Here is a 115,603-nt window from a genome sequence, read left to right on the forward strand (position 1 = left end):
AGGCTCTACTTTGTGGTGATAAGAAGCATTCTTGGGCTTGAGCTGACTTGACCTGCGTGTGTGCTCAATTGTATCCGACTCTGCGACCCCCATGGACTGTGGCCTGCCAGGCTCTCTCCGTGGAATTTTCCAGGCAAGAATCCTGGAGTAGGTTGCCATTTCCTTCTCCAGCGGATCTTCCCAACCCAGGGATCGAACCCACGTCTCCTACATTGCAGGCGGATTCCTTGCTGCTGCACCACCTGGGAAGCCTCTGGCTTGACCTGCCAGGTCCCTAAATAACCCAGATCTCATCCTTTGAATGCCGCCGCTCTCGCTCTTGGCAGCCGGAAGACCCCACCTCATGACAGGCCTGAGAAGGAAGACGGCTTCCTACACGGGAACCTGAACTGGTGGCTTTTCTAGTTTGAATCGAGCCTCCAAGTGAGGGGACCCTCTGTGGGGTGCTGGGTCCACAAGCCCCACTTGCTTCCTGTGCAGAGGCAGGGCTGTGTTGGCAGTTGCTTCCTGCACCCAGCGCCCGCCCGCCCTGGGGAGGGGCCCTGGGGAGGGGCGAGCCCGCCCTGCTCGCGATAAGCGAGGGCTGCCCTCTGAAGGAAACTCCAAAGAGAAAGCGGAGGGGGAGGAAGCACGCAGCGGTCTGCAGGTGCGCGGGCTGCGGCCAGGAGCGGCTGACGCGCCGACCCGCCCCTGCAGCCCCAGCCCCTTGCAGGCTAGGTAAGCCGGCCGGCAGCTGGAGGCCCAAGGACCCTCCTCGTCCTCGCCCTCTGGCAGCCCCCTCTGCCCAGCAAGCCTCTTTCAGTGCGGCAACCTGGACTTTCCACGGCCTTTGAGAGGCGTCAGTGGCTTTGGGGTGGTGGCGCTGAGCTTTGGGCCTGATGGGGACTGTTTTCTGACCTGGGTTCACCATTTCTAGGGTGGGCAGCTGCCAGGGCGGGCTTGGGCTGGGCCGTCGGCTGGGCAAGCAGGTGGAGGGTGGGCCCAGCTCTGGCACTGAGCTGGCTGATGTTGGGGAGCCCCTTCCTACTCTTACGGGGCCTCGTGTTCCCGTCTGCACAAAGGGAGAGGGCTGGGCAATGTGGTCTCTTGAGGGGCCCTTGCGAAGCTCCACCATTGTGATGGAGAGAGAGGGGTCTGAGTTTCTCACCTGGAACAACCCAGCTCCCCAGGTCTTGCTGGTGTCGCGGCACTCTGGCCTGCAGGCTTGCCCTCTGGCCCCTTGCCTGCCCTGGGCACCACAGGCCACCTCCCAGCTGCCCACTCGCCTCCTTCCCACCCTCTCCTCAGCGCCGCTGCAGCCATGGCGGGCATGAAGACAGCCACCGGGGACTACATCGACTCGTCCTGGGAGCTGCGGGTGTTTATAGGAGAGGAGGACCCGGAGGCCGAGTCTCTCACCCTCCGCGTCACAGGGGAGTCACACATCGGTGGGGTGCTCCTGAAGATTGTGGAGGAGATCAGTGAGTGCCCACTGCCCCCGCTGCCCACCGGGTCCCCCAGCGCTTCCGGGCTGGCCCTGCTGCGCGGCTCTCGATAATGGAGTCACGGTGACTCAGGCACCAGCTTAATCATTTGGTTCCAAAAAAGACATTTCCCCAACTCAACTTCCCCTCCTTCCCACTGTCGTCCTGCCCTTCCTCCATGCCAGCTGGTTCTGCTAAGACCCCAAGGACCAGACCCGGCCACGGTCCTCTGGGCCAGGAGGGGCCTTGCCTGGGCTGAGGCTGAGGTCCCATTCTGGGGGTCAAGGGGAGGCCAGAGGGGGCTCCTGGTGACTCAGGGACCTGCTCCCACGCCCTGTCCCTGGGCGGAAGCCCTCAGCATGCTGGTGACAGGCCCCAGCCTGGGTGGGACGGCCCTGCCCCCACAGGAAGTTACAGCAGAGCCTCCTGTGGTATCAACCCTGGAGGGGAGCAGGGCCAGCGACAGGGGGCTTCTCATCATCGCCTCTCCCTGCTGGGGTGGGGGCTGCCCCTTCCTGGGAGGGCGGCGGGCTGGCTCTGATAGCCAGAGCCGGAAGGCAGGCCCACGATAGGCCCAGCCAGCCTGTGACCTGGGCCCCTGCGGGTGCAGGGTGGGGGCGGGCTGCCTCAGACCCATCCAGCCCTGGCCCCGCCACGTGCGGCCCAGGAGGGAGGTCAGTGGCTTGTGGAGAGTGTGGGCCCCCCCGGACCTCCTGGCCACAAGGCTGAGGTAGTGAGGGGAGCCTCCAGAAGGCAGGGCCCCAGGAGGTTGTGAAAGCAGAAGTGGGGAGCAGAGGGTCCCCCAGGAGACTGGGTGACGAGACTCAGGCAGGCCTGGCCGAGCAAGGCAGAGAGGGTGAAGACCAGGTGCCCCCAAGAGAAGGCCCAGCTTGCCCCGGGGGACGGTCCATGGCAAAGCAAGAGGACTCAACAAGGAGCACGCAGGTTGCATGCTCCTTGTTGGGTCCAGAGTCAGGCCTGAGTACATGCTAAGTCGTGTCCAACTCTTTGCAACCCCATGGACTGTAGCCTGCCAGGTTCCTCTGTCCAGGGGATTCTCTGGGCAAGAATACTGGAGTGGTTGCCATTTCCTCTTCTAGGGGATCTTCCAGACCCAGGGATCGAACCTGTGTCTCTTTTTGTCTCCTGAACTGGCAGGTGGATTCTTTACCACTAGCGCCACCTGGGAAGCGCCCCCCAGAGTCAGGCAGAGCAAGGTTAAGAGGAGCCCCTGGGGGGCTGGGACTCAGGATTGTTGCATTCATAGTCCCAGAGCTGGGCACGTAGGCAGGCGAACAAAGTTTTCTGGAATGATCGAAGCCAATGGATGTGCTCCTTCGCCAGTGGCTTGTGGGTTTCTGGTCTGGGGCTCACGGCAGAAAGACGAAGCCATAGATTAGATGAGACCGGCCCCCCTTCACCCTGGGAAAAGGCATGCAAGGAGGGAGAAGAAGGTCCTCTTCCTGAACCTGTGGGGACGGACAGGGGCCGGCCTGGAGAGAGAACAAGGGCAGAGGGTCAGGAGGAGACAGGGAGTGGGTGCCACAAAACCAAGAGCAGAGTGAAGGCGCCGCGGGGTGACTCCTGGGCAGGAGCGGGGTGACTCCTGGGCAGGAGCAGGCTGGAAGGAAGTGGAGCTGGGGAAGGGGACGGGACCACTCCCCAGGAAGGGCTCTGACACTAGGGGACTCTCATTCGCGCTCACCTGGCACCAGTTCAGACTCCTGGGGGGAGGATCAAGAGGGGAGTGTGTGTCTTCTGTCACTGGCCGCGTGAGACCTAGAGGCGCTCACATCTCTAACCGAAAGCCCGTGCTCTGTACTGATGCGGCCACATGCCCGTGTCACAGACACCTTGCACTCGCCACGTGGCGGCAGGCCCTGCTCACTGTCCATGGCTGCTCACATCTCAGGAACTAGAAAACTGAGGCTCAGAGAGGTTCAGGTCTTGGCCAAGGTCACAGAGCCAGAAACCACTCGCTCTTCACGGGGCGCCTGCTGCTGTGTGCTCGGCATAACTCCCAGGCCTCCCGAGCTCCCAGAAATGCCAGAGAGAAGCCTTGAAGGCGGGGCTTGCGAGAGGACACAGGAGGTGCTGCATGGGGAAGCCCAGTGCCCTGGAATATGAGAGGCGGGGTGCTGGGTTCTGGGCTGGGGGCTCCCCCGGGGAAGTGACTCCCCTCCGTAGCAGCTGAGCCCAGGGGACAAGCAGGTTAGCCAGCAAACGGCCGTCCTGCCACGACCTCAGTCCTAGGCCCCCAGCCTGGCCCTGCTCCTGGCCTGGGCCGGGGAGGCGGTGCTCACCACCTCTGGATCCCAGGCTTGTGCTCAGCGCTGGGGGCAGGGCCCACCCAGGCTGACACGGTTGCCCTTGCCTGTGGCCCCACAGAACGCAAGCAGGACTGGTCAGACCACGCCATCTGGTGGGAGCAGAAAAGGCAGTGGCTGCTGCAGACCCACTGGACGCTGGACAAATACGGGATCCTAGCCGACGCCCGCCTCTTCTTCGGGCCCCAGCACCGGCCTGTCATCTTGCGGCTCCCCAACCGCCGCGCCCTGCGCCTCCGCGCCAGCTTCTCCCAGCCCCTCTTCCAGGCCATGGTGGCCATCTGCCGGCTCCTCAGTGAGTCGCCGGGTGGCCCCCATGCTGCCCCCTGCCAGGGTCCAGCCAGGGGGAAGGTCCCCTCCCTTACCAGGCCCAGCCGCTATCACATCATCCTAGCCGAGCTGTCGTTCCCCATCCATCTTGGGGGTCTCGGACCCGCCCCAAACTGCCCATGGTGGGGCGGGAGGTCACAGGGCAGGACCCTGGCCCCCCTTGAGGCCCCGGCTCCCCTCAGGTATCCGCCACCCTGAGGAGATGTCTCTGCTCCGCGCTCCTGAGAAGGAGAAAAAGAAGAAGAAAGAAAAGGAGCAGGAGGAGGAGGTGTATGACCTGACCAAGGTTGTCCTGGTCGGGGGTGAGTGCAGGCTGGGGCAGCCCAGGGATGCTGCAGGCGGGGGGCCCGGGAGAGGCCTGGGTGGGTGGGGGCTACCGGGCCTGACTGAACCCCACCTGCACTCCAGGCGTGGCCCCTGCGTCATTCCGGGGGATGCCAGCCCACTTCTCAGACAGCGCCCAGACGGAGGCCTGCTACCACATGCTGAGCCGGCCGCAGCCCCCACCGGACCCCCTCCTGCTGCAGCGCCTGCCCCGGCCCAGCTCCCTCTTGGACAAAACCCAGCTCCACAGCAGGTGCGTGGCCCACTGGGTCTGCATGTGCCCTGGCGTCCCATGCCACGTGTCCTGCTCCCAGAGCCCCCTCCCCCTCCCCGCGGCCTGCTGGCCCTGTCCCCAGCTCTCATTTTCTATGTGTGCGCTTGCCGCTGAGCCAGCCCAGCCCCCTCCACCACCCCGCTGCCCCCGGCTTAGCCCTGCCCCTTGCCCCCCCCAACCCCCCACCCCATCCTGCTGCCCCCAGCTCAGCCCTGCCCCTGCCCGTCCCCGCGGACCCCCGATCCTGTCCTGCTGCCCCCGGCTCCGTCCTGACCCCCAACCTGTGCTCTGGTCCAGGTGGCTGGATTCGTCGCGGTGCCTCATGCAGCAGGGCATCAAGGCCGGGGACACGCTCTGGCTGCGCTTCAAGTACTACAGCTTCTTCGACCTGGATCCCAAGGTGGGCCAGGTCAGGGAGAAGGGAGCCTGGGTCAGTGGGACACGGGGGACCTCGCATCGGAGGTCTGGGCTTCGTGAAGGTTAGACACTTGTGGGAGTCTGTCCAGCTGTCCGTTTGTCGGTCCACACCCCCATTGGTTAGCTCCACCAACGTGGTGCTGGGCCCCCATGGATGCCAAGGCCTATTCCTCAAGGGTTATCAGGTAGAGACAGCTCAGGGTAGACCGTGGTAGGTGCTGGGAAGCCTGCTCCGGTGAAAGACGCCTGCACCTGGGCTCAGGGAAGGCTTTCTGGAGGCAGCAGCACTGGGACCTGCAGGAACTAGGCCAGGTGAGGGGTGAAGCTTTGCAGGCAGACACCTGTGTGTATCGCTCCCTGCCTGCCTGCCGAAGGCATGGAAACAAACAGGCTCCATGCATCTGGACTCCGAAGCCCCACTTCTCTGTCCCCCCTTCCCTGCAAAGCTTGCAAGCATCGTTGTCTACAGAACCCTGGGGTGCAGTGTCCTTGCTCCCCGGAAGCCTTTCCTGTGGGTACTCCTTGATGCCCTCTGTCTCCTCAGCCAACTCCCTCTTCCTTCCCCGTCCTGTGGAGGTGACCAAGCCCTCCATGCTGTTTTGTTTCTGGCTGTACTGCTCTTAGGGCATGTGAAATCTTAGTTCCCCGACCACGGATGGACCTCGTGGCCCCTGCAGTGGAAGCGTGGAGTCTTAACCACTGGACCGCCAGGGAAGTGCCCCAGTCCACTTCTTACTTGATCCCCACACGCTCGGGGGTCTGCAGCTGCCCTGCCCCTCTGCCCTTCCTCCTGTCTCCACAGCCTCTGGGAGTTGCGGGCTCCAGGGCTCCATCTCCAGCCTCCACTCTCCACCCTCTCTCCCAGGAAGCTCCAGCCTCCTCTCTCCACCCTTTCTCCCAGGAAGCTCCAGCCTCCTGGATTTAAGGATCATCTCTGTGCTCTTGAAGCTCTCAATTTTACCGCCTCCAGCCCAGACCTTTCTCCTTGAGCTCTAGACTCTCATGTCCAAGCCCTAGACTCTTGTGTCCAACTGGCCATCTCTGCCTGGCACCTAACAGGCATCTCAGCTTCTGTTTGAAACAAAACTCTTGATTCCCTGTCTGCCCAGCGCTTCCTCCTACCACAGACTCATGGCAAAAACCCTGCACTTACAATTCTCTTGTGGCTCCCAGGCTCTAGATGCAGGCTCGGTAGTTGTGGTACTCAAACTTAGTTGCACCATGTAGAATCTTTCTGGACCAGGGATCGAACTCATGTCTCCAGCATCAACAAGCAGATTCTTATTCACTGCGCCACCAGGGAAGTCCCATTGTAATTATTTAAGCGTTAATAACCAGTCCATTATTTTTTATTAAACTTTTGGTTTTGAGGTAACTGAAGATTCACTCACAGACAGTTGTAAGAACCAATACATGAGATCCCAGACACCTGGGACTCATTACCCAGTTACCCTCAACCAGTATCATGACCAGGACCTTGACCTGATACAGTCAAGACACAAGACAGTTCCCTCAATCAATTGTCCCGCAAATCCATTTTTTAAATATGAAAAGCAGTCTTTTCTCTCTGCCTACACTCACACCATTTCCTACACTCTTTATCCCAGTGTATAGATTCGGATTTCCAGCTGGTATCATTTTCTGTCCGCCTGAAGGACTTCCTTTAACATTTCTTTTCAAGCTGATCTATTGGTGATGAATTCTTTCAGTTTTTGTTCGTCTCTATAAGTCATTATTTTGCCTGTGATTTTGAAAAATACTGTTCTTTGGTTTAGCGTCCTCGGTCGATGTTTTTTTTTTTCCTTAAAAGTACTGCCTCACAGTCTTGTGGCTTGTTCCTTTGTAGGTAATGTGTCTTTTTCTGACTGCTGTTATGGTTTTCTCTTTACCACTGGCTTTAAACAATTTGATGATCATGTGCCTTGGTTTGCTTCAGGTTTCTCATGCTTGGGGTCCATTGAGCCTCTGGAATCTGAGTTTGTAGTTTTTGTCAAATTTGGAAAATCTTTGACCTTTATTTTTTCATGTATCTTTTCTGCTCCTCTGCTAATCTGATTACATGACTATTAGACACTGGAAATGGTCCCATAGTTCACAGATGTTCTGTTTAGTTTTTTTCTTTCCCCCAGTCTTATTTTCCTGTGTCTCATTTTGGATAGTTCTATTGCTCTGTCTTCAAGTTTACAAATCTTTTCTTCTCCCTTGTCTAATCTGCCATTAATACCCTGCCTAGAAGTTCAATTTGGACCTTTTTAACATTTTCCATCTCTCCTTAACATGCTTTCCTCTATCTTCTTGAACATACAAGATATATTTAAAATAACATTTTAGGAACTTCCCTAGCAGTCCAGTGGTTAAGAGTAAACCATCCCTGGGTAGGGAACTAAGATTGTGTATGCCGCATGGCCAAAAAAATAAAAACGTTTTAGTGTTTTTGTCTACTAATTCTATTATCTGTGTCTTTTCTGGATCTACTTCTATTGATTATCTCCTAATTATGAGTTGTATTTTTCTGCTTCTTTTCATGCCTGATAATTTTTAATTTGATACCAGACACTACAAATCTTACGCTCTTATGTGCTGCATTTTTTAAATACTTAAAAATCTTATTTGAGGATAAAGTTAAGACACTTGGAAACAGTTTGATCCTTCTAAGGTTTGCTTTGAACATTAACAATTATAATTTATAATAATTAACTGGGACTTCCCAGGTGGCCAATTGGTAAAGAATCTGCCTACCAATGTAGGAGACGTGAGAGATGTACGTTCAATCCCTGGGTCAGGAAGATCCCCTGGAGTAGGAAATGGCAACCCACTCTAGTATTCTTGCCTGGAAAATTCCATGGACAGGGGAACCTGGTGGACTGTAGTCCATGGGGTCACAAAGAGTTGGACACAACTGAGCATGCACAAAGGCAAAGGCAATTATTAATTAGACTGGACAAAAATTTACCCTATTTCTGGGGCAAGAGCCTTCTGAGTATTCTGATGTTATATATATATGATGTTTTTCTAATCTCTGTTTGGAATATGAACTATTCCTACCCTGAAATGAGCTCTGGCAAATGTCCACGTGTGACTTTCAGTGTTTTCTTCCATCAGCCTTGGGTTGTTCCCTTATACACACACATATACTTATTAATCAGCTAAAGACTCGAAAGGAGCCCTCTGCTGATTCTATGCAGAACTTTCTGTGCAGTTCTCTCCTCTGTAGCACTCTGCCCTGTGAATTCTAGCTGCCTTGGACTCTCCAAATTCTCAACTGCACCTGCTCACCTCTCACCTCGGGGAATATGCTGGGCTCCATTTGGGGTCCTCCTCTGGCCTACAGCATTCACACTTGCTCCAGGTGGCAAGCTGGGGATATCTCACCATTCATTCACTTGTTTCATAGCGATTCATCATTGCTGTACAGGGTGATCTGTTGTCCAGTATCTAAAATCCATTTGGTCTTTGTTGTTTTCTTTGTTTTGTAAATTAAATGTTTGTTTGTTTTTTTTTTTTGGCTGCACCTGTGGTGTGTGGGATCTTAGTTCCCTGAGCAGGGATCAAATCTGTGACCCCTACAGTGGAAGCACAGAGTCTTAACCACTGCACCACCAGGGAAATCCCTTAAATTTTATTTTTAATCAAAGTAACAGCTTAAAAAAAAACAAAATAAAACCAAAGTAACAGCTTAAGGAGTTGAATAGTCCCAGTAGTAATAACAACAACAGAAAAACAGTTCCTTACTCTACCTCTCCTTATCCCAGATTTCTGATCCCTAGAGACTGTAGGTTTTAAATCTTTAGCTTTTTATTCTAGTGTTTACCTCTATATGACAAGCTTAGATATGTCTATTCCCTTGATTTTTTTTTTCATTCCATGAATTATCTATTCACTTTGTGTGAAGGATGAAAATTTAGCTGTCTTATATCCTCCCTCCTTCCCCTACAACATACACCTCTTTTACATCTTTCCAACTGAGCTGTGTTGTAGTTTTTAGTTAAAACAAATGAGTGTGGTTGTAAATGGTGACACATATAAATAGCGTTCTGAGCTAAGCCACAGAGTGACTATACTTCCTTCCTTGGTTTATTTATTTTCTGTTAATTGTCTGTGTTTAGTTGCTCAGTAGTGTCCGACTTTTTGCAGCCCATAGACTGTCGCCAGGATCCTCTGTCCATGGAGATTCTCTGGACAAGAATACTGGAGTGGGTTTCCACGCCCTTCTCCCGGGGATCTTCCCAACCCAGGGATCAAACCCAGGTCTCCCGCATAGCAGGCAGATTCTTTACCATCTGTTAATTGTCTGTGCACAATTAGAAGTAAGACACCAAAAGGCTCTCTGGACACTCTCTGTGAATCTGTGGCCTGCCATGGGAGTTCTTCAGAGTGATGAGGTGGGATGGTCCATAACCGAGTCCCTCCAACGCTGCAGCTGGAGCACAATGCCCCTTTCAAAATGACTGGTTACTTTAGGATATCAGTCAGTGTTATATCTTGGTGAGAACTGTGGAATGGTAGCAATCTAGACCCGTTGATCGACTGTTGTCCTTGAACTTCCCTTCACTATTTCCTGGTAATTCCTATAGTTGACTTCTTGATTCCTGGATCTCATTTTCCTTTTTCTTGACTGACTCCCTCATGTCAATGGAGCATATATTTAATGACTTCCCCTAAAATGGCAAAATGGTAATAGCTTTCCCTAAGTAGTTTGAAATCCTGTGTGTTTGAAAAGGTTGCTGGTCTACCCTCACTCACATGAAAGTTTGTATAAGTCTAGGTTTGAAACATTTTCCTGCCAAATTTTGAAGCAACCTTCCCATTGTCCTTGAGTTTCTAATGTTTCTGTTGAATCCAAATCCATTTAATTTTCAGTCTTTCCATATGTGACCCTTTCGATTTTTCTTGGAGGGGTAGGAGAGGCCCCAGAAACTTAAGAATCTTTTTGGGAGTCGCCTAGTGGTCTAGTGGTTAGGATTCAGCAATTTCACTGCCATAACCTGGGTTCAATCCCATGTCAGGAAACTGAGATCTTGCAAGCCACGCAGCACAGCCAAAACAAACAAACAAAAAAAACACAAAAGAATCTTTTCCGTATCTCTTGATGTTTAAAAAATCTGTCAACAGTATGTCCTCGTATGAATCTTTCTTCTTTGATTGTCCCACACACTTGCTGAGCCCTTTCAGATCAGAAGCCTGGGTCCTTGAGTTCTGGAAACATGATCTATACAATCTCTTTAATAATTCACTCCCTTCCATTTTTCTGTTTTTTTTTTTCCTCTTGGAACTTAGTAAATATTATACCTCCTGGATTTATTTTACAAGAAAAAATTGGACATTTATCTTTTCTATCCTTTTTTATGTTTTTTGTCTTTTTGTTCTACTTTCTGGAAAGTTCCTTGACTGATCTTCCAAATTATCTATTGACTTTATAATTTCTGCAACTGTCTTTTTAAATTTTAAGAGCTCTTATTTTCTGACTGTCCCTTTTTAGTGTTTTTTATTTTATTTTGCTTTTTTACTGTAACATACATTTAGAAATATTCACAAATGTTACCAACATATCAAGCAACAGAACTTTACCAGTGTTCAGAATCCAAGCAGTATCTCCCACAGGGGGAGCCATTAATGTTACTGCTAACGCCATAGATTAGTTTTGCCCATATTTGAAATTTACATAAAGGAAATCACACATTCTATATACTCTTTTGTGTCTGTTTTTTTCACTCAGCATTATGCTTGTATGATTCATCCATGTTGCATATAGGGTAGCATATTTCTCATTGGTGTGTAATATTTCAGGCTGTCAATATACCACAGTTGATTTTAATTTTCCATTCTATTATTTTATTATTATTATTATTAATTTTGGGTTGCACTGGTTTTTCACTGCCGTGTGTAGACTTGTGGGCTCTAGAACGTGGCCTCAGTAGTTGTGGTGCATGAGCTTAGTTGCTCCATGGCATATGAAATCTTCCCAGACCAGGGATTGAATTCGTGTCCCCTGCATTGGCAGGAGGTCTCATATCCAGTACACCAGGCAAGTCCTCCATTCTATTGTTGATGGGCATTGCACAATTTTTAGATTGGGCTATTATGAATAGAAGCACTATAAATATTCCAGCATATGTCTTTGGTGAACATATACCATATTATCTGTAAGGTATACTACACCAAGAGGTGGAATTTCTGGGTTGTAGGGCAGGCACTAGTTTGAAAAGTGAAAGTGTGTCCTATTCTTTGTGACGCCATGAACTGTAGCCCACCAGGCTCTTCTGTCCATGGAATTCTCCAGGCAAGAATACTGGAGTGGGTAGCCATTTCCTCCAGGGGATCTTCCCAACCCAGGGAATGAACCTGGGTCCCCTGCATTGCAGGTAGATTCTTTACCATCTGAGCCACCAGGGGTTATGGGGCAGGCACTGGTTTAGCTGTAGTAGATAACTACACCCCCATACACCCCTACTGGCAGTGTATGAGAGTTTCAACTGTTGCACAAATTCACCAGTACATGATATTTCCTACCTTTTCCATCTTAGCTATTCAGGTAGGTATGTAATAGTATCTCATATGGTATTTTGTTTGTTTATTCAAGCAGTTTTACTGAGATATAACTTATATACCATAAAAACCACCCACTGTAAGAGGTTTATTTTTAGCAAGTTATATAGCTATGCAACCATCACCACAATCCAATTTTAGAACATTTCCATCACCCCAGAAAGTTCTCTAGTGCCAATTTGCAGTCATTCCTTCTTCCACACCCAAACCCAGGAAACCACTGATTTGATTTTTATGTGGGTTTAATTTACATTTCCCTAATGACTAATCAAGTTGAGAACTTTTTCATATGACTGTTAGCCTTTTGGATATCCTCTTTTTTTTTTGGATATCCTCTTTTGTGAAGTTTCTGTCCAATGTTTTACCAATTTCTACACTGAGGTACTTATCTTTTTCATATAGCTTTGTAGGAGTTCTTCATATATTCTGTACAGAGTACTTTGACAGATAAATATATTGTGAATGTATTTTCACAAAGCACAGAATATTTTGCCTTTTCATTCACTTAGTAGTTTATTTTGAGGAACACGAGCTCCTAATTTTAATATATTCTGAGTCATATTTTTGTTTTATGATTAATATATTTTGCATCCTGTTTAAGAAATCTTTTATTCTAAAATTGCACAGATGTAGTCCTATTTTTCTCTAAAGATTTTACTGTTTTCACTTTGATATTCAGATCTGCAACTCAACTGGAACTGATATTTTTATGTGGTGAGAGGCAGAGATACAAATACTTTACATTTTTTTAATTAAAAAATTTTTTTTTACCTTGTGGGTATCCAATTGACCCAGGTCCATTTATTGAAAAGAACATCCTTTCCCCAGTGATGGCAAGATCTCCCTTGTCCTAAGATGAATATATATGAGTCTCTCTCTGACTCTCTTTTTAAATATTAAAAAAAAATTATTTGGAAGTGCCGGGTCTTAGTTTGCAACATGCAGGACCTTTGATCTTCATTGCAGTATGCGAGATCTTTATTTGCAGCATGTTAACTCTTAGTTGTAGCATGTGGGATCTAGTTCCCCGACCAGGGATGGAACCTGGGCCCCCGGCACTGGGAGCACAGAGTTTCAGCCACTGGACCACCAGCAAAGTCCCTCTCTCTAACTCTCTTTGATTCCATTGATCAATTTGTCTCTGTCAATACCATGTTGTCTTAATTACTGTAACTTTATGATTACATTCCTTTTCAAAATAGCCTCCTGTTCTTGTTTTATGAGTGCAGAATTTTGTCTCTGTAAGGATTTCAACTAGTGTTTGAAGTTTTTTCTGCTCTCTACATTGTCTTTATTTCCTCCAAGTTCTTTTTTCTCCTTACTGTAGTTCATGCCAGCAGCTTTTGTTAAATGTGGATAATCCCTGCCTGCCCTTTCATATTTAGTAAGGCTCTAAGAAGCCAATTAGAAACTCTGAGTGGATGAATAGGGCTTGGCATTTGGGAGGGTCTCCTGGGGAAGATGGGGCAGGAATGCCCCTTGTTATGGGGGGTTTCTCTTTGGCTTCTCAGCAGTGAAAGCTCTGATCTCCTGACTGGGGAATAGAAGGCTCATTGCCAATGTCTTTGATGGCAAATGAAGGGCTGAGGGTGTCTCATCTTTCAAAATGCCAACTTTCTCTTCATTCAGCTGTTTTCAGTACAACGTACTCCCACCCAGCTGTGCCGGGAGTGCCAGATGCACTGGCTCAGCATCTTGAGAGAGTAAATCTCTGGTTTCTACCAGGTGCCAGCTGGGAGCAGGGAGTCACTCGGCTGCAGGGAGTAGGGAGGGACCGTTCCATTTACAGACTTTCTGTGGTCCTCATTTGAGCCCACCCTCACCTCCCAGAAAGGCTTTCCCGGTGGCTCAGACAGGAAAGAACCCACCTGCAATGTAGGAGATGAGGGTTCAATCCTTGGTGGTTTGGGAAGATCCCCTGCAGAAGGGTGTGGCAACCCGCTCCAGTATTCTTGCCTGGAGAATTCCATGGACAGAGGCGTCTGGTGGCTACAGCCCATGGGGTCATAAAGAGTAGGACACGACTGAGTGACTGACACCTTCCCCTCCCAGACCTGAGCCTGTCTGCCACATGAACTGGGATGCCTGTGTTCAGATCTTAGTTCTTTTTGCTGTTTGCTTTCTGATTTTTTCCAAACTCACCAGTGCCTTTGCCATAGAACAAGAGAGGGAAAAGAGTGTGAGAACCCAGCTCTCCCTCCCGGCAGCTCAGTCCCTGTCCATGTGTTTGCTTTTCATCTTCCAAAATTTTGTTGATATCTCTCAACCTGCTGTAGTCCCCTCTCTCTTCTTCATCCTTTTGCCTTTATCCTTGTTATGCCTTTGCTATTGATGTTGGTGGGTTTCAAAGGGAGTGCGGGCTTAGTCTTACTTCTGTGGGTAAATGGGGTTGCCCCTTTGAGCTCCCTGCTCCTTCTCTCTGGAATGTTCCTCCTACCACGCTCCTCGTCAGCGGCTCCTTGTCATTCCCAGATGTCAGTGCAGCAAGCCACCTCCCCAGGGAAGCCTTCCCGGAATGCTTCCTTCTGTGGAGTAGCAGCCCTCCCCAGTCCCGCACCCTAGTTCCATTCTCTCTCATCACCATCAAGCTCCTGGGCTTCTTGCCTGGGCACATGAGTGAGCCCCTGGTTTGGAAGTTACTTCCTTTATCACTTTGAATCACTTATTTATTGAGTGGTTTACTCTGTCCCCCACCCCCCGGCCCTTCACGCAGGGCACACAGTGGATGAATACTCAATAACTGCACAGAAAGGTTTAGAGGGAAGAAGCCTGCCTGGGCAGATGGGGTTGGCAGGCTGGGGTTGGGGTCTGCTGCCCATGTGGAACCACTCCAGGAGCTTGCACAGCACAGGCTGGGCTGAGGCCGGAGGCTTGCGGGGAGCTGGGTGCATGGGGTGCTCAGGACAGGTGTGACCCAACCAACCCAGCCTCCCCCTCCCTCCAGACAGACCCAGTGAGGCTGACCCAGCTATACGAGCAGGCTCGGTGGGACCTGCTGCTGGAAGAGATTGACTGCACTGAGGAGGAGATGATGGTGTTTGCAGCCCTACAGGTGCCGGGCAGGCCGGGGGACCCCGGGGGCTGGGTGCGGGCCAGGCCCAGGGCAGGGTCTTCCAAAGGGAACCCTGCATCCAGGGCAGCCCAGCTGAGGGCACTGTTGGGCGAATGGGCTGCCGGCTCAGCTGTCCCCGGCCACGTGTCCCCTCCAGTATCACATCAACAAGCTGTCTCAGAGCGGGGAGGTGGACGAACCGGCGGGCACCGATGCAGGGCTGGACGACCTGGATGCAGCGCTGAGCAACCTGGAAGTGAAGCTGGAGGGGTCGGCACCCACGGACGTGCTGGTGAGCAGGGGCTCTGGGCAGGGGCTGGGGTCAGGGCCGAGCGCAGGGGCTGGGCGCCCCCGCTAACTCCTCTCCTCCCCAGGACAGCCTCACCACCATCCCAGAACTCAAGGACCATCTCCGGATCTTCCGGTGAGTCTGGGCCCAGCCTTGGCAGCCCTGCTGGAGCAGGGCCCAGTGCGGAGAGAGGATGGGAGGGAGGGAGGGGGCCTGTCCTGAACCTCGTGCCACACCCTCAGGCCCCGGAAACTGACTCTGAAGGGGTACCGCCAGCACTGGGTGGTGTTCAAGGAGACCACCCTGTCCTACTACAAGAGCCAGGACGAGGCCCCCGCGGAGCCCATCCAGCAGCTCAACCTCAAGGGTGAGTGATAGCGGTCTGCAGGACCAGGGCAGGGGCGGGCCAAGGGCGGGCAGGGGCCTCACCTGGCCCACCTGGGACTGGCCAGGTGAATGCTCCCACATCTCCAACTAGGGGCTGGAAGATGCCCTCTGACCTGAGGCCACTGTGCAGGGCTGCCATTCACTCAGGGCCCTCGCACCAGGGCTCCCCTCCCCAGCCCCCTAGCCCATCCCTTCTTCCTCCAGGTTGTGAAGTGGTCCCAGATGTCAACGTCTCAGGCCAGAAGTTCTGCATCAAACTCCTGGTGCCCTCCCCTGAGGGCATGAGTGAGATCTACCTGCGGTGCCAGGATGTGCGTGAAGGGCAGAGACCAGGGCCCCTGGAGGCTAGAGCTAAACGGGCACTGGGCAGGACCAGACCAGGGGGGCATGGGGCGGGGCCAGGCCAGGGGCAAGGGGCGGGGCCCGGCCTGGGGCAGGGCCCTCACCTCCCTCCCCCGCCCTTCCCACCCCAGGAGCAGCAGTATGCCCGCTGGATGGCCGGCTGTCGACTGGCCTCCAAGGGACGCACCATGGCGGACAGCAGCTACTCCAGCGAGGTGCAGGCCATCCTGGCCTTCCTCAGCCTGCAGCGGACAGGCGGCGGCAGCGGCGGCGGGGGCTCTGGCAACCATCCCCAGGGCCCCGATGCCTCTGCCGAGGGCCTCAACCCTTACGGCCTTGTGGCCCCACGCTTCCAGAGAAAGTTCAAGGCCAAGCAGGTGCCAGGGAGAGTGGGTGGTGGGACTGACCAGAGGGTTTACCTGGCCAACCTCGGCCCCTGGATCTCCACAGAGCCTTCCCTTGGAAATGCACGCACTCACTCACTCCTTCTCCCTCCCGGGTCCTGAGACTGAGTGTAACCCTCTGGGAGGGGTCACAGTCCAGCTGCCCTGTCCTCCTCAGGGCCTGGCTCAGCTCATATGGCTGAATGCAGACAGGGTGCACTCCGGTGGCCCCACGCTGGGCACTGTCCCCACCCCAGGCTCCACATCCTGTCTCCTTGATGGGGACAGGCAGGGGGTCTCAGGGACCTTGGCAGCCCCTCACCAGCATGGTCCTGCAGCTCACTCCACGGATCCTGGAGGCCCACCAGAACGTGGCCCAGCTCTCGCTGTCTGAGGCCCAGCTGCGCTTCATCCAGGCCTGGCAGTCCCTCCCCGACTTCGGCATCTCCTATGTTGTGGTCAGGTAGGAGCCCCACCCCAGCCTGCTCTACCAGGCAGGGCCCTCCCCTGCTGCCTGGGGGCAGCGCCTGAAGCCTTCCTTCCTGTCCTCTGGGGGGAGGCCTTACTGAGGGCAGCCCATGTGCACCCCCTCCATCCTGCACCTGTGCAGCAAACACTAGAGAGCGATTAGGCCGAGAGAGCGGGTGGCCCCCTGCACCCATCCCAGCCCTGCCACACACCGTTCTCTCTCTGGACCTTGGGCAGCTGGTCTATAGGGCAAGGCTGGGTGGCTGTTATGAAGGGAGCACCCCCTTTGACTGCCCACTTTCCAAGCCTGTATAGACAGGAACAAGCTGAGGATGATGCTAAGAGAAAAAGTTCCGATTGAAAGGCATGGACTATTTGCCTGATGCTGCTAAATGCTATCATTGTGATTACATCAGTGAACCCCCATTTTCCACATGAGGAACTAGAGACCCAGAGAAATTAAGGGACTAACTTGCCAGCTTGCTCCTGAGTGCCACACCAGGCTCTCTGGGTGGGCTCCGGGGCCATGCAGAGTGCGGGGGGAGTACCCCCCTCACACTCTCCTCTTGGGCACCAGGTTCAAGGGCAGCAGGAAAGACGAGATCCTGGGCATCGCCAACAACCGACTGATCCGCATCGATCTGTCCGTGGGTGACGTGGTCAAGACCTGGCGCTTCAGCAACATGCGCCAGTGGAATGTCAACTGGGACATCCGGCAGGTGGGCCCAGAGTGAGGGTGGGGGAAGGGACCTGGGACCACCAGGCCAGACCCTGCCAGGGCAAGGTACCAGCCCTCTGACCGCCCGCTCTGCAGGTGGCCATCGAGTTCGACGAGCACATCAACGTGGCTTTCAGCTGCGTGTCCGCCGGCTGCCGCATTGTGCATGAGTACATCGGGGGCTACATCTTCCTGTCCACGCGGGAGAGAGCCCGGGGGGAGGAGCTGGACGAGGACCTCTTCCTGCAGCTCACGGGAGGCCACGAGGCCTTCTGAAGCCTGTCTCACTGTCCCCGCCCGCTCACCACCTGCCATGACCACTCCTAAGTCCACACCCACTGGGACTCACTATCCACACCCTCTCCAGACATGCAACGACCGAGCTGGGCCCATTCACTCACTGTCACTGGCTTTGTGTAGACCAGGGTCCTGGCTGGGTCAGACTCTGCCATCCCCCAGGAGGGTGGGCCGTCATTTGCACAGCACCCACCCTTTGCTTGTCTGAGTGGCCAGGACCAACACCTCTGACCCAGATGAAGTCCCTGAGCACACGAGGAAGACTGGCTGCAGCCACGGGATGATGACTCATAGTTTCAAACCGGAGTTTCTTTTTTGTTATCTTTTTACATTTTTAAAAAAATAAATATTTTATTGTTGGGTCATCCCTCTTCCTCTGGAGCCGTGCTTGGGGTCTCTCTGATGCTCTGTCTCTTCATTACCAGCCAAGGAGAGGGGCTTTCCTGAGATAGAGAGGAGAGTTGGTTAGAGAAGGGAGAACTAAGTCAGTCTGGGGTTGCAAGCTGGGAAACAGGTAAGGGCAGAGGGCACAGGCTTCAGGCCCAAAGAACAGGGCTGGCTGGGGTGGTGGTTCTTACGGGTAGGGCGCAGCTGCAGGGCCTCCTTGAAATACTTGGGAGGCAGGACGCCGTCAGCATTCCCTGGAGTCAGGATCACCCCATTGGCAGAGCGAAAGAAGGGGATTCCATCTGCAGACAGAGCCAGACATGTGACTCAAGCCCTCTCAGAAGGCCTGGAGTGGTCCCTGCTGTGTCCAGACTCACCTGCCAGAGCCAGGGGCCCGTTGATGAACACAGCCACTTCACAATTGGGCCGCATGCCTGAGTGGACAATTGGAGCTGGGGCCTGGGGCGTCTGGATTGTAGTTATAGAACCTGGGTGGGCTGGGTCCTGGGCTCATTTCAAGGGGTGGGGAGGGGGTTTATTCCTGCATGCAGGCTATGGGCTGGCCCTGGACAAGAGGCTATGATCCTTGGAGTGGGACCTGGAAGGACAGATTGCGTCAGAGTAGCTTGGGGGAGGGGCACTGACCACTGATGACACCAGGGTCTCCAGGCAGTCCTGGGGCCAGGTGGATGTGTGTCCTTCCCCGGCAGGATAGGCCCTTGAGCAGGATGGATGGCCAGTGCTGCCGGAATGTGCCATGGACGAGCAGCAGGGGCAGGGCCTGCGGGGTCTCCAGCAGCTCCAGCTCCAACTCAGGCACCTGGGATGAATGCGGGGGGGAAGGGCGGCAGTGACCCTCCCCTCACAGGCAGGGGTCTCACATGGCTCTGCCACTTGTCCCCTTAGTACCCACCTGCAGGGAATGACCCTGATTGGCCCGGATGAGGGGGCCGGTGCTGGGGTCCCCTGGCTGCAGGGCAAAGCGCTGCTTCCCATTGGTGTCCACCACGCGTTGAACATCTTCAGCTGAGAAGCTGCGGAACTGGGGCAGCTGCAGGAGGGCGTCCAGGGGCACGAAACCATCTGTGGGAAGGCAGGGTGGTAAGGAAATGACCTTGCTCCGGCCTGGGCCAGAGTTCACAAGGGGAGCCTCAGACCGCAAGACCAGAGCCTGTATGACCTTTAGAAAGTCTCCCCTTTCTGGGCCTCAGTCTCTCACCTTACATGAAATAGGCTCTGTCCCACATGAGACAGGACCCACCCTGTATCACGGAGGGTCACAAAGATCAAGGGACGCTTTTGAGGACAGAACCCGGCCCAGAGTGGACACTCAATAAACATCAGTTGCCCCATCACCCACTGTGCCCAATCTTGGCGTAAGTGTTTATTGGGCCACTGGGCTGGAGGTATCACCAGGCCTGGCCAGACACAGGCTCCTCTCCTAGTCCACCCTGGACATGATCCTGGACTCCGGGCCTCAGCTTTCCCTGTACATGGCAGGGATGTACCTTCTGTGCTGTCCCCACAGGACTGTGGTGGGAGCCACGGGGGAAGGTGATGACTGACCTGCTCACACTACTCCCTGGGCTCCAAGCACTTCTCGGCCCAGCCCCTAAGACTTTCACTTACCGGCCCCCATGGGAAGGCCCAGCTTCAGGGCCCCATGACGCAGGGCGTAGGACAGAGCCTTGGACAGCTGTACATCTCGGTCCTGAAAGAGCCCAGCGGTGACCCTTAGTCCCAGTGGTGACCCCGCCTGCCCAGCTGCTCACCCTGAAATCTGAGTGACCTGCTGCAGAAGGAGACCAGAGGGGCAGCAGTCCCTGTGCTCCTGGGAACAGTAGGACCCAGCAGCTCCCGCTCCCACGCCATCAGCATTTCCCAGGGAGTAGGGCTCAGAGCTGCCCTCCCCTGCCCTCCCACATTGGGAGCGGGGGGAGGGTGGAGAGGGGAGCACCTGTTCCCTGGGGGGTCTGTGAGCCCTTCTACCCTTGGGCCCAGCTGCTTCCCGCCTCCTTCCTCCAGAGGAGTTCATGGCCAAGACCTGTGGGGAGCAGTGACATGGGAGACAGTTAAGGCCCCTCCCACGTCCCCATGCTGCCCGGTGCCACAGAGCTTCAGCACGTGAGAACTGGGAGGGGGATATTCAGACCACTAAACTCACTTCCCACCCCAAACTCCCTGGAGCCGATAGGGAAACTGAGGCCCAGCAGGCAAGACTTGCCCAAGGTCACATTACGTCAGCCTGGGAATCCGAGACCCCGTGACCAAGGCTCGCTGGTCTGCTCCGCAAGGGGCGCCTCGCCGGCATCCAGGCTAAGGGGCGGAATTGTTTGGGCCGGCCAGACAGATGGAGCAGGGACAGACAGGAAGGCTCACCGACTCCGGGTGCGGGACAGCTGATTCTGGAGCCCTGAGCGCCGGAACCGGCCAATGAGAAGCCGAGAAAGAAGGGGGCAGGCACTTCCGCTCCGAGGAAAGGGGCGGAGCCTGCGGGAGAGTGGGCCGGTGAGTGCGGGCTAGAGGCTGGAGCTTCCGGACCGTGGGAGGGGTCCTGGCGTGTCTAGGGTTGGAGCCAGGACCGTCGGTTGCGGAGACAGGGGCATTGGGGGGAGGCAGGACCTTTGGTTTGGGGAGACAGGGGCACTAGGGGGAGACAGGACCCAGGACCTCTGGGTTGTAGGGATGCCGGGGAGTCTAAGAGATGTCTGGTCGCAGGAGCCTTGGAGCTCTTGCTGGGATGATAAGACATTTTACTGCCCAGGGAGTGGTCAGGGGGGTGCAGAAGGGCTGGGGATACCCTCAGGAAGTCTGTGATAGAGGGAGCTAGCTGCCGGGCCCAAGGGAGGCTGTGGGTCCCCCGAGGTGACAGGCTTGGCTGTGTCCTCCCCAGAACTGCCCTCTCCAGGCCATGGACCCTGAGGTGACCCTGCTGCTGCAGTGCCCACAGGGGGGGCTGCCTGAGAAGAAGGTACAAGCTGAGCTGAGCCCAGTCTATGACCGTCGCCCACTGCCAGGAGGGGACAAGGCCATCGCCGCGATCTGGGAGAGCCGGCTTCAGGCCCAGCCCTGGCTCTTTGATGCTCCCAAGTTCCGCCTGCACTCCGCCACACTGGCGTCCACTGGCTCGCCAGGGCCACAGCTGCTCCTGCGCCTGGGCCTTACTTCCTATCAAGCCTTCCTGGGGACCAACTGGGCCAGCTCAGCTGCCTGGCTGCGACAGCAGGGGGCCATCGACTGGGGTGACAAGCAAGCCTATCTGGCGGACCCTCTGGGCGTGGGCGCTGCACTGGCCACTGCTGACGACTTCCTTGTTTTCCTGCGCCGCTCTGGCCAGGTAGCTGAGGCACCTGGGCTTGTGGACGTGCCCGGTGGGCATCCTGAGCCTCAGGTGAGATGCCAGGCTGGGCACAGAGGCACAAAGACCCACAAAGCTCAGCTTTGTCTTCCTCATCTCTTAAAAGGGGAGTTGGCCTGGTGCTTCTCTGAAGTCTCTTCTTAGGGGTAGCCTCTCAGCCTCTCTGCTGAATCCTGCCCCAGACCCATGGGAAGCTAGGGAACTGGGGATGGGGGTGGGGATGGACAATCTAGCTGAACCTGTGGTTGCCCATCTGGAAAAAGAGGGCTAGGGTCAGAGAAAGTGGCCCTCAGGGCCAGTGAGTGTTGGGGGAAAGCAGGGCAGAAAGAGGGTAGCAGAGACTGAGCTTGACCTCTCACAGGCCCTGTGCCCAGGTGACAGCCCCCTGCACAAGGACCTCCCTGGGGAGCTGGTGGTACACGAGCTCTTCTCCAGTGTCCTCCAGGAGATCTGTGATGAGGTGAGTGAGGGGCAGGCAGAACAGAGTAGTGGGCAAGGAGGGAGGAGGTAGGACAAGCCAGAATTCCACAGGTCCAGACTGGCACATGGCATGTGGGATCTTAGTTTCCTGACCAGGGATTGAACCCAGGCCTTCGGCAGTGAGAGTACGGAACTCCTAACTACTGGACTGTCAGGGAAGTTCTAGGCATCTGGCATTGAACAAAGAGCTTGGCTTTGCAGCTAGGCACACTTGAAGTGGAATTCTAACCCTTTTCTCTATGTGCCTCAAGGTTTTCCTCCCTACAATGGGGATAATGATAAATGTCTTGCCTACTCTGCTGCCAGGTTTGTTGAAAAGAGGGGTAAATAGGAGTCCCAGTTACTAAATCAACTTCCCCTGGGTGACTCTGGGCAAACTGTTCCATCTCTCCAGTTCTGTTTTTCCCACATGAAATGAATGTGTCCAAGATCTGACTTTCTGTGACTCTTGGCACTTGAACTACAAACTGTAAAATGCTGTATTAGGGTAACATGCTGTTCTTCACTGAGGGGGCAGGGATGTGGGCATTGGGCACTGAGAGGTGGTACCCCTGGCCCCAGGTGAATGTGCCGCCACTCACCCTGAGCCAGCCGCTGCTGTTGGGCATCGCCTGCAATGAGACCAGTGCCGGCCGTGCCAGTGCTGAGTTCTACGTCCAGTGAGTGATCTCTGGGGGACAGAGTCCTGGGTCCTGGAGTAGGTGGGTGGTTGAGGGGCATGGCTGAGGGAGCTGGGGCTCCACAGGGACCCTCTGGGGCTAAGCACTCACCAGGCCACTCTCACATCCTGTCCAGGTGCAGCCTGACTTCTGAGCAGGTGAGGAGACACTACATGAGTGGGGGACCTGAGGCCCACGAATCCACAGGAATCATCTTTGTGGAGAAACAGGTTCGAGGTGGCAAGCAGCTGGATAAGCAGCTGGGTTGGGGCCTGCAGAGGCCTGGTGATGCACGTGTCTCCCAGGCCTGGGTCAGACAGGTCTCCCAGATCTCAGAGCTCTCCAGAGCCACAAGTCCTCGCGGGGTTGCCTTCAGCCCAAGGGAGAGTGCTGGAGACCTGCTCAGCCCCCTTAACATGAGGCTCTGAGGCTCAGGAACTGTGGGCACAGCTCCCACAAGAAACCTGAGGCTGAGATGTCTGGGTCTCACTGTCTCTCCCCACAGAGTATGCAGAGGTTGCAGGAGACTGAAATGTGGGCTGAGCTCTGCCCCTCAGCCAAAGGCGCCATCTTCCTCTACAACCGGGTCCAGGGAAGTTCCACCTGAGTCTCCTGGAGTTCCCAAGCCCTATCACCACAGCTCGGAAGACAATAAAGGACTTTATTCTTGGATTCCTTTGGCATCTGCTGTTTCCATGAGACAGAGGGGGCCACTGGGAGAGCCCAGGGTGGGTGAGAGAGACAGGACAAGTGACTTGGGTTAAAAAAAGGCCCAGCCTCAGTTTTCCCCCCTGCAAGCTGAGGGCCGTGCCCCTTTGCAAGGTTCCAGTGAGGTTCCAGGCTGACTGTGGGGTGGAAGAGTTTCCCGAATCTGCCTGCAATGCAGGAGACCCGGGTTTGATCCCTGGGTCTGGAAGATCCCCTGGAGAAGGAAATAGCTACTCACTCCATTATTCTTGCCTGGAAAATCCTATGGACAGAGGAGCCTAGCGGGCTACAGTCCACGGGGTCGCAGAGTCGGACACGACTGAGCGACTAATTTTCACACTTCACTTTACGGGTGGAAACTGCTTTGTGAAATGCGTCTCGGTGCAGAGTGGAGTAACAGCCATGTCCGAAGGAGTGAGCAACAGAGGCTGAACTGAAAGCCTCACTCAAGAGCAGGACCAGTCCTGCCGGCTTCCCGGGCGGGTCCCGGCGCCTCTCTGCAAGCCCTCCGGCCTGGGTGAGGCGTGAAAGGCCAAAGGGCGTGCGGAGGCGGGGCTTCGCCGAACGGACGCCCCTTCGGGCTTGTGGGCGTGTCTGGGTGTCTAAGCCAATAAGAGTGCGGAGGCGGGGCCTGGCTAAGAGCAGGAAATGGCGGCCGCCGCGGAGTCCGTGAGTGCAGTGAGGGCGGGGCTTGGTGTGGCTCCTCCTGCACCCGCCCCCCACAATACTCCCAGGGTGGGGAGGGGGTCTCCGAGTCCCGGGCTAGTGGTCCAGACTCCGAGACGAACGTGGAGGGCGGCCTTGGACGCACGGGACAGAGGCGGGAACGGGGCCAGAACACAGATCTGGTTTTCAGCAAGAAGGCGCCAAACGCCCCTGAGCCCCCCGGGCCTGCTTCAGTTTTCCTTCGCATTTAAACAGGGCCAGCACGCCCCCGCTCCTCATTCCCTCCGATTCAAGGGGTCCCATCCCACTCCTCTTTGTGGTCTCTTTTCACCAGCTCCCCGCCTGCCGCCATGCTGCCCCTGCGCCTATGCCGGCTGTGGCCCCTCAACCCTCCCATTTGGTTCTTCGCAGCGGCCGCCCGGCAGCGGTGAGTCGGGCCCCCGGGATCAGGCCCGGTCATTCAGTAGGTTTTTGTTGCTGGCCTGCCCAATTCTAGGCGCTGGGCTAGGTGCTGGGATAGCTCTGTGTCAGGCGCCTTACAGATTTGTCGGGTTACTCTCCCCTTCACTGCTGAAGACACAGTATCAGAGATTAAGGGATAACCCCTAAGGTCATACAGATCTGAAATTTGAACCCAAGTCAAACCTAGTGCCCTTCCTACAACTCAGGTGGTTGTTAAGCATCATTGTGCATAACACGGGGGGCCGGGGGCGGGGGGTGCGCTTACAAAATTGCAGATTCCTGGGTCCCACTTGGAGATTCTGATTTGCAGGAATGAGGTGGGGCTCAATAATTTTTTCTTTTTTTTTCTTTTGGGCGCACTGCAGGGCATGTTCCCCTGACCAGGGATGGAACCTAGGCTCCTTGTGGTGGAAGCCCTGAGTCTTAGCCACTGGATGGCCAGGGAAGTCCCAAGAATTTATTTTAAAAAACATGATCAAAACAAAAACCAAAATATAATTTTCAGGTGTTTCTGATGCAAGGAATTTGAAAACTACACTTGGAGACATTTTGATCTGCCCCACACCTGGAACACTCAAATAGGGAGGGATGATTTACAGAGATTATCCTTGGTATCTGGCTCAACCCTGAGCACCAGGATGCTGAGTCAAAGGGTGGCCCAAGTGGGTGGGGAAGGGGTATCCTGTGTCTTCCTTAGCCCTGGCAGGATTGGGCCTTTCTCCACAGGTCTGGCCCCAGTAACTACTACGAACTCTTGGGGGTGCAGCCTGGTGCCAGCGCTGAAGAAGTGAAACGAGCTTTCTTCTCCAAGTCCAAAGAGGTACCCGTGGTTTTAAGTGGAGAGGGGGAAGGGAAATCTGAGCCAGATGGGGTATGCTTCAAATTCTCAGAAATGGAGCTGAGAAGCTCACTCTGGCTGGTGCATATTCCCTCAGCATTCACAGGGAGGGGGAGGTGCCCCACGGGGAGAGATCTGCCCAGTGGGAGGAAAGGCTGGGGGGCAGGAGCCAGGAGGCCTGTCTGATGGGCTAGGCTTGGTTCCTTTGGCCTGCCTGCTCTTGAGAAAGCTGGATCCAGGACTTACAGTGAGAGCCAGGCAGCAGGTGGGAAGGACTTACACAAGGGGAGGAGGCAGAAGCCTGTGCTTCCTGACTCTGTGGTGTTTTACAGGGATGGGCAGGCCTGAGAGTGAGGCTCACTCCCCAGGCAGGGCCTCTGGGAATGGCATGAGCCCTTGGGGGTGGACATTATCAGGATGGGTCCCGGGAAGGGGCATGGAAAGGGAGATGAGGGGAGTCTTGCTCCACCCCAGCTGCACCCTGACCGGGACCCTGGGAACCCAGCCCTGCACAGTCGCTTTGTGGAGCTGAGTGAAGCATACCAAGTGTTGAGCCGTGAGCAGAGCCGCCGCAGCTATGACCACCAGCTCCGCTCAGCAGCTTCCCCAAAGTCTCCAGGAACCACAGCCCACCCCAGGTCTGCTCACCAGGCATACAGGTACAGTGGTCCAGCCCCCAGCTCACCACCTCCAAGTGTTGAGCCCTTTGGCATGGACATTATCAGGATGGGTCCCAGGAAGAGGCGTCAACAGGGAGATAAGGGGATTGGAGGGGTGAGGCGAGGCTGGGGAGCAGAAGCCAGGAGGCCTGTCTGGATGGACTCATCCTTACACTGTCCCTTCTTCTTCCTCCATGCAGTTCTGGGGCACCCCCCAATGAACAATACTGGGCCCAGTTTCATAAAGTGAGGCCTCAGGGACCAGAGTCCAGGCAGCAGCAGCACAAACACAACCGGCGAGTGCTGGGGTACTGCCTCCTGATCATGCTGGCCGGCATGGGCCTGCACTACGTGGCCTTCAGGTGTGTGCCTCCCTAGGGCGATGGGCAGGGGGCAGAAGGGTTTGCAAAGCCCAGTGTCAGCCACCTAACCACACCACCCCTGTGACCTGCACCCTTGTGTGTCCCAAGCTAAGAACGGCATGAAATAGGTCTCCTCCAGAGCCCCTTCTGACTTGGCAAAGGCAGCTGTGCACTAAGAGCTCATGTCATTTCAGTTTTTTTTTTAATTGGAATTTAAATCTTTGGTGCTGATCGCCAGAGTGCTAGAGCCAACCAGAGAGCCTGCACAAGAAGGAAATGGGTTGAGCTGGGCCTTACCAGCAACTGCCCTCATTCGTTCCTGCCACCCTCTCACACATTGCATGCCACTGAGCTTCAACAGTAGAGACACCTAAAGGCTGGTGCCCACTGCTAGCAGCGTGCCTAGTTCAGTGATCAAGTTAGAACAAACCTTTCTGGTCTCCTTCAAGGACCTCTCTGATGCTCAGAGCTGCTGTCATGACCGTCAGGGACCTGGGTCGCCATGAGACCCTGGACAAGTCCCGGCCACTCTGTGCCCGTCTCCTCACCTAGCACGGGCAGTTTGGCTGAGGTCCCCACAGGTGTAAAGCTGTGAGAGCCTGGAGTGGAGGGGAGGGGACTGAGACTTGAGGGACAGCAGAGATTGGGGGTCCCAGTGTTCTTTGTAACCCCTTTGCAGGAAGCTGGAGCAGCTGCATCGTAGCTTCATGGATGAGAAGGATCGGATCATCACAGCCATCTATAACGACACTCGGGCCCGGGCCAGGTCTGTCCCAGCTCTTTCCTGCCCTCCCTTCCCTGTGCCAGCACCACCCCCCAGGATCCTAGTCCCGACCACTCAGATGCTCTCCCTGCAGGGCCAACAGAGCCAGGCTCCTGCAGGAGCAGCGGCAGAGGCAGCAGCTGCAGCCACCACCCGGGCCGCCCCAAGGCCCCGGGGTCGTGCCCCCGGGCCCCTGAGCAGCTCACCTTGGAGAGCTCACCTTGGATGGGGCCTGCGGGGTGCCCCCTTCAGGGACGCCCCACGACGCAAAACGCGTGCAATAAAGTGATTCTCAGAGCTCTCGTCTGGCTCCCTCCTACAGGCCCAGCGCCCCCCGCCCCGGCCCCGCCCTCCGGGTTTTAGTGCCGGCAACCCGGGAGCCCGGCCCCCTGGGCGGTGCGTCCCCTTTCCCCTGCAGCGGCGGGAGGGTGTGTGTGTGTGTGTGTGTGTGTGTGTGTCCCCCTTTCCCCTGCAGCGGCGGGAGGGGGTGTGTGAGTGAGTGCGTGCGTGTGTGTGTGTGTGTGTAGGGGGCGGGCCCCGCCGGCGGCCTCGTCCCCCCTCCCCCGCCCCGCCCCCGCCCCGCGGCCCGGTGGGGAGCGCGTGTCTGGGTCACATGAGCCGCCCGCCCGCCAGCCCGGGCCCGGCCCCCCGCCGCCCCCGCCGTCCCCGCCGCCCGCCGCCACCACCGGCCGCCCGCCCGCTCGGCTCCTCCGGCCGCCGCCGCCGCCGCTGCGTTGCGTTGCGCTGCCTGCGCCCAGGGCTCGGGAGGGGGCCGCGGAGGAGCCGCCCCCCGCGCCCGGCCCCCGCCCGCCGCGCCCGGGCCCGCGCCATGGGGCTCTGGCTGCCGCTGCCCCCCGCGCCGCCCGGCTAGGGCGATGCGGGCGCCCCCGGCGTGCGGCCCCCGCGGGCACCATGAGCCCCCTGCTCCGCCGCCTGCTGCTCGCCCTGCTCCTGCAGCTGGCCCCCGCCCAGGTACGTGCGTCCGCGACATCCCGCCCGCGCGCCGTGCCCTCTCTCAAGGTTGGCGGAAGTGGGAAGGCGCGGGGTTCTTGGGGGTCCACGGGGGCGTCTCGGGAGCCCAGCCCAGGTATCCCCCGGGAGTCCCTCCTCGCCTGCCCGCCCGACTCCGGGGCCACTCCCCCGCCCCACCCCGTCCCCTGGGCGCAGCCGGGGGCGGGGCCGCCTCGGTGCCTGGCGGAGGCAGTTGGGCGCCCACTGTGCCCCTTCCTGATCTGGGGCCTGGAGAATTAGCCCGGACCCCAGGCTTGGAGATTGGAGGCTGCTGCCAGAGCGGGCCTGGCGGGTAGTAGCCAGGGCAGGTCCCAGGTGGCCTGGAGAGGACAGGTAAAGCTAGAGTGACCCAGGGGGGAGTTTAAGCCTCCTGACTGCAAGGGCAGAGCCCTGGGGAGAAAGACATTGCCAGCTCTTCCTGGAGTGCAACTTGGGTCCAGCTTTCTTCTCTCCTACAGGCCCCCATCTCCCAGCCTGATGCCCCTGGTCACCAGAAGAAAGGTAATAGTAACAGAACTTTGCACCAGCCGGCGCTCAGAACATTTGCTTCCAGCCCTGATTGCAGACTCCATGTATTTCTCATCTTGTGTAATCACAGCCTCTCTGTAAGATGCAAACTCTTAATTCTGCCCATTTCACAGAAGAGCAGATTGAGGCAGTGGGATGCCTGGTATCTGGATGAACAGGGCAAGGAAGACAGATTGGGTTGGCAGAAATGGGGGCTAGTGGAGGATGGCTATGATGGGGGAACTAAGGAGAACAGCTTCTGGACGCAGGGGTAGAGGAACCAGGAGGCAGCTGCAGGAAACCATGGGGGGACTTAACCCTTCCGCATCTACCCCCAGTAGTGTCATGGATAGACGTGTATGCTCGTGCCACCTGCCAGCCGCGGGAGGTGGTGGTGCCCCTGAACATGGAGCTCGTGGGCACTGTGGCCAAGCAACTGGTGCCCAGCTGCGTGACGGTGCAGCGCTGCGGCGGCTGCTGCCATGACGATGGGCTGGAGTGCGTGCCCACTGGGCAGCACCAAGTCCGAATGCAGGTAGGGGGCAGCGGGAGTGTGCCTGGCTGGATGCTGGGGACTGAGGGGGTGGTGGCCAGAGCCCTGGGCGGTGGGCAAGGTGTTCTCACCCCTCCAGCCCTGGAGCGCCCCCTTCTCATCTCTCTCTCTGTGTCTCTCCCTGTTCTCCTGAGCCCAGATCCTCATGATCCGGTACCCAAGCAGTCAGCTGGGGGAGATGTCCCTGGAAGAACACAGCCAGTGTGAATGCAGGTGCCAGCGAGGGGGTGCTGGGTGTGGCGGTACACCGCAGCGGGGACAAAGTTTCCAAGGGTAGAGCCGGGCAGGCCTGGGATCGAGGGCAAGAGAGCGGAGAATGCTTGACTTCCTGATCCTCTCTGTCCTTGTCTCTGTTCGTCTCTCTTACTTTTCAGACCAAAAAAACGAGAGAGTGCTGTGAAGCCAGACAGGTGAGTCTTGGGCTCTTGCTGGGGTGGGGTTGGAGCCCAGGCCCAGTGCCCAGAAAGTCACGTGTGGCTGGGGCAGGGGGTGTTAGGGTGTGTCAGGAAGCTGTGGTCACCTCCCTTCCTTCTCCTCTCCTGCCTGTCCCCCCTCCTCTTTTTCTCTGCTCCCCAAGACTCTGTGCTCTCCCCTGACCCCAGCCCTTGGGAGGACTCTTCCTTCCCACCCGAGACATGTTGCTTCTCCTCCTAGGGCTTCCACTCCCCACCACCGTCCCCAGCCCCGCTCTGTTCCGGGCTGGGACCCTGCCCCTGGAGCACCCTCCCCAGCTGACATCACCCATCCCACTCCAGCCCCAGGCCCCTCTGCCCACGCTGCCCCCAGCGCCGCCAGCGCCCTGACCCCCGGACCTGCCGCTGCCGCTGCCGACGCCGCAGCTTCCTCCGTTGTCAAGGGCGGGGCTTAGAGCTTAACCCAGACACCTGCAGGTGAGGAGTCAGGGGTGGCGGCCAGGCCCATCCTGGAGCAGGTGGGAGAAGAGCCAGGGAAAGGGAAGCTTTGACTGGGTTGAATAAATATTGACCCAGCACCTAGTTGGCACTGGGGTCAGCAAACACAAGGCTCCTGTTCTAATGCGGGAGTCAGACACATGATGCCAGCAGAGGATGTCAGGGGCTGTGGTGAGCGGTACCTGACATTGTCTTATCGTCTTTGAGAGGCGAGAGATGTCCTGGAAGAGGTGACATGGCCAGGAGTGGCAATGCAAAGACAGGCTTCCAATTTGCAAAGCTCTGAACCGTCTCAGAAATGTCAATGGTAGACGTTGATGTTCTACCTTACGGGCTCTGGGAGGCCAGGAGATGTAGTGGAACCCTGGTCCACCCTCATCTTCTTCTCACCACCCCTCCCTTCCACAGCAGGGTCATGGGGTGGCCTTGTGTGGGTCGGGCCAGCTGGGGCTTCCCAGGAGTGTTAGAGGAGAATGGGGTTCACAGAAGTTAACAAGTGGGTGCATCTAGAGAAACGGGGGCTCAGCTTTGGTGCCAGTGTGGACAGACCCCTTCTTCCCTTCCCAGGTGCCGGAAGCTGCGAAGGTGACAAACTGCTTTTCAGACTCAGTGGGGCCCCTAGCCTCACAGCCCTTCCCCCCGGGGGGCAGGAGGGCAGCCTGGTGAGAACCGTCCAGTCCCCAAGACCTCAGCCTGGGCAGAAGCTCCTCTGGGACCTGGGCCTCTCGGAGGGCCTTCCAGCTGCCCCTTGTCTCTCCAAGGCTGCCGTCCAACAAGGTGGACAGAGTTGGACGAGGAGACCTGGAGGCAGCAAGAGGGGTCACGTACCAACCTGGAAGAGAATGGGGTCCCGACTCAGTTTTCAACCACCTCGTACAAGTGAGCATCTAACAGCTGGCTCCTCTGTCCCCTCACTAAGAAGACCCCGATCCTCTACAAAAATGTGGGAGTTGGGCTTCAGCGCAGGAACTGTGACCCCCAGTCCTGATAAAAGAGATGGAAGGAACTGTCCCTGCCTCTGTCACTGTCTGTCAGTGTCCAGGCTGGCTGGTTTGGACATTAACGTCTGCGTTTTACTGCCTCCTAGACATGGAGCTTGGAGGAGATGGGGTCCAAAGACCCCCCCCCAACACACATAACAGGTCACAGTGCCAGAATCGTGCATCCTTCACTTTCATGTTGCGCTAATGGGTCCTGCCCCTGTGTCCATCACAAGGGTTCCTTTCTGGAAGGAGATGGCCAGTGAGCTTGAGGTGGGACTCAGCTCTGCCAAATGCCCTCGGCTGTCACTGCCCCTCTTTCTGAGCCTCATGTGTACACACAGAGGGAGCAGATGATCATTGTGGTCTGGGACCTTGGGTGCCAAGAAAGTTAAAGAGTCATGTAACAGAAAAGAACACTCATCTTCCCTGCCAGGTTACACTCTGTGGTTGCAACTTTTTGCTTCATGGAGCTTAACTCTATTTTTTCAATCGCTGTCTTCACTGTCACCTCCCTTGCACCTTGAGTTCCCCTCACCATGCTCTACTTGGTACTCTCCTGACCTTTATCTGACTCAGCCCAAACTCAGTGGTCAGCTTTCTGCCTGCACTCTCTAGTGCCCCTGGGGCTCAGTTGTGAGGGGAGCGGGTGAACTGAAAGGCAACCTTGGGCACGAGTACTTTGCCCCATCAAGGCAGAGCATTCAGGGCAGAGTTTAACCCAAAGCAGCTACCTAATGGAGGCCTTCTCTGAAGTCATTGAGGAAGGGGTAGTGATCTTGTTAGGCCCAAACCAAGAGTGGTGTTAAACCAGAAGAGACGGTTTCTGACAAGTGACTGCTACTTTCAAATCATTTTCTCAGCTATGCTGTTACCAAAAATGCGAGAGTTCAATTAGAGTGAGACACATGAGGGTTAGGGCCCTTAGCTACTACCTCCCAAACCCATTTAGCTTGTCCAATGAGCATGTGCTTCGTATGCACCTTCTCACCTAACCCTCAATTCTGAGGTCAGTGTTGTGATTATCTTCCTTCTTCAGTTGAGGAGATAAGCTTGGAAAGGCTGAGGATTTGGCCTCAGATCATCCATCTCCCTAACATTCAACTTAGGTTTAGCTGCCTTCAATTGCAGGTTCAGTCTGCCTGCAATGTGGGAGACCTGGGTTCAATCCCTGGGTTGGGAAGATTCCCCTGGAGGAGGGCATGGCAACCCACTCCAATGTTCTTGCCTGGAGAATCCCCATGGACAGAGGAGTCTGGTGGGCTGCAGTCCATGAGGTCACAAGAGTCAGAGAGGATTGAGCAACTAAGCACAACTGCAGGTTCATTACTTAAGTGGAACTTCCCAGGTGTATCAGTGATAAAGAATCCACCTGCCAATGCAGGAGATGCAGGTTTGATCCCCTGAAGTAGGAAATGGCAACCCACTCCGGTATTCTTGCTGGGAAATCCCATGGACAGAGGAGCCTGGTGGGCTACAGTCCATGGGGTCACAAAGAGTTGGACGCGACTGAGCACACACATGTTTACTCCTGGGTGCTGAAGCGACTGGAAATAAGTCTGCATGGGGAATGGACCCAGTCAGACCGTTAACAGTCATGACTCAGGGTCATTATGCCGCAGGTAGAGGCAGGCCTGGATGCTGGAAGAGAAAAAAGCTAAGAGCATTTGCTGTGGGCCTAGCTGTGCACAATACTGGGGGACTCCAACAGGGACCCTGTGGGGTGGATGTTATCAAGCCCAAGAGTCACCAGGCCAAGAAACTTGTTCAAGGTCACCCAGTCAATGAGTGGCAGACCCAGGATTCAAACCCAAGGCTCACTCTGAAGCTAGGCTCTTTCCACAGCAACTGAGGACTGTGGATCAGAAGAGGCCCAAGGGCAATCAGGAGCGTCAAGCTGGGGGCGACATAAAATGGCGTCTCAAGACCCACTCCGGGAACCCGCGCCCGCCTGACCTTAACTTCACCTCAAACGGAAGTGCCTTCGGCCCTTTCGGAAGTCACTTTCACCTCACCTTAAGGACTACAAAGCCACCGGACGTGACGTATGGATCACATGGTGGCGCGGGGGCGGGGCTAGGGAAGAAACTTCCCCAGCGGGCGTGTGGCCGCGGGTTTTGCATGGTCCAATGAGGGCGGGCGGCGTGGCCAGGGCTGGTGGCGACGATGATGCGCCTGCGCAGAGACGGCAGCACGACTGGGGTTGACTCCGGGGGCGCGGCGAGGAGGTGAGCGGGGGCCACAGCCCGGGCTGGGGGGAGCTGGGGTACAAGAGGGAAGGCTGGATCAGGCAGGGCAGGAGCGGGCTGGGGCTCCGAGTGTCAACGAGGGATAGGTCACGAGGAAATTGACTGTTGGGGGGTCCGAGCTGTCCGGGGATGCCGCAGGGGGAGGGTTCTCACGCCTCACGGGGCGGGGCTCCGGGAGTTGGGGCGGGAAGTCGAACGGCAACGGGTGGAACCTCTCCTCTGGTGCCGGTGGGAGGCGGAGCTCGCGACCTGGGGGCGGGGCTAGGACCTTTTGGGGGTGGAGACTGGCCCTTGGAGGAGGAGCTGGAAGAGGCGGAAGGAGGAGCCTCGGGTTTGGAGGCCGAGGAGGAAGGAACCCAGGCACTGGGGGCGGGGCTTCAGCCGGTGAGTGGCGCGGCTACGGTCCAGGAAGAGGGATCTAGTTCTGTCGGGGGCGGGGCTACAGGGTTGGGGGCGGAACCACGCCCTCTAAAAGGTGGGGCCAAGGAGCCTAGCGAAGGGGTAGGCCCAGGTAATGGCCCGGGGCGTCCACGCGGGGGCGGTCTCCGCGGTGGCCGTGCCTGGGGACGCGGTAGGCCTAGAACTCCCCCGGGAGAGGTGGTATGGGTGGAGCGGGCTCGGCGGCCACCCGACACGGGACCAGTCTGGGTGCCCCGCAGGCCCCCGAGGGCTCAGAGTTGGGGCGGCGCCTCGGGCGGAGGCACAGGGCCAGCCTGGGGGGTACCCCCGGAGGACAAGGGCTCCCCGGAGCCACCCAGTGGCGACGTGTGGGTGCCTCGGGGCCGACCCCCTGCGGCAGCCGCAGATGTGTGGGTGTGTTGGGCGGGAGGCAACTGGGTGTGGCGTGAATGGGGTCGCCCGGTCGGGGCAACCGCTCTGCAGCCAGATAGGGTCTGGACTTTGCGGAAGGGGACGGGTGGGAATTGAAGAGAAGAGCTGGGGACTGGGAGGGACGGAAGGGCAGGGGGTGAGCAAAGGGGCGGGACCCTGGCTGCTGTGGCCTCCCCTGACCCCCTCTCCCCGCTGCTGGGGTCCTCGGGCAAGCCCCCTTCTCACTGGACTGGTAAGTGTGGTCGTGGAGCCTGGGGGAGGGGGCGGTGATCCCGAACAAGGGGATCCCCAGGGGCAGGCAGGGTACACGGTGGGGTGGAATCCTCCCGGTACCTGCCGGTATTCCATGCCCTCCCGTTCCTCTCCCCCGGTTGGTTGGTCGGGGTCTGTTCCCACAGAGAGATGAGGCTGAGCTGGGTCTTGACAGTACTGTCCATCTGCCTGAGCGCCCTGGTCACGGCCACAGGGGCCGAGGGCAAACGGAAGCTGCAGATTGGAGTCAAGAAACGGGTAGACCACTGTCCCATCAAATCGCGGAAAGGGGACGTCCTGCACATGCACTATACGGTGGGTGAAGGGGTGGAGCCTTGGGGGGCGGGGCCTTTGGGGACGAGAAAGGAACTGGGAGCCGGGTTTCTCTGCCGAAAGGGGGATCTCTTGGGCAAGTCTTCTCATCTACTGTGCATGGTTCTGTCTTGCTTTTCACTGTCTACTCCCAGGTTGGCATCAGCAAGCAGTGACAGTGTACTGTGAGCTGCCCAACGTTCTGTCTCCTGCTAGGACTATGGCCACCAATGCTGTGGGGGGTGCCACCTTGATGGGAAGAGCACTGGGGGTGGGGGTGTCAGAGCAGACCCTCCTCCTCACTGGCCTTCCCATGGTCTCACAGGGGAAGCTAGAAGATGGAACAGAGTTTGACAGCAGCCTGCCCCAGAACCAGCCCTTTGTCTTCTCCTTGGGCACAGGCCAGGTCATCAAGGGCTGGGACCAGGGGCTGCTAGGGTGAGTCGTGGGACCATGGCTGTGGTCCAGGAGGTAAACTGTGGGAGGCAAGCCCCAGGGATGGGGGGAGGGACCAAGGAGCCTGGTTGTTGGCACATGCTGAACATGTGTTGTCCTGCAGGATGTGTGAGGGGGAGAAGCGGAAGCTGGTGATTCCATCAGAGCTGGGTAAGAGGCTCTTTCGGAGCGGGGATAGGGAGTTCAGGGTGTATTATCCCTGTAAGGGTGAAGGCTGATTTAGTCTCTGCATCGATCTCCACTCAGTTCATTCAATCCATGCCACTTCCAAGTCTAGCCTTGTCCAGCAATGAGGACAGGGCAAGACCATTGGGACACTTGGCTCTGGTGCCAACTCTCTGACCTTTTGCAAGCTCCCTCCCATCTCCCTGGTGGCTCAAATGGTAAAGAAGATACCTGCAATGCAGGAGACTCAGGTTCAGTCCCTGGGTTGGGAAGATCCCCTGGAGAAGGAATTGGCAACCATCTCCAGTATTCTTGCCTGGAGAATTCCATGGACAGAGGAGCCTGGCAGGGTGTAGTTCATGGGATCGCAAAGAGTTGGACATGACTGAGTGACTAACTTTACCTTGTTTTTTCCCCCTGTTTCCCATTTCTGGCCTAGTGCTAGGATGGGTAGAGGCTTGGCTTCAGCCTGGTTGTCTGTGAACACCTCACTCTGCCTGGCCACAGCTCATTCTGTTTGTGTTATCTTTGCAGGGTATGGAGAGCGGGGAGCTCCCCCAAAGATTCCAGGTAGTAGACCTTTGTGTCCCCCTCCCCATCTGCTGCATCCATTCCATCTCCTGGTGGCCCTAGTTCTCATTCTACTCCCACCTCTCCCCTGCAGGTGGTGCAACCTTGGTGTTCGAGGTGGAGCTGCTCAAAATCGAGCGACGTTCAGAACTGTAGCCAAACTGGAGAGGGGCAGTGGAGAGGCCCCCATCAGGGACCAGACTGTTTAAAGAAAAAAAAAAAAAAACCTTAAAACCCATGAAGTGAGCCTGTGTTTCCTTGTGGGCCCTGAGAGACTTAGAAACCACAGGTTCAGCCTCCTCTCTCCCTCAACCTCCTCCCATCCCTCCTTCTCCCTTCTGGGCTGCAGAACCTTGGGATCTAGAAGGCTCAGTGGCATGGAGGTCACAATGGCCAAGCCCTGAGTGGCATGGTGGCCCTTGTCCAGGGGAAAAGAGTATTCCTGCCTGCCGGCAGCAGCATGGCACCTCCCCAGCTCCCCAGCCACTTCCAGCTCCTAGTCTGGGAGCCAGCACTGGGCTATCGCCATGGCTACGTGGCCCTCAGGAAGGCCTGCGGTCACCTGGGGAGAAGCTGAGCTGGCAGCAGTCAGAGAGCAGTGTGTCCCCCCTAAAAGAGACCAGGCGAGCCTGTGAACTGCACCAAAGGCGTATCCTAGCTTTATTAAAGGGCCCGCGCTGCAGTCAATATAAAAACACAAAAAGTCCCATCAGTTTAATAATAATAAAAAACCCCAAAAATGGAAAACTGAGGGGGCAGGGAAGAGACCCCTGGGCCAGGGGCACGGGGAGCCCTGCTTGTGGCACCAGGCCTGGCCGCAGGGCCCCCTGGTATTGCTGTTGCTACGAGGTCAGGGGGCAGCGATTGTCCTGTGGAGCCACCATTCAGCTGGGTCAAGGACCCTTACTTCTTCTGGGGTGTGCTCAGCTTCTGCATGCCCCGGATCTTGTCCAGCAGGCCAGAGATGAAGGCCTGGAGGGAGGGAAGACATTAAGGAGACCAGGCCCCAAGAGGACAGGACCCCAGGCTCCTCACCCCACCCCTGGGGAAACCGCTTCCTTACCTCAGTGGGTTTGTAACAGTCAACCAGCAGCTCCTGGTGGGGCAAGCAGGGGAAGGGTAACTGAGTCTCCAGAACACGGACCTAGAGTTCACCCGTACCCTCTTCCAAGGCACTGGACATGCTACTGAACAGCTCGGCAAGTAACTACTGGCCCCCTTTGGTGGAGGCCGAAGCTGAGCCCAAGATCACAGAGCTGACCCGCAGATCAAGGCAGGCCTGGCTTCAGAGGCTTGCAGACCCAATGACGGGCAGACCGCCCCCAGCCGCCCTCTAGCCCCTGCTTCCCTGACCTGGCCCCACTGCCCTCCAGCCCCTCTTACCTTGACCCTGGCAGCCCGGCTATCATCGCTCTCCATGTCCAGGAGTTCATCCACGTCGATTTCCAGCTCTGGGATCTCCTCTTCCTGGGGTAGGGGTGGGGGAGGAGGGAGAGACAAGGGCCTGAGTTGGGAGAGAGGGTGTGAGAGGGGCTCTGGCTGAGGCCCCTGCCCTACTGAAGACGGGAGCCAGCCCTCTTTGCCCAGCAGACAGCGGCAGCTGCTCCGAGGAAGAAAACAGATCAGGCCTGTGCCAAGGCAAACTGCCCAATGTGGGGGGGAGCTTCCTGTCCCTGCCAGTTGGGCACCCTGGGTGCCAGACGGCCAGGGCCGGGGATCCTAGGCTGGGAACCCTGCAGATGTGTCTCCCCAACTTCCGAGCCCCCCATCTCAACCAGAGCACAGATGGGGCCAGCTGCCCCAACTCATCACGGCCCCCTTTCCCTCCCCCAAACACCTGTCACAGCTTCCCAGGAGTGGGGAGGAAGTGAAGGGTGAGGGGTCAGTGGGAAGGACCCAGGCCTGGTAAAGGGGAAACAAAGAGCCCATGCTTTGCCGAGGGAGGGGGTGCCTGTCACCCCTCCTCCCCCAGGAAGCATCTCTCCTGTCTGGAGCCAACTGCATTCCAGGGCTGGGCTAGGGTAGGCAGCACAGGGCAAGCCCACTCCTCCACCCTGGCCCCCGGGGCCTGAGTCACCATTTGAGCAAGGAAGGAGTCACAGGGTGGAGAACCAGAACCCAGAGAGTGGGCTAGCTTGCCCCCCATGCTAAGATGGACTCCAGATTAGCCCATTAGAAACAGGCAAGACACATAAACCCCAACAACGGGGTTGGCTAGTGCCTTAAACTGGTCTAGGCTAGCAAGCGATAGGTAGCTCTCCTTCCCCAGCCAGCCTAGGCTAGCCCCAGGTCTCCTGTCCAAGGCAGCGAATAAGAAAGAAGTGACTTAGGTCAGACAAGAAAGAGCAATCATTGGGGGCGGGGAGTACAGAAAGCAGGGGAGCGCGCTTAAGCGGGGTGCCCACTGATTCCGGGTGACAGGCGGGCTCAAGGTGGGGTTTCCAGGAGGCCCGAATCGGAACCGGTTTTAGGGTGTCGGCGCAGGGTGGGAGACACACCTGGCAGTCGTAGAGGCGAGTGAGCTGCTCCAGGATCCACTCCTCCAGGTTGAGGCGCTTCCGTAGCTCCTTGCGGTCGTACTTGACCGTGACCTTCCCTTGGCGCCTCACTGGGCCCTCGTCGTCCGCGCCGCCCGGGCCCTCGCCTGCAGCCCCAGGGGGGCTCTGAAAGTAGACGCGAGGCCCTGGGCCGCCACTCCCCGGTCCGGGGGCCGGGGCCGCCAACGCCGCGCCCCCCGCGGGGCCGCTGTCCGCCATGGCGGCCGCCGGGGCCACGTGCGCGCGTCGGGCCCCTCCCTGCGCCGCCGCCTCCCGGACGCCCGCCGGCTGGCTCCCGGCCGCTGGCTCGGGTTAGCTCGTGAGCTCGGCTCCGCGCGGCTCCGCGGCGAGGGCGGCGGCGGGGGTGCCCGGGGGCAGCTGCAGCATGCGGAGCCCCCGGGCCTGGCCTGGCCGCGCCCCGCCCCCTCCCCACCGATCCGCCCGCCCTTTGTCCCCCGCGGCCGCCGCCCGAGCCGCCGCAGCCGAAGCCGCTTTCTCTGTCTGGATCGCTTCCCCCGCCCCCCGACCACACCCCCTTAAAGGGCCAGTCCTGCAGCTTGCCCCTCACCCCTACCCCGCCCCCGGACAGGGGCTAGGGGAGGATCTAGTCCTCAGAGGTTTGGGCCTAGCTGTCCCTTCTCTCTTTTAAGCTTCCTGCCCTACACCCAGGCGTTCTAAGCGCCCGGTGCGAGGATTTGCGCTTCCAATAGGGAACCTAGTGTTCTGTCCTCACTGGAGCGAAAACAGGGGCCGCCTGAGAATGGAGGGGAGTGGGCACTGTATACAGGACCGAAGTCCGAGGAGGAGACCTGGGAGCGCCACCCCTCTCCCTTCTGGGTCCTCCGGTCCTCGGTCAGCGGGGGACAAGAAGCTTCTTCGCGCTGACAGACACGTGGACCGGGTTCCCGGGGGTGGAGGGGTGGAGAAGACGGGCAGGCGCTGCCCAGGTCACTGGACGCCGCACTCCTTGGGGTTCCGCGCACCCCATAATGGAGGCCTAGGTTGGGGGTGAGCTGAGCCGGCCGAGCGGCCTGAAGGGCTAGACCCCGGGCAGCCACCGCCCACCGGCCAAGATGGCGGTTGATGGGATTGTGGGAAATGTAGTTCACAGAGTCCTGCCCCGCATGGCTGCCCCTCCCCCGCAGAGGAGCCCGGGCGGGGAAAACTTGTTTGGAGCGCCCTCGTAGGGCTGGTCTCCACAGGGCGCGGTCCTCCGCACCCCGCAATCTCTTGTGTGTGCAAACTGAGGCTTAAAGAACTGGGAAGTGGAGGAGCCAGTACTCAGGATAATAAAGATAATAATAACTGCTGACCCTAATACGAGTTCCACATAGTCGGTTCCAGCGCGAGGGCACTTCACTGCTCTCCGGTAGATACCAGCCCTAGGGCTTCCTCTGTCCTTCAGAGCTCACAAGCGTCTTACTTGGCCCACCTCTCTTAAGCAGACCCTGTGTCTTGTTCCCGCAGCAAGTTTGATTATATATATATATATATATTTTTTTTTTTTTTTTTAAATAGTGTCTCTCATTCACTGGTTTATTGTCCGTCTCGCATTTCTTAACTACGAGCTCTGTGAGGCTGAGACCTGTCTGGCCCTTGTTTACTGCTGATACCCATGATTGAGTGGACCCGCTCAGCTTCAAACCACATGGATATGGCAAATTAACTGACTTGCTGAACTCTCAGCACCTAGGTCAGACTCATGAAGTGAAGTGAAGTCGTTCAGTCATGTCCAACTCTTTGCGACCCCGTGGACTGTAGCCTACTAGGCTCCTCCATCCATGGGATTTTCCAGGCAAGAGTACTGGAGTGGGTTGCCATTTCCTTCTCCAGGGGATCTTCCTGACCCAGGGATTGAACCCAGGTCTCCCGCATTGCGGGTAGACGCTTTACCATCTGAGCCATCAGGGGAGTTCAGGTCAGATTCATAGTCGGTGTTTAATTGGTTGAACGAATGACTGAATGAAAGGCTTCCTGTGTGCCTCCATTTCCTCCGAAGGTTGTGGCAAAGATTAAATAGGAAAGGACGTGGAAGTTTCAGTGATTGCACCACAGAGGTTAAGTCACACACTCAGATAGCAATGGAGCTCAGCTTGTCTACGCAGGCCCCCTGACACAAAGTCACTGCTCCTACTGCCACAGAAGGTTGTGCAACTGTTTCAGATGCTTCCACAGACCACAGAGGACAGGCTCACCCTCCGGAGCCCCAAGCAGAGGCTCCAGGTCCTAGAGACACTAAGTCCCAGCCCCTCTGGAAGCCAGAGACACCCTCTGCAGCAGATGGGGCTCAGACAGACCTTGACACTGGCCCAGGTTCACACAGCTGGTGTGATGCTGCAGACACGCCAAAACCTAGGACTTCGGACTTACCTTGAGGTTGGAGAGTACAGACAAGGAGAAGGCGCTGGCTGAGAACAGTGTGTGCGGTGATGGTGGTGGGGGGATTCACGCCAGCTGGGCTTCTCCCTGAAAGGCCTGAGCAGGGGGCACATGACTCATGTGGCTCGGCGATGGGCTGATACCTTCTCCCTCCCCAGCCCCCCTCGGGCCTTAGATTCTCTTCGGCCAGCCTCAGGGGCCAGGGAAGGGCTGACCCTTCTGTGGTTTAGGCAGGACCCATCCTTTCTAAGAGAGTCCCATCCCCAGCCTGGCTTCTGACTCTGAGCTTGGCCTGATGGGAGAAGCAATTTACCAAATCCAAATTCCCCACCACACCCCACCTCACCCCACCGGGGTGGGTTTGCTCTTTTTAAACTGGAGCGCTGATTCAGGCCTGGGGGTGGTGGGGGTTGGGGAGGCTTGCAGTTAAGAGGGAGGCTATATCATAGTTCGCTGTGGGAATGAAACCTGTTGGTGGTGAAGACTTGAGGACAAGTCCCAGCTGTGTCCCTCCAGATGCTATGACCCTGAGCAGTGATCTTTGTTTTCCTCCTCCCCTCAAGGCTGGTGTGAAGGCCTCCTGTCATTTCCAAATTTCATGGTGTTCCCTGAGGGGTTTCTAGGCTGAACAGGGAAGACAGAGCCAGGGACGCTCTTCCTGAATCCCTCTCTCCACCTTCTGTGCTACCCCTAAGACACTCCCAGATTCCTCAGACTGACTCCCCTATCTTGTCCATCCCTCCCCATGGCCACCTACTCCTGTGTTAGCGTAGATGGCCATGATGACCTACAGCCGCCTTGGAGGCTTGACTGCCTAGCACAAAACCTTGGAGTGGAAGAACTAGGTCCAAATCCTGCCTCTGCCCTAGGCTGAGAGGCCCTGGGCCAGTCACTAACCTATCCTGAGCCTCTTCAAAGGGGCTGATTCCACTGACTTCTGGTGATTTGCAGCTGAGGTCGGTGCTCTAAGACCATATCCCAGCCCTTGGCCTCCCGTCTGAGAGCTGCGTGCTGCTCCTCATCCTTTCAGCCCCAGGCTGTAGCTTCCCCAGCCCCACCTCTCCTGGGGTCCTGGCCCCCCTCCCCTAGAGAGCCGCTGAGGCTGCTTTCAGCACCTCCTAAAGCAGAGGCCCTAGGGAGGGTCCTGTGGCTGAGACTGCTCCCTTAATCAAAGGTAGAGGCCGGAAAGACTGCGTTCCTTCCACCATTATGGCTTGCCGAGAAACCCTATTACCATTACCAAGGCAGGAAGAAAGTGTGCAAGGAGTAAGGAGCCCTCTAATGGGGGTTGCCCTGGCCTCGGGAGACACGGTGGGCAGGAAACGGGCTCCCATCTTGGTTTTCAAGAAGCTGCCACCTAGAGCTTCTACCCCTAAGCTCAGGCCACGGCTTCAGGCCCTGCTGGCCCTGGCACTGGCTGGCAGGTCCCCTGGCCCAGAGCTGACCCATGTCCTTCCCTCCCTCCTCCCTGGCATCTCCACAGCCTGCTGTCCTTTCCTTAGATATGCAGCTGTCTTAGATATCCAGTACCCAGGAGTCCTTTCATACCCATTTGCCTATTTCATCCTCTGACAACATCCAACTTCTGAACAAGGTGACAGAGGAACAAAGACTAGGTTCGGCCAGTAGACCTGCACCCAAGCTAGGGGGAGCAGAGGCCCATCTCTACCCTGCATGGCTACCCAATGAGACCTTGTGGTCCCTGAGTCTCTGAGGGGTATGGCTCTGTTGCTCTGGTGAGAGAGGACAAGGATCACAAATCGGGTCCGCTTTCTTTGCCTCTTCAAGGGCAAGGAGTAAAGACAGGACAGAGCTGGCCTTCAAGACAGAGGGCTGCAATCCTCCTATCAAGCTGTGTGACCTTGGGTGAGTCCTTTCCCCTCTCTGGGCCTCAAGTAGAGCTAATAATCACACCCACAGGGCCTCAGCCAAAGGCTAGGAGATCTGTTAGGTTAGAGTCGGTGCCCAACATGGTGGTGATTTTGAGGATGGCCAGTGCCAGGCAGGGTTCCCCTTGGGGGTCTGAGAGCCTGGGGCAAAGGCAGCCTGTAGGGCTGCCTCCTCCTTGACTGACCCCTTCTCGCCCAGAAACAGCTCTGTCTCTTTCTGGGTTTCTAGGTGACTTGGCTGGCCCCTCTGGATGAGTTCTACTTTAAACCTGCTGCTGCTACTGCCTCTGTATTGGGGGGGCTCCCACAGGGGCCCCCAGGCAGGAGCCCCCCCAGCCAAGCCCTGCAGGAGGGGCTGTAGCCCCCACCCATCTCAGTGCCCATGTGCCTTCCAGCTCAGGTCCCTAGCACGCTGCAGATTTCAGGGCACCTGCTGTGGGCCAGGCGTGGCAGAGCCCCTCCTCAACCCTCCTAGTTCGTGGACACCCAGGAGGCTTCTGACCCCTCCAGGCAGAACGACCAGCTGTCCCCTTCTCAGTTTGCAGTCGGGAGCCCCACAGGGACAGGTTCCAGGCTGAGCTGGGGGGTGGGGGGTGGGTTCTGCGGAACAAGAAGGGCGCTGTTCCAGGGCTCGCTCTACAAAGCCAGGGTACTTGGGTCCTCAATGGAGGCGGCAGGCGCCGGGCCTCCCCGGGCTAAGGATGGGGGGAGGGCGCCTGCGGCGGGAGGCCCATTAGCTTGCTAATTGCTCCCAGGGAGGGGGACCGAGCTGCTGCAGGAGGGGGTGAGGCAATGTGAGGGCAGGGGGGTGGGGGTGGGGGTGGGAGTGGCTTTTCCAGCACTCAGCTAAACGCTGCAGGAGTGGGGTGGAAGGCAGGTCTCTTCTCCCTCAAGCCCAAGTATTGCTCTCTGGTAATACCCCCGCCCCTGCCCCTCAGAAACCTCAGTGGGCTGACCCCAGCGCCGGTCTTCAGCAGCGCCCTCTACACCCAGTCCCCCTAGCTGCACCCCAGTCCCTAAGCGCCCTCCCTCCACCCCGGGCCGGTTCAGCAGAGTTCCCCCAGCGAAGCACCCCAGTCTAGGCGCGCCCGAGTCCCATCCCTCCTCTGGCTGCAGTCGCCGCCCCGGCCGCCAGGGGGAGCCGACGCGAGGCGGGCCGGCCGGACGCGGTGGGAGGGGGCGGTCCCGCTGCGGCCCCGCCCCCGCCCCGCCCCGGCCGGGCCCCGCCGATTCTCTGGTCTGTCCGGGACAGACTGGCGGGCGGGCGGGCGCAGACGCCGCCGGGCCGGAGCGGGCCGTGCGGGAGCGCGCGGAGGGAACAGCGGCGCCGTCGGGTCCCCGTCGGGGCTCCGCGGGTCCCCGACCCGCCCCCGGCCTGGCTATGGCGGGCGCCAGGCCCGGCGTCCACGCGCTGCAGCTGGAGCCGCCCACCGTCGTGGAGACCCTGCGGCGCGGGAGTAAGTTCATCAAATGGGACGAGGTGAGTGCAGGGGCCCCCTGCTCCGCCCAGATCCGGGGACTCCGTCACGCCTGCTTCGCCAGACGCCGGGGACCCCCAGCCCAGACTGGCCTGATCACCGCGCCACCCCCATCCCAGCCTGGCTGCGCTCCGGAAACTTGAGTCCCCAATCGTCCCCGTAAGGAAGACTTTGTCCCCCACCCGCCAGTCCGGCCCCTCTTCTGCGGAAAATTTGACATTTATTCCTTGGCTCGGAGATTTAGAACCCCAATAAATCCTAGCCCCCGCTTTTTCAGTTGTCCTTCTCACCTCTCCTTGCCCGTCTAATTCTCGTTCCCCCAACCCTGGCCTGGTCACCAGACCCCTGCCCGGCACTGGACGGTCTGGCTCAAGAACCATGGCCCCCACACTGGCTTAGCGTACCCCCATTCTGACTGGGTGCCTCTGGGACCCTGCCCTTCCCCGTACCCTAGTTTGAACATTCTTCTCCATTCATCACTTTTTCACCCTGTTCTGGCTGGCACCCCTTTGCCCTGCTTCTGGATCCCAGCCCAGCTCCCCGCTCTGGTGGGAGTACCAGGTCACCCCACCTGGAGACTTTGCCCCCCAAGTTCCTCCACCTCGGGGGAACTTTGCTCACCACTCATTAGCACCGGGACTTTGAACCCCAATAAATCCTGGCCCCCCTTTATCTGACCTGCCCCTGGTGCATCCCCGAGGCCCCGCTCCCACCTGCGACTTGGCGACGGGTCCTGCCCCTCACGCTCTTTTCCACAGCGCCCCCTCCCCTGCCCCCTGGGCCCCTCCTCGCCGGCCTGAGCTTCCTTGCTGCTCCTTCCCAGCCAGGCCGGAGGCCTGGAAGACTCCCGGCTCCTTTCCGGCTGGGTGGGGCGGGTAGGCGTGAGAGCTGGGGGAGGGGCTGGGGGCGTGGCCTGAGGTAACAGGTGTGCCCTAGAGGGTGTCCCGGCGCCCCTGGGACTAGGGCAGACCCCTCCCCCCAGGCCTGCTTGAAGGGAAAAGTTTCTCCTTTTCCTTACAGTGTGATAAACCCAAATAAGGAAGTGGGAACAGGGAGAGGGCCCTGGGGGTGGGGTGGGGGTTGCTGACAAGGACTTGGGGCCTGAGAGGCTGGGGCTCACGCTGCCTTTGAAGACCGGGCCCCTGAGGAGGGTCAGAGGGAGGCCCTGGGGGCAATGCCCACAGAACTAGCCCCTCCTCACACTACTGGGGGCCCCTGAGCCCCAGGGCAGGGTTAGCAATCCCAGAGAAGGGCTGAGGGTGGGTGTCAGCCCAGTGAGGTGGGGAGGCCCAAGCACCCCAAAAGTTCTCAAGCTGCTGTCCCCTCTGCCTCCAGTTCAGTCTCCCATCTTTCCTAAGCAAAACCTGAGATGGGCGGGGCTAGTGCACTCCCCATCCTCCCGCAGATGGAAACTGAGTCTGGAGAACAGAGGCTAATCCCAGGCCTCACGGTGGCGTGGTGGCTGAGGCCAGCAGCTGGGAGTTTGGCAGAGGTCCTGGTTCCCGGATTCCCAAACCCTGGGACTCGGGAGCCATACTTGTTATTGTTGTTCATTGCTCAGTCTTGTCGGACCCTCCATGGACTGTAGCCTGCCAGGCAAGGGATTTCCCAGGCAGGAATACTGGAGTGCATTGCCCTTTCCTCCTCCAGGGGATCTTCCCGATCCAGGGATTGAACCCACATTTCCTGCATTAGCAGGTGGATTCTTTACCGCTGAGCCACCAGGAAAGCCTCTGGAACCATTCTAGTAGTGTTAGTCGCTCAGGCATGCCCGACTCTTTGTGAGCCCGTGGACTGTAGCCCACCAGGCTCATCTGTCCATGGAATTCTCCAGGCAAGAATACTGGTGTGGGTTGCTCCTCCAGGGGATCTTCCGGACCCAGGGATCAAACCTGGGTCTCCTGCATTTCAGGCAGATTCTTTACAGTCTGAGTTACCAGGGAAGCCCTGGAGCCATACTGCCTGCATGCACATCTTGGCTCCTTTTCTTGACCTTAGGAAAGCCGCATAGTCTCTGTGCCTCAGTCTTCTCACATGTAAAATGGGAAGAACAGAAGCACAAACCTCATAGGATGTTAAGAGAACTAAGTGAGCTCCTAGATAGTGAGTGCTTCAACCTGTACCTGGCAGGCAGAAGGGAGGGTGAGCTGTTGTACTGACCACCAGTGAGCAGTAACTTGGGAGTGGCACCAGAGTGAGTCAGGGTCTTCTGCTGGCCTGCGGCAAGAGAGTTCTGGGCTTCCCTCGTGGCTCAGTGGTAAAGAATCCGCTTGCCAGTGCCTGCTAATGCAGGAAATGCGAGTTCGATCCCTGGGTCAGGAAGATCTCCTGGAGAAGGAAATGGCAACCCACTCCAGCATTCTGGGCTGGAAAATCCCACGGACAGAGGAGCCTGACAGGCTACAATCCAAGGGGTCGCCAAGAATCGGACACCGCTGAGCAACTAAACCACCACAGGAGAGCTCTGCCTGTGGCTGCTTGGTCACTCGGGCCTGGGCTGAGTCTGAGCCTCTGGTGACACCACCCCCTCCCCACCGCTGCTAGTCCTGAGTCACACAGGGTGGCTCTTCTCGGAAGTGGAGCCAGTGCACGCTTTTGCTGCCCTCCCGCCAGCCAGGGCTGTTTGAGTGAGGGCTGAATTCGCTGTCTGGGCCTGAAGGGCAGGATGAGTCCCTGTCCAAGGGTACTTAGTCTGTGCTGTAAGATGGGTGGGGTGAGCCTCGAAGCTGTGGGGCTCCAGTGGGTGCAGAGTGGGGGGGGGTGTAATGGACTTTGAAGCCGATGTAAGGGGTGGCTGGCTGTCCTGGGGACCCGAGGGACACAGAGGACCATGAGGGTCAGGCTGCCAAACCCTCTTTTTTCATTCCATAAATATTCCCAAGGGGGTGCTGTGGGGGCTTCAGTCACCGGGGACCTCTTGGACCTTATGAGGAAACAGCCTAGGGTTGGGGTCTGGGGAGGCCTCTCCAAGGAGGCGGATCAGATTTCGTGGGTAGAGAAATAAAGGAAGATATCCCTGCACGGGAACAATGATGCAAAACCTGGAGATGGGGAATGGATAGTTAGTGGTCCATGTGGCAGAGTCTTAGGGCAAGAAGGAGGTGGGGCTGGGAGGGGCCTCGGAGCTCAGCTCTGTCCTGAGGACTGAAAGGAGCTGCAGAGGACCTGTGGGCTGGCTGAGCCGTCATCTTCGCTCACTGGCAGAAAGATTGGAGTGGAGGGGCCCAGGGTTCCAGGGACCAAACCCGGGCAGCAGCCCTCCCTCCCTGACCCCTGCCGTCCGCCTCGTCCCCAGGAGGCCTCCAGTCGGAACCTGGTAACCCTGCGTGTGGACTCCAATGGCTTCTTCCTGTACTGGACGGGACCCAACATGGTGAGGACGGCGCTGGCGCGGCTTGCTGGGTTCCAGGGCCCCCCACCCCAGACCCCCCGACACCACCCCCTGGCTCTGCCCTTGGGGACAGGGCCCCGCTGCTGCCTGACCTCTCCCCCAGTTCCTAGGACAGGAAGTGCTAAGAACAGGGGCTAAGGCTGGGTCTACAGCAGGGGATGAGCACTCCCTGGCCCGGGTGGGGAGCTTGGGGGCTCCGGCTCCCACCCTGGAGCCTCTCAGACCCACCCTGGCATCTGGTCTCCCCAGGAGGTGGACACACTGGACATCAGTTCCATCAGGGACACCAGGACTGGCCGTTACGCCCGCCTGCCCAAGGTGAGTGATGGGGGGCCCAGGTAATGGATGGGAGTGAGGTAATGGGGGAGGGGGACAGCCCTCTTCACCCTTGGCTCTCACCTACTCAGGACCCCAAGATCCGGGAGGTGTTAGGCTTTGGGGTCCCTGATGCCCGGTTGGAGGAGAAGCTGATGACAGTGGTGGCCGGGCCAGACCCGGTGAATACAACATTCTTGAACTTCATGGCCGTGCAGGATGATACAGCAAAGGTGGGCTGGGATCGATGGCTGGGCCTGGGGGAGCTACCGCCTCACTTGTTGAGTTAGCCATCACGTAGTAGGCACCTGCTGTGTACTAGGTTGTCCTCTGCCCGTTTTTTAAATCATCCTCTGACAAAGTGGTTTTTAAGCATTTCCCGTGGATCTGACAGTGGCTGAGCCAGCCCCTCTGTCCCCCACTCACCCCCTGCCCCTGGATCCTGACCCCTCAGGTCTGGTCCGAGGAGCTCTTCAAGTTGGCTATGAACATCCTGGCTCAGAACGCCTCCCGGAACACCTTCTTGCGCAAAGCGTGAGCCCTGGGCCTGCCCTGGGGTAGCGGGGGGCAGGAGTGCATGGGGGTGGGGTCAGGTGGCTGTTGTCCCGGGGCGTGACCCTCCCACCTGTCTCCCCAGATACACGAAGCTGAAGCTGCAGGTGAACCAGGATGGACGGATTCCAGTCAAGAAGTGAGCACCCCTTTCCCTCCTCAGCATCTCCTTTGCTGTTCTGACCTTGGTGACCTTTGCCCCACTGACCCTAACCCCTCCCATCTGCTCAGCATCCTGAAGATGTTCTCAGCAGACAAGAAACGGGTAGAAACTGCGCTGGAATCCTGTGGCCTCAATTTCAACCGAGTGAGGGCGCTGGGGACAGGGGTTGGGGGGTGTCGTAGTGGGCGCCTGCTCTTTGAGGGCCGGCTGTCCCTGGCTTCTGACTCTCCACTCCTGGCCCCTAGAGCGAGTCCATCCGGCCTGACGAGTTTTCCTTGGAAATTTTCGAGCGGTTCCTGAACAAGCTGTGTTTGCGGCCGGACATTGACAAGATCCTGCTGGAGATGTGAGCAGGGCTGACCTGCCTACCAGCCCCTGTGTGTTGCGTCTGGCCTCTGCCGGCGGTGGTGTCCCTTCCAGTCCCAGGAGGGGAGGCGGAGCTCTTGGGGGTCTCTGCGTGCTGGGCTGTGGCTGTGCTCAGGGCTGCCTGGGGCCCTGCTGTGGACAGTTCTGTGCTGACCCTTCTTGGCCAGGGCTGCTCCTGAGACAGCAGGAGGTCCCCCACGCTGGGGACCAAAATGCATTGGCTCAGATGTGTTGTGGGTGATGCTGGAGCTGAGATTGGGCCCAGGAGCTGCAGGCAGGCATGGTGTAGTGGGCCAAGCCCTTGGTGGCTTCCAAAGCCCTTACTGATACTAGCGCCGGCACCAACTGGTCAGGAAAGCGGATGGGGAAACTGAGGCCCAGAGGGGCTGAGACTGACCCCCGTCCCCATCAGAGGGTTCTGGAGCTAGGCACCAACCTTCCGACTCCTCCCCAGGTGAGGGTTTGAAACAGGAGCTGGTGAGGCTCCAGCCTAACACGGCGTCCCGCCCCCTCCAGAGGTGCCAAGGGCAAACCTTACCTGACGCTGGAGCAGCTCATGGATTTCATCAACCAGAAGCAACGGGACCCGCGGCTCAATGAAGTGCTGTACCCACCTCTGCGGCCCTCCCAGGCCCGGCTGCTCATCGAGAAGTATGAGCCCAACAAGCAGTTCCTGGAGCGAGGTGAGCCAGCATGGGAGTTGGGGGCGAGGTGGGAGGGCCCCCCCGACCCTGCTGACCCCACCCTGCCCCCCAGACCAGATGTCCATGGAGGGCTTCAGCCGCTACCTGGGAGGTGAGGAGAACGGCATTCTGCCACTTGAGGCCTTGGATCTGAGTGCAGACATGACCCAGCCGCTCAGCGCCTACTTCATCAATTCCTCGCATAACACCTATCTCACCGGTGAGCGCACCCATCCTAGCGTGACATCTGCCCTCTGGTCCTGAGACTGCCTCCCTCCCTTTGGGGTGGCCCATGCTGGGGAAGCAAGCTGGAAACAGCGAGCCTGTCCTGGGGAGTGAGCTTCTCTGCATAGGTTTCCCCGGTGGCCCACAAGGTTTCCCCAGGGGAAGGGTTGAGGCCTGCACCTGCCCTGTGAAGAATAGCCTGTGTATGTTGGGGGGCAGGGAGCTGGGTCTGGAGACCACCTGGTGCTCTTAAGCTGAAAGGAGGCCACGAGGTGGGGTGGGGCAGGGCAGGGTGGGGTGGGAGTTGGGTCAGGTATCCATGAGAGGGACCCTGGAGGCACAGAAAGAATGGAAGGAATTTGCACTGATCCTGAGTGAATAGGAAGGCTTCTTGCAAGGTGTTGAGAAGGGGGAGGTGACCTGGTATGTTTTTAGAAGGATGACGCCTGGTGCTCCGCAGAGATTGGATGGGAGGTGGGGAGGGGCCTGCTGTCTCTGGGAGGAGGTGACAGAGGCTGTTCCAGGGCAGCTACTGTGGAGGGAAGAAAGGGAAGCAGGGGCCGTGGGGGTGTTGGGTATAACTCCCAGTTCAGGCCGGTGGGATGGGGGTGATGGGAGTTCATCTGAGAGAGGGTGAGACCTGGAGGTGGAGGGCCCCACCTGTCAGCCAGTGCCGGTGGGTGCTGACTGCCTGGCTTTGGGGAGAGGTGATGCCGGTTCCACAGTGAGTCAAGGCATGATCAGCAGCTGGCCAGACAAAGCGAGCCCAGGCCAGGCCTCCACCCAGGCTCTGTGTCCCCGGCGCGGCCCCACCCAGCTCAGCGCAGACCTGGGGAGGAGGGTGAGGAGCCAGGCTGGCCAGGCACTGGTGGTGATGGAGCCTCATCCCCAGCGGGGCAGCTGGCCGGAACCTCGTCGGTGGAGATGTACCGGCAGGCGCTGTTGTGGGGCTGCCGCTGCGTGGAGCTGGACGTGTGGAAGGGGCGGCCGCCCGAGGAGGAGCCGTTCATCACCCACGGCTTCACCATGACCACGGAGGTGCCGCTGAGAGATGTGCTCGAGGCCATCGCGGAGACCGCCTTCAAGACCTCTCCCTACCCCGTCATCCTCTCCTTTGAGAACCACGTGGACTCGTGAGTGGGACCCCGATCCCAGCTGGGGGGAGTCCCCGTGGACTCAGGGACAGCCACCTCACCATGGCACTGTTGGATTGCTCCTGTGACCTCTGACCCTGGGAGAGGGTGACCCTTTTGGTGACCTTGACGGCCTCTGACTCACTCTGGGGACTTCAGCTGCACCCTAGGAACCTCTGACCTCTGACCTTGGCCCCACAGGGCGAAACAGCAGGCTAAGATGGCCGAGTACTGCCGCTCCATCTTTGGGGACGCGCTGCTCATCGACCCCCTGGACAAGTACCCGGTATGCGGCTCAGAGCCGGGGTGGGGCATGGGGGTGAGGGCGCCCAGCAGACGCTGACCTGTCCGTGCCCACCAGCTGGCCCCGGGCGTCCCCCTGCCCAGCCCCGAGGACCTGATGGGCCGCATCCTGGTGAAGAACAAGAAGCGGCACCGACTGGGCAGCGGCGTCCCCGACAGCTCCGTGCGCAAGCGGCCACTGGAGCAGAGCAACTCGGCCCTGAGCGAGAGCTCCGCCACCACCGAGCCCTCCTCGCCCCAGCTCGGTGAGATCCTGGCCTGACCTCCGACCCAGTCCCCACCCTAAGCCCCCAGTTCCCTGAGCCCAGCCCTCCCTGGGGACGCACCTTCTGCTCCCAACCTGACCTCCCCCTTCTCGAGACACTCGCCACCTGTCGGCTGAGTATGGGACCTCTGACTCCTGACCCCAGTGGGATGTGGTTGACCCTCCGGACCCTCCAGCTAACACCTCACAGAGGTGTTCCCCCTCAACCAGGTTGTGCCTCAGGCCACTGACCTCTGACCTCAGTGAACCATCTCTCTCCTGATACCACTTCTGAGTGTACCCTCCCAGCGGGTCCTCATTTCAGTTCACCCTGGACCCCTCGCTTTATTGAGGTCCCTCTTCCATCTGACCCCTGACTGCTCACCTCCCTAAGCCCCCTCACGGGGTGTGGCCGTAACTGACCCCTGACTTGGAACCCCACCTTATCATCCTTTACCCCCATTGTCAAGGCTGTTGTATCCCAGTTCTCACCCTTCTGAGCCACCCTACCTATCTCCCTGAGTTACATCTCCCCGGAGTTATATCTGCACCCTGACCTTTGACCTTTGACCCCTCTATACTACCACTGGGTTTGATCCCATTCAACTCCTGACCTCCCCCCTCTCCCCAGCCACGCTGCACTGAGAACCCCTGGACTCCCATGAGGCAGCTCTGCACCCCCCGGGCCCAAACCTTCCTGGGTCCTGAGCGACTGTGTGCCCTGACCCCCGACCCCACGGCCTTGTCCTCTGCAGGGTCCCCCAGCTCTGACAGCTGCCCAGGCCTGAGCAACGGGGAGGAGGTGGGCCTCGAGAAGCCCAGCCTGGAGCCTCGGAAGTCTCTGGGGGAGGAGGGTTTGCAGCGGGGCCCTGATGCTCTTGGACCTGCCTACCGGGAGGATGAGGAAGAGGACGAGGAAGAGGAGGAACAGACGGACCCCAAAAAGCCGACCACGGATGAGGTCAGGCCTGCGAGCGGGATGAGGGGGCGGCGGGATGAGGGGGCGGCGGCATGCCTTCACTTCCCAAGTGGGCTGGGCCCTGACTGTGCCAGGCACAGCCCTGAGTGCCGGGTCCGCCTTCCCTCCCAGAGTTCACATGCGGGGTGTGTGTGGAGCGCGGGAGGGTCTTAGGTAAACAGCTGTGGAAGTCAGTGTGAAATTGTGTTTGGGATGTGGGCTGGGAGGGGTGAGTGAGGGTGCAGAACCAGGGTGAGGAGTGGGAGGTGGACCTCGGCGAGGACGTTGGGTGAGCGGACTGAGGAAGGGGGACTATGCAAAGGCCCTGTGGCAGGGCCAGAGAGCGTGGAGGAGGGGCACACTGAGTTCTGGGGAAGGGAGGTGACAGGAAAGGTCAGCTCTGAGATGGGGTTGGGAAGGGGCCCAGAGTGGGGATGGGTGTGGGCAGAGGTGAGCGAGCTCAGGTTGCAAGGCTTGGGGACCTTGTGAGGTACCCAGGAGGAGGTGGCGAGGCGGTAGCTGGAAATGAGAATGGGGGTTGGAATTTGGGCGCTCACCCTCATGTGAATAATTGAACCCCTGAGGTTGGCTGAGGAGTTCCAGCTTCCAAGGATCAGGGGGGCAGGAGGCAGACTGGGAAGGTGGGGTCCAGGGCCCGGTCAGCAAGGCCCAGAGAGAAGGTTGTGGGGTGCATGGAACTACGATGGACAGGCCGTGTTCGGGCTGGGGTCTTTGCTAGGAGCCCCTGGGCAGTGTGATTGCAGAACTGGGAAGAGGGTCAGCACCTCCTCTGTGGTGCGGGGGCAGGTGAGGGAACTTCCAACTCCTGGCTGGGGGGCACGGAACCGGTGACCCTGCGATTGGGGGCCATAGGGCACTGCCAGCAGTGAAGTCAATGCCACTGAGGAAATGTCCACACTCGTCAACTACATCGAGCCTGTCAAATTCAAGTCCTTCGAGGCTGCTCGAAGTGAGTGGGGTGAGAGGTGGGGGAAGGGGAGGCCGTCCGGCTCTGCCAGGCCTGATCCCCTCCCACCTCCACCCCCCAGAGAGGAACAAGTGCTTTGAGATGTCATCCTTCGTGGAGACCAAGGCCATGGAGCAACTGACAAAGAGCCCTATGGAGTTTGTGGAGTATCCTTCCGCGCCGGCAGTCTGGCGGGCCGAGGCGGGGCTGCTCACGGGGAGGCAGGCTTGGGTGGTTCTACCCCTCCTGACTCTGGAGCACCCCTGTCTGGGTTGGGAGTGGGCCTGGGAGACTGCCCAGGGCCTAGGCTGAGAAGTGGGGATTGAGGGGCAGCTTGAACCAAGGCCGGGAGGTGGGTTCACAGGAGCCAAGGATGGGCCTGGAGCACTGGGCTCAAGGCAGAACGCGGGGCCAGTACCTGCCTGTGGTCCCTGACTGTCAACCTCAGATACAACAAGCAGCAGCTCAGCCGCATCTACCCCAAGGGCACGCGCGTGGACTCGTCCAACTACATGCCCCAGCTCTTCTGGAACGTGGGCTGCCAGCTCGTTGCACTCAACTTCCAGACCCTGGGTGAGTGCTGCCCTGCCTTGACCTTTGACCTCTGGCCCCCAGCCTCACTAACTTCTGCCCCCTGACCCTGTGAGTCTTGACTGCAGGGACCTCTGACTCCAATCCCAGATCCCCACATCCAACCGAGACCTCGTCTAACCCTAACCCCTGATCTTGGCTGATGCTAGACCTGGCCCCTTGTCCCGTCTTCCCAGAGTCTGGATCCTGGATGCCATCTGATCTGACCTGAATGACCCCTGGTCTCCCCACTGCACTGCACGGCAGTGTCCTTCCTGACCTTGACCCTATTCCACCTGCTGACCCTTGCCCTCCCCTTGTCGCTCCCCTAGATGTGCCGATGCAGCTCAATGCAGGTGTGTTCGAGTACAATGGGCGCAGTGGCTACCTACTCAAGCCTGAGTTCATGCGGCGGCCAGACAAGTCCTTTGACCCCTTCACCGAAGCCATCGTGGACGGCATCGTGGCCAATGCCGTGCGGGTCAAGGTGGGGCCGGGAAGGGTGCAGGCCAGGGTGTCCCGGGGTCGGGACTTTTGAGCAGCCTCCTCACCCTCCTGGCCCCCCAGGTGATCTCGGGGCAGTTCCTGTCCGACAGGAAGGTGGGCATCTACGTGGAGGTGGACATGTTCGGGCTCCCCGTTGACACGCGGCGCAAGTACCGCACGCGGACCTCACAGGGGAACTCGTTCAACCCCGTGTGGGATGAGGAGCCCTTCGACTTCCCCAAGGTGAGCCCCAGGCCTGCCGGGCTCTCTTGGTGGGGGAACAGGAGCACCCTGTGGTCGGGGGTCAGAGGCGGGGGTGCCGAGGCTAGGCCTGTCACCCCAGGTCCTGCTTGTCTGCGTGTCAGGCTGGAGCCCCCTGCCCTCTGTGGGGTCAGGGTCGGGGGGCAGGAGGCTGAGACGGAAGGAGGTCCCGCAGCCCCCCGGGGGCACAGCCCACCCCCTCTCCCAGGCAGGAGGGACTCGCCGCAAGCTCATCCCAGCTTCTCCCCGCCTCCCAGATGGATGGGCCTGCTGAGGATGCGGCCTCAGTCTCAGATGCGTGGCTTACTCTAGGTGCTAAGCTGGCAGTGACCAGACCCTTCCCGCCATAATGATGCCTGGAGGGGGTCTGTCTCCCTGTCCTCTGGACTCAGGGCTCTGGGAGACGCTGGCCACTTCTGGCCAGGCTGCGGAGGTGCGGGTCCACCATTGGCTCAGGGCGATGGTGACTGATGGTCTGTGCTCGGGTCACGTGGTCCAGGGGCCCACTCTGGATGGCGGCCTTGCTGGCCATGGTCAGCTGCGGCTTAGACCAGTCTGGACCCTCAGGTGGTGCTGCCCACGCTGGCTTCGCTGCGCATCGCGGCCTTTGAGGAGGGGGGCAAGTTCGTGGGGCACCGGATCCTACCTGTCTCCGCCATCCGCTCAGGTGAGGCCATCTGGGCTCTGGGCAGTTCGGGGGGCATGGTGTGTGGGGACCTGTGCTCAGCCCCCTTGCCCTCCCGCCCTCCCAGGGTACCACTACATCTGCCTGCGGAACGAGGCCAACCAGCCGCTGTGCCTGCCAGCCCTGCTCATCTACACCGAGGCCTCCGACTACATCCCCGACGACCACCAGGGTGAGCCACAGGGGGGCTGGAGGAGCGAGGCAGGCCAGGCAGGGAGGGTGGGGACAAGGACACCACCAGGGCCTGGGAGTGGCTGGGACTGGTGGCCCCAGGTGGGTGGTAAACAGCTCTGAAGGTGGTTTTGCAGTCCCTGAGTGAGACCAGAGCTGGGGAGGGTGTGGGCCCGGGGGTTTTGTCTCTGAGACCCTTGCCCTCTGCCGCTCCACCTGCAGACTATGCAGAGGCCCTGATCAACCCTATCAAGCATGTCAGCCTGATGGACCAGAGGGCCAAGCAGCTGGCCGCCCTCATTGGGGAGAGCGAGGTGAGCCAGGGCAGGTCAGGGGCAGGCATAGTGATGCCTGGAGGGGTCTGTCTGCCTGAGCTCTTAACAGGCAGGAGGCAGCAGGGCTCAGGCTCACCTGGACCCTGGGGGTCAGGGTGGGGGAGTGGTCAGAGCTGACCCCTGGGCCCAGCCCTGGTGGGGAAGCACCCTACAGCCTTCTCCGCTGTTCTCCGTCTGCACCACCCATGCCAGTCCCAGCTGGCGGTAGGACTCTTCTCCCCGAGGGGCCTGTTCCCTGCTTACTGCCAACGCCAGCTTCATGGGTTCACCGACACTGTCCCTTCAGCCCTGGGCTCTACCTCCAGTACCCTCCCCCACGCTGCACTGGGGCTCCTGGGCGCTCTCGTTCAGGAGGCTCAGCTGCCTGGGCTTACTCCGCACACTTTAAGGAGGTGGAAATCCCTTCTGCATGAGAAAGGCCTTCGGGACTGTCCAGGGCTAGAATTTTTCTGGCTGCTGGTAGGCTCAAAGCCAGGGTGCAGAGTTCAGCCGCTTCACCAGGGCAGTTGGAAGCCCTAAAAGCTTTTCAAGCCTGGTCCTGGAAGCCATGAGGCGGCCGTGGCTTCTGCGGGGAGGGGTCAGGAGCAGAGGCTCGCCGCACATCTAGGCCTGGTCCCATGGGGGCCTGCGGCAGCAGGGAAGAAAGCTGGCTGCCTGGAGTTATTAGCGGGAGAGACTAGTGCCCCCTCGGCGGTCACTTCCTTCATTGATTTAATCAGGAGCTAAGCATCGAGGAAGATGAGCAGCTGTGGGCAAGGGTGGAGGGGGACTCAGAGACAGGAGGGAACTTGGTGCGGGGCCAGTGCTTTCCAGAACAATCTAGAAGTTCCTAACCATATGCAGTAAGGCCTGGCATCCTAGAGATATGATCTCACATTCTCGTACCCATGCCCCACGTGCAAAAGGGGGTTAGAAATGTGTATCTTGTTCTCATGAAGTTATTCTCACAGCCCCACATGACAGATGAGAGGAGTCCAGGGCCACGGGCTGAGGGAGGTTGTGAAGGACCGAAGAGTCTAGAGAGGGGGAATTCCCTGGTGGTCCAGTGGTTAGGACTCTACACTTGCACTGCTGAGGGCCCGGGTTTGATCCCTGGTTGGAGAACTAAGGTCCTACACAAGCCTCATGGTGTGGCTCCCTTCCCCCAAAATATTTAAAAAAATAAAAGGAGGGTCTGGAGAGAGTAGCATTTCTAGAACGAGCATAGAGCATTCTACTTTCTCCACCCCGCCCTCGCAGGCTCAGGCTGGCCCGGAGACAAGCCAGGAGACCCAGTCTCAGCAGCTGGGGTACCAACTGAACCCAAACCCCACGCCCAGCCCACTGGACGCCTCCCCGCGCCGGCCCCCAGGCCCAGCCACCTCCCCCACCAGCTCCTCCATCAGCTCCTCCATTAGCAGCCCAGGTAAGGGGTGGCCTGGGGGTAGGCGGAGGGAGGGGAATAGCTCTGTGCTTCTCCAGCTTCTCACAGCCAGCCCTGCCTCTGCTTTCCAGGTCAGCGTGATGATCTGATCGCCAGCATCCTCTCAGGTAGGGGGCGGGCCTGTCCTGGGGGCAGGGCTACTTCTGGAAGGAACCGGTGCTCCAGCAGGGGTGGTCTGCCCCAGCCCAGCCCAGCCCAGCCCGCCTTTGCTGTCCACAGAGGTGGCCCCAGCCCCGCTGGACGAGCTCCGAGGCCACAAGGCCCTGGTGAAGCTCCGGAGCCGGCAAGAGCGAGACTTCCGGGAGCTGTACAAGAAACATCAGCGGAAGGCCGTTGCCCTCACGCGCCGGTTGCTCGACAACCTGGCCCAAGCCCGCGCGGGGAGCAGGTGCCGACAGCGGCCCAGTGTCCTGTGAGTGTCTCGCCTGACCATGTGCTTTGTGCATGGATGTGAATGTGAACATGAGTATGAGGGTTTCTGCACTAGGTGGGCATGGATGGATGGCCCAGGGTTGCCCTTTTGACCCCCAGGAAGGAGGTTTGGTGCAAGGAAGACAGAGGACTCTGGGTCCCACCCTCTTTGCGACCCCATGGACTATACAGTCCATGGAATTCTCCAGGCCAGAATACGGGAGTGGGTAGCCTTTCCCTTCTCCAGGGGATCTTCCCAACCCAGGGATCGAACCCAGGTCTCCCATATTGCAGGCGGATTCTTTACCAGCTGAGCCACAAGGGAAGACCCTTTCCGCCAGGAGGGATACCTTTTTTGAGGTCCCCATAAGAGCGTGTTTCCAGGGACTGTTGCCCAGACAGGCTCCTAACATTTGTGTGGAGCTAACGGGCCTCCTCCTTGGCATAACCGATCCCACTTCTCCGGGCTGGTATCTGTCACTGCCAGCGGGCACCTGCTCTGTCCCCCTGCCCTCCCGGCCCAGGTCCATGTGACGACCTGAATATTATCCAGAGGGGTTCTCCCCACAGAAGCGGGGAGGATGAGAGGGCAGAAGAGGAAGAGGTGAGCAGGTATCAAGAGTTCCAGAAGAAACAGGTGCAGTGTCTGCTGGAGCTGAGGGAGGCCCAGGTGGACACAGAAGCGGAGCGGAGGCTGGAGCACCTGCAGCAGGTGAGGGGCGGGCAGCGGGTGGCGGGCAGAGCCTGCGCTAGGACAGGCCTGTCATCCCAGGGTCACCTGTCGGCCACCTGTGTCTGTAGGCTCAGCTGAAGCTCAGGGAGGTTGTCCTGGACGCTCACATGACTCAGTTGAAGAAACTGAAGGAGATAAATGAGAGGTGAAGGCTGGGATCTCGTGGGCGGAGAGGGGGGTACTCCCTGGTGCCACGAGGTGGGCAGAGACACACACAGACACACACACACACACACACACCCCTGCCCTGCCGTTGACCCTGCCTGTTCTCCCACTGGCTCCTCCAGGGAGAAGAAGGAACTGCAGAAGATCCTGGACAGGAAACGCCACAACAGTATCTCAGAGGCCAAGACCAGGGAGAAACATAAGAAGGAGGCGTAAGGGCATCGGGGCTGGGAGCCAGTTGCGTGCTGGGCAGGCCGGGCGGGTCCCTGGGCGCTGAGCACATCCTCCTTGCTCCTGTGCAGGGAACTGACAGAGATTAACCGTCGGCACATCACAGAGTCGGTCAACTCCATCCGTCGGGTGAGTGACGCTCAGGTGCCACCCTACCCACCCCTGTTCCTTCAGTCATCCTAAACCGGTATCCTGGGTGCCAACCTGGTGCTCCGTCGCCCTAGAGGGGCTTGAAGATCCTTTCTCTGTGGGTCTGGAACATTTGCTGTTAAAAGTCATCTCAGGACCCTGGTCACACAGCCCCGGGAACCTTCACCTCCTTGCTCAGAAAGAGGGTCTGCCTGACTTCTGTGCCCACACAGAGCCCTGGGGCCCAGGCCCCTCCCTTAGAGACCCTTGTGTGAACCCTTGCCCCCCCCACACACAGCTGGAGGAGGCCCAGAAGCAGCGGCAAGAACGCCTTGTGGCCGGGCAGCAGCAGATCCTCCAACAGCTGTCGGAAGAGGAGCCCAAGGTGAGGCCGTAGGTGAGGGGCAGGCAGGCGGCAGGTGGGCAGAGCACTGGGTGGCCTGGCCTGGCCTCTCTGACGCTGCTCCTCCTGCAGCTGCTGGCCCAGCTGGCCCAGGAGTGTCAGGAGCAGCGGGAGAGGCTGCCCCAGGAGATCCGCTGGAGCCTGCTGGGCGAGACACAGGAGGGACTGGGGGACGGGCATCTGGTCGCCTGTGCCAGCAACGGTCACGCGCCTGGGAGCAGCGGGCACCTGCCTGGCGCTGACTCAGAGAGCCAGGAGGAGACTACAAAGCTCTGAACTGGCTGAGCAAGAGGTGGCCACCAGGCCAGGGTGGGCGCTGGGAGGAGGGCAGGAGGCTAAGACACTAAATGCTCTTTTTTTTTTTTTTTAACTTTTTATCTTTAGAAATTTTATTTTTTTAAACCAGGGTGAGCACGCCACACTAACTCCCTCCTTTTACCCCCCTGGAGCCCCATTAGTCCCCAGCCCCTCCTTCCTGCCCTCAGTCCTAGGGAAGGTGCTGGGTGGGTCACTGTGGGCCAGAAGGGCCTCACCCCCATGACATCCACACCCTAGAGTGGGAGTTGTCTCCCTCACTTCCCCAGGGAACAGTGGGTGGAGCCTTCGAGCTCCGGGAAGTCACATTCTTTCTCTTTCCTTTGGGTATTTTTTTTTTATGTGAATAAACGTGGATTTCAGGGACCTTGTGTGCAGTGTGGTTTGGGGTGGGGCAGTACTGGAGAGGATTCTGGGCCCTAGATCTGGTTCTGCTTTTTCTGGAGCCTCAGTTTTCTCATCTATAAAATGGGCTTGTGGACATTGTGGGTCAGGGCCCCAACAAAGGGTTTTGAGACATCCTTGCCCAGGAACTGCCTGGAGGTTCTGCCAGTGACCTGACATCAGAGGCCCTCTGGCCTCCCCCAGGCTTTCCCGCCTCTCTGACCTCTGCCCTGGGCTCTCACTCTGCTTCCCCCACCCCTTACTCCGGTTACTTTTCTCCCTCCTGGGCTCTTGTCCTCCCGTCATAGAGGCTCAGGCCTCTGCTTCAGGAAGCCTCCCCTGCCCCCTCTTCCTGTAGCCTGATATGACCCAAGCACCCAGCATCTTCCGCCGAGGCTGCTCTTGGCCACACAGGCAGTTGATTCTGTTATCAGAGGACAGACCTGCTAGGGGTGCAGGTGGGCGGCTCCAAACCTGCCCAACATCAGGGGACCCGGGCTCTCAGCAATAGACAGGAAGTAGATGGGCCTGGAAGTGACCCTTGGGAAAGAGGGCACTGATGGTCACAGCACATGCAGGGGAGACACTGCATCCCCCTCCTCCCTGTGAGGGAGATGTTATGCCTGTTTTGCAGATGAGGAAACTGAGGTCACAGCTAAGTCAAGACATCCTGACCTGGAGGCAGGGGGGCCATGGACCCTCTAGGGCAGACTGTCTTCGCCAGCCTGGAGGACCTGCTCCACGCCTCCCCCTCCTGCCCTGGGACAGTGTGGAGTGGCAGAGACCCCGCAGCGAGGGTGCGGCTGGGTTCTACAGCAGGGTCAGGCTGGCACTTCTTCAAGGCCTCGCCCAGCTTCCTGGCGCTTCCCAGGCTGACTGCCTGCCTCCTCCAGAGGAAGGCAGCCTCTTATCTGGGCTTATCTCCTGCCAATTGAGTGTTTTCTTTCTTTGTTTTTGCTGCAGCCTCAGGCAAACAGATGGGGTGGGGAGGCCAGAGAACAGGGCTTCCAGAGCAAGGCCTTCCCTGTTTCTGCAGTCAGGCCTTGTCCTAGCTCCACATCTGCCCCATCTAGGCCCCTCAGCAAGCAACTACCATCTTCCTGACTTCACACATAAAACACTATACAGTCCCCAGGTCCTCAAAGACCAGGCTCAACTCCAAACTCCTGGGTGAAAGTGAAAGTGAAGTGGCTTACTCCTTTCCGACTCTTTGCAACCCTGTGGACTGCAGCCTGCCAGGCTTCTCCATCCATGGGATTCTCTAGGCAAGAGTACTGGAGTGGGTTGCCATTTCCTTCTCCAGGGGATCTTCCCGACGCAGGGATCAAACTCGGGTCTCCCACACTGCAGGCAGATGCTTTAACCTCTGAGTCACCAGGGAAGCCCCTAAACTCCTGGGTATGACATTCCAGCTCTTGAAAAGCCTGGCCTCTACAGCTCCCCCATCCTTCCATAGGTCTGCTATTTCCTCTACTGGAAATGACAGCACCCTCCCTCATGTCTTCAAGTCCCAGGTCTAGCTCACCTCCTCCCTGAAGCCCTCCCTGACTCTCCTCTGCTGGAGGGAGCCGCCTTCACCCTGGTTCCAGGCCCCTGTTAGAGCACTGCGCTGGCGTTAACTCCTGGCTGAGAGGCTGCCTCTCCCCTCGCCAGGAAGTTAGGAATAACAGGGGGCTGTGGCACAATCCAGATCTGTGTACCTAGTATAAAGCGCTGGCTAGTCTGTAGGGGGCGCCAATAAATCTTTCTGGAATTGAGCTCTCAGCTCGGCTCCCAGGGCCTGGTGAAGCTTCTCTGGTTCCCTAGCGATCCCTCTACTCACAGCCCTGGGCCGAGCCTTCCGTCCCCTCCCCCGCCCGATGTGTGTACTGCCAGTTCCCTGAGGAGCGCTGGCCCCAGGCCGGCCACACAGTAGCTGCTCAAAAGGACTGACCCAAATAGGAGCAAATAACCCTCCCTGGGGGACGGCGGCACGGTTTGCAGTGCGTGGAATTCCAGCGGCCAGCCGGCTTGCAGTTCTCAATTACCATATTAGAGATAAGGACCTGGATGTCCCCGAAACCCGATCTCGCTCCGCCTCCCGGAGTCCAGGCGGCCGTAGCTCCGCTCGCTGCCTCAACGCCTCCCTGATGTCGGCCGCAAAAGCCTCAGTTTCCCTCATATGTAAAGCAGGGACATCTTTTGAAACTCTTGTCAGTGCTAGCGCTCTCTCCGCCCGAGAAGCCCCAGGCGACAGACAGAGGAGACTCCGCGGCACAGACGTGGGGTTTATTAGCATCTTAGTATCGGGCATAGGTCCGCAGCGTTACCGCGGAGGAAAGGGTTCCGGCGAAGTTAGGGTTAATCTCGGCTCGCAACTGGCGCAGGCGCCTGGGGCGGCCCAGCGCCGGGGGGCGGGGTCACGAGGCCGCTTCCGGCAGGTAAGGGCGGAAAAACTTCCAACTTCCGATGGGGGCCGAGCCCCTCCGTGGTCCTCGCACACACCGGAAGGGGATCGGGCTCTGGGTCAGACCTCAGTCTTCCGAAAGGAACGAAACCGAGCCTCCTTTTACAAAAAGCCTGCAGAAAAACTTCCGCCCGCTCCCAAGATGGCCACCAGCAGCGGTTGGGAGATTCGGGATGCGGGGCGGAAGGTCATTGGGAGGGGGCGGAGCCTCCTCTCCCCAAGTTCCGGCTCAACCAGGACTGGAGGAAGCGCGTCCAGCTGGGGCTTTGTCGCATCTGCGTCGCCGTGCCAGCGCTCTTCGGGCGAGGAAGCCCCTTCAGGGTGGGAAGAAGAAAGGGTAGAATGAATTAGCTTATTCTGGCAGCCCGAATCAAGGCCCCTCCGCTTACGGAATCCCACCACCAAGTGAGATCCCGGAGGAGACAAAAGACCGTAGATCCTAACAGGCCTTGTACCGAGAGGTCTTCTGACTACTAAGCATAGTCCCTCCATGTTGCGGGCAGAAAGAGAGAACGCCTAGGATCCTGTAAGCGCCAGAGCCGGAGACTTAGCACGTGGAAAATGGGACCATAATTTGAAAATGAAAGAAGTGGTTCGGAAATTGAGGCCAAGAACCCAGATATTCGAAAGGGGTCGGCTAGGAGCACAAATGCCTCGCGCTCCGGGGATTTGGGGAACCCAGGAGCCTTGGCCCGCTGGAGCAGGGTCAGATCCCCGAATACCCTGGAACTCGGCAAGGGTCTGGCTGGAGTTCCGAAAGGAGCCAAGGAGCCCCGAAACGGAAATTCCGACGTGCACTGGAACAGCCCAGTGGGAGGAGGTCCGGGAGCACAGGTCCCGGTGTGGCCCGGGACTGCGGGGCACTTCAGCCGGCCCTCACCTTGAAGGAGACGTGAAACTCGTCGCTCATCCTCCGGAGCTCGCGGCCATATCGCTGTGCAGCCCAGAGGTTGGGGGGCGCCGAACGCGAGCGGCCCCTAAAGGGGCCGAGATCCTCCTCCTCCGTCCCTTCATCATCCTCTGACCCCGCGGGGTAGGAGCTGTGACGACTCCGGGTCTCCACAGCCCCAGTGCCTGCAGAGAAGATCATAGGGTGGGGATGACGTGAATCTCAACTCTCGCATCTCCAGCCCTGCAGCATTGTTAGTGAAGTTTCGAATTAACTTCTCATTAATCCCACAAATCTTAATTGAGCCCCAGTAATGGGCTAGACCCTTTGGCTCAGATGGTAAAGAATCTGCCTGCAATGCGGGAGATCTGGGTTCGATCCGTGGGTGGGGAAGATCCACTGGAGAAGGGAAAGGCTACCCACTCCAGTATTCTTGCCTGGAGAATCCTACGGACAGAGAAGCCTGGCGGGCTACAGTCTTGTGGGGTTGGAGAGTCACTTTCAACAGACCAGACCTTTCGTTTATAAAATGACTTAACCTCTGTGCTTGGTACAGAATAAGGGCATAAATAGTAGTTAGAGCTGTGAGTGTAAGATCCTGAGGCTTCCCAGCAATTCCCTGGGAGGTTAACTCTTTCATCAGCTCTAGTCCCCTGCAGAGGAAATCAGTCTCCTGGTTGAGGAGGTACCCCAACCAAGCCAGACAGGGTTGAACCCCACCTCCGCAGGTGACCAGCTGGGGCCCATCTGTTTCACTGTTGTGACCTACAGGAGACCTAGGAGCCCTTTGAGAACAAGAACCTGTCAGCATATCTGTACCTCCCACAGCACCCACTTTGAACAAACTGTCCAGAAAGATCTGTTGACTTTTTATGGTAACACTTATGGAGCACTTACTAGGTCCTGGGCATTACCTCATTATCCTCCTAAGCATGCCAAGAGGTAAGTATTAATATTGCTTCCATGGTGTAGATGAAAAGACAGAGGCTTGGAGAGGTTAAGACTTGCCCTGGGTGGCACAGCTGGGAAGCTCTGAGGTCTGAAGCCCCTACAGGTTTGTTGGAACCCAGAGTCCAGTGATAATCCATTGAGCTACACGTCTTTGTCCAGCCACCCTTCAACTCGCTGAGCCTGTGTCTTCACACCTCTTTATGGGGATAAACCTAGTTCTTAATGTCTGTGACTGCCTCACATAAACAGCGTGAAAGTCCTTTGTAAGCTGAAAGTGTGTGATGAATCCTTATTCAAAGAGGTGTGTCCTGAGTTTGTCTGCCTTTTGCATGTGTTCCATCCCCCAAATTCCTGTCAACCCCACCCTCGTTCCCAGACCAACAAAGACCTAGAACACTCCCAGGAGCATAAATCCTGGATTTATGCTGGATTGAAAGGCATGGAACAAGTGCAGGGGAACAGTATCCACAGCAAGGTATGACTGTGAGGGAGGCATTCTAGAGAAAGGATGATCTAGGCCAGGTCTTGAAGCCAGGGGTAAATTGTCTCATCCTCTCCGAAGGCCTGTGGGCCAGCTCCAGGGCCGGGGCCTCCAAGGGTCCCAGCTCCAAACATAGGGCTGGGAAAGCCAAGAAAAGAAGAGGGGGCTGGATCCAGAAAGGCCTAGGCCAAGAGGGTGGCTGGAATTCCTAAACTTCACCAAAGCCTGGGCTCAGGTAGGCAGGGACACCATAAAGCCTTTGAGGAACGATGTGGCAGTGGGGAACAGGCAGCTAAATCAGCAGTCCAGATTGGGGCTGGGTGGGGCTAAGGAGTTGAGGGCAGCAAGAGCCCTGATGAGAACAGGCCTGTCTGCAGAGGACTCTCCGGTTCCATGGGCATCAGGACAGAAGTTCCCACCTCCACCACATTCCTGCTTTGTGACCTTGGGCCCTTTCTTTTTAATCCCTTGGGGCCTCGGTGGTGTCCTCTGTGAAATGGGGGCAGCCCCCAAGAGCCCCATGAGGACAGATGACACAGAGAAAGAACCCTGTTGTGCCTTTTTCATGTCCTGAAGCCTCCCATCTTCCCAGTGAGACAGAGGCCGAGTTTTCCCTATTTTACACATGAGGAAATAGAAGCACGAGAGGTTAGGAACTTGCCCAGGGTCACACAGCTGGCACAGCCTGCTTGGTCGCTTAAATGCTCAGGAACTATCAGCTATTATTCTACTTTACTAGCACTAAGAACCCACACAACCTCCACACTTGACAGATGCAGGGCCCAATGGTCAGAAGGCAAGTGACTAGTAGGTAGGCACTTGGTCTGGGCCCTGCCCTCTTGCCTAGGAATCAGAACAAGCAGAACAGCGGCACTCCCGGTGTCAGGCTGGCAGTATGCTTCCTGTATATTAATTCCTTATGTCCTCACCACGTCTTGTGAGGAAGGTTACTCACTGTCCCCATTTTACAGAGGAGAAAACTAAGGCACAGTAAGTAACTTGCCCAAAGTCACACAGCTAGTCAGTGACAGATTCCAGCCCAACCAGTCTGCCTCCTGGGTCTGTGTATTTAACTCTCACACCCCGGCTCCCTTCAGCAGCACCGTGGGCCTAATGTGACTGCCAGCCCTACCGGGAGCCTACCCATGGGATGGGGATTTTTACTGAAGCCATGAATTAAGCAACGCCAAGCCAGCCATTGTCAAAATGACACTCAAATGTGTAAACTGAACATTTAAGTGCCCTATTTACTAGGGAAAAAATCAGTGCTTTTCTGTGAACTCCCTGGGGGAGCAGACATGCCTATCTACTCCATCCATCCAGCCTTCAATCAGTGGTCACTCCTTCATGCCTCTAGATAGTGCAGAGGTGTCCTCTCCCAGTCTTGGGAAGGAAAGGAGGAAGGAGGCGTGGTTTCTGTGGCTTCTAGTTGTGAGCATGGATGGGTGCCCAGGCCTGTCCTCTCTGCCATCCTTCCAGAGTGCCTGCCTGGGGCTGGGTGGGGAAGTGGGAGGGGCCTATGGCTGGAGGTGTCCAGAGCCCCAAGCTTTAAATTCTTTACTCACTGGCTTTCTGGGTAAGTGGGTGGGGCTGCACACAGCCACATTCCCGCTCCTGTGAGCATCCTTGCACACTTCGTTAAAATAGTGCTGTTCCAGACAGCTGGCGGCAGTGAGACTGAGCCATCAGGCAGGGTTGGGTTTGGATCCTGCTCCACCACGTGGGTGGTTCACATGTTGCTCAACTTCAGCAGGAGAGCAGCTCGGCGCTCCGCCTGAGTAGGCATGCGGCCTGTCCTGTCTCAGCCCAGGTTTCCTGTGTCCCCTAAAGCCATTTGGGGTAGGAAAGCCCCTTACTGGCATGTAGAGAACATACCCCTACCTTGCCCAGAGCTGAGAAAATCAGAAAACACGCTAAAGCAGACTCTGGAAAATGTTTTCTGTAAAGGGTCAGAGAGGAAATATTTTGGGCATTGCAGGCCATGTGGTCTGTCACAACTACTCAACACTGGCCATGGCTTGAAAGAAGCCATAAACAATATACAAGTGCTTGTGCACTGCTGCGTTCCCCTAAAACTGTATTTGGAACACTGAAATAAAATACTGTTCTTTGGAGTTTTGTCAACTGTTTATACAACAAAGAGGGATTTAGCCTTTGGCTGTGGTTTGCCAACCTCTGCTCTAAACCCAACTATGTCTGTCCTCTGCCTAAAACCTTCAATGGCTCCCTGTTGCCTATGAGATAAACTCCAAACTCCTGGGCATGGCCTCCAGGGCCCTTATATTCTGGTTCCAGCCTGCACTCCCTTGTCTGCCGTCAGGGGGGCGTTGGTTACTCATGTCTCCCCATTCCCTCTAAATGGATGGCAGTCCCCAGGTCTGCTCAGGGCCTGGGCCAACTCACTGCAACAACAACTGCAGTAATAGACCCTCCTCTGTGCTAGGCACTGTTTCTAAGCATGTTTCCTGTATGAATGCATCAGATTCTCATGACAACGCAATGAGGTGGGACTACTTCTAGTCCCATTTTACTGGGATAAAAAAAACTGAGGCACCCAATATTTATGGCAGCACTATTTACAATAGCCAAGATATGGAAGCAACCTAAATGTCCAACAGAAGAAGGGATAAATAAAGAAGGTTTCCTTGGTGGCTCAGGTGGTAAAAAATCTGCCTGGCAACACAGGAGACCTGGGTTCGATCTCTGGGTCAGGAAGATTCCTTGGAGAAGGAAATGGCAACCCACTCCAGTATTCTTGTCTGGAGAATTCCATGGACAAAGAAGATGCGGTATATATAAACAATGAAATACTACTCAGCCATTTAAAAAAAAAAGTGAAATAATGCCATTTGCAGCAACAAGGATGGGCCTAGAGATTATCACATTAAGTGAAGTAAGTCAGACAAAAATATGGAATCTAAAAAATGATACAGGGAAAATAAAAAAATACAGGAGACTTCCCTGGTGGTCCAGTGGTTAAAATTCCATGCATTCAATGCAGGGGGCGTAGGTTTGATCCATAGTGGGGGAACTAAGATCCCATAGGCCTCCTGGTGTGGCCAAAAACAAAACAAAACAAGACAAACAAAAAGTGATACAAATCAACTTATTTACAAAATAGAAACAGACTCACAGACATAGAAAACAAACTGCCTCCTGGTGCTGCCAAAAACAAAACAAGACAAACAAAAAATGATACAAATGAGTTTACTTATAAAACAGAAATAGACTCAGACATAGAAAACAAATTTATGATTACCACAGGGGAAAAAAGGGGAGTGGGGGTGGGGAGGATTAATTAGGGCTTTGGAATTTCTTTTTTTTTTTTTTGGCAGCACTGCATGGCTTATGAGATCTCAGTTCCCCAACCAGGGATTGAACGTAGGCCATGTCAGTGAAAGCGCTAAGTCCTAACCACTGGACCACCACGGAATTCCCAGGACTTTCGGATTGATAGGTACATGCAAATGACACCACCCTTATGGCAGAAAGTGAAGAAGAGCTAAAGAGCCTCTTGATGAAAGTGAAAGAGGAGAGTGAGAAAGTTGGCTTAAAGCTCAACATTCAGAAAACTAAGATCATGGCATCTGGTCCCATCACTTCATGGCAAATAGATGGGGAAAGAGTGGAAACTGGCTGACTTTATTTTTTGGGCTCCAAAATCACTGCAGATGGTGATTGCAGCCATGAAATTAAAAGATGCTTACTCCTTGGAAGGAAAAGTTATGACCAACTTAGACAGCATATTGAAAAGCAGAGACATTACTTTGTCAACAAAGGTCCATCTAGTCAAGGCTATGGTTTTTTCAGTGATCATGTATGGATGTGAAAGTTGGACTACAAAGAAAGCTGAGCGCTGAAGAATTGATGCTTTTGAACTGTGGTGTTGGAGAAGACTCTTGAGAGTCCCTTGAACTGCAAGGAGATCTTCCTAAAGGAGATCAGTCCTGGGTGTTCATTGGTAGGACTGATGTTGAAGCGGAAACTCCAATACTTTGGCCACCTGATGCGAAGAGCTGACTCATTTGAAAAGACCCTGATGCTGGGAAAGATTGAGGGCAGGAGGAGAAGTGGGTGACAGAGGATGAGATGGCTGGATGGCATCACCGACTCAATGGACATGGGTTTGGGTGGACTCTGGGAGATGGTGATGAACAGGGAGGCCTAGTGTGCTGCGGTTCATGGGGTTGCAAAGAGTCGGACATGACTGAGCAACTGAACTGAACTGAACTATATATAAAGTAGATAAACAACAAGGATTTACTGTGTAGCACTGGGAACTATATTGAATATCTTGTAATAACCTATTATGGAAAATAATCTGAAAGGGAATATATATACGCATATATATATATAACTGACTCACTTTACTGTACCCCTGAAACTAACATATCATTATAAATCAACTTGGAGAAGGTCATGGCAACCCCCCTCCAGTATTCTTGCCTGGAGAATCCCATGGACAGAGGATTCTGGTGGGCTACAGTCCATAGGGTCACAAAGAGTCAGACAGGACTGAGCAACTAACACTTTCACTTTCACAAATCAACTATGGACTTCCCATAGTTACCACTGGGCACTAGCGGTAAAGAATCTGCCTGCAATGTGAGAGACCTGGGTTCAATCCCTGGGTCGGGAAGATCCCTTGGAGAAGGGAATGGCAACCCGCTCCAGTATTCCTGCCCGGAAAATTCTATGAGCAGAGGAGCCTGGCGGACTACAGTCCAAGGGGCCACAAAGAGTCGGACATGACTGAGCACATAAATCAACTATACTTTAATTAAAAAAAAAAAAAAAAGCTGGATCTGAACCCTGCAGTCTGGCCCGGGGCCTGGCACTGGGCTGATTTACTCACCGCGTGTCTCCATTCACGCACCAGCTGCTCTCCAAGCAGCCAGCTATGCACTGGACTGTCACAGCACACAAGGCGGCCAGGGGCGTGCCCTGGAGACACACACGGTTCACCGCAGCAGCGGCTTGGAGGCAGGGAATATGAAGAGTGACAGCACCCTGCCCCTGCAGAGGGGGGCAGCGGCCCTGTGGCTCTGGCAGGTTATGGGCACCTGCGGGTCTTTCAAGGAGAATCACTTGCTTTTTAGATGTCGAAAACTAAGTCCAAAGGAATCCAGGCAGGTCTCTCACATCCCTTGCAGGCCTTGTCATGGCTGGTCCTGGAGCTGGGGTAGGCATCCCCTTGGCTTATTGCTGCTTCAGTCCATTCTCCCTCTCTCCTCCCCAAATCTAGTTTCTTGGACTGTGCCACCTTTCCCCCTTGGGGCCTCAGGTGCCCCCCACCCACAGGATGGGCCCCTAGTGGGTGCAGGAGGTTTTGCCGCTCCTATTTCATTCACTCATAGCACAGAAATGGTCCTTTCCAGCTCCCTGCCTTGGCACCCCAGCTCTGATGATGCCGGGCTCCTCACACTTGGCCAGCTTACACTGGATACAAGCCAAGCCCTGCACCGCCTCCCTCCCTGGGCTGATACCAACACAGCCCTGGTTAAGGCCAACTCCCGGCCCGTTCCCACATGCACCTGGGTGGCCAGCGTGGCTGGAGAAAAGCTCAGCTGTGCCACCTCTGTTGAAATTCATGGTCACAAGACCCAGTGGCCCCCCGAGGTGCCCAGCAGACTTCCAACTCCATACTCTGGGCCAGACAACTACTTCAAACCTGCTCTTCCTTCTCTTGGCCTCAACCTCCACCCCTTTCCCCACCTTCACTCCTGGCTCAGGACCTGGCTTCCTTTCACTGAGAAATTGGAAGCATCCATGAGAGAACCATCTGCTGGTTCCCACGAGGTATCTCCTTGCCCTCCTCCACCCCTCCACTGCACTCAGCTGAGCTACCCATGCCCTGAACACCAGACCACTCTCTCCTATTCAAGGACACCTCTCAGTAAGCTTCCTTTCTCCCCTGCATCCTCCAGTATTTTCCTCCTTCCTGGATTACTCCGTCAACTTATAAACATGCTCTTTCGGGAATTCCTTGGTGGTTAAGACTCCACGCTTCCACTGCAGGGAGCATGGGTTTGATTCCTGGTCAGGGAATTAAGACCGTGCAAGCCACATGGTACAATCAAAAAAAAAAAGAAACTCTTTTTTTCTTTTTCCTTTTCATCTTAATAACACAATCCTTCCTTGACTCTCCTTGGGCCTTCAGGTGCCGCTGGCTCCTCTGTTCCTCTTTGCCAGAGCTCAGCTGCCAAGAGCGGGCTCTCCTTTCTACCTCCAATTCTCTTCCCATCATCCCTCTGCACTTTCCACCCAAGCTGCCCCGACCTTAAGTCCAGTCCAGTGCTCCACTCCCAGCCCTCCTCCAGCAGCCCTCAAAGGAGCATCACCCAGTCCAACACTCCCCTCCCTACCAGGTGGCTCCCTCCTTCTCAGACCCCAGTGTGGGCTTCTCCACTTCTGCTGCTCTCTGCAGCCTTGGAGCTCCAGACTCAGCCCAAGCTCTACCCTGTCTACACTGTCTCCCGGGACCCACAGTACACTTCATCATCAATGGCCAACTCCCACATGTATCTATCCCTACTAGAAATCTCCATCTGGATGCCCCAAAGGCACCTCTAACCTGACCTGGCCTGAGCAGGGCTCCTGATCTCACCCCACACCTTCTCAGTTCCACCTCAGTTAAGAGCAACTCCATCCTTCCAGGTGCCCAGGCCATCCTCTTTAGGCCTCACACGTTTGTCTATCAGCAAATCACACCAGCTCTATCTTCAAAAGAAACCCAGAGTCCAGCTCTAATATGTACCACTTCCACCACCACCACGCTCGCACCGGCTACCCTCCTCCCCTGTGGCACCACCCCTACCTTTGCCCAGGGGCCCTGGTGATTCTCTTGTGGTCCAAATCAGATCAAAGTCCTCCAGGTTTTCACTCAACCTGAAAGCCAGAGCCCTGACCTGGGCCTTCAAGGCCCCGCCCATCAGCCCCTCCCCTTCCCTGAACTCCCAAGTAGTCTCGGAGCCCCTCTCCTCACTGCCCTCAGGGTCTTTGCATTTGCCCTGCCCTCCACCTTGGTGAAGGAAATGGCAACCCACTGCAGTCTTCTTGCCTGGAAGATTCCATGGACAGAGGAGCCTGGAGGGCTACAGTCCATGGGGTAGCAAGAGTCAGACATGATTTAGCAACTAAGCCACCACCACCAAGGCCCACCCTGACCACCTCAGTTCAAATCACTCCATCCAGCCCCCAGCACTCCGGATTCCAAAGAGAAAGTCAAGGGTATGTCACCTAAGGCGTCACCTTCTAACGCACCGTATCACTGGTCTGTTTGTTTCTTTCTTTATGGCTTGTCTCCCCCTATCTTCTAGAATGTAGGAGACCCATAAGGGCAAGAGCTTCTCTTCTAGTCCCGGATGAACCCCTGGCAGCTGGAACACACGCTCAGCACTTGACACAGAAGATGGGAAGGGACAGCCAGGTACAGAGTGGAAAGCAGTTTCAAGCAGAAAAACTCCAAGTGCAAAAATCTCGAAGTTAAAGAAAGCCTGTGGAGTTCAGTGTGACATACAGCAGGCTGGGGGGTGGGGTGGGGTCTTTTTTTTTTCTTTTAATTTTTTTTTAATCCTTAATAACTGAATATCAACGTTTTTTTTTCTTTCTTTTTTTTTTTTTTGACTGTAATCCTAGTTCCCTGACCAGGCATTGAACCCCAGGGTCCTGGGCAGTGAAAGCACTCAGTGTTAACCACTGGACCACCAGGGAACTCCCTGGGGTAGGGGTATTAATAAGCCTTCCTGCTCCTGAAAATGGAAGGGTGTCACATCGGCAGCAGTTAAGGGACAGGAGTTTTGTTTTCAGAAGATTTCTGTGGTTGTTCCAGGTGCCAAGGCTTGTGCTGGGCACCCGGGTGGTAGGGACTGCTAAGACATGGCCGCTTCCCTTCAGGGCCCATCCTTCCATCTCAGCTGAGTCTCCTTTGGTAGATATGGAGGACAGCTGATGCTTTCCCAGTCCCACACAGACCTGCTGCCTGGTAGGGCCATCTGCCTCTTGGGATTACCTGGCCCTGGCAATGTCAAGGACAGCCCTTGACATTGGGTGTGAGCCATAGGGCGGGAAAGAACAGAGCCTGGGGCAAGGCAGCACAGAGTCTTCGAGCCCAAAGGAAATGCCGAGTGAGTGTCACCTTAGGCAAGTCATTTCCCCTTTCTGGTGGCCTCTCAGTGATTCCGTTCTGGTCCTATGCTAAGAGCTACATACTTGGAGCATTTACTGAACACCAGCTCTATAATTAAGTGCTTCTAAGGTATGTCTGTTAATCTTCCCCACAGCACTACCAAGGTGGTGATGAACTGCTGTTTTACAGAAGAGGAAACTGAGATGCAGAGCAGTGAGGGACTTACTCAAAGCTCCCCCCCCCCCCGCCCCGAGTGTGGATGTGGCTGGGGTGCAGAAAGCTACTGGGCTGGAGGCAAGGTGGACAGGCAGGTGGTTGTTGGGGAGGGGGGTTGCCTACCTCCATGGTGGCTGCTGCCGGCCGGCTGCCCCTGCTGGTGACCAGCTTCCCCCAGGAGGCCTGGGGTTGTTAGCCAGTGCTTGCTGAGACCTGGGGGCCTGTCCCCTGTGGGGCTGGGGCCCAGGCCCCTATCTGCAGGGCTGGAGTCTTCCTGCTCACTCTGCTCAAACTCTGGGATCTGGAACATGCTCTGGGCTGCTGGGGGGCAAGATGGCAGGTAATTAGAGAACAGCTGGGGCTAAGGGTGGCTGGCAGGGCTGGGGGCACAGGTGTCCCTGGCTCCCTCTCCCAAGTCAGCACCCCAGGTTCACCCTGCCTCCCCGGCGCACATCTGTCCGTTGAGTCTGGCCCGGCAGGAAGCTCGACTTATCCACCCAGGATCTAAAACTCTCAGAGCCCTGGGGCTGGAGAGAAGCCTCAGGCCCCAGCCCAGGCTTCGGCCAGACCCTCCCGCGGTAACGGCACACAGATCTCACCCCAAGCCCGATAACGAGGCCCCTGACCCGGGCCCGCCGCGTCCCTCTAGCAAAAAGAGAGCCCGGCCCTAGTTGCCTGGGTAACGGAAACTGTCACCGACCCGGCCCAATCAGCTCTTGAAATGTCACTAGCTGGCCAGCAGGCGGGGCCCCTCCCCGGGGCCCCGCCCACTGCCTTCCTCCTGAGTCCCTTCTACGTCTCCGGATGCTCAGCTCCCGACTTCCTTAGGCTTTGGGGGTTGTGGGAGCCGCTGAGGGATTCTCCGGGGTCCCCATTTGGGAGCCAGCTCCTGCTGACAAGCCCTTCATCCCCTCTGGGACTTAATTCCCACTCCTGTAAAATGGGGATAATGACACCTCTTTCAGGAGTCAGTGATCCTTGTAAATTGGGCGGTGATTACTGTGGGTGAAAGCACTTCGCAAAGCCGTAATCGAAGCTCAGCCGTCGGAGGCAACTGTTGTTGCTGTCGTCACTGCTCCATCCGAACCGGGTGACCGGCTCGGGAAGCACCCCTCCCTCCTCCGCGCGGTGGAAACCTCGCATCGCCCGCGTCAGGGGCGCCACTCCTCGCGCCAACTCGGGGGCACTAGAGATAAGCGAGGGAGCCTCCACCCGGGGCAGGATGACTGTCCCGGCGCAGAAGGGAAAGGGGCCCCTAAGAGGGTGACAATAGGACTCGCGGAGGCCTCGCGCCTGGCAGACCGCAGGCCAGGTGAGCGGGAAACACCGCCAGCCAGGGAATGGGCGGGAGGGCTCGCGCGGGACGCGGGGGCCCCGCGGGATAAGGCCTGGGGGCGGGGCCCGGAGGCCATCTTGGCTGAGGGCGGAAGTTTCCCTCAGAGACCGAGTGAAGGGAAGTCGTTACCGCCCCGGGTCGGCGGCACAGTCTCGATTTGGGAATGGGGAGGAGAAGCATGGGAATCGCCAGCTTCCCATGGAAGCGAGGGCTGGTAGCTCTGGGCAATGCCCACCCGGGCGCCGGCCGGATGCGGCGCAGCCGGAACGTCGAGGCCGCTCGCCGCCTCTAGTAACCCCTGGCGCCCGGCGGTGGCGCAAGTCGCGCCAATTCTCGAACAGCTCCGCGCCGGGCGCGGCGCGGGCCTGCGTAGCCAGGACCAGACCCTGAGCAATTTGCGTTGCGAACGGCGGCCGCGCAGGCGCAGGAGGGGGCGGAGCAGCGGGAGCCGGGGAGCCGGAGCCCCGGGTCCCAGCGACCGGAGCCGGCTCCCCCAGCCGCGGCCTGAGGACCGGGCGTCGGCCTCCTCCCGCCCCCCCGCGGCTGGAGAGTGGACGCAGTGGGGGGTGGGGTGGGTCAGCGTCCGGAATCCCGAGGACGGAAGGCAGAGGCCCTCCCCATCCGGATTGTTGGAGGGGAGAGAGCCCTCCAGTTTGGGGAGGGGGAGAGCCAGACGTTGAGCGTCCCCAGCAGCAGCCACTGCTCTGAACAGACTGGCGTTGGCCGGCTCTCCCCCTCCTGCCGGGACGACTCCAGCGACCGAGGCCAGGGACCCCCTCTCCTTCGGCCTCTGCACCCCCATCCCCCCGTCCCCGGCTTTGAGGCTGGCCCGGAGAGGAGTACTCCCCTCTTCCCCACCCGCCTCTGCCCTGGAGAGGAAGGGCTGTCTTTCCACACCCGGGAGTGAGGGACTCAGGTTGCCCGTGCCCCGCAAAGGCAAGGGGCCCTCTGTCGAGGGGGGGAGGGGCCGGCCAACCACCACTTCTTTCCGCCTGAGCACCCTACAACTCCCACCCCTCCGTATTTATTTCCCTGGCGCTCTGCCGGCCCCTCCATCTCTGTCTTTAGGGTTCAGGCCTCCCTCCCTGACATGGAGAGTAACCTGTCTGGCTTGGTGCCTGCTGCTGGGCTGGTACCTGCGCTGCCGCCCGCCGTGACCCTGGGGCTGACTGCGGCCTACACCACCCTGTACGCCCTGCTCTTCTTCTCCGTCTATGCCCAGCTCTGGCTGGTGCTCCTGTATGGGCACAAGCGTCTCAGCTATCAGACGGTGTTCCTGGCGCTCTGTCTGCTCTGGGCTGCCCTGCGTACCACCCTCTTCTCCTTCTACTTTCGAGACACACCCCGAGCCAACCATCTGGGGCCCCTGCCCTTTTGGCTTCTCTACTGCTGTCCTGTCTGCCTGCAGTTCTTCACACTGACGCTCATGAACCTCTACTTTGCTCAGGTAACCATGGTGATGGGTGGGGGTGGGCCCCTGGGGTAGCAAGCCCCAGGGCCCCAAATAATAATGGGCCTCTCTGCCCCCAGGTGGTGTTCAAAGCCAAGGCAAAGCGTCGGCCAGAGATGAGCCGAGGCTTGTAAGTACTGGTGGGTTCAGTCAGGGGCAGGGAGAAGCCCAGTGTCCATTCCTTCCGCCCTGGTAGGGCTGAGGGGAGTACAACGCAGGATGCTTGGGGAAGGCTTGGGAACATTAGGCATCTGGTGCAGATGGCTCTGCAGAGGTGTTACATATGTGAAGCTCAACTATAATAAAAACCACTGAAATATGGTGAAGGGAGAGGGTACCAATGTCATCCATGATGGAGGAAGAGCTGGAGGCTCCGGCCCTCGGAAGCTCCAAAGGGCACTTCTGGGTGACCTTGGGCGGTGATAACTCCTGTCCTTTGTACAACATCTCACAGTTTATTAAGAGCTTTCACAGACATCTTTAATTTTTACAACTTACCTTCGAAGCTGATGTGTCCCCATTTGAGAGATGAAGACACTGAGGCCCAGCAAGGTTAAGGAACATGTTCAAGGTCGCACACGCGGCAGGAGGTAGAGCCAGGGCTTAAACCCAGATTTCTGACTCCCAATCCAGGGCTCTTTCTGCTGTACCACAGCCGTCAGTCATCTTCTGACCTCTTTAGCCTCAGTTTCCTCATCTGTAAACCCAGAGGAGTGGGGTTCAGACTGGGTGGCCTGAGGTTCTGACTGACACCTGGGTCTCCTGGGAAGGGCTGGGTGGTTGGGGAGCGGCAGGGTGGTCGCCTGGGGCTGACTCTGCTGTGGGCCGCAGGCTGGCTGTCCGAGGGGCCTTCGTGGGGGCCTCGCTGCTCTTTCTGCTGGTGAATGTGCTGTGCGCGGTGCTGTCCCGCCGGCGCCGGGCACAGCCCTGGGCCCTCCTGTTGGTGCGTGTCCTGGTGAGCGACTCCCTGTTTGTTATCTGCGCACTCTCTCTTGCCGCCTGCCTCTGCCTTGTGGCCCGGCGGGCCCCCTCCACCAGCATCTACCTGGAGGCCAAGGTAGGGCCACAAGCGCTGACGCCTGGGTGTCTTTGGGGTGTTTGGGGTCTTCAGAGTAGAGACAAAGCTGGAACCTCCCCTCCCTAAGGGTCCCCTGTTGTCATCTGTGCCAGGGGACCAGTGTGTGCCAGGCAGCTGCAATGGGTGGTGCCATGGTCCTGCTCTATGCCAGCCGGGCCTGCTACAACCTGGCGGCCCTGGCCTTGGCCCCGCGGAGCCGGCTGGACACCTTCGATTACGACTGGTACAACGTCTCTGATCAGGTGGGCATTTGACACATCTGCCCCCTCCCCAGTAGCTGTGGCTCCTGGCCCCCAGCTAGCCTGGGTCCTGTCGTGGGGCCCCACTGGCACGACTGCAGATTGGCACAGCCCCTGCCTCCCCACAGGCGGACCTGGTGAATGACCTGGGGAATAAAGGCTACCTGGTGTTTGGCCTCATCCTCTTTGTGTGGGAGCTGCTGCCCACCACCCTACTGGTGGGCTTCTTCCGGGTGCATCGGCCCCCACAGGACCTGGTGAGGGCCAGTGGAAAGGGGCGGCACTGGCGGTCCCTGGGCTGGGTTCTGGGGGTGTGGGAGGCCAGTGAGGGGCAGAAGGAAGCATCAATGGTGGCTCCCTTCCCTAGAGCACCAGCCGCATCCTCAACGGGCAGGTCTTTGGCTCGCGTTCCTACTTCTTCGACCGGGCACACTGCGAGGATGAGGGCTGCTCTTGGGAGCATAGCCGGGGCGAGAGCACCAGGTAGGAATCCCAGCCCCACCCGACGACCCGGGGGCTCCCAGGTTGCTCCATCAAGCCATGGGGACCTAGAGCTGGGTCTTGCCACCCACCCCTGCCCGTGCCATGGTGTATACTAGGTGAGGTCCCCTCTGGTTTGCTGTTGCTAAAGTCCCCCCTAACCCCTCAAGATGCAGTTTGCCATAGTCAGAGAAGCCTGGGTCACTGAGCTCTGTTCTCAGTCTCTCTCCTCCCCCAACTCTTGTGACTGTGGTCCTAGTGACTGCTGGAGGGCTGACCCTGTTTCTCTGCCTGCAGCATGTCAGGTAGCCTAGGCTCCAGCAGCTGGTATGGCACCATCGGGCGGGAACCAGGCTGGTGCGGAGGCAGCCAGACTCGGACCACGCCCCTGCTCTTCTCCCAGGTTCTGGGACCAGGCGGCCACCACCACAGTCTCTACTCCACCCCACAGACGTGATCCCCTTCATCTCCCCGCAGAACACCCAGCCCCCAGCCCCTCCCACCCCAGACCCCTGTGCCAAGTTCATCTGCTGCTGCTTGCCCAGGATCCCGGGGGCTGTAGCTTCCCCAGGCCGGCTCCTTGCTACTCCTGTTGCAGTGAGCTTGTGCTGTCCCCTAGGATGGGGTGGCATGGCCCTGGCTGCCAGATGCTCTCGGCCCCCTGGCATGACCCGCCGCCTCCGCTTCCACTCCGGAGCCAGCTACCTCTCCTGCGTCTGCCACTCAATAAACAGTGTCTGTGCCCCAAGCCCCTTTGCTGTCCGTCAGTTGTCTGCTTGTGTTTCTCACACCATCATCCGCTCGGTCTAGGGCTGATTGGACACTGGCCCTTGAAGGGGGCTACTGGGCTGGGCCGGGCTCATTTACTTCCCCTAAGGCTGGTGGGTAAGGAGAGGGATGAGCCTGTGTTCAAAGGAAAAAGACCAGAAGAACCCAGTCCCCGCTCCAGTCCCCTGCCTGCGTGAACAATTTCTGCTCTTCAGGAACTGCTTCAAATGTCGCCTCCTTTATGAACCCTGCCACTTCCAGGTCAGGAAACTGTGTCCCTCCGCAACCCACCCCAGGTCCCTTGGCACTGTGACTGCATGGCTGTTGTGCCTCTTGCCCTCAGTGGATCAGGGTTTCTAGAGACCCTGTTTCACTGTCTTTATGCCCAACCTGGCCTTCAGGTCCAGGACTGGTGGAGGAACAGCAGCGCCCATCTCCCTAGCCCGTGTGGATTTGGCCAGGCTGCCCCCACACAGTCTGCCTGGGGAGCCCCTTCCCTGACTGTCCCTGATAGTGCAGTTGCTGCCCTCTGTAATCACAGGCCTTACAGATCTGTCCTCTGTCCCCTGGCCAGGAGTCGTTTATCAGAGAATCATTTATCTTGCCCATATATCTAGCCTTTTGGTCCAGTTCCCTGGACCTAGCACTGAGCCTGCCTTGAAACCCTTCACCTGGGACTGTTCTGAGCCCCAAGCCTCAGTACCTCCAGAGATGGGCCTCTGAGACTCAAGAGAAGCAGCTCAAAGCTGGACAATCGCTTTCAGTTGAAAGGGAAATTGCTGACATTTGTAGGGCACTCAATTGTGAGTGCCAGGCTCTGTTTGGATCATTTACAGATACCAACCTCGTTAATCCTCAGCACAGCGTCCTGAGGTGATAATTAGTCATCCCTTTTCTGTAAGTGGGGACTGGGAGGCCTGGAGAATCCGGTCACCAGTCTAGGCCCCCTACTGTTAGGGAGTGGTCAGCCCTAGAGCCCATACTTAAAACCACCCAAGTGAAGGCTGAGGACCCCAGAGGAGGGGAGGGTCTTTGGCAAGATGAGAGTTGCTAAGAAGCAAGCAAGAGAAGAGGGGAGCTAAGTTCAGGGCCCTGCTGTTCAGACAGTGCGGGAGGAAGTGCTGGCACCCCTTCTAGGCTGGGATGGGCATGGAACTGAGGAGCGAGGGATGGATACTGAAGTAGAGGCAGGCGGTGCCCAGCTTGATTTCTCAGAGCTTGGTCCCAACCCTACCTCGGCCAATTCCAGGTTTCCTCCGTGGATTCCCCCACCCCTTTGTCCCCTGGGGTCTCTCCCTCAGAAGTGCAGAGCCCAAGGGCAGGGCTGTCCCTCAGGGCGGGGAGTTGAGGGCCCTTCTGATCTGGTAGTGGGCCTGGAAGATGCTGGGAAATGAGCGTGGAGCCCGCCCGGAAAGGTGAGCCGGCTAATGTCCAAGTTGGGGCCGTGCCGCTGGCCACACTGGCTGGCCCACAGGGCAGTCCCAGGGCCCCAGTCTGAGATTCCAGGCCTGACCCAGCGGCGACCCCTCTCGGGCTCCTCTGCCACTCACCTTCCCGGGACGGGCTGGGTTTGGGGGGCTGGGCAACCTCAGGTAAGGGGCTGCGGAGAGCCGAGCCGGAGGCGAGGGAGGCACCGAGGGAAGCGCGGTGCTGGAGGGGTTAAACGCGGGAGGAGGGGGGCTTCTGGCGGCAGGAGGGGGGTCTCAGCACCAGCGCCCGCCCGCTCCGCCCCTGCCGCCGCCTCCGCGGCCCCGCCGGCACCGGCGAGGCCGCGCGGGAGCCCGGGCCGCAGCCGCAGCCGCAGCGTGGCGGACAGTGAGTGCGGGGCGGAGCGGGCGGGCGCGCGGGCGCTGGGAGGGCGTGCGGGACGGCGGGGGCCGCAGGCCCGGCTCCCGGGCTGGGGCGCGCGGGGGGAGACCGGCCGGGAGGGGGCCCACCTCCGGGAGTCCTGCGGCCGTGCGTCCCGCCCGCCGCCCGTCACGCTCCGAGGCGTCGGCGTGAAGACGCGGGGAGGCGGTGGGAGCGAGTGGCGGGGTGTGCGGTGTCTGGGCGGCGGGCGCTGCTTGGTGGCCCCGCGATCTGGGTGTGCGTGGACATGAGTGTGTGCACACATGTGTGTGGGCCTCTGGGGGCCTTGGCCCGGCGCGCACGGCCCGGAAGGTCCGGTGTGCCCGGGAGTCCGGCGTGTGTGCAGGTGGACGGTGTGCGTGCAACCGGGGCAGCGAGGCCGCCTGGAGCCGCAGGGCGGAGCGTGGGCGCGCGGGTCTTTGTGCCCGCATGTGTGCGCGTGGGCGTCGCCGCGCGCTGTCCTGGGGGAGCCAGCAGCTGTCCTGGGGGATGCCGCGCTGGTCCGGCCCTGGTCGCCCCCACCCCGCTCCTTCCGGGAACCTGGTACCCTCCCTTCCCCTCCACCCTGCCTCGCCTCTGCGTAGCGACCGGGACCCGCCCCTGGGTTCCTCGAAAGCCCAGAGGGGCGCTGGGGACCCTGGGGGCTCCCTGCCCGGCCCATTGCCTCTAGAATCCGAGCAAGGAGAGGCAGGAGAGGAGGGAGAAGCCGCGAAGATGCTGCTGCAACCTCGGCGGGGTCCTCTGCGCCCCCTCAGTCCCCAGCTGGAAGGCGGGTGCCCCCAGCATCTCCTCTCTGGCCCCGCCTCTCCCTGGGCAGGCTGTCTCTGTTTCCACCTTCCACTCTCCGTACTTCCCCTTCCCTGTGCCCTCTTCTCACACCCTGGAGTCCAGGGCCGGGCAGTGGAGGTAAGGGGGAGGAGTGAGGTGGGGGTGGGGTGGGCACTGGGTGTGTCCTGGTACCAAGCGTCAAGTTGGTCAGAGGGGTGTCAGGAGAGACCCTCTGCAGGTAGTAGGGCCGGGGGCTCCCAGGACCTTTGGGTGTGTAGGGGTTGGAAAAGGAGGGTGTAGGGGTGTCAGGCCAGGTGATTGACCCCAGCATCCCTGGTTCTGCCCGCAGTGACTGCAGCTCCCCAGGAACCCCCTGCCCAGCCTCCCCAGGCGGGCAGTGGAGTTGGCCGGGCCCCTGGGCGCGCCATGCGCAGCACCACACTCCTGGCACTGCTGGCTCTGGTCCTGCTCTACTTGGTGTCCGGTGCCCTGGTGTTCCAGGCCTTGGAGCAGCCCCATGAGCAGCAGGCCCAAAGGGAGCTGGGGGAGGTGCGAGAGAAGTTCCTGAGGGCCCATCCATGTGTGAGCGACCAGGACGTGGGGCTCTTCATCAAGGTGCGTGGGTGGGGGAGAGACCCCGCAGCAGGCACCCGTGACCCCCCTGACACCAGCTGCATGCCGCTGGGGCCCTGTTCTGGAGTGCTGCTTCCTGACCCACGCCCCTGAAGGCAGGGTGCAGCTGGAGGGGTGCGGGGCAGAGGCTGGGATCCAGGTCTCTTGTGTTTTCAACATGGCGGCCATGGACTGCATTTGTTTTCCTTGCTGTGCCCGGCATTGGGTTCTCATCCTAGCATGTGATAGTGATTGCATGAAGGAACCCATGAAGGAAGAAATGAATAAATGGCTGTAGCATATGAGATATGTTGTGTCTTCCCAGGTCTAACTCATAGGTGTAGGGCAGATGAAGGCTGGAACACCCAGTTAAATGTAAATTTCAGCTCAAGGATGAATACTTTTAAGATACAAATTTGTCCCATGCAGTATTTTTATTTGCTAAATCTGGCATCTCTACACTAGTTCCTGTGCTTCTTTGGAGTCACAGATGCCTCAGAGAAACCCAAGAACATTGTGAACACTTCCCCACCCCCTACCTCCAGAAAAGTGCACATATAAACACTTACCCTTGATTTCGGAGGGTTCCAGGTTCCCCTAAGCCAATCCATGCCATCATGGATGCCAGGTTGAGCACACCTTCCTGCGAGAACACATGCTTGTGAAGTGAAAGCTAGAGGGAGTGCAAGTCACGGATGGGGTGGGCTTTGGTCCAGTGACTAAAGGAAGAGTGGGCCGCAGCCTTTCATGCTACTGTCAGGCAAGCACCTCTGCTTTCTCTCTGATTTCTGAGCCACTGTCATATTAAAAAAATAAAATAAAAACACCTAACATTTAACTTGAATACATTAATGTGTATTATGTTATTGAAAAGCTACCCCCACCCCTTTCCTTTCCTGCCTGTTCTTATGGAAGGAGGAGGCATCAGCATGGAGACTCACTGTTCCAGCTGATTCCCAAGGTGGCAGGACCTGGAGCAGAGTTGAGGGTGGGGGTGGGGGGCGGTGCCAGGACACAGGCAGCTTGACATTGTCTCTGACCCAGAGAATGCCCAGAAAGGCTCTCTGATACTCTGGGTAGGAGAGTGTCTGACCACACCACAGGGCAGGAGGAGAGAGGGAACCTGACCTATTTTATCTTCACAAAGGAATTGCTTTTTTCCTGGATAAGAAAAAAGGAGAAAAGGAAGGGCAGAAACATGCAAGGCGGGCAACAGCTGCTTTATTTCTCTTCTATAATTAGCCAGTCAGGCAGCAGTTGTGCACCTACTGTGTGCTAGGTGCCATGCTGTCCAGGATAGGGTGAGCAGGGAAATTGATATTGGGGTGGACAGATGCAGGCTGTAGCCTAGAGGATGTCACATCTAGGCGAAGGGGCCGATTCCAGGAAAGTTCACTGTAGGATTTAGTAGAAGGGGAGCTTTCCTTACTTCTGGCTTTGTTAACTGCCAGCTATATGCTGAGCCCTGGCCTAGGTGCAGGGTGAGGCTGATGGCAAGGAGGGAGATGCCCCAGGGTCTTTGGGAAGAGCCGGTAATTGATGAAGCAGCTGAGATGGATAGAATTTAGAAAGGTGTGATTGGGTTGCAAGAGACTCTCGGGCAGAGGAACAGCATGGAAAAAGGCGTGGAAACTGGAAAGCTCAGAGTGTTTTGCAGTTCTTGGATTTAGCAGATGCCTAGTCATTTGAAGCAAAAATTAGAACACCCAGAATGACAAAGGGTTTTTTCCCAAGTTGTGAATTTATTGGAAAAGTGTTGCAAAATAAAATTGAATAACTTTTAATCATACACTTCACTTCTTGGCTTCATGAAGAGATTATTACAGGAAATGGAATCGTCTCAAAATCTGGGGATAAGGTCACTGTAACTTGGGTTCCAAAATGGAAGTCCCAGGAGAGAAGACTCGGGAGAGGGAGGTTGGGACCACATGGAGAAGGGGCTTACAGGCCAAGCTGGGGAATTCAGACTCTATTCTGCAGATAGTAGAGAGGGATGGAAGATTTGGGGCTGTCACTTTTAGGAAGATTAATTTGGAATGTGTCCTGCTAATGAGGACTGCAGTCAGAGAGAAAGAAGGTGGTTTATGACCTCCTTCACACTACCGCCTGTGTCCTGGCTCTGTGCTGCTTGGGGAAGGGCCCCCTGCACTCTCTCCTCACTGTGCTCTGACCTCCATCACTTAGGGTAGGCACTCTCAAAACACAGACTCTGCCTTGGGAGGGAGGCAGACTGGCTGGCAAGATGGGCAGACACATGGCCATTTCACTAATGTAATCATATTTAATAAGCATCTGGGCTTCCCTGGTAGCTCAGCTGGTAAAGAATCTATCCGCCTGAAATGTGGGAGACCTGGGTTGGGAAGATCCCCTGGAGAAGGGTAAAAGGCTACCCACTCCAGTATTCTGGCCTGGAGAATTCCATGGACTGTGTAGTCCATGGGGTCACAAAGAGTTGGACACGACTGAGTGACTTTCACTTTTACCTTCAGTGAGCATCTACTGTGTAGCACAGGGTTTGGTTTGGGCTTCAGCAGGGTGGGGAAGGGTTTGTTCATGACCCTCCCCAGATTGGATGCAAAATTTGTTGGTATGAGAACTTTCCTGGAGGGAGGGTCCCTAACTTTCATCAGATTTTTGAAGGCAAGAGACTGACTCAAAGTCAGCTTCCTAGGGGGAAGTAGGGGTGGTGGGGCCCCTGGAAAGCTGAACTCACTGAGCATGCTGTCTACATGGGTAATCATTTAACAAATACACAGTGCTTGCTTTGTTGTGAATGCTTTAACTCTTCACAATAACTCTTTGAGGAAGGTACTATTATCACCATCCCCAACTGATAGATGTAGAAATGGAAGCACAGTTCAGCTTCACTTAGCACCAAGATGTGAACCCAGGCAGTCTGGTCCCAGAGTCTGTGCTCCTGACCGCTGTAAAACTGGAAATCTGTTATGTGAAATTAAGGGGCTGATAACTCAAACGTCTCTAAAGCAATGTGTTGGTCAAACAACAAAATTGGGCTGCCCAATCTGCAATGTCTGCTCTGAGGGACTGCCTTCAAGACCAGAGGGTAGGGTAGAGCTGGGAGGGGTAAGGAGGGAAGTACTCAGAGACTGGAGGACCAGGGGTTGGCCAGGATAGGAGGCAAGGACTGAGGTTCCTCCTTTTGCGCCTTGTCCTGCAGGAGGTGGCTGATGCCCTGGGAGGGGGCGCGAACCCTGACACCAACTCAACCAGTAACAGCAACCATTCAGCCTGGGACCTGGGCAGTGCCTTCTTTTTCTCGGGCACCATCATCACAACCATCGGTGGGGGAGGGGATTGGGCATGCAGAGGGGGCAAGGGGTGGCTGGGCTTTCTCATGGGGGAAGGTGCAGGGGGGGCTGGGGGGGTGCCAGGTAGCCCCTAGACCTGCTGCACGGCCCCTCTGCCCAGGCTATGGCAACGCAGCCCTGCGCACAGATGCCGGGCGCCTCTTCTGCATCTTTTATGCGCTGGTGGGGATCCCGCTGTTTGGGATACTGCTGGCCGGGGTCGGGGACCGGCTGGGCTCTTCGCTGCGCCGCGGCATCGGTCACATCGAAGCCATCTTCCTGGTGAGCTGCCCCACGCCCTGTTCGCCCTGGCGTTGGGTTTGGGATACCCTTACCTACGTCCCAGCCCAGGCATGTGAGCGGGGTGGGGGGTGGGGGGCGCCTGAATCCTGTGAACCTCGAACACTGGTTCCGAGAAGAGGGGATGTGGGGTGTGAGAGTGGAGGTGTTGGTGACTCCTCGGCCCCTCCCTGCAGAAGTGGCACGTGCCACCGGGGCTGGTGCGAATTCTATCCGCCGTACTCTTCCTGCTGATCGGCTGCCTGCTCTTTGTCCTTACGCCCACGTTCGTTTTCTGCTACATGGAGGGCTGGAGCAAGCTGGAGGCCATCTACTTCGTGGTGGTGACACTCACCACGGTGGGCTTCGGGGACTATGTGGCCGGTGAGACCACCTTTCTTGGGTTGCTCTTCCCTTCCCATGGGCTCTGCGATCTGGCTTCTCCCTCGAAATTCCACAGGGCGCTTGTGCGCTCACACACGCTTGCTCCACGCCCTACATCCGCTCACTGAATTCACCCTCACGTTTTGGCGGGGCTCCTGCCTACTTATAGTCTTGCATGCCTGCACCCCCATGCATGCTCACACGTATATTAAGTGACCCCTTCACACGTGCCACATTCTTGTACACGTGTACCCCTCACACATGCTCACATTCTTGCGCGTGAGCACCTCCACTTACTCTTCTCTTGCACACCGTCAAGTCACTCCCAGTCTGTCTCCTTGCATCCATTCACGCACTCTAGCTCAGACCCCTGGCCCTGGGGAGGGCGGATCCTCTCCAGGAGTTGGGAAGAACAGTGAACCCGAGACTCACGGGCTCAAGGCGTGTGTCATAATCAACTTCTTTCTGCCCTCCCCGGCGGTGTCCCAGGCGCCAGCCCCAACCAGAACTTTGCAGCCTACCAGCCGCTGGTGTGGTTCTGGATCCTGCTCGGCCTGGCCTACTTCGCGTCAGTGCTCACCACCATCGGAAACTGGTTGCGAGTCGTGTCCCGCCGCACGCGCGCAGAGGTAGGCGCCCCTGCTTCGACGCTGCGCCTGCGCCGTGGTGCTGACGCGCTGTTCCCCAGCAGCCAGTGGACCACCCCGCCTTCCCTTCCAGAGTGTGGGCTCCCCAAGACGGGGACTGAGGGAGCCCTGGTGTGCACCGGTCGGGAAGAAAGGGATAAGCTCGGACAGGTTTGCAGGGGAATCCAGTCTCTACTCTCACGGTTAAAGGTTATCATTTAGCAAATAAAGATGAAGGAATCCTAGTTGGATGTGAATTTTGGATAAGTTGCAAATAATATCAGAGTACAAGTATGTCTCAAATATTGCATGGGACATCGTTATACTAAAATTTCATTTGTTGCTGCGTTTTGTCGTTGTAGGTTTATATATTGTTGTATTTTGTAACCCCCCCCTCCTGGCCGTGGAGTGGGTGGAGTCGCAAAGGTGTCTGGGGACACCGGAGAGCTGATACAAAGCCTCCGGTCTTCTGGAGAAGGGAGCATTTCAGTGCAGGCGGAGGAAAGGAGAGGATGTGGCTGGTGATAAGCTTTGCCCTCCCTCCTCCGGCCTTTCCCCACTCCTGAGGCAGGAGGACCAGGCGGAAAAGAGGGGCCGTGCCTGACGGGTGACGGCGCAGGCTCCCGGGGTTGCGGAGAGACGGTCGAGGCTCCCTGGTCGAGGATTGCCTTTCCTCCCCGCGCAGATGGGTGGCCTCACGGCGCAGGCCGCCAGCTGGACGGGCACGGTGACCGCGCGGGTGACCCAGCGAGTTGGGCCCACGGCACCACCGCCGTCGGAGAAGGAGCGGCCACCCCTGCCTCCGCCGCCGTGCCCGGGGCAGCCCGCCAGCAGGCCACTATCCCCGGCGGCCCCGGAGAAGACCGAGCCGTCCTCCCCGCCCACGCCGCCCACGCCGCCCACCCCGCCCACGGCCTCCGCGCTGGACTACCCCAGCGAGAATCTGGCCTTCATCGACGAGTCCTCGGACACGCAGAGCGAGCGCGGCTGCGCGCTGCCCCGCGCGCCACGGGGTCGCCGCCGCCCCCTCAATCCGCCCAGGAAACCGGCGCGGCCCCGCGGCCCGGGGCGCCCCCGGGACAAAGGCGTGCCCGCGTAGGGGGAGGACCCCGGCCCCGGCCTCTCAAAGGGCTTCGTTCTCGCCCTCTCACCCTGGCATGCTCTGCTTGTCTGACCAAAGAGCCCTCTCTCGACCGACCGGACCGAAACCTGGGGAGGAGGCCACGGGCTGCTTGTCTGCCACCCCCTGCTCCTGGCTCTGTCACTTCATCCATCTCCAGACTCCCACGGCTTTCTGTCTCGCTGTCCCGGCCGGGCCTGTCCCTCACAACACCTCACGACTGTGCCTCAAAGCCCGCATCAATAAACGGAAACAGTCTGCACGGCTGCGGGCGTGGAGCTGCGGGAACGCGAGAGGGTGTGCGAGTGCTTGCGTCGTCGGCCACCTCCCGGGCAAGTCAGGCCCCGCTCCCTCCCTCCCCTCCCGCCAGGGCCCCCGGGCCGAACCCCTGCCCCTCCCGTTGGTCAAGGGACCGCACTCTCGGGGGTACCTGGATCGGTGTTTCTGCCTGGAGGTTACCGGTAGGGTCTGGCGTGGGAATCAGCCCGGATGCGCGGGGCGTCCATCCCCCGTGCGGCTATGCGGCCAGGGATGGGGAGTCGGAAGGGCATCTAGTGTGGAGGGCTGTAGCTTGAATTCCCCGCGCGTGAGACTCCCACGGGCCGTTCCCGACGGGACCCTGCCCCTCCCCCTCCCTGGAGCGTGAACCGCCCCCCACCCCCCCACCTCCTCGCCCGGAGGCCTGTGGCAACTGGGTCCGTTGGGGCAGAAGCATGGAGGGAAAGCCTTTCAAAGTAAGAACTCTTCCTGGTTCTCCTCACCCTGCCGGCCCCCAGGCTCACCCTGGGCCCCTGACTGTCCTCTCACTCAGCCCTGGCTCAAGGCAGCTCCCAACAATCACCCCCCATCTCTACCCGCCGTCCCCCCCCCACCCCCCACCCCCCGCAGCGGGGGCGTGTCGGCCCTGGTTGGGTTCAGGATCCCTGTTCCCAGCCTGCTCTCTCTCCCTTCCCGATTCCCCACGACCCTCGGCTTCCCTCGTTGTGTGTGGCCCACAGGCATCGGCCAAGTCTTCGAGCCACCATGGCTCGGGCAGGTCGAGCCTGCACGACATCCGGAGCATGTGGTCCACGGCTACTCTGTCTCAGCCGAAGCTGAACGTGCAGCTGCCCACGGTCCGCGAGGACTCGGAACTGGAGGACTTTAGCGTAAGCGGTGAGACCCGCTGGTCATACGACCAGAAGGCTGGCCACGACGCGGAGGGTGGCTGGGAAGCATCCGACGGCGGAGAGGACAAGGACCGCTTCAATCCGGAAGAGCCAGAGCTTGGCGGCGACAGCTCCCAGGGAAGCCGTTTAGAGGAGGATGCTTCCAAGACCGACGGTCAGTGTGGCCTCACCGGGCTGTGGGCGCCCACCGGACAGGGGGCTGGCCAAAGCCTCAATGTCTACTGCGGTTAAATGGGGGAAAACAGTCGGACCCAAGTTCCTAGGATTCCCTGGAAGGGGCGCCCACGCTAATCTTTCTCGCTTTAGGAACGCCCCCTACCGGGCAGGCGTCTCACAAGGTCCCGGGGCCATAGAGACAGGCAGGAAAATACGCAAAGGCAGCACGGAGTGTTTGCCATGGAATCCCCGAATAGTTGAAAGGAGGGAGTTAATGCCTTTTCTGTGGATTTGAGCTGTTTCAGGGGGTGCCTACCTTTTTCATTCATTGTCACTGGTTACAATTTTTATACTGTTTACTTCCAGTTGTAAATACTATTTACTGGGCTGTTTGGGGCATGCCCTTCTTCTTGCCACCTCTGCTCTTCAGGCCTTCATCAGGGAATTGGAGCAGACAACAATATGCTATTTATTGAGCACTTGCTGTTGTGCGAGGCACTCAGCTTCCCTTGCATGATCGCCTTTAAACTTCACAACCTCCATAAGGGGGCCGATTTTATTATCCCATTGTACAGATGAAGAAATTGAGGGTCAGAAAGTCAGTCACTGGCCTTAAGTCTCACAAAGTGGGGTAGTCTGAACTGGCACCTCGGAGGGTGGGACAACAAAGCCCAGGCTTGTCAACCACTGTCCCATACTGTTTCCCACTCAAGTGGTATCTGGAGCTGGTCTCTGGAGCCCCCTGACCCTCAACCTACCCCTACATCTCCTCTGCTCCAGGGAAGCCCGAGCAGTCTACAGATGACTAATCCCTCTTTTCTCTTCTCCCAGAAAAGGCTACCTCAGCGTCATCGCTCAATATCTTGAGGCACACGCCCCATCGGGCCTACTGGGTGGAGCAGCAGAGCAGGGTTGGAGGCTGGAAGAGTAGTGGGGGGTGGAGGGTGAGCAAGTTGGGTGGGGGTGCTTTGTAGGGTGGAGGGGCAGGCAGGTCAATTGGGGGTCTTGGAACTGGAGGGCATAGGTGGGGCATTTCAGCTGTGGGCAGAGCTGGGGTCCCTTGTACATCTGAGTCTCTTGCTGTCTCTCCAGCTGCCCCTGCCCCTGACTGAACTGATGGAGAATGAAGCTCTGGAAATACTCACCGAAGCCCTCCAGAGTGAGCTTCCCCACCCCCTACTCCCTGCGCACCGCCCCCTGCCCCCAACTTCCAAAGGAGACCCTGGGGGACTTTGCAAGCCTTGGTCCTATATGAGTGGGGTTTTAGGATGTGTCTGCCTATCAGATTCCCTTACCACCCACAAATATTCCAGAAGCTTTAGGAAAAGCAAAAAGTCAGAGTACGGGGTGACTGTCACAGGACTGGGCTATAGCCTCAGTGCAGCTCCTCTTAACCTGCTGTGGCTTTTCTAAGGCCATTTCTCCACTTGCCTATTGGGAATGACAGCCTTCGTGTGGCCTTGGCGTCTTCCTAGAGCCTTTGGACAGTGGATTATTGGAGTAAATTTCCTTTGGTCGCCCTGCTTACTTTATGAAAGGGTGGGGTGGGGAGGGCTAAGGGCTAATGGTTTAGAGGGGGTGGTCCAAGAGGTGTCCCCAAAGCTTCCTGCTCTCAGTGCCCTAATTCAGGCCGGCAACATCTCTAAATTTGCCTTCCTCATCCATCCTCCACCTCAGCACTCCATCCCACTCTGAATCTCCCATTTGTTTGGAGCACAGGTCTCTGACTTGACCATTTGAAACAAAACCAGCAGGTTCCAGTACCCTGAAGATCCAGTTTCCCCGAACTAACATAGACTGGCTGATGGGGAGGCCATGCCCCTGCTCACTGCCCTGAATACAGCTCTGCCCTCCAGGTTACCAATCAGAGATCGGCCGGGACCACTCCCTGACCAAACAGCTGCAGCGATACATCGAGGGGCTCAAAAGGCGCCGGAACAGGAGGCTGCAAGTCTTGGCGATATGAGAGCACCGCCTCGGGCTCCAGAGACTGCCCGACTCCAGCCCTGGTCCCTGTCCAGTCCCCAGATCCAAGCTCGACCCTGTCCACGTGGAATTTGAGCCCTTAGAGAAATAAAAGAATCTGTACACGGTCCGTGAGTCAATGCGTAGCTGCCCGCTAGAGGCGGACGCACGTGGCCCCGCCTTTCCCTGTGACCTTCACTCGGTCACCGCAGTGACCTTGAGCGTTCTCCGTTCGGGCACTATGGGCTCCGCCTTCCCAGGACTCGAAATCCAGGACTTCTTTCATGTCTTAGGTCTGCTTCTCCCACTCCGGGTTCAGCAGCTTTGCGGGGATACTGGGTGTGCGGTGCCAATGCCCCGTTGGTGTTATCTTGGAAGGGGGTAAAAAGGAAAGAGGCAGCACCTCCCTTCTAACTTAGGCGCGCTAGACCCCGCCTCTTATGCATATGCAGATACACAATCCTCGGCACTCGTCCCGCCCTCCTATTTGCATATGTATGAAGTCTCCCGGCCCCTCAGCGGCGGCCACTCAACGACCGTTCCCATTTCTCTCGCGAACAGCGCGCCCCGCCTCTCCCTTTACGTAAGAAGGCTCCTAGCCCCACCCTCCCCCGGAGCCACTCAGCGTCTCCTCTGGACGCGCTCCCTCAGCCGCCTCCTACGCAAGCAAGTGCGCCGCCGCAGCCGGCTTCGCTGGCACCGCCCCGCACGTCCCGGCGCGCAGGCGCTGCCCGCCCCACTCGCCTGATTAGCATAGGGCGCTGGGCCACGCCCCCTGCTTTGCATGCGCACGGCCAGCCCCGCCCCCGCTGTCAGCTGGAGGAAGCGGAGTAGGAAGCGGCCGCGATGTCCTTTTGTGTCCTACAAGCCGCCGGCGGCGCCGCCGAGTGAGGGGACGCGGCGCGGCGGGGCGGCGCGGCCCGAGGAGGCGGCGGAGGAGGGGCCGCGCGCGGCCCCCGGCTCACCCGGCGCTCTGGGCCGCTCGGCCCCCATGCCTGCCCGCCCGCCCTGCGGGAGCCCCAGGTCCGGGGGCGGAGGGGAGCGCCGCTGGGGGGTGGGCGGGCGGGCGGGGCGCGGGGGCCATGTGCGAGCGCGGCAGGGAGGCGGGCGGGGGGCGGGCTCCAGGCGGGGTCCAATTCTGGGTCCGGCCCAGGTCACGGTCGGCACCCGGTCGAAAGCCTGACGGGGTCAGGGTGCGGGCGGGATCTGGCGTCCAGGGCTTAAGGCGCCGGCCCGAGACCCGGGACCCGTTCTGATTCGGGTTGCAGGTTCTGGCCAGGGTCGGGCTTGGGCTTCGGATCCAATCCCAAGGGAGGGTTCAATCCGGCACCTGGAGCTTGCCGAAGTCCCGGGGGCGGGCCAGGGTGGAAGATGGGAAGGGTTCCCGGTCGGGGAAGGGGCTTTGAAGACCACGTGGGGGCGCTCGAAGGGGCCTCGGGCCACCCTTCTCTCTGGGTCAAAGGTCATCGCACTGGCTGGGGACAGCTTCCTCCTCCTTGGCGCTCCCCCATTACTTCCTGATAACCTGATAGAGGGCCCCCGCGGGCGGAGGGGGAGGGGAGGCGCAGTAACTTTAGGCAACTTCCCGTAGGTGTGCGCAGGTTGGGGGGGGCGGGGCGCCCCGTGGTGGAGGATTCTGCGGCAGCAGGAGTGTAAGAGTGAATGTGCGGAAGAGTGTGCAAGGAGGTGGAGCCGCGCCAGCGGGTGTGCCTGGGGCTGGAGGGGAAGATATGTCAAGTGTGAGAAGCTCCGAATGTGTTTTCATAAGTGTCTAAACCTGTGTGTGGGGGGGGGGGCGGTCATGGTGCGAGTGTAACTGTGTTTGTGAGCGAGAGTGTGATTATGAGCCTTGAGTGTGACTTTGTTATGAAGTATGCACTTTAGGAGTGTGTGAAGGCAAATGGGAGCATGAGTGAGAGCTGGGGTTTGAGAAGGCCATGTGAGTGTGAACCTGCCCAGTAGAGTGACCGTGTGTGAGCACGTGAGTGTGTGTGTGCAGGTCAGGACACCTGAGGACCCAAGTGAGTGGGAGGGTGAGGATATAAGCACACCTGTGTGAGCACATGGACTGCCCTTGGGTTTGTATGTCTCTGTTTTGGCTCTTGAGTGGAGGATCCCCAGGTGTGGGGGAGATTGCTGAGATCACCAGCATCTGGAGAAAACTGAGAGGTATCCCACTCTTGGCTGAGGATTCCAGATAGGGTTGACGTTTGGGGGTAAGGTTACCCTACTGCTTGGCCTGGGTGGGGTAGGGGGTTTCCAAACCTCCGGTAAGTTCCCAAGTGGGAGACCTGCTGTCAGTTACTGGCCCTGGAGGCTCTGGAGACTCTGTTCCTATGGCAACAGCTGGGGGGGGGGCCCTCTTCATGGGCAGCCTTCCTTGGACTCTGTCCCCCCTCCACCCTCTGGCTAAGCCTGGAAGCCTGCCTAGGCCTGGGGTTGGGCAACCAGGGTAACAGGGTGTCTCCATCCCCCATCGCAGCTCCTCCCTGTGACCTGACGGGTCTCTTCCCGCAGGTGACCAGCGCCATGTCCAGCCAGGTGGTGGGCATTGAGCCTCTCTACATCAAGGCAGAGCCAGCCAGCCCTGACAGCCCAAAGGGTTCCTCGGAGACTGAGACCGATCCCCCCGTGGCTCTGGCTCCTGGCCCAGCTCCCACCCGCTGCCTCCCAGGCCACAAGGAAGAGGAGGATGGGGAGGGGGCTGGGCCTGGCGAGCAGGGTGGTGGGAAGCTGGTGCTCAGTTCCCTGCCCAAACGCCTCTGCCTGGTCTGTGGGGACGTGGCCTCCGGCTACCACTATGGTGTGGCATCCTGTGAGGCCTGCAAAGCCTTCTTCAAGAGGACCATCCAGGGTGAGCCCCCACCGCATTCCTGTGCCCTTTGCCCTCTGGGCCTGGGGCTGCCTAACTGGTGCACTGCTGGGTGCCGTGGTACCACTTGGGGTTGGCAGCCTGGAGCTCCCAGGTCCTCCTATGTCCCAGGAATGCCCTTTCCCTTAAGAGTTAAATAAAGCCGCCAGGACGTGTTGATGGATCGGATGTGGGATGTGAGAGCGGAACTCAGGATGCCTCCTAGGTTTCTGGTATGCCAGGCCCAGCACCTTCCACAGCAGCCCCTGCCTGCTTCTAAGCTTGAGTCTTCTGGCCGCTGCTATCCTCTCTCCAGCAGAGAACATGCCCTCTGTTGTGTTGATTTCCTGAAGCAGCCCCAGCACAAGGCAGGCTTTTATGGTTAACTGAGAGGGGGCTACATCATATTTCAGCATCTACCTTTAAAAAGACTGTTAGGCCAGGGAATTCCCTGGCAGTCCAGTGTTTAGGACTCCTCCTTCTCACTGCCAAGAGCCCGGGTTCAAACCCTGGTCAGGGAACTAAGATCCCAGAAGCCACATGGTGTGGTCAGGGAAAAAAAAAAAAAGATTATTAGGCATCCCTTCCAATAGTACTCAGTGAATTTTTCCACTCAGGAAAGCATATCAAAATATGAGTGAGCAAGATGGCGATGTAAGAAGCATTATTTGGGATGTACCTGTTACTTATATTTTTATATAAACCATTGGTTACTTTGGGGCTATAATACATAGGCTTTATCAGTGTTTCTTGAGTGTCAGGCACCATGCCCTATTACACTTAAGCTCTGGTACCCCCCACAGCAGTCTCTAAGGTACCAGCACTACTATAACTGAGGCCCAGAGAGGTTTTTGAAACTTGGTTCAGGTCCCATGGGTAGCAAATGGCAGCAATAAGATTTGAACTTGGGTCGATTGAGGTCCAGAGCTAAGCTTGTAAAGGCCTCTGCTTATTACAAATAACTGGGCAGATGCCTCATGGCCAGTTGTGACATTCTAGCAAGTTTTGACTTGGCTGAGACCCGCTGGTCTAAAAGCTCTGTGCTCCCTTCTGGCCCTGCAGACTTGAGGCAACAGGTCTGGGTTCAAATGTCTCCTACCCACCCTGGAACACTTGGTTCTCTGTTGACAAGTGTTTGTCGAGCACTAGTCATACATAGTGATCATTGTTGAGTATTTAGGTGCTGGAGCCTGCTAAATGTCTTACCTCGATTATCCCATTTTGTTCTTACAACCCACTTTTGTAGGAAGTAGTTTTTAATCATCCCAGTTTTACAGGTGGGGAAACTGAGGGTCGAGGGCATAGGTGTCGGGCTTGCCCAAGGTCACCCACTTGGTAAGTGGCAGCCTCCAGGATCCTAACTCTTCATGAACTTGTGCTCTGCTGCCCTGGCCACTGTTCCAGGTGTGGGGACACAGCTGGGACTAAGGATCACTTCTGTCCTCAGTTTACATCCCTGCAGAGGAGAGAAAACAGTGAACTGAACACAGTTGTTATTAACAGCTGTGTAAGTGCTGGAGGGTCAGGAGCAGGGTGTGCTAGGGAACCTGGCTGGGTCTGAGATGCTGGAGGGCCTCCCTGAGGAGGTGTCTTAAGCTGAAGAAGCCCGGGTAGGGTGGAGGAGAGAGCAGATTGTGAGGAAAAATGCACTTTGTGTATGTTGCCCGGTTGAGCCATTTAGTCCTGTGGTCGCCCCAGGAGCTGGGAGAGCCACCATGCATTCAGCCAGACCCTGTTTCTAGCACCGGGCACAGTCCTGGCCCTCGTGGAACTGCCACTAAAATAGGTAGACATAACAGAGAAAATAAATATGTACAGATGTTGCATATTAAACGGTGCTAAGAGCTCATGGGGAGAAGGCAATGGCACCCCACTCCAGTACTCTTGCCTGGGAAATCCCATGGACGGAGGGGCCTGGTAGGCTACAGTCCACGGTGTCGAGAAGAGTCGGACACGACTGAGCGACTTCACTTTCACTTTTCACTTTCATGCACTGGAGAAGGAAATGGCAACCCACTCCAGTGTTCTTGCCTGGAGAATCCCAGGGACGGGGAGCCTGGTGGGCTGCTGTCCATGGGGTCGCGCAGAGTCGGACATGATTGACGACTTAGCAGCAGCAGTGGCAAGAGCTCAAGAGAAACCATAAAGCAAGGGCAGGAAATATACAGCAGGGGCAAGTGACCAGAGGTGTCTGTGGAGGGGCTCTTCCATTCTTACCCAGTGGCTGGGAAGGCCTCCTCAGGAAGCAGAGATCTGAAGGAGGTAAGGGAGCCATGCTGAGGCAGGGCCTGTTTGAGGAACACCGAGTTGGCCAACAGAGCTGGGCAGAGGGCAAAGGGGATGAGGTCAGAAAGGTGGCAAGGACCTGGGATGCAGGTCTCAGGCCATGGGGTTCACCTGGAGGGTTTTTAAAATTTATTTTTAATTGGAAGATAATTGCTTTACAGTGCTGTGTTGGTTTCTGCTGTACAATAATGTGAATCTGCCATAACCATACATATATCTCCTCCTCCTTGAGCCTCCGTCCTCCGCATCCGGAGGGTTTTAAATAGGGAAGGGACATGATCTATCTTAGGGGGTTTTTTTGGCTTTAGTTCCCTGACCAGGGATGGAGCCCAGTCTCTCAGCAGTGAAAGTGTGGAGTCCTAACCACTGGACCATCAGGGAATTCCCTGTCAGGTTTAAGAGGATGCCTCTGTGTTGATAGTAACTGAAGGAGGCAAAGACAGCAGAAAGGGAGGTGACTGACTCTGGTCAAGGGTAGAAACGGTTGCCAGGGGAGGAAGCGGTGGCTTCTGAACATATTAGGAGGTAAAGCCCACCAGGACCTGTCAGTGGCTTGGATTTGGGGTGGGAGAGGAATTATAAATATCTCTTAGATTTCTGCTTGAGCAGCTGGACAAATGAGATCGCAGGTTTTGGAGGGGTAGGTCGGGGGCTCCATCTAGGACAAGATAAGTTTGTAGTGCCTTCTAGATGTGCAGGATGCCGAGGAGGCAGTGGGATGTGTCTAGAGTTCAGACAGGTCTAGGCTAGAGGTACAGAATTTGAAAGCCTGGGTGAGATCACCATGGGAATGAGTCAGAGGAGACAGGTTGGAGGGCCGCCCAGGGTGTCTTCAATGGAAGGAGTGTGGGCAGATGCATAGAAGTCACAAAATAGCAGTGACGTAGGAGGAAAACCCAGAGCGAGGTGTCCTAGAAGCAAAAGAAGAAAAGTGTTTGTTTCTAGGAGGGATCAGCAGTGTTAGATGTTAGTAATATAAGGACGAGAACTGACTGCTGGATGTAGCAGTGTGGAGGCCACTGCGGCCCTTGATGAGAACAGATGAGGGCAGCACAGCCCAGAGGTGTGACTTGACCAGAGGCTGGGGCTGGATGCCGCCTGACTCCCCTGGTCCCAGCCCCTCCCTTGCCCAGGCTGGGATTCCCAGCCCAGCCGCCTTCCCCTCAGTGCCCAGGCTTCCCTGCCCCATTCATAGCATCCCGCTCTCCCCAGACCTGTGCTTGCCTGGAGTGGCAGGGCCCTCCCCACTGGCTAGGCCCCCTCTGGGCCCCGGGAGGCCGCCACTGGAGCCCTGCCTCTTCCCTGGCAGGGAGCATCGAGTACAGCTGTCCGGCCTCCAACGAGTGTGAGATCACCAAGCGGAGACGCAAGGCCTGCCAGGCCTGTCGCTTCACCAAGTGCCTGCGGGTGGGCATGCTCAAGGAGGGTGAGCGCTGGCGGGGGCCTGGGTGAGGCTGGGGGGCTGGGTGCATGGTGTCGGGCCGGTGAGGCCTGGGAAGTCCTGGCGGGCTGGGCTGGGCAGGCGGGCTCTAGAGAGGCCAGCCTCAGTCCCGTGGACACAGCGGCTGTCTTGCAATTCAAGGGGTACGTCTGGACCGCGTCCGCGGTGGGCGACAGAAGTACAAGCGGCGGCCAGAGGTGGACCCACTGCCTTTCCCGGGCCCCTTCCCTGCTGGACCTCTGGCAGTAGCTGGAGGCCCTCGGAAGACAGGTGAGAGCGCCGTGGGGTCCTTGGGGCTCTGGGGTCGGGGTGGGCAACGTCTGTCTGATGTCATTCACACGGGATAGGAGTTATCTTGGGTGCTGGGACCTACGCCTTCCCTTCATCTGTTCCTTCACACATTTCCCTCAAGAAGTATTTACGAAAATACCCTTTTCTGTGTCAGACCTCGAGCAGTACAGCTGGGAGCAGGGAAGGTTTTCTAACGCTCAGAACCTGTCCACAGACAGACGCTTTCCCTAGGAGGTAGTGCGGCGTTTTCCGGAGAGAGGTGTCCGAGCCAGGCTGGCCAGTGGCTGTTGAGGAAGGCCACAGGGGGACTGACTCTGGGAAGATGTTTGACCCTGAAGGGCTGGCAGAGGGATGAATGCGTGCCTCTTCCAACTGTCACTGCAGCCCCGGTGAACGCACTGGTGTCCCACCTGCTGGTGGTTGAACCTGAGAAGCTGTATGCCATGCCTGACCCAGCGGGCCCCGACGGACACCTCCCAGCTGTGGCCACCCTCTGTGACCTCTTTGACCGAGAGATCGTGGTCACCATCAGCTGGGCCAAGAGCATCCCAGGTAGGGGGCCCAGGCCACGTGGGGCTTCCCTGGGTAGGCCGGGCCCTGACCGGCCCTGGTGCAGTTGCTCAGCCAGCTCTGCTCCCCCTGCCCTCCAGGCTTCTCGTCACTGTCACTGTCTGACCAGATGTCAGTACTGCAGAGCGTGTGGATGGAGGTACTGGTGTTGGGCGTGGCCCAGCGCTCCCTGCCGCTGCAGGATGAGCTGGCCTTCGCCGAGGACCTGGTCCTGGATGAAGAGGGGGCACGAGCCGCTGGCCTGGGGGAACTGGGGGCTGCCCTGCTGCAGCTGGTGCGGCGACTGCAGGCCCTGCGGCTGGAGCGCGAGGAGTACGTTCTGCTGAAGGCCCTGGCCCTCGCCAATTCGGGTGAGCCTGGGGCTTGTGCTGATGGGTTTCTCCATGAGGTGCTTTGGTTTTTTAACTGTGATGGTAGCACGCTCCCACTTTGCAGACAGGGAAAACAGGCTTGGGCACGAACAGTGACTTGCTGCAAGGCACGAAGCCAGGCGAGGACAGGTCCAGGAAATGCATGCTGAATTCTGAGCCCTAGTGCCCGTGGTTCTGTAGACAGGTGAACCACTTAGGGGGAAGGAAGGGGAAGGGGACCGGAGGTGGCCATAGCTGAGGAAGGAGGAGTGGGCCCTGGCTCACGGGCAGGAGCAGCGAGTAGTGCTTCAGCAGATCTTGGTGGGGCTCCTTGTGCCCCCACCTGGCAGTACCCAGGTCGATGTGGCTCTGCCCCTTCCGGAGATGGCCCATGTCAACAGTTCTCTCGTCTTGCCTTGCAGACTCTGTGCACATTGAAGATGCTGAAGCAGTGGAGCAGCTGCGAGAAGCTCTACATGAGGCCCTGCTGGAGTACGAAGCTGGCCGGGCGGGCCCCGGAGGGGGCGCTGAGCGGAGGCGGGCAGGCAGGCTGCTGCTCACACTACCGCTCCTTCGCCAGACAGCAGGCAAAGTGCTGGCCCATTTTTACGGGGTGAAGCTGGAGGGCAAGGTGCCCATGCACAAGCTGTTTTTGGAGATGCTCGAGGCCATGATGGACTGAGGCAAGGGGTGGGCATGGGTGGGGGTGCTGGCAGGACCCGCCCAGCATGGGGTCGGCCCCAAGGGGGCAGAGCTGGGGTCTGGGCAGTGCCACAGCCTGCTGGCAGGGCCAGGGCAACACCATCAGCCCCTGGGAGCAGGCCCTACACCCTCCCCTCCCCCCTCCTTGGGGGTGTTAGAAGCTGGGAACATGTGCGCCCAGGCTCTGGGCACAGTGCTGCCCCTCGCAAGCCATAACGTGCCCCCAGGGTGTAGGGGGGCCTTGCGGAAGCCATAGGGGGCTGCAGGGGACGTGTGTGTTGGGGGGAGGGGTGGGCAGAAGCCTGATCTCAGGGAGGGAAGGGAGTGGAGGCCACAGTCTCCCAGTGGGTGATGCTTTTGCTGCTGCTTAATCCGACTTCCTCTCCAGAATGGAGGGGGATTCGGAGAGCAAAGGCTCCTGCTCCCTTTGCTCCTCTCTCATCATTTGCATTGGGCATTACTGCCCCCCCCCCCCCACCTTGAAGCAATAACTCCAAGCAGGCTCCAGCCCCTGGACCCCTGGGGTGGCCAGGGCCCCCCATCAGCTCCCACCCAGTCTCCTCAGGGGGCAGGGAGAGCACTGCCTCTATGCCCTGCAGAGCAATAACACTATATTTATTTTTGGGTTTGGCCAGGGAGGCGCAGGGACACGGGGCAAGCCAGGGCCCAGAGCCCTTGGCTGTACAGAGACTCTATTTTAATGTATATTTGCTGCAAAGAGAAACCGCTTTTGGTTTTGAACCTTTAATGAGAAAAAAAAATATATAATATCGAGCTCAAAAACACTGTGTGTGGTGTGTCACTGGGTCAAGGGTTAGGGATACACAGGATAGGACTAACAAACAAGATAACGTGTAAACAAAGATTCACACAACCAGAGTGAAAAACCGGCGCCTGGCAGTTTATGTCTCAGTTTCCTCATCACTCAGCAGCATATTGGGGATCCCACGGGTAATGGGGAACAGACGTCCCGACTCTGGGCATTGCAGGGTGCCCTCCAAGACCTCCACCTGCGGGAAGAAGGGACCAGAACTGAGCACTGGCAGTTGTCAGGTGTGGGTGTATAGCCAGGAAGCAAGCGATGGGCCGATTCTCACCTCCAGCAGCACGTGGTGCATCTTTCTCAGAAATTCCTCGTTATGCTCATATCCCTGAATCGGCTCTTTAGGCACCTCGATGAGATGCAGCTGTGGGCAAGAGGCTTAAATCATCTCCGTTTCCCAGACGCTCGCCCTGAGGCCTGGTGTAAAGGGCTGAAGTTATGACTATCCCCTCCACAACCCCCCGCGCCCCGCCCGCCACCCACGGTGTGCACGGGGCTGGGGAGGCGGGGAGGAGGGTCCTCACTGTGTCCGCAGCCTCCAGAAGCGCCGCCCACTCCACTTTGGGTATCATACGCGCTATGAAGTCGGGGTTGAACTCCACAGGGTTGATGCGGACCTCCGTGGCCTGAGGGGCGCAGAGATTTAGTTAGGCAAGGACCGGATCCTGGTTCCCCTACCCCAGCCCCTGGGAGAGGTCCCCGAGACGGCCGGTACCTGGAGACGCAGGGGGAAGCCACGGGGCCCCACCCCCCGCACGTGCGAGCTCAGCAGGTTGTGGGTAAGCAGCCTCATGTCTACTCTGCGCGCTCCCGCACAGCCGGAACCGGAAGGAGAGTGGGCTCGCTACGTCATTTCCTGAGCTGTCCCGCTCTATCCTATTGGACACCTGGGAGGAGCGGAAACGGCGAACCTTCCGGTGCTCGCCGGCGCCGAGGTCGGTTGGTATTGCGCGCTGCTCCTGGAAGCATCTCGGCAGGAGATTGCTACGGCGCAGGCCTAGTGGTGTTGGCTGAGCTAAACCTCAAGTTGCTACAAATCGTGTACAATGTAAATCATACGTAAAACGGCTACAATGCAAGGATCTTCGTGGAATGCAAAATAAGTACGCTTAACTCCTACAGAGGCTCCTGACACCACCGTTTCCTGCCACTTGTTTGCGGTTAAAAATGGAAATACTGCCCCAATCCGTAAATTACACAATCAAAACAGCGGCAACCTGGCCTTGTATGCAAATAAGCTCCGCCCGCTCGCACGCGCGCCGGTGATCCAGCCCCTAATACCGAGCTCGTCGGAAGCCCCACCCGTTCGGGCGCCGTCCGCGCGGCGCCTCGCGGGTGGCCAGGTAACCTACGCCCCCGTTCCATCTTTTGCCCTGCCTTTCGCAGTATTGGGTCGTAGCGCTCCGGTTCCACCCAGCCTTCTACCTCAGCCTCGAAGCGTGGGCGGGGCTGTTCTGACTTTATGACTCGGCATGCGTCTGGGGTGGTTACGCGTCCTGGGCTGCAGACCGGGCTCGGTGGTGTCCCGGGCGACCATCGTTGAGGGTGCGTCAACGACAGCGGCGGGATCCCGAGGGTGCCTGGAAAGAATCCTCGAGTGGACGTTTGGCGGGGTCCGAGGTTTCAGAAGCGCTGCTGTAGCCATGGCCCCGATCAAGGTGACCGCGGGCCCAGCCAGGCCTGATTTCTTTGCCTCCCCAACTCCACTCATTTCCGCACGCCCCTTCGTCCTGCTTGTCTGGGGGAAAGTCACCATCTTTCTTACTTTCCCGCTGCCATAGAGACTCCTCTCGCCGTCCGTTCCCCTTGTTTCCTTCAACAAGACCCCCGTGGCTGCAACGATGTCGCCAGTTTTAGGGGTCTCGTGCCCCATCTCCTCTAACAGTTCTCAAGGCTTTCGGGCCTTCCTCTCGTCTCCCTGCCACACCAACTCTGGGACACCTGTGATGAGTCTCCACCATTTTCAAGTGGAGTACCATGGCTCTCCCCACCTTATGTAACCATCTCCTTTACTCTTTTTAACTCCTATACTTGCCCTCCTCCACGCCCTCCGGCTGCTTTTGTCAAGTTATTGGGTGTTACTCTCCCCATCCTTTGAAACAGATGATGTCTCTTAGAACCCTGTTTTGTCTCCCCCACTGCACCCTTCTGCTGAGTTTTTCAGCCCTCATATCTTCTGGAACCATCCCCAGCTCCTTGGGGCTCCCCCTTGCTTCACAGTCTTCTGAGATCCCCTCCTCCTACTTCATCCTACCACCCACTGCTGGGTTTCTCCAGGCTCTACCCTCACCCCTGACTTTGCTCCCTTTGTCTACTTTTTCTGACCCGTGAAGCCCGCACACACTCCCAGGAACACTGATCCCTCCCCCTTGAAGGGAGTCCTTCTATACTTGTATCTGCTGGATGTAGGGACCTGCACCCTGCTCCCCAACCTTCTGCTGCCCTCCCATTTTCTCGTCTTGAACGTGGCACACTCAGCCGTGCCCAGCGTCCTCTCCCTCCGGGTTGTCAGGGCCTCCTCCTGCCGCTCTGTCCCACTTCTTTCCTGTAATTCAGCTTGTTTACTCAATCTCTTGCGACAGCCAGAGAGGCCGTCTCTCCTTTTTTTCTGTGGTCACCAACTGGCCCGTAAGAGGAATAGGGCCACCTTGAAACTTGGAGGATGTGGGGTAACCAGGTGGTCGCAGGAAAGGGACCTTTGGAAGCTCTGACAGCGGTGGACTTCCCTGCTGGGTGTCAACCCTAGCTCCACGGGACCAGGCAGGGCTACTCAGCCCTCTGTGGGCACCCCCACCCCGCCCTTGCTGCCCTGCCCCTGCCCTTAACCTTGGAGTCATTCCTTCTAGGTGGGAGATGCCATTCCGTCGGTGGAGGTATTTGAAAAGGAGCCTGGGAACAAGGTGAACCTGGCAGAGCTGTTCAAAGGCAAGAAGGGAGTGCTGTTTGGCCTCCCTGGTGCCTTTACCCCTGGTTGTTCCAAGGTGAGGCCTGCGCTTCTGGGGCTCAGCAGTTGGGATCTTGTATGCATGTTTGTATTGTTCATGAGTCCTGCATAGTCCTGGGACAGCTTGTACCAATGGGACGTAGGTGATATGACAGTTAAAGAAGCATATCAGGTTTTTAAGAAATAAGTTGTGACTGTGAGTGTAGGGATGTAGGAGAAAAGGTGATGCAATGCCTCTCTTTGATCCTGCTAGGTGACAGGGGCTGTGGAAGGGACTTGGGACTCGGGTGAATGAGACAGTCCTGTTCATGGGACGTTCATGGTGTTGACCAAGGAACACTTGAATTTGGATCCGAGCTTCTTAGTTGTTGTTTAGTTGCTAAGTTGTGCCAACTCTCTGCAACCCCATGGACTGTAGGGCGCTAGGTTTTTCTGTCTGTGAGATTTCCCAGACAAGAATACTGGTGTGGGTTGCCATTTCTTCTCCAGGGGATCTTCCTGATGCAGGGATCGAACCCACGTTTCCTGCGTTGGCAGGCAGATTCTTTACTGTTGAGCCACTAGGGAAGCAAAAAGGGACTGTGGCTTACACAGTTCTCATTGTCTGATCAAAGCTGTTGACGTCGGGAAATGAGGAGGGCTTGGAGACAAAGGGTGGGCTGAGGAGCAGAGGCAGTTATCCACCTGCTAACTCTCTGGTTCTCCTCCCCAGACCCACCTGCCAGGGTTCGTGGAGCAGGCTGGCGCTCTGAAGGCCAAGGGGGTCCAGGTGGTGGCATGTCTGACAGTTAATGATGTCTTTGTGACTCAAGAGTGGGCACGCACCCACAACACAGAGGGCAAGGTGAGCTATGGATCCTGCAGGGGATCTGGGGCCAAGGTGGAGATTTTTTTGTGACTTTTGCTTTCTCCTTAGGTTCGGCTCCTGGCAGACCCCACTGGGACCTTTGGGAAGGTGAGTGCACTCCCAGCCTCCATCCTGGAAGCAGGGACTTGGAGGGACACGGACAGTGTGGGGAGTGGCCAGGGGACCTGGCCTGTTTTGGGGGTTCCTGACCTTTTTTCTGCTTCTCCTTTCAGGAGACAGATCTGTTACTTGATGAATCACTGGTGTATCTCTTTGGGAATCAACGACTGAAAAGGTAAAAGCGGGAGGGTCCCCTGTGGGGTGTTCGCCTGCTACCCCACCTGTCTCCATTGCCAGCCTCCAGGCCAGGCTGTTTCACATGGCCCGGCCCTTCTTTCTGGCAGGTTCTCCATGGTGATAGAGGATGGCATCGTCAAATCCCTGAATGTGGAGCCAGATGGCACAGGCCTCACCTGCAGCCTGGCCCCCAACATCCTCTCACAGCTCTGAGGCTTGGAGCCCCGATATCCTCCTTTGCCCGTTTCCTGTTTTACCTGCTCAATCCTGGGCAGAGGGCCCCAGCCTAGCCTCACCTGTGATTACTTAGCTGAAATCTTGGCCAAATTTCTGCAATAAACACTTCTGGTTCATGTCCGTCTCCTTGGTTTTGAATTGCTGCTTTGCCCAAGGCCAGGCCTCACTGACAGTCCAGCTGTGAGGATAGTGGGCAGAGGCTGAAGTGGGGGCTCATAAAGGAATCTGATTTAACTTAGGAGGCAGTCAGAGAAGGCCTCTTGAGGGAGGTGTCATGAAGCATCCGCATACAAGCTGAGAAAGGGCCAGTGGTCTGAAGAGTGAGGGAAGGAGTGGTCCTGCCGCGGGAGCTCCTCGGGGAAGGCCCTGGACAGACCTGAGCTTGGCTAGGGCCTGTGACCTTTTGTATTTGATATCTGGATGATGGCCGATCTCATTTTGACTGCAGACCTCGGGGTGGACACGTTGGCCCAAGGCATCCCCCCCTCATCGGGGCCAAACCTCAGCCCAAACATACTCTCAAATTCTGCTGAACCCCTTTTGGGAGCACCCACATCCCAAGAAGGGCCCCTGGCGCCTTGGGACCATCTGATGGGCAAAAAGGGCTCCATCGGCAGAGCCAGTGCTGGTTCAGCGCCAGGGGTGGGAGGTGATGGGTGGTGCAGGGTCCCCGCGGGCAGAGCCTAGGTGAGCTATGGAAGAGAGGAGACGCTGGTAAGGTCGGCCCAGCGGTGAGTATGTTGTCTGTTGCTAGGGGTGGGGAGTCAGGCCAGCAGGGCTTGAGGCTGAGGAGCATTCTGTCTGCAGGCCTTGCCCTTGGGCCTCTGCCTCTTGTCCTCGGGAAGCCCTGTGCTTGGAAGCAGGCTGATTATTAGGCACCTGCTGTGTTTAGGAGCTCACGGTCTAAGGGAGGCAGATGCTTGAGGTATGCTAAAAATCCTCACACGATCCTGGGCGGTGTGAACTGTTAAGAGAGGTTAAACGAGTGGACCTGGCTCATCCAGCCACGTAAGAGGAGTTTGGATTTGAGCCAATCAGTTGGCCTCAGGGAGCTTTATAGCCCTGCTCGGGGCCCCGTCAGCACCAGGTTCTGAGGGGTTCTCCCTGGCCTTCCAGGCCATCTGGGGAGGCTCAGGGCAGCGCAGAGCTGGCTAAGGCAGGCTGAGAGATCTCGGGAAAGAACAAGGAAAGGCATCTTGGAGGACACAGCCCTTGAGGCAGTGGGACTGTGCGCCCGGTGGAGGGAACAATGTGGCCATAGTTACAGAGGGCAGAACATCCCCAAGGTGGTGGGAGCACCTGAGTGAGCGGATGCTAGGAGGGCAGGGGGGCCTTTGAAGCCCTGTAAGCTGCTTACATTTCACCCTGCGGGCCCTTCAGACCAGTGAAGGATGTCTGTAGGGCAGTGACAGGTCAGATTCATACCTGGACTCCTCTGTGCAGGTAGAGCTGGAGAGGGGCAGGCGGGAGGCAGAGGAGAGGCCAGCATGGGGCAGGACTGATGACTGAGTGTCCAGGAGGTGGGGGCTGGGACAGGGGACCTGTGGGTGTTGGAAGCGTGAGTCCAGGGGGCCACTTGGCTGGAGGTCTAAGGGGTGGGGGGTTTGGGGAGAGGAGGGCCCTCAGGAGGGGGCCAGCCTCCCTGTAGGGGTCCCGGCTGCTCAGCCTGCCTGAGCCAGCCCACCCACTGACCTTTGTCCCTTCAGTTCTCTTCCACAACCTGTCACCGCTCAGGAGTCCTGGGCTGGGGCAGGAGAGTGGGCTGACCACCCCTCCCAAGCCCGAGTGACCTGTCGCCGCCGAGCCCTAGGTCACAGTGCTGTCCTGGACTGGATGGCAGGAAGGCCCTTTCTTTTCGGACACCATCTCTCAATTCTCTCATCATACAGACGAGGACACCGAGCTGCATGTAGACTTCCCGCCATGGTCACTGTGTGCACCCTGGTGAGTGGTCTGGAGGCTCCGGGAGCCCGAGAGAGAAGTGAGCGTCTGAGTTGGCAGCTGGGCTCTCGGAGCCTGGGGTCTGCTGGTGTAGACGGTGGGTCAAGGGGGCCCCCTGCGGGCCGCACCCTGTTTGTCTTCCCAGCAGACCTCAGGCCGCCCTGGCAGCTCCTCACTGTCAGGGCAAGCCCAGTCTCCATCAATGCCACTCAGCTGCCTCTGTTCCTCCACTCCTGACCTCATGTTTGGGCAGGCTTTTCTCTAGTTGTGGCGAGCCGGGGCTACTCTCTAGTTGTGGTTCTCGGGTTTCTCATTGTGGTGGCTCCTCTTGTTGCGGAGCACAAGGCTCTAGGGCGTGCAGGCTTCAGTAGCTGCGGTTTCCGGGCTCTAGAGCACAGGCTAAGTAGTTGTGGCACACGGGATTAGTTGCCCTGCAGCATGTGGAATCTTCCCGGACCAGGGATCGAACATGTGTGCCCTGAATTGGCAGGCGGATTCTTAACCACTGGACCACCAGGGAAGTCCCGACCCCACTTCCCTTATCTTTAGAGTGGAAATAATCCAACCGACCTCATAGGGTCATTGTGGGGAACACATGAGACAGTTTACGTAAACATTTGGTACAGTGCTTAGTACACAGTAAGTGCCCAATAAATGATTGTAAAAAGAAAAAAAACCCCTGCTCTGCACCATTCAGCCTGCGTGTTGGTAGGGAAAGAGCTGGGAGGTAGCAGAGAGGCCAAATCCCAGGCCTGTCCTTGGTGATTACTTTCTGTGGCTCCCTGGGCCTCAGTTTCCTCATCAGTATAATGGGGCTAGTGATGCTGTTAGGGCAAGGCCCCCAGTATTCTCCTGAGGTTGCCTGGCACTCAAAGGCTCACTTGAAGGAGCTGGGAAGATATCTCTGGGGGGAATCTTTGTCATCTCTTAGAGAATCAAACCTGAGCTTCTGCTATCAAGAGAGGGTTGGAGGGGGTCCCAGCCTCTCTAGCCTAGAGTAGGCTTGGGCTGCAGCCATGCAGGCATTATAATTGGGAGCCCTGGAGGCTACTGGCCCCAGGGGAACACACCCTGCTAATCATGGTTGGAATTTAGCTGCACAGGCATCAAGGAGTGACAGAGGAAAATGTGTATGTGTGTGTATGTACATGTGTGTCTCTGTATAACTTCTAGACAAATTTTAGTAATATCTGTGTAAACGCATAGCTTTTTGGTGTTCACAAACATGCACATCGTCTGCTATGTTATTTTTTTCTGCTTATGTAGGATGCACCGCATGACGTGCAGGATCTTAGTTCCCCGACCAGGGATTGAACCCCTGCCCCTTGCAGTGGAAGCAAATGAGCCTGAACTACTGGACTGCCAGGGAATCCCCTGCTACATTATTAATATTTGCACCAACTCTTCCCATTTGAGTTTGGGATTTTTTTTTTTTTTTAATTTAACACAGATAAAGTAACCTGCTTAACATGTGTTTTGGGAAGAAGTAAAGAAGTGCAAGGAGGCAGACAGAAAGCTATCTTCTCTTCAGCTTCTTGGAATTGGTCCCCACTGTTTCACTATAAACTCGACTATGTGCTGTGCTGTGCTTAGTCATTCAGTTGTGTCCAACTCTGCGACGCTGTGGACTGTAGCCCACCAACTTCTTCTGTCCATGGGATTCTCCAGGCAAGAATACTGGAGTGAGTTGCCCTGCCTTCCTCCAGGAGGTCTTCCCAAGGGATTCAATTCCCAGGGATTGAACACAGGTCTCCTGAATTGCAGGCGGATTCTTTACCATCTGAGCCACCAGCGAAGCAAATTTGACTACAGTGGTTCTGAATTAGAACTAGATTTTCTTGAGAGTGATGTAAATACCAGTGACTTAATATAGAGGCTTAGGTTACAGACATGCAGTGGGAAGGCTGATAATATAGGGCTAGTAGGGCAGCTCCATGATTATTCCCAACCCGTGTACATTCTCTCTTGCTGCTCTGCCGTGTTAAACAAGTGACTTCTGCCTCACAATCCAATGTGGCTGCTTGAGTTCCAGCTATCACAGTCAAAATCCAGCCAGCAGGACAGAGGAAATGGGGAACAGGAGATAAAAGGCCCCTACTAGCTGTTGCCTTAAAAAAAAAAAGCACAATGTGAGAGTTGTGAGTTAAGTTTTTTTTGGGGCAAAATGAGGACTGTGGCCCAGGAGACAGTATCTCAGATAACTCTGAGAAACTACTCCAAAGAGGTGGAGGGAAGGACAGTATATATATGATTCTGATGAAAGAAGAGTACATGCCATCAAGCACATATTTTTTCTAGAAGGTTTCTGCTAGTCTCATGAAGCTTTCCTGCTAGTCACGATAAACAGTCATCATCATGAAGGATTTTAGTGCTTTTCTAGATATGAGGAGATATGAGAATTGGGCTCATAAAATCAGCTCCTGAAAATATCTAACCATCTGAAGACCTGTCCTGCCAGTATTTCCCCAGCACAGAGTGTCTCATTTCTGCTCTTCACCCTAAACTCCTTTCAGGGGATGTTAAAGGTCAGCAGCTGTAGCAGCACAGGATTTAATCCTTGTAGAGGTAGATGGCAAGCACCCACGTCAAGTGCCAGTTTGTAGTTGCCAGAGCTGTCTTTTAAGAAATTCTTCTGGGGCTTCTCTGGTGGCTCATTTGTAAAGAATCTGCCTGCCAATGCAGGAGACATGGGTTCGATCCCTGACTCAGGAAGTGCCCACGTGCCATGGAGCAACTAAGCCACAACGGTTGAACCCATGTGCTACAACGACTGAAGCCCATGTGCTGTTAAGTCTGTGCCCTAAAGTAAGAGAAGCCACTGCAATGAGAAGCCCATGCACCATGCACCGCAACTAGAGAAAAGCCCATACAACGATGAAGACCCTGCATAGCCAAAAATAATTAAAAAAAAAAAAAGTTTGTCTGGAAGCGGCCATGTTATTTATGCTGAAATCTCGTTGGCCAGAACTTAGTCACATGGGAAACACTGATTTTATTCCACACTGTCTTGTGTCTAACTAAAAAGTCCGTGATTCTATTATTAAGGGAGAAAGGATTTGGAGTGGACAACAAACAGTGTGGGCCACATGGGGGGATTGCCTCTGAGCAGAGAAGACTTTAGGGGCTTCATGGCCTCCCAAGGGACAGAGTCACTTTCTGGCTGCTTCCATCAGCCTTGGCAAGGGCACGTACTAAGCTGTCCTAGGGACTGAACTCAAGCCCTTCTGCAGTGGAAGCACGGAATCTTAACCACTGGACCAGCAGAGAAGTCCACAGATGAAGGGTTTTTTTGACACATAATTCACACATCGTAAAATTCACCCTTTAAAAATGAACAAGTCAGTGGTTTTCAATCTGTTCACCAAGTTGTTCAGCCATCACCGCTACTGAGATGGGTTTTCAATCTCAGTGACTTCACCCAAGATGAAGCTGATGCTTATCTCGCTGAGCATCGCAGTGCATGTGTGTCTCTGTGTACTTATGAAAGCAGGTCTGGACTTTCAGGGGTTCCGCTTGCCATGGGGAACCCTCAGCATCACATCCGTACCTTGCATCCAGCCACTGTTCGTTGAGGGTAACCTCCGCACCAGGCACCGTGCGGGGCTCTGGGACACAGCTGGGCATGAGCCCCGTGAGCCCCACGACCAGACATGACTCCCAGCACAGGCCTCCTGGTCTGGGCGGCTCCAGGGCAGTTCTGGTTCCCACCTCCAGGCGCTTACAGTCTTGGAGAGGGCGCCAGTAAGCACTCCAGGTGAGCGCTTACTACCAGTGTGGTGAAGCTTCAAGGGAGCAGCACCGGTCAGGTTGTTTGGGGTGTCACAGAAGGAACCTGCCCATTACCTGCCCTTCCCATGGGGGAGAGGAAGGGAGAGAAGGACTTCTAGTTGCAGCCAAGAAATGATTAGGCGGACTTCCTTGGTGGTACCGTGGATAAGAATCCGCCTGCCAATGTAGGAGACACGGGTTCAATCCCCGATGTGAAAGATTCTATGTGCCTCACACCAGCTAAAGCACGTGTGCCACAACTACTGAGCCCAAGCTCTAGGGCCCAGGAGCCGCAACTACTGAAGTCCACCTTCCTAGAGCCCGTATTCCACCACAAGAGAAGCCGCCTCAGTGAGAAGCCTGTGCACCTTAACAAAGCCTAGACCCTGCTCACCGCAACTAGAGAAAGCCAGAGCGCAGCAAAGAAGACCCAGCGCAACCCAAAATAAATGCATCAAATAAAAAATGGAGTTTTTCTTTTAAAGAAATGGTTAGGCGAGAGCCAGGTGAGCAGAGGTGGAACGGGCTTTCCAGGTGGAGGGAACAGCCTGTGTAAAGGTTAGAGGTGAGGCAGGTGAAAGTGTCCTGGACTGAGCAGCCCAGGGGAGGGGATTCTGTCCTCAGGCACCCCTGGGTTCTCTTGGTGGACATCTGCGCGCCTCCGGGATTTGGTTAGGAGCAACGTCAGACACGTTCCTGATTTTCTTTCCTCCTGGGCTCCTTCCTGGGGGCATGTTCCCAGATGCCGAGAGTGCTTGGGTCAAAGGGCGCTGGTGGTTTTACCGGTGTCTGGAAACCCCGAGGCTGTTTTAAGAACCAGTTACTTGTCTTGTGGGGACGTGTTCTTATGTTCGTCACCCCACAGTGCGCCAACCCGTTTTACCTTCTGGATTTATTTTGTCCTTGCTTAATGAATATTTAATGGTACCTTGGAGCTGTCTTTGATGGGTGCGTCTTTAATTACGAGGCAACCTTGGGGCTTGGTGCTGGGCCTCCCCGCGCTCACTAACTGGGCTCTGGGCGCCAGCCTTGCCCTCCTACCAGGCAGCAACAAGGCAGTGGGATGGCAGTGTGGTGGGATGGTGGGATGGTGGGGGGCGGGTAGAAGCAGCAACTCCCAGAGTGAGGCCTGCGGTTTACCCTCAGTCACCCTGCTGACCCTCACACCCCTCTGAGTCTCACTTTCCACATCTCTGAAACAGGAGTCCAGTTTGCTCAAAAACATTTCCTGGTTGTGTGGCTTGAAGCAAGTGACTTACCTTCTCTGTGTTCGGTTTCTTCTTAAAAGGGAGATGGTAATAATAGCATCTGTATTTTATGGCTGTAGAGGGCATTGAACACATCATATGTGTTCACATTGATGAACACGTATGAAGGCCAGAGCTGGTACAGGCAAGTTGTCAGCATACGCTGTCACTCTTATGGTTTCCTCGGCCCAGACCACGTCCCTGGACAACCCCACGGCGTCCCTGGCCTTGGGAGCTTCTGTTCTAGTGGGGAGCAGATGGAGCAAACAAGGACAGATGTAGTGGAGGAAGACTACGAGGGGCGGACTTCCTGGCGGTCCAGTGGTTAAGAATCACCTGCCAATGCAGGGAACACGGGTTCAGTCCTCCGTCTGGGAAGATTCCACAGGCTACAAGGCAGCTAAGCCCATGCACCACAACTTCTGAAGCTGGTGTGTCTAGAGTCTGTGCTCCGCAACAAGAGAAGCCACGGCAAAGAGAAGCCCTCGCAGAAAGACTGGAGTCTCCTTTAGAAAGGGAAGATCTTTTCTGAGAAAGAGGCCCTTAGGGACGCCAGTAGCATGAGAAGGAGCTAGACAGGGGAGGCAGAGGGTGTGTATGTGTTGGGTGGACAGGGTTGTTCCAGGCTGAAAAGTGAGAGTGAAAGTCCCTCAGTCGTGTCCAGCTCTTTGCGACCCCAGGGACTATACAGTCCATGGAATTCTCCAGTCCAGAATACTGGAGTGGGTAGCCTTTCCCTTCTCCAGGGGTTCTTCCCAACCCAGGATCGAACCAGGGTCTCCTGCACGGAAGGCAGATTCTTTAGGAGAACAGCAAATGCAAAGGTGCTGAGAGTGACAGAGACTGAGGAAGCTGGAGCAGGTGTGCGGCTGAGGAGGTAGGGGTGGTGGGGCCCTGCAGGGCCTCGGAGGTCATGTGAAACTCTGGAAATTGACTCAAAGTCCAACAGAAGGGTCATGAGCCAGTTGGTGTCTCCCAGCGACTCCCTAGTCACAGGCAGAGCCCACCAGGAGGTTTGCTGTCAGGGAGCCAGGCTTGGTGAGAGGCCTGGGGCAAGGCAGGGGCCCCAGGAGTTGGGGGGGGGGCACCCTGGGGAGAGCAGGGAGAGCTGTCTGAGGGTCAGGTAGTGGGGGCCGGGCTGCACCAGGCCCTCTTCAGTGCTGGAGCCACACCCCGAGTCCCTGGGCATCTGGCCTGCTTGGCAGGTGGCCCTGGACCCCGCCTCTCTGGCTCTGGATTCCCGCTGCCTCCTCCCACCTGGGCAGCTCATTTGGGCCACAGCCCTGAGCATTTCTGCTCTTGTCTAGCTCTGGCTATTTCCACCCCTAAATGGGGAGTGGGAAAACCACCCCTTCCCAGACACTTGGGTGGGGAGGCGGGCATCCCTCAGACCTCACACCAGAGGGCCAGGTGCCCAGAAGTCCCTGGAGGCTGTTTTAGGATTTTAGTTCTTGAGCCTGGGACCCTTAACCATCTGGCTAGGGAGCTGGGCCCCAGCCAAGCTGCTGGGGTGCCAGGCAGGGCACTGGGCTTGCCATAGGCAGGGAGAAAAAGCTCCTCTCTGACTCAGCGCTGGTCAGTCCTGGGCTCTGGCTGAACCTGGTTGCCAGCTGCCCTGGCCTCCCTGGCCTCTACTTCCCAGAGCTCCAGAACGCTCCTGCCTCTGGCCTTTGGGGTCAGACCAGGGATACCCAGAGAATTCAAAGCCAGAAGGAAGTGGGAGTCCCTCTCTGTGCAGCTGGGGAAGCTGAGTCCTGAGGGAGGAGGTTGCAGGCAGTAGATGATGTTGTCCATTCATGCGTCTGTCTCTGCTTCTTGCCTGTCTCTTGGGTCCACATGTTGGCAGCAGTGAGAACCAACCCTCTTAAAAACCTCCAGAAAAAGATATTTGAGAAGAACAGTCATTATGGCCCAAGAGATGCAAATATTTAAAATCTTTGTCAGTAAGAGACAGTTGACTAGAAAAATGATACAGATGAACTTATTTGCAAAGCAGAAGTAGAGACCAAGGGGAAAGTGTGTGTGGGGGATGGGAGGAATTGGGAGATTGGACTGACATATGTGCACTACTATGTATAAAATAGGTAACTAACGAGAATCTCCTTACAGGCTCAGGGAATCTACTCCGTGCTCTGTGGTGACCGAGACGGGAAGGAGATCCGAAAAAGAGGGGATCTATGTATACGTATGGTTGATTTACCTCACTGTACAGCAGAAGCTAACACAACATTGTAAAGCTACTATACTCCAATAAAAATTAATTAAAAAAAAGAGATAGTTGAAATGATGATGGGATAACGTCATGGAATACTATGCAGCCATTCAAAAGACCAAGGCCAATAGTTCTGAACAGAAGAGAAGCAGATTGGGAAATATATTTCAAAGCACGGAGGTGCACATCTGTGTGTGCTTGCAGCCACCTCTGACAGACAGACTTGGGCAGCTGCGTCTCAGAAGGAACACAGAAAGTGCTAACGGGGCCTTGGGGGCTGGAGTTAGGAGTGATGAAGGGGAGAATGACTTAATTTTTTTCTCCATATACTAATGTATTCTTGATATATATATATGTCCACACATATATAGATATACACACATATATACATATACACATTACACATATATACACACATCCACATATACACACATATATACATATACATGTATACACACATATACATATCTACAGACATATATACATATATACCCCACATATACTCACAGACACATATACACATATGTATACATATACACATATATACACACTATTTGCATATACACACATACACATATATACAAACATACAAACTCATATATACCACATATATACACACATCCACATATACACACATATATACATATACATGTATACACACATATACATATCTACAGACATATATACATATATACCCCACATATACTCACAGACACATATACACATATGTATACATATACATGTATATACACACTATTCGCATATACACACATACACATATATACAAACATACAAACTCATATATACCACATATATACACACATACACATATACACACATATATACATATACACATCTGTATCTATATCTATATAAAGGGGGTTTCCCTGGTGGCTCAGATGGTAAAGAATCCTCCTGCAATATCATATATATATATGGCTGCACCAGGTCTTAGTTGCACATGCAAGGATCTTCAGTCTTCATTGCAACATGAAGGGTCTTTATTTGCTGCATGTGAACTCTTAGTTGTGGCATGTGGGATCTAGTTCCCTGACCAGGGATTGAATGCCAGGTCCCCTGCATTGGGGGCATGGAGTCTTAGCCGCTGGACCACCAGGGAAATCCTTCTTTACATTTTGATCATGCACCTGAACACTGTTTTAAAGAACATTTAAAAATATATTATTTGTCTGCATCAATTTTTAGTTGTGGTGCATGGGCTTAGTTGCTCCAGGGCATGTGGGACCCTAGTTCCCCAAAAAAGGATCAAACCCATGTCCCCTGCATTGCAAGGCTGATTCTTAACCACTGGACCAGCAGAGAAGTCCCTGAACAATTTTTTAAAGGAAGAATCTAGCCTAAGGATGAGGATAGCCAGCCTCTGATGAGCATCCCTCAATGGTTAATTAAGCCTTGAAATCCCAGGATCTTGTCCGCTGATGAAATTTCTTCCTCCCCCTTGAGCCTCCCTCTGGCTGACTCAGCTGAACCAAGTCATAGAGCCAGACTGAGAGATTGAGGTGCAGCCAGGCATGTCTGGGGTGACGACTGTGAGAGCAATCAGCGAGAGCAATGGGGCGACACGGCCCAGCCTCCAAGGAGGCTGGAAGAAGGGTGTGACTCAGAGTGTTGAGCAAGGCAGGGACCCGTGGCTGCCGGCCCCCCGTTACCACATTACCACGCTTGGCTAACCCAGAGAAGGCGCTCTGGAGTGATTCCTGGGCTGGAATCCCTGAGGGATGCAAATAGGTGTAAGATTCGCAGAGGGTCGAATCTGGACGGATACTTGATATTATTAACACTAAAGATAATAACCACACCAGGGACCGTTTAATGAACGCTTAGGCCGGGCACCAGCTCGTGGAATCCTCGCTAACAGCCCTCTGAGAGGATTATCTGCATTTCCAGATGCCTCTAGGGAGGCTTAAACAACTAGATGTTCTCTTCTGCTAACAACTCCAAGCAGTTTCCCATTGCCCAGTCAGGCTACAGTCTGAGAGCTGTGTGACTTTGGGCAAGTTATTAACCTCTCTGAGTCTCACTTTCCTCCTCTGTGAA

The 115,603-nt window shown here is 57.1% G+C and overlaps 15 protein-coding genes across 48 annotated transcripts; 11 read left to right on the plus strand and 4 right to left on the minus strand.

Annotated features, from left to right (window-relative positions):
* The first annotated feature begins 562 nt into the window (after positions 1-562).
* FERMT3 (FERM domain containing kindlin 3) lies at positions 563-17,982 on the plus strand. Its single transcript, XM_043451627.1, has 15 exons — positions 563-717; positions 1,288-1,460; positions 3,852-4,085; positions 4,303-4,422; positions 4,529-4,697; positions 5,016-5,118; positions 14,626-14,733; positions 14,891-15,025; positions 15,108-15,157; positions 15,265-15,389; positions 15,614-15,720; positions 15,883-16,128; positions 16,473-16,597; positions 17,180-17,321; positions 17,417-17,982. The coding sequence occupies exons 2-15, from the start codon at positions 1,301-1,303 to the stop codon at positions 17,594-17,596; spliced, it is 2,004 nt and encodes a 667-aa protein (XP_043307562.1). The 5' UTR covers positions 563-717; positions 1,288-1,300; the 3' UTR covers positions 17,597-17,982.
* Positions 17,893-20,448, minus strand: TRPT1 (tRNA phosphotransferase 1). Of its 7 annotated transcripts, none has more exons than XM_043451634.1 (8): positions 20,384-20,448; positions 19,962-20,048; positions 19,634-19,715; positions 18,918-19,087; positions 18,650-18,824; positions 18,382-18,438; positions 18,196-18,306; positions 17,893-18,060 (listed from the first exon to the last, which is right to left on the minus strand). In XM_043451634.1, exons 2-8 carry the CDS (start codon positions 20,037-20,039, stop codon positions 17,969-17,971), a joined length of 765 nt encoding a protein of 254 aa, XP_043307569.1. In that variant the 5' UTR covers positions 20,040-20,048; positions 20,384-20,448; the 3' UTR covers positions 17,893-17,968. The 7 variants fall into 7 exon arrangements, with proteins under 7 accessions (XP_043307569.1, XP_043307567.1, XP_043307570.1 ...); XM_043451632.1 differs by lacking the exon at positions 20,384-20,448 and adding an exon at positions 20,244-20,379; XM_043451635.1 differs by lacking the exon at positions 20,384-20,448 and adding an exon at positions 20,229-20,361.
* NUDT22 (nudix hydrolase 22) lies at positions 20,355-23,173 on the plus strand. Of its 3 annotated transcripts, none has more exons than XM_043451628.1 (6): positions 20,357-20,512; positions 20,898-21,395; positions 21,724-21,822; positions 22,404-22,501; positions 22,638-22,731; positions 23,007-23,173. In XM_043451628.1, exons 1-6 carry the CDS (start codon positions 20,438-20,440, stop codon positions 23,106-23,108), a joined length of 966 nt encoding a protein of 321 aa, XP_043307563.1. In that variant the 5' UTR covers positions 20,357-20,437; the 3' UTR covers positions 23,109-23,173. The 3 variants fall into 3 exon arrangements, with proteins under 3 accessions (XP_043307565.1, XP_043307563.1, XP_043307564.1); XM_043451629.1 differs by having other exon boundaries at positions 20,497-20,572; XM_043451630.1 differs by lacking the exon at positions 21,724-21,822 and having other exon boundaries at positions 20,355-20,512.
* A 568-nt stretch (positions 23,174-23,741) lies between these two features.
* DNAJC4 (DnaJ heat shock protein family (Hsp40) member C4) lies at positions 23,742-27,256 on the plus strand. Of its 4 annotated transcripts, XM_043451642.1 has the most exons (8): positions 23,831-23,878; positions 24,210-24,302; positions 24,703-24,779; positions 25,064-25,157; positions 25,650-25,834; positions 26,032-26,196; positions 26,876-26,962; positions 27,039-27,256. In XM_043451642.1, the coding sequence occupies exons 3-8, from the start codon at positions 24,724-24,726 to the stop codon at positions 27,154-27,156; spliced, it is 705 nt and encodes a 234-aa protein (XP_043307577.1). In that variant the 5' UTR covers positions 23,831-23,878; positions 24,210-24,302; positions 24,703-24,723; the 3' UTR covers positions 27,157-27,256. The 4 variants fall into 4 exon arrangements, with proteins under 4 accessions (XP_043307575.1, XP_043307576.1, XP_043307577.1 ...); XM_043451640.1 differs by lacking the exon at positions 24,703-24,779 and having other exon boundaries at positions 23,742-23,878; positions 26,035-26,196; XM_043451641.1 differs by lacking the exon at positions 24,703-24,779 and having other exon boundaries at positions 23,752-23,878; positions 26,035-26,196; positions 27,054-27,256.
* Positions 27,257-27,391: 135 nt separating this feature from the next.
* VEGFB (vascular endothelial growth factor B) lies at positions 27,392-30,952 on the plus strand. Of its 7 annotated transcripts, none has more exons than XM_043451643.1 (8): positions 27,392-27,931; positions 28,429-28,471; positions 28,816-29,012; positions 29,170-29,243; positions 29,405-29,440; positions 29,786-29,920; positions 30,509-30,526; positions 30,703-30,952. In XM_043451643.1, exons 1-8 carry the CDS (start codon positions 27,872-27,874, stop codon positions 30,830-30,832), a joined length of 693 nt encoding a protein of 230 aa, XP_043307578.1. In that variant the 5' UTR covers positions 27,392-27,871; the 3' UTR covers positions 30,833-30,952. The 7 variants fall into 7 exon arrangements, with proteins under 7 accessions (XP_043307578.1, XP_043307579.1, XP_043307580.1 ...); XM_043451644.1 differs by having other exon boundaries at positions 28,819-29,012; XM_043451645.1 differs by having other exon boundaries at positions 29,685-29,920; positions 30,703-30,825.
* A 2,014-nt stretch (positions 30,953-32,966) lies between these two features.
* Positions 32,967-35,994, plus strand: FKBP2 (FKBP prolyl isomerase 2). Of its 6 annotated transcripts, none has more exons than XM_043451412.1 (6): positions 32,967-33,149; positions 34,400-34,568; positions 34,891-35,003; positions 35,125-35,171; positions 35,721-35,756; positions 35,851-35,994. In XM_043451412.1, exons 1-6 carry the CDS (start codon positions 33,088-33,090, stop codon positions 35,910-35,912), a joined length of 489 nt encoding a protein of 162 aa, XP_043307347.1. In that variant the 5' UTR covers positions 32,967-33,087; the 3' UTR covers positions 35,913-35,994. The 6 variants fall into 6 exon arrangements, with proteins under 6 accessions (XP_043307347.1, XP_043307348.1, XP_043307350.1 ...); XM_043451413.1 differs by lacking the exon at positions 32,967-33,149 and adding an exon at positions 33,465-33,554; XM_043451415.1 differs by lacking the exon at positions 32,967-33,149 and adding an exon at positions 33,566-33,681.
* Positions 35,995-36,393: 399 nt separating this feature from the next.
* On the minus strand, positions 36,394-38,766 carry PPP1R14B (protein phosphatase 1 regulatory inhibitor subunit 14B). Its single transcript, XM_043451411.1, is given in 6 exon segments — positions 36,394-36,728; positions 36,820-36,852; positions 37,140-37,223; positions 38,255-38,536; positions 38,538-38,644; positions 38,647-38,766. Coding segments are annotated over 6 exon segments (609 nt in total). The 5' UTR covers positions 38,681-38,766; the 3' UTR covers positions 36,394-36,659.
* A 5,019-nt stretch (positions 38,767-43,785) lies between these two features.
* PLCB3 (phospholipase C beta 3) lies at positions 43,786-61,230 on the plus strand. 3 transcript variants are annotated; one of them, XM_043451420.1, is made up of 31 exons: positions 43,786-44,041; positions 47,335-47,412; positions 47,680-47,748; positions 47,838-47,978; positions 48,200-48,279; positions 48,383-48,436; positions 48,529-48,604; positions 48,706-48,806; positions 49,343-49,509; positions 49,583-49,729; positions 50,627-50,867; positions 51,069-51,153; positions 51,229-51,415; positions 52,170-52,375; positions 53,246-53,342; positions 53,422-53,506; positions 53,788-53,912; positions 54,242-54,396; positions 54,477-54,638; positions 55,224-55,323; positions 55,409-55,513; positions 55,735-55,826; positions 57,087-57,252; positions 57,342-57,377; positions 57,490-57,682; positions 58,255-58,393; positions 58,483-58,559; positions 58,702-58,791; positions 58,882-58,939; positions 59,238-59,324; positions 60,676-61,230. In XM_043451420.1, exons 1-31 carry the CDS (start codon positions 43,943-43,945, stop codon positions 61,213-61,215), a joined length of 4,038 nt encoding a protein of 1,345 aa, XP_043307355.1. In that variant the 5' UTR covers positions 43,786-43,942; the 3' UTR covers positions 61,216-61,230. The 3 variants fall into 3 exon arrangements, with proteins under 3 accessions (XP_043307355.1, XP_043307353.1, XP_043307356.1); XM_043451418.1 differs by having other exon boundaries at positions 43,787-44,041; positions 58,252-58,393; XM_043451421.1 differs by lacking the exon at positions 60,676-61,230 and adding an exon at positions 59,415-60,023 and having other exon boundaries at positions 43,789-44,041; positions 58,252-58,393.
* A 1,063-nt stretch (positions 61,231-62,293) lies between these two features.
* Positions 62,294-73,847, minus strand: BAD (BCL2 associated agonist of cell death). 2 transcript variants are annotated; one of them, XM_043451422.1, is made up of 4 exons: positions 73,752-73,847; positions 73,276-73,470; positions 63,368-63,561; positions 62,294-62,801 (listed from the first exon to the last, which is right to left on the minus strand). In XM_043451422.1, exons 2-4 carry the CDS (start codon positions 73,460-73,462, stop codon positions 62,676-62,678), a joined length of 507 nt encoding a protein of 168 aa, XP_043307357.1. In that variant the 5' UTR covers positions 73,463-73,470; positions 73,752-73,847; the 3' UTR covers positions 62,294-62,675. The 2 variants fall into 2 exon arrangements, with proteins under 2 accessions (XP_043307357.1, XP_043307358.1); XM_043451423.1 differs by having other exon boundaries at positions 73,276-73,473; positions 73,752-73,833.
* A 480-nt stretch (positions 73,848-74,327) lies between these two features.
* GPR137 (G protein-coupled receptor 137) lies at positions 74,328-78,483 on the plus strand. Of its 2 annotated transcripts, none has more exons than XM_043452280.1 (8): positions 74,328-74,464; positions 75,557-75,935; positions 76,019-76,068; positions 76,770-76,995; positions 77,109-77,258; positions 77,384-77,512; positions 77,623-77,738; positions 78,033-78,483. In XM_043452280.1, the coding sequence occupies exons 2-8, from the start codon at positions 75,579-75,581 to the stop codon at positions 78,190-78,192; spliced, it is 1,188 nt and encodes a 395-aa protein (XP_043308215.1). In that variant the 5' UTR covers positions 74,328-74,464; positions 75,557-75,578; the 3' UTR covers positions 78,193-78,483. The 2 variants fall into 2 exon arrangements, with proteins under 2 accessions (XP_043308215.1, XP_043308216.1); XM_043452281.1 differs by lacking the exon at positions 74,328-74,464 and adding an exon at positions 75,293-75,424.
* A 1,253-nt stretch (positions 78,484-79,736) lies between these two features.
* On the plus strand, positions 79,737-87,576 carry KCNK4 (potassium two pore domain channel subfamily K member 4). Of its 5 annotated transcripts, none has more exons than XM_043452538.1 (7): positions 79,737-79,918; positions 81,469-81,734; positions 84,910-85,033; positions 85,161-85,321; positions 85,516-85,702; positions 86,192-86,331; positions 87,014-87,576. In XM_043452538.1, the coding sequence occupies exons 1-7, from the start codon at positions 79,894-79,896 to the stop codon at positions 87,425-87,427; spliced, it is 1,317 nt and encodes a 438-aa protein (XP_043308473.1). In that variant the 5' UTR covers positions 79,737-79,893; the 3' UTR covers positions 87,428-87,576. The 5 variants fall into 5 exon arrangements, with proteins under 5 accessions (XP_043308473.1, XP_043308476.1, XP_043308474.1 ...); XM_043452541.1 differs by lacking the exon at positions 79,737-79,918 and adding an exon at positions 80,080-80,095; XM_043452539.1 differs by lacking the exon at positions 79,737-79,918 and adding an exon at positions 80,255-80,318.
* Positions 87,577-87,980: 404 nt separating this feature from the next.
* CATSPERZ (catsper channel auxiliary subunit zeta) lies at positions 87,981-90,866 on the plus strand. 3 transcript variants are annotated; one of them, XM_043452545.1, is made up of 5 exons: positions 88,109-88,182; positions 88,447-88,771; positions 89,605-89,684; positions 89,866-89,932; positions 90,630-90,866. In XM_043452545.1, exons 1-5 carry the CDS (start codon positions 88,162-88,164, stop codon positions 90,737-90,739), a joined length of 603 nt encoding a protein of 200 aa, XP_043308480.1. In that variant the 5' UTR covers positions 88,109-88,161; the 3' UTR covers positions 90,740-90,866. The 3 variants fall into 3 exon arrangements, with proteins under 3 accessions (XP_043308478.1, XP_043308479.1, XP_043308480.1); XM_043452543.1 differs by having other exon boundaries at positions 87,981-88,771; XM_043452544.1 differs by lacking the exon at positions 89,605-89,684 and having other exon boundaries at positions 87,981-88,771; positions 90,630-90,700.
* A 693-nt stretch (positions 90,867-91,559) lies between these two features.
* On the plus strand, positions 91,560-100,012 carry ESRRA (estrogen related receptor alpha). Of its 2 annotated transcripts, none has more exons than XM_043451815.1 (7): positions 91,560-91,761; positions 93,256-93,592; positions 97,185-97,301; positions 97,458-97,586; positions 97,992-98,159; positions 98,258-98,527; positions 98,950-100,012. In XM_043451815.1, the coding sequence occupies exons 2-7, from the start codon at positions 93,268-93,270 to the stop codon at positions 99,207-99,209; spliced, it is 1,269 nt and encodes a 422-aa protein (XP_043307750.1). In that variant the 5' UTR covers positions 91,560-91,761; positions 93,256-93,267; the 3' UTR covers positions 99,210-100,012. The 2 variants fall into 2 exon arrangements, with proteins under 2 accessions (XP_043307750.1, XP_043307751.1); XM_043451816.1 differs by lacking the exon at positions 91,560-91,761 and adding an exon at positions 91,874-92,907.
* On the minus strand, positions 99,958-101,282 carry TRMT112 (tRNA methyltransferase activator subunit 11-2). The gene is made up of 4 exons (XM_043451818.1): positions 100,768-101,282; positions 100,577-100,678; positions 100,327-100,416; positions 99,958-100,239 (listed from the first exon to the last, which is right to left on the minus strand). Exons 1-4 carry the CDS (start codon positions 100,843-100,845, stop codon positions 100,132-100,134), a joined length of 378 nt encoding a protein of 125 aa, XP_043307753.1. The 5' UTR covers positions 100,846-101,282; the 3' UTR covers positions 99,958-100,131.
* A 2-nt stretch (positions 101,283-101,284) lies between these two features.
* PRDX5 (peroxiredoxin 5) lies at positions 101,285-104,493 on the plus strand. The gene is made up of 6 exons (XM_043451817.1): positions 101,285-101,710; positions 102,899-103,033; positions 103,709-103,840; positions 103,913-103,951; positions 104,077-104,138; positions 104,248-104,493. Exons 1-6 carry the CDS (start codon positions 101,525-101,527, stop codon positions 104,351-104,353), a joined length of 660 nt encoding a protein of 219 aa, XP_043307752.1. The 5' UTR covers positions 101,285-101,524; the 3' UTR covers positions 104,354-104,493.
* Positions 104,494-115,603: the final 11,110 nt, after the last annotated feature.

The sequence above is a fragment of the Cervus canadensis genome, chromosome 29, assembly GCF_019320065.1.
Source record: "Cervus canadensis isolate Bull #8, Minnesota chromosome 29, ASM1932006v1, whole genome shotgun sequence".
Taxonomy (NCBI): Eukaryota; Metazoa; Chordata; class Mammalia; order Artiodactyla; family Cervidae; genus Cervus; species Cervus canadensis.

Excerpts from the sequence above, each read along its gene's own strand:
- FKBP2 (XM_043451417.1), top strand. The coding sequence starts at position 33,685 with ATGGCCCGGGGCGTCCACGCGGGGGCGGTCTCCGCGGTGGCCGTGCCT. Across the intron at positions 34,569-34,890 it reads TCCTGCACATGCACTATACG|GGGAAGCTAGAAGATGGAAC; the intron begins GTGGGTGAAGGG and ends ATGGTCTCACAG. Across the intron at positions 35,757-35,850 it reads AGCTCCCCCAAAGATTCCAG|GTGGTGCAACCTTGGTGTTC; the intron begins GTAGTAGACCTT and ends TCTCCCCTGCAG.
- VEGFB (XM_043451643.1), top strand. The coding sequence starts at position 27,872 with ATGAGCCCCCTGCTCCGCCGCCTGCTGCTCGCCCTGCTCCTGCAGCTG. Across the intron at positions 28,472-28,815 it reads CCCTGGTCACCAGAAGAAAG|TAGTGTCATGGATAGACGTG; the intron begins GTAATAGTAACA and ends ATCTACCCCCAG. Across the intron at positions 29,244-29,404 it reads CACAGCCAGTGTGAATGCAG|ACCAAAAAAACGAGAGAGTG; the intron begins GTGCCAGCGAGG and ends CTTACTTTTCAG.
- DNAJC4 (XM_043451639.1), top strand. The coding sequence starts at position 24,226 with ATGCTGCCCCTGCGCCTATGCCGGCTGTGGCCCCTCAACCCTCCCATT. Across the intron at positions 24,303-25,063 it reads GCAGCGGCCGCCCGGCAGCG|GTCTGGCCCCAGTAACTACT; the intron begins GTGAGTCGGGCC and ends CTTTCTCCACAG. Across the intron at positions 26,963-27,038 it reads GACACTCGGGCCCGGGCCAG|ATGCTCTCCCTGCAGGGCCA; the intron begins GTCTGTCCCAGC and ends CCGACCACTCAG.
- BAD (XM_043451422.1), bottom strand. The coding sequence starts at position 73,462 with ATGTTCCAGATCCCAGAGTTTGAGCAGAGTGAGCAGGAAGACTCCAGC. Across the intron at positions 63,562-73,275 it reads CGGCAGCAGCCACCATGGAG|GCACTGGGGCTGTGGAGACC; the intron begins GTAGGCAACCCC and ends TCTTCTCTGCAG. Across the intron at positions 62,802-63,367 it reads AGTTTCACGTCTCCTTCAAG|GGGCTTCCTCGCCCGAAGAG; the intron begins GTGAGGGCCGGC and ends CCCACCCTGAAG.
- GPR137 (XM_043452280.1), top strand. The coding sequence starts at position 75,579 with ATGGAGAGTAACCTGTCTGGCTTGGTGCCTGCTGCTGGGCTGGTACCT. Across the intron at positions 76,996-77,108 it reads GCATCTACCTGGAGGCCAAG|GGGACCAGTGTGTGCCAGGC; the intron begins GTAGGGCCACAA and ends CATCTGTGCCAG. Across the intron at positions 77,739-78,032 it reads AGCCGGGGCGAGAGCACCAG|CATGTCAGGTAGCCTAGGCT; the intron begins GTAGGAATCCCA and ends CTCTGCCTGCAG.
- PLCB3 (XM_043451418.1), top strand. The coding sequence starts at position 43,943 with ATGGCGGGCGCCAGGCCCGGCGTCCACGCGCTGCAGCTGGAGCCGCCC. Across the intron at positions 44,042-47,334 it reads AGTTCATCAAATGGGACGAG|GAGGCCTCCAGTCGGAACCT; the intron begins GTGAGTGCAGGG and ends CCTCGTCCCCAG. Across the intron at positions 53,913-54,241 it reads ACTCAACTTCCAGACCCTGG|ATGTGCCGATGCAGCTCAAT; the intron begins GTGAGTGCTGCC and ends TCGCTCCCCTAG.
- PRDX5 (XM_043451817.1), top strand. The coding sequence starts at position 101,525 with ATGCGTCTGGGGTGGTTACGCGTCCTGGGCTGCAGACCGGGCTCGGTG. Across the intron at positions 101,711-102,898 it reads TAGCCATGGCCCCGATCAAG|GTGGGAGATGCCATTCCGTC; the intron begins GTGACCGCGGGC and ends CATTCCTTCTAG. Across the intron at positions 104,139-104,247 it reads GGGAATCAACGACTGAAAAG|GTTCTCCATGGTGATAGAGG; the intron begins GTAAAAGCGGGA and ends TCTTTCTGGCAG.
- TRPT1 (XM_043451632.1), bottom strand. The coding sequence starts at position 20,315 with ATGCCGGCGAGGCGCCCCTTGCGGAGCAGACCAGCGAGCCTTGGTCAC. Across the intron at positions 19,716-19,961 it reads ACAGACCCCCCAGGGAACAG|GACCGAGATGTACAGCTGTC; the intron begins GTGCTCCCCTCT and ends GGGCTCTTTCAG. Across the intron at positions 18,061-18,195 it reads CCTGCAGCTGCGCCCTACCC|GAAAGCCCCTCTCCTTGGCT; the intron begins GTAAGAACCACC and ends TCTCTATCTCAG.
- NUDT22 (XM_043451628.1), top strand. The coding sequence starts at position 20,438 with ATGAGAAGCCGAGAAAGAAGGGGGCAGGCACTTCCGCTCCGAGGAAAG. Across the intron at positions 21,396-21,723 it reads GTGGGCATCCTGAGCCTCAG|GCCCTGTGCCCAGGTGACAG; the intron begins GTGAGATGCCAG and ends GACCTCTCACAG. Across the intron at positions 21,823-22,403 it reads TCCAGGAGATCTGTGATGAG|GTGAATGTGCCGCCACTCAC; the intron begins GTGAGTGAGGGG and ends CCCTGGCCCCAG.
- KCNK4 (XM_043452537.1), top strand. The coding sequence starts at position 80,615 with ATGTGTGTGGGCCTCTGGGGGCCTTGGCCCGGCGCGCACGGCCCGGAA. Across the intron at positions 81,735-84,909 it reads ACGTGGGGCTCTTCATCAAG|GAGGTGGCTGATGCCCTGGG; the intron begins GTGCGTGGGTGG and ends CTTGTCCTGCAG. Across the intron at positions 85,322-85,515 it reads ACATCGAAGCCATCTTCCTG|AAGTGGCACGTGCCACCGGG; the intron begins GTGAGCTGCCCC and ends CCCTCCCTGCAG.
- CATSPERZ (XM_043452543.1), top strand. The coding sequence starts at position 88,162 with ATGGAGGGAAAGCCTTTCAAAGTAAGAACTCTTCCTGGTTCTCCTCAC. Across the intron at positions 88,772-89,604 it reads GGATGCTTCCAAGACCGACG|AAAAGGCTACCTCAGCGTCA; the intron begins GTCAGTGTGGCC and ends CTCTTCTCCCAG. Across the intron at positions 89,933-90,629 it reads ACTCACCGAAGCCCTCCAGA|GTTACCAATCAGAGATCGGC; the intron begins GTGAGCTTCCCC and ends TCTGCCCTCCAG.
- ESRRA (XM_043451815.1), top strand. The coding sequence starts at position 93,268 with ATGTCCAGCCAGGTGGTGGGCATTGAGCCTCTCTACATCAAGGCAGAG. Across the intron at positions 97,587-97,991 it reads TGGAGGCCCTCGGAAGACAG|CCCCGGTGAACGCACTGGTG; the intron begins GTGAGAGCGCCG and ends CTGTCACTGCAG. Across the intron at positions 98,160-98,257 it reads CTGGGCCAAGAGCATCCCAG|GCTTCTCGTCACTGTCACTG; the intron begins GTAGGGGGCCCA and ends CCTGCCCTCCAG.
- TRMT112 (XM_043451818.1), bottom strand. The coding sequence starts at position 100,845 with ATGAGGCTGCTTACCCACAACCTGCTGAGCTCGCACGTGCGGGGGGTG. Across the intron at positions 100,679-100,767 it reads GCTTCCCCCTGCGTCTCCAG|GCCACGGAGGTCCGCATCAA; the intron begins GTACCGGCCGTC and ends TGCGCCCCTCAG. Across the intron at positions 100,240-100,326 it reads TGCACCACGTGCTGCTGGAG|GTGGAGGTCTTGGAGGGCAC; the intron begins GTGAGAATCGGC and ends TTCTTCCCGCAG.
- FERMT3 (XM_043451627.1), top strand. The coding sequence starts at position 1,301 with ATGGCGGGCATGAAGACAGCCACCGGGGACTACATCGACTCGTCCTGG. Across the intron at positions 4,086-4,302 it reads GGCCATCTGCCGGCTCCTCA|GTATCCGCCACCCTGAGGAG; the intron begins GTGAGTCGCCGG and ends GGCTCCCCTCAG. Across the intron at positions 5,119-14,625 it reads TCTTCGACCTGGATCCCAAG|ACAGACCCAGTGAGGCTGAC; the intron begins GTGGGCCAGGTC and ends CCCTCCCTCCAG.